The sequence below is a fragment of the Megalobrama amblycephala genome, linkage group LG23, assembly GCF_018812025.1.
Source record: "Megalobrama amblycephala isolate DHTTF-2021 linkage group LG23, ASM1881202v1, whole genome shotgun sequence".
Classification (NCBI taxonomy): Eukaryota; Metazoa; Chordata; class Actinopteri; order Cypriniformes; family Xenocyprididae; genus Megalobrama; species Megalobrama amblycephala.
The window spans coordinates 21,373,101-21,501,782 of NC_063066.1; the positions used below are offsets into that span (position 1 = coordinate 21,373,101).

The following is a 128,682-nucleotide window of genomic DNA, read 5'->3' on the forward strand; positions in this document are numbered from 1 at the left end:
CTCATCTGAGGTCAGACAGCACCTTGAGCTGAATTTATAAACTCATCTGAGGTCAGACAGCACCTTGAGCTAAATTTATAAACTCGTTTGAGATCAGACAGCACCTTGAGCTGAATTTATAAACTTGTCTGAGATCAGACAGCACCTTGAGCTGAATTTATAAACTCATCCTAGATCAGACAGCACCTTGAGCTGAATTTATAAACTCATCCTAGATTAGACAGTACCTTGAGCTGAATTTATAAACTCAGCTGAGGTCAGACAGCACCTTGAGCTGAATTTATAATCTCATCTGAGGTCAGACAGCACCTTGAGCTGAATTTATAAACTCATCTGAGGTCAGACAGCACCTTGAGCTAAATTTATAAACTCGTTTGAGATCAGACAGCACCTTGAGCTGAATTTATAAACTTGTCTGAGATCAGACAGCACCTTGAGCTGAATTTATAAACTCATCCTAGATCAGACAGCACCTTGAGCTGAATTTATAAACTCATCTTAGATTAGACAGTACCTTGAGCTGAATTTATAAACTCATCCTAGATTAGACAGTACCTTGAGCTGAATTTATAAACTCATCCTAGATTAGACAGTACCTTGAGCTGAATTTATAAACTCAGCTGAGGTCAGACAGCACCTTGAGCTGAATTTATAAACTCATCCTAGATCAGACAGTACCTTGAGCTGAATTTATAAACTCAGCTGAGGTCAGACAGCACCTTGAACTGAATTTATAAACTCAGCTGAGGTCAGACAGCACCTTGAACTGAATTTATAAACTCAGCTGAGGTCAGACAGCACCTTGAGCTGAATTTATAATCTCATCTGAGGTCAGACAGCACCTTGAGCTGAATTTATAAACTCATCTGAGGTCAGACAGCACCTTGAGCTAAATTTATAAACTCGTTTGAGATCAGACAGCACCTTGAGCTGAATTTATAAACTTGTCTGAGATCAGACAGCACCTTGAGCTGAATTTATAAACTCATCCTAGATCAGACAGCACCTTGAGCTGAATTTATAAACTCATCCTAGATTAGACAGTACCTTGAGCTGAATTTATAAACTCAGCTGAGGTCAGACAGCACCTTGAGCTGAATTTATAATCTCATCTGAGGTCAGACAGCACCTTGAGCTGAATTTATAAACTCATCTGAGGTCAGACAGCACCTTGAGCTAAATTTATAAACTCGTTTGAGATCAGACAGCACCTTGAGCTGAATTTATAAACTTGTCTGAGATCAGACAGCACCTTGAGCTGAATTTATAAACTCATCCTAGATCAGACAGCACCTTGAGCTGAATTTATAAACTCATCTTAGATTAGACAGTACCTTGAGCTGAATTTATAAACTCAGCTGAGGTCAGACAGCACCTTGAACTGAATTTATAAACTCAGCTGAGGTCAGACAGCACCTTGAGCTGAATTTATAAACTCGTTTGAGATCAGACAGCACCTTGAGCTGAATTTATAAACTCATCCTAGATCGGACAGCACCTTGAGCTGAATTTATAAACTCAGCTGAGGTCAGACAGCACCTTGAACTGAATTTATAAACTCAGCTGAGGTCAGACAGCACCTTGAGCTGAATTTATAAACTCGTTTGAGATCAGACAGCACCTTGAGCTGAATTTATAAACTCATCCTAGATCGGACAGCACCTTGAGCTGAATTTATAAACTCATCCTAGATCAGACAGCACCTTGAGCTGAATTTATAAACATCCTAGATTAGACAGTACCTTGAGCTGAATTTATAAACTCGTTTGAGATCAGACAGCACCTTGAGCTGAATTTTTAAACATCCTAGATTAGACAGTACCTTGAGCTGAATTTATAAACTCATCCTAGATCAGACAGTACCCTGAGCTGAATTTATAAACTCATCCTAGATCAGACAGTACCTTGAGCTGAATTTATAAACTCGTTTGAGATCAGACAGTACCTTGAGCTGAATTTTTAAACATCCTAGATTAGACAGTACCTTGAGCTGAATTTATAAACTCAGCTGAGGTCAGACAGCACCTTGAGCTGAATTTATAAACTCATCCTAGATCAGACAGTACCTTGAGCTGAATTTATAAACTCAGCTGAGGTCAGACAGCACCTTGAACTGAATTTATAAACTCAGCTGAGGTCAGACAGCACCTTGAACTGAATTTATAAACTCAGCTGAGGTCAGACAGCACCTTGAGCTGAATTTATAATCTCATCTGAGGTCAGACAGCACCTTGAGCTGAATTTATAAACTCATCTGAGGTCAGACAGCACCTTGAGCTAAATTTATAAACTCGTTTGAGATCAGACAGCACCTTGAGCTGAATTTATAAACTTGTCTGAGATCAGACAGCACCTTGAGCTGAATTTATAAACTCATCCTAGATCAGACAGCACCTTGAGCTGAATTTATAAACTCATCCTAGATTAGACAGTACCTTGAGCTGAATTTATAAACTCAGCTGAGGTCAGACAGCACCTTGAGCTGAATTTATAATCTCATCTGAGGTCAGACAGCACCTTGAGCTGAATTTATAAACTCATCTGAGGTCAGACAGCACCTTGAGCTAAATTTATAAACTCGTTTGAGATCAGACAGCACCTTGAGCTGAATTTATAAACTTGTCTGAGATCAGACAGCACCTTGAGCTGAATTTATAAACTCATCCTAGATCAGACAGCACCTTGAGCTGAATTTATAAACTCATCTTAGATTAGACAGTACCTTGAGCTGAATTTATAAACTCATCCTAGATTAGACAGTACCTTGAGCTGAATTTATAAACTCATCCTAGATTAGACAGTACCTTGAGCTGAATTTATAAACTCAGCTGAGGTCAGACAGCACCTTGATCTGAATTTATAATCTCATCTGAGATCAGACAGCACCTTGAGCTGAATTTATAAACTTGTCTGAGATTAGCCAGCATCATGCACTCAACCTAACTAAAATCAGACAGCATCAGAAACATATTTATCAGAGACCAAATAACATTTTAAATATATTTTAAAAACTTGTTCAGTCAAGCATGTGGTGAATTCATAAACCCTTCTAAGATCAAGCAGGATCATGTGCTGAATTTAAACACATCAGACGCTATCATGTTCTGAATGTATGAAGTAATTTAGGACCAGACAAAATTAGAATGTTATGATGCTGTTTTCATAAACTTCATGAGATCAGATTGCATCAGATTAGGATGTACATAAACCCTTCTGAGAACTAAACATGTAACCTATCAGCATTCAGCATCAGACTGTGGTGAGCTGGATTTATGAAGTCTGAGATCTGGCAGGATCAAATTAATCCAAGTGCAACTTTATGACTACAAACCACACAGAGAAGCTAGGTCTTAAATGCCACTAAACAAATTAATTTATATCCAGTATTTTAAGTTAACTAGAAACCAGTAATCCCACATGTAATTGGTTAACTAAGAACAAATGTAAACATTTTCAACAAAACTTCAGCTGTCAGCATTTTCACTTATTCAAATCAATTCAAGCTCATATTTTTCTTCTTTTTTTATTTTCTTGAAAAAGAAAAAAAAAGTGAAAAAGTTTCTCAAAATAATTATAATGCTACAGATTTTTCTGTCTTACTACAGGAGAGGAATACATTTACACAAGGGTGTTTATATATTTATATATCTCTATACTCTCAGGTATTAAGGAGGGAGAGGAATTAAGAACAAAAAGGTATTCCTCAAGTAAAATGACATTTAAAGTAAGGGGATGGGTGAAAAGAAAATGAAATGCAATGCTAACCTCCACACTACTAAGGATAAATGAATCTGTGTCTAGGTGACAATGGATCAGAGTAGAATCAAAGGTTTTAAAGCAGCCAGCAAGCTGCTCTGAAATAGAAAACAAACTGTAGAGGAATAGCACCTGTTGATCTCTTTAATAGAAGAGCCCATGGCATGACAGGCCTGAGAACCGATCTGATTGCCAATTGCAGTGTGTTTGTGTATACACAGAACAAAGGGAAATAGTTAACTACAAAAGGATACTCATCGCCCAGATCCATTTATACATAAGCCCCACCCTGGATGCTTTGAGCTCCTCCCTCCTAAGCCGCTATACATGAAACCTGGTCCTCTGTCAAACAGAGAACCTACCTACAGACCTCCAGAACCCATCACACACACACATACGGACTCTGCGTTCCTTCTCAGTCACACAAATATTCACAAAGTCTCTCTCTCTCCCTGAGAAGGGCAGCTTTTACGATATCCTCTGGATGAGTTTGTCATCTGATAGGCAGTAGAGGGCATTGACAGACAGCTCGGAGATAAAGCTTTCGCATGCTTGCCGCGAGACCCCTTTGCAGCCGCGAAGGTCCAGTACGGACAGACAGGACAAACGGCGCAGGTACACCAGACATCGGTCTGTCAGGCGGCTGCAACCTGATGACGACATCAAACAGGGAAGAAATCATTTTTGCTTAACATGTCGCCAAGTTGGCAGCTATAAGCAGGTTAATGTGTACTTGCTTACCTGCTAAGCTGAGGTGTGTGAGTGTGTTGCGTGTGGAGGAGCCCACTGCGCTGAGGAGGTTGAGAGCACCATCTGTGATGGGACAATGCGAGAGCTCCAGGCGTGTGAGCAGAGGCATGTGTCTGATGATCAGCCTCAGCGTGGCTTCAGTCACCTCCAGACCGCACAGCCACAAGCACTGCATATTCTTCATCTGGGAACGGTTATCACTGCCTACAGACACACAGAAGATATATATCATGCACCCCTACACTTCTACCTGTGTCTTAGAAGCCGTTTATGACACCATTTTCAACTAAAAATGGAAACCTTTATGCATTTTGGCCATTCATTTACACGACAATGGCGTTTTAGGGGCCTGAAAAACGCAAACGTCTGAAAACAGGATTTTAAGTGCAAGTTTTTGGAAACGATACAATTACTGCCTCGTGTAAACTATAAAAACATGACATCGGTGCACAAGCCTATTAAGCGCACAGTCCATAGGAGCACAGTGTTTCTTAAAGTGACATCGCCAACTAGTGGCCTGGCATTCATAAGGCGTTTTTAGTCATTTTCACGGTTGTCTAATATTTATATCGAATTATATAATTAAGCAATATTACATAAGCAAGAGTGCCATTTTCCCTAATTATCAGTATGACTGCAAGTGTCACATTGATTTTATAATAGAGCTTGATAAACAATAAGTTAACATTGCAAGTCACATTTTACACACAATTATCAATATTTCTGTTTTTGCTTTGTCAACTAAAATTTCTAAATGAACCCACAGCAGATCTGTTTTGTCTCTGAGCACCACAGCGGTGTTTCATTACTGAATGAATCCACGTTCTGTTTATCAGTTTAATGAATGATTAAATGACTGAACAAAATGTTTTATTAAAATTCAGGAGGCACACGCTCAGATAATAAACCTAATTAACACGAGTGGAGAGCATTCAGTTCTATCAACTCAATTAACAATAAGAGGCATATATGGATCAATGACATGATAGATCATTTTTTTGTCCAATAAAAAACGATATGACATCCAAAGTATGTAAGGTAGTACAACTAGATCTCTTATCGAATCCAAAAGGCATGATTTTATAACATCATATATCAACAGTGCAAAATGGTATTAAAATTATGTGTAGAAGTCGTTGCTTTGTTCTGAGAAAGAATGTCTGGAAAAATGAATTTCATTGATGTCATTCGGAGTAACCAATATAAAGGGACCATTTTGGATTAAGTCATGCAGTCAGTATCATGTGACAGGATGTGACATCATTCAGACAGCTCTAAAGGACCAAATGGTTGTGAAGCAAATTAACCAACTCTCTTAACTATTTGAAAAATTCATGTTTTCACTTTCTCATACGCATGTCCCGAAACATCAGGTCATTCGGTTCAAACGCTGTTAAAAGATGGAAAATGCTGTAATATTTTAACTTAGCTAACTAGATATCAGCCTGTTAGCATTTTTTGAAAATATCCTCATTCGGTATAACCAAGTGTCATTCGGTAAAACCGAAATTTTGGTTAAACCGAATGACTTTTGGTGACAAATTTTGTCCATCTTGTAAAACATGACAAATGCAGTGTTAATTGATTATTAAAAAAAACAAAAAAAAAACACACAATCTCATTAACACTTAATAAAACTTCAAAATTAATTATATCTCCATTATGTTTTTTTACACTTTTAAAAATCGTATTCGTCAATGACCCATATACAGCAGACTTGCCTCTGTTCGTTGATAGTTTATCAGCATCCCTCCACCACCCCATCTCCTCACTTCTAGTTCTAACTATTCCTATCACTATCACCTAGGGGTTATTTAATAATATTAAATTAATATTTAATTACCAATTCATAATTAAATATTCAGTTAAAACAAGATGCCATTGTAAATGCATGCAAGCCACCTCTGAGTTGCATTAAACTGTGTAAATGCATCCAAATTCCTCTTCAGATGCAACTTCAGTGCCACTTCTGCAAGTGCAAAGATAGGTTGTTGATCCTGATTTAACTAATAACAGTGTCTTATTTTAATTTAATTTATTCATGAAATGTAACAATGACAAAAGATGATGCATACATCTACTAAGGTTAGAAAAAATACCCTCATAAATGTAAAAAAAAAAAAAAAAAAAAAAAAACACTTGAAATCAGTTTAGGGGGACAAATATGGACTCAGTGAAAAAATTAAATGTGTCACAGTTGTGAAGTGACCACCGCACAGAATATGAAAAGCTTTGGGAGTCACCTGTCCATGACAGGCCTAAGCCAGCCAATGTACCAGCACAAAATTTCAAGTACAGGAAAACGTAATGAATAAAAATGACTTATTACCTGGTGGGTTCAGCAGATCCCTGATTTGAGCGTCCTTGACTCCGTCTGCCCAGCTCAGGTCTAAAGAGCGCAGTAAAGGACAGCTTGGAGAGCTCAGTGCTGAAACTGATGCCCAATTACACCCTGATAGCACCAGATCTTTAAGGCCTGTGAGAGAGCAGACCGTTTATAATATTATATAGTACTGTGCATTAAAACAGACGCAGTGGGAATGTGCGAACACGTACCTGGCAGGCGATTGATGAGCCAACTGAGCTGCTTCTTGGAGATGTTGGCCCCGGAGAGGTCCAGTGTGACAGGCTGCCGTTTGATGATGCCTGTGAGGGCCTGTGGACTTATAGAGCGGCATTGGCTCAGACTGATCCGCGTCCATAAACGCTTGTCACAGCCCCTATATCAACACCACAGTATTAAAATAAACACATACCTTTGCTTTGTTTCAAAACATTGAGTTGCCTCCATTGGAAACATTTAAATGGTTAGTTCACCTGCCATTATGTACTCACCCTCATGTTGTCCCAAACCCATAAGACGTTTGTCTTCAGAACACAAATTAAGATATTTTTTGATGAAATCCGAGGGTATCTGATCCACACATAGGCAACAACAACATTGCACATTTTGAGGTTCAGAAAGGTATTAAAGACATCAATAAAATGGTTAACGTGACTACAGTGGTTCAACCGTAATAGGAAGTGAAGAGAATACTTTGAATAAATTTGTTATTTTTGTTTTTGCGCACAAATTCGTCTGTCCCCTGTCAGTTTTAGTTGCAGAGCTTCAGTGTTTACGGCCGAACGGCGGCTCAGTATCGACTGGCTCCTGCATCAGCATCACACGCATGCATCGTGCTGCTCATGTGGTCAGAGGCGACCAATATTGAGCCGCCGTTCGGATGTAAACATTGAAGCTCTGCAATGAAAATAGAGTAGCAGTATGACAGGGGACAGATGAATTTGTTGAATAAAGTCATTATTTTTTTGTTTTGTTTTTGCACACAAAAAGTATTGTCTTCACTTCATAGTATTAAGGTTAAACCACTGAGGTCACATCGAAGGTTTTAATGATGTCTTTAGTACCTTTCTGGACCACAAAAGGTGCAATGTCGTTGTTGCCCAAGCGTGGATCAGAATCCCTCGGATTTGATCAAAAATATCTTTGTATTGCGAAGACAAACGAAGGTCTTACGGGTTTGGGACGACATGAGGGCGAGTACTTAATGGCAGAAATTTCATTTTTGGGTGAACTAACCCTTTAAAGGTATATATATATACATATGATGAAGGTAATCACAGAATGCACTGCCACAAAAATCCAAACCCTCTCTTGGCTGACAAAACAAGAGAAATGTTGAAACTCCAAACACTGCACAATTAATAAAAAGACTGCAATTATCAAATCACAACAGCTGTGTTTAATTAAAGATATGCACTGTGTTTCTGAGTAAAGCACATCACTGTATTCTTTTACACATGATTTCAACCTCTCAGAGCAGGTCATGCACCAACCATCTTCCCAAACATGTAATGGGAAATACTTATAAATCAGCTGTTATCAACAAAAGAGAAGTGCTTCCTGAAGGTTTTTGTTGTTGTTGTTGTTGTAGTAAATACTCAAATTTTTTATTTTACACTGAAATAATACAACAGTAATATTTCAAACCTGGAGAGAACTTCTATTAGGTTTTTGGAATTAGGAAACCCAAAATCATTTTCATTTCAGTTGGCATGCCATTTCAGAAGGAAGCTGCCTATGTAAACGGTAAACAAGGTAGCTCCATTTTGTAACACAGCCACAGGAACAGGTAGATGTGCGTTGATTGTGCACTCACCATTTGTACCAACTCTTGCAAACGGCCATGCAAACGCACAGCTCTGCACGGGTCAAGTAGCGGAACACGGACACCCAAACCTCTCTCTCCCAGCCTGGCTCGTTCCCTCCGTTCTGCTCCGGCGAGGGCCGTAAGGTGGAACTGGGGCAGGAGTCGGAGGACTTTGCCCTTTCCGATCGAGCTTTTTTCCCAATTCTCTCTCGAGTTAGCCGGTGAGGGGAGCCTTTAAAGTTTGATCTCAGACTCCGCACCACGTGTGAGTGTTTCGATGTGCTCCTCGTCAGAGTGTGTGATGATGAAAGAGGTGATTTGTTTAGGTGCAATCTGTCCACAGGCGAATGAGGACTGTCTGAGCGAGGGGCGCCATTTCGCAATGGGGGACGGAGCAGGGCTTTGTGGTTTTGCGGAAGGCTTCTAGAAGACAAGTTGGCTTCCAATTTGGGAACAATGGCGCTTGGGTCGCGCCGACCTCTCGATGGCTGTAACGTCACCGTGACGCAGGACCCCTGGCCTCTGACATCATCATTTAGCACCACAGAAGTATCAGACGGAGTCGGCTCCCCTCCCTCACTGCTCCCCTCGCTTTCTCCGTTTCGATGACCGTCACTGTTCTCGTCTTCACCCGCTTTACCGCCTCGTCTCTGAGGACGGTTCTCTTTACCATTATACTGTCCGTTCTCTTTCCTTTCCTCCTGTTCTTCTTCCACAGAATCATCTCTTTCTACTTCCGTCTCCATTCTTTCTCTCAGACCTCCACCTCTGCCACCGCCACGTAGTCGTACCCCTCTTCCGCGACAGGATGACATCCCTCGGCCACGGGAAATGCTCCGGCCGGGTCCTGCTCTGATTACACCCCCTCTCTCCAGACTCCGCTGACGCAGGAGCTTTGGAGAAAGAGAGACAGACGAACGGGTCTGAGAGACAGACAGAAATAGAGAGAACGAAAGCACAGCCGAGAGTGACAGAGAGAGCACGTGAGAATGGCATAAGCATGATTACAGATGCGCTGCGATGAGGGAAGCAGATGTTATAGGCTCAAAACACTCACCGACTGGAGGATTTTGTTCCTTTCCAATTTTATCTGCAACAGAAATTAAGAAATCAGACATGCAGCATTACATTAGACTGATGTCGTCAGGCGTTTGGCAATCATCAGAGAGCCTGATCCACATTGCAGCTTATTTTGGCCAAGAACCACCCACTTAGACAGGAAGTGAGCATTAGACCAACCAGAGTCCTTTATAGCCACGTTTCCACCGATGGAACTTTTTCCAAGAAGTTGGGGTGGTACTCTGTGTGTACCAAGGTCTAAAAGTTCTGGGTAAAAATTTCCCCCTCAGAAAGCCCCTGCTCACGAGGTAGTACTTTTTCAAAGTTTCGGAACCATAACTTTAAAAAGTTTAAAAATACCACCGATGGACCGACGACGATGGACCGAAAAAAAAAAATGTTTCTTGAGCAGCATATTAGAATGATTTCTGAAGGATCAAGTTACTGAAATCTGGAGTAAAGATGCTGAAAATTCTGCTTTGCCATCACAGGAAAAAATTATAATTTAAAATATATTAGAATAGAAAACAGTTATTTTAAATTGTAATAATCTCACAATAGTACTCTTTTTACTGTATTTTTGATGACAAACGCAATCTTGATGAGCATAAGAGACTCATTTTTCAATCATGTTTTCACTGATATTACCTGGAATAATTTGTCCCAGGAACTTTTTCCCCCAGACCTGTTGCTGTCTGCGTTTCCAAAGCAGTCTAAAGTACCGTAAAGATTAGTCTGGTGATGTAGGACTGCGCGCGACTTTCCAGTTCCCGCTGGATTTCGCTTAAAGCCTATACCTCGTGGTCGGTCCATTGGTCACATTTTTAAAATCCATTATGGATTCGAATACCAAACAACTCTTACTGCATGCACCACAACAGACTTTTAAAAATGGTGGTTGAAATAAAATGCTGCGTGCGAGTCAACCAATCAAAATGGTGCATGAACTCAACCAATCAGCATGTTCAGCACCCAAGTTCCACTGCCGAAAGTTCCTGAACTTTAAAAGAGTACTACCTTGTGAGCAGGGACTTTCTGAGGGGGAAATTTTACCCAGAACTTCATTTAGACGCTGGTCCCTGCGGTCAAAATACACACAGAGTACCACCCCAAAGTTCCTAGTTTTTGAGGAAAGTTCTTGCAATGGAAATGCGGCTATAGTGTATCTCCAAATCTGATGAAAGGGAATGTAATGAATGGAAAGCAACTTTACATTATATCTGTGAAACATTTGAATACTTACTCTTTTCCTGAGCTGTAACTCCAGTGCCCCTGCTCTCTTCCTGTTTTGCTGGTGTTGCAGCAGGAGTCTCTGGGAAGGGGGCGGTTGCCGTCTGGAGCGGGTCAGAGGCGGGGTGGAGGTGGAGAGGGGCGGGCGACCTCTGCGCCCTATACGCAAGCCCCCCACCCCAATTCCCTCTCTGTATGCTCTCTTAGCTGGAGTACCAGACAAGCGACCGCCGTTGGACGCCGTCTCCTCGTCACTACTACTGGAAGACTAATACCAATAAAACACACAGTCACTATCAAATTAGTCTTCAGATCTAATTATCTGTGAAGTCACTCAAGCAAAGGCCTGTTAAAACTAAATGACGTTGCGATTTAAAAAGGTCAGCTGCCAAAAGCAGAAAGAATACCTCTGTTTTCTTGCCCTGGACACATTTTGGACACTCCCAACAACTGGGAAGGTCCTTATTGATAACACCCTCACCGGGTACCTGCAATATACAAGTGGCATTAACATAACAGTACATATAACCTATAATTCCATAAAATTGAGATGCGGGATACACACGTACATGTACCTTTATACATTCTGGATGAGTGATCTGAGCGCATTCGGAGCATTCCATGAGCGTCTGGACGGACTCAAAGTCTTCAGACTCTTGATAGCCTTCCTTACATATGGCACATACTGCAGTAAGAGGTAGCGCCGGCTAGGAACAGAACAAGTGTGAGATACAACAAACAATTTTTGTTGAATTTTAATTGACAATGTGCACAATTATGCCACTGAAACGTTTGGGGTTGGTAAGATTTTTTTTATATGTATTTTTTAAAGTCAGTAAATGCAGTAAAAAAAAAGTTATATGATGAAATATTACAATTTAAATTCTATTTTAATATATATGTTAAGATCATTTATTTCTGTGATCAAAGCTGAATTTTCAGCATCATTACTCCAGTCTTCAGTGTCACATGATCGTTCAGAAATTATTCTAATATGCTGATTTGCAGGTTAAGAAACATTTCTTATTATCAATGTTGAAAATAGTTAAGGGGATTAATATTTTTGTGATAACAGTGATACATATTTTTGTATTTTCAAAAGAACAGCATTTTTTAAAAATCTTTTGTAACATCATACATCTTATCTGTCATTTTTGATCAATTTAATGTTACTGCAAAAAAAAAAAAAAAAAAAAAAGGAAAAACCTTACTGACCCAAATTTTTTTTCTGTAAATGTAATGGTCAAAACTTGAACTAAATTTTCAGTAATATCAGTAATTTCATTAATGACTAACACTGAACACAGATACTCACTGCAAGACACTGTCGAAGAACACAGCTCTTCTTGAGTCTGCCAGGTCCTCCAAACTTCCTCATGTCCCTACAGTAGTTGCAGTCGCCGCACTCAATGCGCAGACAGGCCTCACAGCGTTTGCAGCGTACGCGCCTGCGTCTCAGAGCTGAGATGGAGGAAGACGGCTTCACGGGCCGAGGAACCGGTGGCAACACAGGGCCTGAACCGGGAGCACGTGGGCGGTAAAGCAGAGACAGAGGCGGCGGTGGCGGCTGATACCACGAGGGCTGCAGATACACAGAATACATTTTACTTCAACTTGCTGGTCTGTGCTGTAAGGACAGTGGTCACAGAACAAGTGAATAACCTACCCTTTTGGGCCATTTGACAATTGGTTTTCCAGTGTAAGACAATTTGGGGTCATCATTGGCATGTTCCTCTAGCAGCTTCTGTTGGGGCAGAAAGAAAGAAAAGAAATAAAAAAAAAAAAAAAAAAAAAATAAATGTGCATGTGCTTTTTTTTTTTTTTTTTTTTTTTTTTTTAAGGCAACAATATTTCTATGGCCACATGGCTTTTATGTTTGTACCCGTATGTCACTGAGCAGTGCTGGAGCATTTCTGATGCCTGCTGGAACACATTTCTTGTGTGCTGGCAAATCCTCCAACTTATGCAGTAATTCCCACAGTCCCTCCAGCTCAAATGGCGTCAGGTGAACTTTCACCCCTGGACGAGCGGGAGGAGTGAGTGCTGCCTCATCCTCAGGCTCCTCCTTCACCTCCACATCCTCTTTCTCTTCACCTCCTGCATCACCGTCAACTCCTTCTTGTTTGATCACATCTTCCTTCTTCAGCCCTGTGAAGCACAAAACAGACGTGCCAGTTTAATTGTGGTTGATGTTGGGGTGTAATGGTACACATATTTTCAGGGCGAATATTTACTACGGGTCTTTTGGTTTGGCACGCATGTGTACCGAACTAATGCAGCATTGTTATAACCGCTGCCCATGAGGAACTTCTGTGTGCAGATATCAACAATCATCAAAACTGACATATGTACCATTACACCCCTAACTGATGCGTTCTTGTATACATTCACAGCAATATATAAAATGGATGTGTACTGACCAATGCCCAGTGAGTGCTTCTGGAACTCAGGTGTGAGGTGAGACGTGTTGGTCAGACAGTACAAGTAACGCTCTAACACGTACCAACACATCTCAAAGTAGAAAGGGTAGCGGAACTTAGCAGGGACCTGTACGGATAAACCATAGAGACGGTCGGAAACAGTATACAAATGGGTAAAGGTGGAATAATCAAGCGTGTGATTGTGTATGAGTGCTCACCCGTGTGCGGTCCTCAATGTTGTAAATGTTGAGCTGCATGGGAATGTTAAAGCTGTGGAGAAAGTTACCCCCAAACACCAGAGTATCCATCGGAGTGTACACTGCATGGATCCACCCTACATAAAAAATAAAAAAAAATAATAAAAAAAAACAAACAGTGGTTTACTCTCAGAAAACCCAGCGATGTTCCTAGCTAAAGCATCATAAGATTCCACATGTGTACCTGAGGGGATCATAAATGTGTAGCCTTGCTTCAGTTCAATCCGTTGGCATGCGGTGGCTTTATCGCCAAGAAAGATGTCACCTTGCTTCCCTGACAACACCCAGTTCTCATAGAGCTCCAAGTTTTGAGGTGTGGGTGGGATTAGCCAGAACACCTGAGATCATTCAGCACAACAAGGTCAATAGGGACAGGTAATTATAAAATACCAGAGGGATAGATTAACACATAGGCTTATAAATGCTGCAATTACAGGAAACAAGAGGATTTGACAGGGAGAGACAGATAAAAAAAACAATCATACAGTACTCGACAGCAATTAGAGCTAAGAAAGAAAAAGATTCTCTCACATTTAATGGTTTTTAAGTGCTAAGAGAGCAAGAATCTCTAGTTACACTACCCTTTAAAAGTTTGAGGTCTGTAAGTTTTTTTTTAAAGTGAATAATAAGTGACAGTAAAGACATTTATGATGTTACAAAAGATTTCCAGTTAAAAAAAAAAAAAAAAAGTTGTTCTTTTGAACTTTACATTCATCAAAGATACATCAGTTTCCACAAAAATATTAGCAGCATAATGGTTTTCAACATTGATAATCACAAATGTTTCTTGGGCATCAAATCATATTAGAAAGATTTCTGAAGGATCATGTGACACTGAAGACTGGAGTGAAAATTCAGCTTTGACAACACAGGAATAAATTACATTGATATATTCAAATTGCATTGTTTTGTTGTATTGTAATCATTACCAACCTAAACCCCAAACTTTTGAACCATAGTGTATATTTGGAATAGCTTGCTAGCAATGTATGCTGCGTATGCATTATCAATATGCAAGAATACCCAGATGGCCTATTACATTGCCAAAATATGCAGTATACAACAGAACACGCTGCATGCAATATCATATCTCACAATGCAATGTGCTGTACCTGACCTTTCATTTCCAGCTTGACCACTGGACTCTAAATATTTACAGTCATGATAGCTTTCTTAATCAAGTTGAGGTCACAATGTAATGTAACACTGTTTGAAATATTTAGTACCACATTTTGGATTCCATTTCACATACTATTTCCGTTAATGTTGTACAGTATTCAGTGAGGAGTGAGCTAGTGTTTCATTCTGAACTCAGTCAGCACACATTACATAGTGTTGTACCTTTGAGACACCACTCACCTTCCCTCCCTTGTGGATGTGATACCAGACTGATGTGCCACCAAAGTCTATGTGGAAATCTGTGAAGCATCCCTCAACACTCATCAAACAATACCTGAAAAACACACATGACTGATATGAACAATCTTCACAAATCAAGCTTATATTGCCCTAGTATTAAAACAAAAAATGTTTAAATGGAATTACACCATGTCCGTATACTCGTTTCTGATTGGCTGGAAGATTAAAACAGTTTATACTACAGGGCTGTTGAATGCTTGAATCTGATTGGTTGATGAAGGTTTTAAGGTGTGCAATTATTTTCAGGGAAACGCACAGCTAAAGTAGTTCTAGGCAGGTCTTGACCGCATTGCAGTTCCTTATCACTTTGCCAAATGTTTTCAGTTATTTCAAAAGGTTCTTACAGCCTACAACCGCATAAGAAACAAACACCACAATGACACTGACCAAGCAATTAAATATAGTAAACAATAGGATGAAAACGACAAATCATGGTCATGGTTTGACACAATGTTTTATTATTTCCTGAAAGCGCATACTCTTTCTCCCGCTCTCTTTCTCACTCAAACGTGCACAGATATAGTACGGACACACACTCGCACAGAAACGTTTTGTCAGCACTCTAATGAATTAATCAGTAAAACAGTTTAGCAACTTACAAGTTACACAACATTTCTCACCAGCGAAGTAATAACCGTGTGGTTCTTGAAGTAGGTAAACTTACAGTTTCGCTATTAGTAGAGACACTGCTGCCATTGCTTCCCTACATTATATTTCTCAGAAACAAAGGGATAAATTCACTGGTTTTGAATTAAACTCACAGCTTCATTGTTAGTAGAGAGAGACGCTGCACAAATGCAGGTAATTCACACACATCTCTCTCTCTCTATAATTCATTAAAATAAATGTAACCTTACTGAACTACATCAGTGTCTGATTCAAAGCAGGCAGAATGCTAGATCTAACAAGCCATAACTGGCAAAAATAACAGTCATTTTTACCCTTCCGATGAAATATTCCACTGCAAAAAACAATATCAGCTTTAACTTGTCAATGCTGGCAAATGACCGTGGTATGAGTGGGATAATCCACGACTAGCTGTCCATTAAATTACCTGAATGCACTCCGCTTTGCGTTGGACGGTTCTTTGCCTCCACGTCATACATTAAAATAGTTTAAAATCACAGCTAGCCATGGATTTACCCTTACTTGTATGAGTGAACAAAATGAAAACTTACTTCTGTACTTTAGGGTACTGCATGTCTATAATGGCATTCGTGGAGTCTCTCTGTCTTTCTTTAAGATGACGTGGCCACATGTTGTCCACCCAGTCAATCATATCAACCTAATGAAAACACAAGCCAACACGTGAAGAAACTGTTCTCACAGACACAAAAAGGCATTTTTGTTTGAGAAGAGCTCATGCAGTAAGAGTTCAGGTTGTGTCTTTATCACAACCTGAATTCATAATTATGCACTCTATAACCCTCCATAATAATAAAAAACATTATTAGCCGATTTCATTTTCACTTTTGTCAATATCCACCCATTTTAAAAGCTGTTACTAGCACAGATTAATCAGCAAAAATTGACCACTATTTGAGTGTGCACGTACTGAGGCAGGTCTCTTGACTAGATGCTCTAGTTTTGTGTGACTGAACTCAAGGCTGATGACATTGTACAGCTTTTCGCGCTCAGATGCCGGCGTCTCGTAGTATCTCCTCCACTGACCCATTGACATCTCAATGCCTTTTTGAGTGGTCACATCCATCACATCGACCATCCTGCGACTGCCTATGGGAGTAAAGGTAGGGGCGCGAATATTAACAGCTGTCACTGATACTAAAAATATTAAAAGTGTGAGAAGAGCAAAAACTTTTCTTCTTACCCACAAACAATTTCACATCACTGACACTAAAGTCTGGGTCAGGCATCCTACGAAAGACAGATAATATTAAGGGTTGACAAGTTTCACATGATAAAGAGGAGCAAACAGCTGTACAATCTGGCATGATGAAGTAAGCCATACTTTATGCCAAGGCCATCTGCTTTCTTGAAGATAATGGGGTCCCGGAGTCCCTCCTGTTGGATGTACTCCAAGGTGAAGTCTGCAAAGAACACCATACATAGTTAACTTGGATCTCTAAATGTGCTGTAAATCAGTTATTTATTTATTTATTTTTACAATTTAAAGGTGCCATAGAATGGAAAATTGAATTTACCTTGGCATAGTTGAATAACAAGAGTTCAGTACATGGAAATGACATACAGTAAGTTTCAAACACCATTGTTTCCTCCTTCTTGTGTAAATCTCATTTGTTTAAAAGACCTCCGAATCTCAACATAACACCGAGTGTTACGTAACAGTCAGGATCATTAATATGTACTGCCCCAATATTTGCATATACCAGGCCATGTTCAAGGCATTAGACAACGGCAGGCAGTATTAACGTCTGGATCTGTGCATAGCTGAATCAGACTAGTTAAGCAAGCAAGGACAATAGCGAAAAATGGCAGATGGAGCAATAATAACTGACATGATCCATAATAACATGATCAGACATCCCAAGTCTCCCGGAAGTTCCGGGAGTCTCCCGCATATTGATAGCGGCTCCCTGATGCCCGCAAATTAGTTAAAATCTCCCGGAATCTAGAGCGAGCGAGCAAGAGCGCGCATAGAGACTGTGTTTCAAACCAGCGCGTGCACGACAGAGAGGGAGAGGGAGCGAGAGAGAGACCTTGCGTGTGTGTGCGAAGCGCATGTAAGACAGAGAGCATCCCGAATGGCCTTTTTCGGCAAATCAACCAATCAATTATCAGTGAGGTGAGTTTACAAGTTTCATTTCATGTGCATATTATTCAGGCTAGTTGCCAAGGCTACATGAAAACAACAAACTCCTTAGACCTGTTTAAAGTTGCAATGGAAAATAAATAAAAGCAGTTTACATAAATAGTATAAGCAGCTTATATAAATAGTAAAAGTAATCTACATATTTAAACATAATTAGCGAATAATTGCATATGCCTATAGTTACCATCGTTTATCACTGTATTCACAGAGACAAGAGAGCCGTCGCTATTTTCATTTTTAAACACTTGCAGTCTGTATAATGCATAAACACAACTTCATTCTTTATAAATCTCTCCAACAGTGTAGCATTAGCCGTTAGCCACGGAGCACAGCCTCAAACTCATTCAGAATCAAATGTAAACATCCAAATAAATACTACACTCACATGATTCGATGCATGCATGCATGACGAACATTTTGTAAAGATCCATTTGAGGGTTATATTAGCTGTGTGAACATTGTTCATGCACTGTATTATAGTCGAGAGCTCGGGGGGCAGCGAGCACGAGGATTTAAAGGGGCCGTGCGCTGAATCGGTGCATAGTTAATGATGCCTCAAAATAGGCAGTTAAAAAAGTTAATTTAAAAAAATCTATGGGGTATTTTGAGCTGAAACTTCACAGACACATTCAGGGGACACCTTAGACTTATATTACATCTTGTGAAAGAACGTTCTAGGGCACCTTTAAAGTGTTTCAAAGCAGCTTTACAGAAAATGCTGCCTCACAACCGAAAGCAAAGGTGGCAGTGGTAAAGAAAAATCTCACAATATGGTTAGCCAGAATAAGAGGAACCAAAACTCAGCACATAAGTCAGTGCTGAAACTAAACTGGTTTAACACGAACCTTTCCCATCCATAATTTTGACCAGATCCGAGTTGTATCGGTTACATTGGAGTTTCTCTTCAAGGTCAAAGGACCTCTTCCCTTCAATCTCATCATCTGAAATTCCATCATCCTGGTAACGCCGTCGTGTGCCAGTCCGCTGAAAGCGGAATACACAATTATATGAGCTTGAGGAAACAAAACTCACATTTATATAGAAATTTAAAGGCCATTTTTGCTAAATTTATATTTCTGGGCAGATAGGCGTTGATAAAAATATTATCTTTAACTACAACACACTGATGTGAACAGACACTTTCCTATCTTTAAGATGCACTATGAGAACTTTCTAGGCCATATGAACATCAGAAAGGGTGGATCCCCATTTAAAGCAAATATTTAAACAAAAATTTTTACTGTTGTTGTGGCACAGGCTTTGTGATAACATATGAGATTACATATGAGTGAGGTTTTGACAGTCTCTTCCTTTAGGCGTGTTCACTATAATATCAACAAACCCCTCGGGTGTGACGTCAGGCCTAGAGCGCCAGCTGTCGGCAGTATAACCTCATTACATCTCGGTTTAAACTACACACAAATGTTCCCTAGACAGCAATTTGCTTTGCATAATAGCTGTTGAGTAAATGTGAAACTTACCAGGCGTTTGCTATAACGTGAACTCTCCTCTTCCATGCTCTGAAAAAATGAATGAATAAATTACAAGAGCGTTTCTTGCAGACGCCCATAACAAATGGCATCAGGTGCAGCGAGTATAGCTGCATTAATGAATCAATGCAGCTGAAACCAGCTTGAATGGAAGACCACTAAACAATCACCAACACTTAAGAAACACGACTTAATTTTAAAGCACCTCTTGATCACCTACTTAACAGTTGCATAAACTATACTCCATAGAATATATAGTCATCAAGACACGCTAAAACGCTAAATTTCAGAAGGAAAAATTATATTAACTACAGTAGAATGAAATCAAGTGCAACCGGTTCATGTGTCTCAAACTCTATTGAGCTGCCTATGTAAAAGCATTCTGGGAATTAGGAAGGAGATGAATGCTGTCTACGTAGGCTGATCACTAGGCGTTGAGATGGGATTTTTATAATCAGCAGTACGATGTAATCAGACAACAGAGCCTGTTTAAATGCTCCGCTGTCTTCCCAAAAACTTCCCATTTCCGAAACAATAAATCACAACGAAACTACAATGCCAAACAATCGAATATCTTCCATCCGCTACTCATAAAGTAAATGAACAGTGACAGATATCTGACATTTATTACAGTTGAAGCTCCACTAGTCTGAAGCTGCTAGCCTGAGCGAACGCTGCACTACTTTTGACCGAGAACCAATAATGTTAATATAATTCAACTTTAAAAATTGCCTTATTTTTAACAAAAGGCTCAGTTGTGACGGCTCCGTTGCTGAAAAGCATACGGTGAGTTTAAAGTAGCAAAGTCAAGCCCCTAACAGTGGAGGCTAACCGGCTAATCCACTAGCATTTCCATTGACAAGCCGCGCTAGCCCGTTAGCCTGCTAGAAACAAAACAAAAAAGACCTTTAAACAATACCTAGCCTTCAGTTTTCGCTTTCTGCCGATAGTGACGAGTCGCTTTGTGGGAACAGGCTTAAAAAATCCCGATGGACTGCAAATTCATTCTGGGCAAAGGTGTCGTTTTTGACTTGATATTCTTAATTTTTGTACGATAAAGTTAAATCAATCCGCTTTCATCCGCCATTTTCAGATTGTCATGATACACACACACAACTACTATCTACTCATATGACACGCCCCCAAAATCAACAGCCAATGAAATATCGGTAATGCAAATTAGAAGAAAGATGATTGGGCGAGAGCGACGCCACTCACACGGAAGCGTTTTATTGTCAACGCCTCTCGTATGTTCATTATATGAAGGAAGCCAATAAATGTTCGGATTGTTGCTTGTAACGGGCGGTTTATTGGCTGCGGAGTGAAATTATAGCAGCCTATTAGTGGAAAGACTATTTTTGTTGGGCGCATATAATATCCGAAAACTTATTGGTTGATTTTTTTCTGTAACTACCCGCAATTCGCAAGAAGAGGATTAAACGAAGGCATTATAATATTTATTGTCTTGTAAAACAGTCGAGTCAAAAGCCACCTGCCATCATTCAAAAACATCCAAGGGTGTCTGAACCCTGATTGGTCGCATTTGGGGATTAAATCCACGTCAAACAAAATGTCTTTCTAAGACTAAACATCTTGCCCTTATAACAAATTACAACAAAAACGTTTTCTTAATGTCTTGTTTTAATAGATAGTTACATAACACATGACAGACAACAATCAATCCCTTATTGAAATATTCAAAAGACGTGTATTTTACTAGTTAAAAACACTGCAACACAAACACATACAACCAAACAATAATAGTTTTTATTCCTATTAGACTATAAGACATATGACTATGAGAAAAACTAAACAGAGAAAAAAACACAAAGAAACAGAAAAAATATCTCTCGGCTCCTTTCTTTTAATAATTGTCCTTGTTTGAGAAGCAATCAGTGCAGAAGTGTTGTTGTGCGGCAGAGGGCGCTGGTCTCCAGTCACTCGTGTGGTCTGTGTGGGGTTTGCCTGGTTGAAGAAGAGCACTACACAGCAAATGCATCTCTTGGAATCATGGACCAAACTGAGGAGAAGAGGAGCAGGAGATATAAGCGGAGCTGGCTGAGCATGGTCTCGGGGACATTTCAGCCTGAAAGATAGTAAGAGTGACAATCGAGAGGAGCACACAGATAGAGCAATTTTTTTTAAGGTGCAATATGTATGAATTGTGTAGTAAAATATCCCAAAACCACTAGGCCAGTGTTATATATTTTGTTCACTTAACTACTTACAATATCTCAAATGTTTCCAACTATTTGTAAATCGTGAGAAAATTGCAATTTTAACCAAGGCTCCGGGACGTGTGAGGAGTCGCCTGTCAATTGCGTCATACCCGCGTTACCCTCGGTTTCCAGTTTATTTTGTAGAAACCATGGAAACACCAAAGATGCTTTAATATTTACATGTTTTAATAGACAAGGGAACAACTGATTTGATATATTTATAGACAGTCTTATTGTTTAAATCTAATTTTCTTGATTTTTTGCGAGTACCATGCTTTACCGTGCCTCAGAGAAAAACACTATTTTGTGAAGAAGCTAACATAGCATAATCAGATGCAGCTTTATTTTTAGTAACAGTAATACAACATTTTCTCCATCATACAATATGTTTTAAAATTAATTGCATGCCATTTATCAACACAAGCCATCCAGCATTTAATATGATATTCTAAAATCGATCCATCTTGCTGCAGTGTGTAACAGTGTCTCACAGGAGCCGCCGAGCGAACGCACAGAATAACGTTATAATATCATTTTCAACACACTCAAATGTATCTAATATGATAAACAGAGCTGTGTTACCTCATACTCATGACCAGAAAAGCGGAAGCGGCACCGGCGACTGTGTCATAATAAAAGTACCGCTACTCCTGAGGCGTGTGTTGCGCAATCGCTCCAGCGGCCTCGTTCAGCTCCCACAACACTCGGTCCTGCTCTGCTTCATACTGCAATAACGTTAATAATCGCATCCATGAACATGATTTCTGCCCGAGTCCTATCCTGAATATTTTCCACCGGCTGTGAGGTGGAGACCACATGTCCCAAGTTTCCGCGCTTAAATTTGGCGTCATCAAGCTATGCCTTTGTTTTGTATAGGTCTCGAGCGACCTCAAGAGGACAGAAAATTTTACATACTGCACCTTTAATAACATTTATAGGGTTAATTCAGGTAAATTGAGGTGACTGGGAAAAATGTTTCAATTATCCTGAATTAACTATATAGCCTCTCTTTTCAAATGTACCTTCATTATATATTTGACTTTTTGTGAATACATATCAGTGGTCTTGTTGTGTTCATTTGTTTACCAAAGATAATATGATGATACTGGAGTATCATTCCATGGAATTTTATTTTGGAGGACATTATTCAAAACTTCATTGTAACTAGGCCGTTGACTCCACACCTTACAATTTCTCTTACATATGAATACTATATATTTAATTTGAATGCTTACCATTAAGAAAAGAAGCTGTACAGGTAAGAAAACACAACAATCCCCAGAATCACACAGCAAAGCATGATCATCATTTTCTTCTACAGAGAGAAAGATGGATATTTATGAGACAGCGAAAACATATAAGAGATCAGGAGAAAGTTAGAACACATGTTAGGTCACGTCTATTGAAAAGTTGTCTATTAAAAATCATACGCAATTCTTTTAAATTGACAAATGGGAGAATGAGGAATAAAACAAAGGAAAAGCTTAGGTTTAGGGCCTGTGTGTGTGTGTGTGTGTGTGTGTTTAATAAAGAGAGATCACTTACCATCAGCACATGGTCAAGAGTTCAGATTATACACACATCATGTGTGTCTTTGGCTCATAATACAAACCAAAGAAGAAGTTCTTCTGTTAGTGTTTCCTAATAACATGATTCTGTCTTTGCATAAAGAATATACAGATCACAAAACTGCTGAAATCACCAGTTCAGCCTAAACAGGTGACGTTACTGAGGCTTTTAACTTCCCCTGAGGCTAAACCAGTTGAATGCTTATATTGTCAACACTTAGGCCTTGTCATAAAATGACACAGTACTGATATAATGTCATCCAGGACAGCAGTATGTCCTCATTCATCACTATAAAACATCTTAAAAGTACACTATGTAACTTTGGGCCCTCTAGCGATTAAAAAACAAAACTGCATGCATTTTGCAGAAGAACATTGTTTTGGTTGTGCTTTGGCTCTGTGTGACTGTGCGGATGAATACGGTTAACCTACTGCTCATAAAATATTCACTACTAGACTTAAAGGTGCCCTAGATTATGTTTTTAAAAGATGTAATATAAGTCTAAGGTGTCCCCTGAATGTGTCTGTGAAGTTTCAGATCAAAATAACCCATAGATTTTTTTTTTATTAATTTTTTTAACTGCCTATTTTGGGGCATCATTATAAACACACCGATTTTATGCTGCGGCCCCTTTAAATCCCGTGGTCCATGCCCACAGAGCTCACGCTTGCCTTAAACAGTGCCTTAAAGTTTACACAGCTAATATAACCCTCAAAATGGATCTTTACAAAGTGTTCGTCACGCATGCGGCATGCATGCGTCGGATTATGTGAGTATTGTATACTGTTATATTGTTTACTTCTGATTTTGAATGAGTTTGATAGTGCTCCGTGGCTAACGGCTAATGCTACTCTGTTGGAGAGATTTATAAAGAATGAAGTTGTGTTTATGCATTATACAGACTGCAAGTGTTTAATAATGAAAATAGCGACGGCTCTCTTGTCTCCGTGAATACAGTAATAACCGATGGTAACTTTAACCACATTTAACAGTACATTAGCAACATGCTAACGAAACATTTAGAAAGACAGTTTACAAATATCACTAAAAATATCATGTTATCATGGATCATGTCAGTTATTATTGCTCCATCTGCCATTTTTCGCTATTGTTCTTGCTTGCTTACCTAGTCTGATGATTCAGCTGTGCACATCCAGACGTTAATACTGGCTGCCCTTGTGTAATGCCTTTCATAATGTTGGAAACATGGGCTGGCATATGCAAATATTGGGGGCGTACACCCCGACTGTTACGTAACAGTCGGTGTTATGTTGAGATTCGCCTGTTCTTCGGAGGTCTTTTAAACAAATGAGATTTATATAAGAAGGAGGAAACAATGGAGTTTGAGACTCACTGTATGTCATTTCCATGTACTGAACTCTTGTTATTTAACAATGCCAAGATAAATTCAATTTTTCATTCGAGGGCACCTTTAAGAGATATAACCAGTTTAGATGGAAAGGATCTTAAACTGACTAGCTTAAGATGGGTAGCTTTACCCAGTAATGGACAAGGTACTTCCTAAAAAATAAATTCCAGTGCAGCGCTATACAATATACAATGCTTTACAATGACCTCTGTTGGAGAGCTACACAAGGCAGTTTATCTGTTCAATAAAATACCTTACTCACCTGTTAATTAATAAAAACACCATCTCAGCTTTTACAACATTTCAAATCCCTCAGTTCTTGCCATCATTGCCAAGCCAAGTCAAGCCAAGCCAGTGTTGATTCTGGTTTTATTATGACCTGTTATGTTTTCTTTTTGCCAGCAGACTCTCCTCTATGTGCAGTTTGTTTAAAACGGGTGGTTCTCTCGTTGTGAGAACTAACCTATAGCACACCATGCATCAAAGTAGCCGGGCAACTTCAACTTATATATATATATATATATATATATATATATATATATATATATATATATATATAAAATTTGTGAATAAATCTACATAATAATTCAACTCTGTTATGAGTAAAAATCATACTAATTCATTTTTTCCAAAATATTGTGTGAATGTGGTGTGGTGCAATTATTTGCTAGCCAAAGCTGTTATTAGACATTTTTGCAATGATCTTTAACATTCAGTCTCAAAACATATTTAATGTAACAGTATTGCTAAAAATATGTTTTGAAAGAGAAATGTCATGTCATGAGTTATTAACATAGGCCTATTTTGTTTTCATTTATAATAATTTATTAAAAGGCACACTGAACCTGAGTGACTTGCATCCATTAAAAAAGTTATTTTTGCCTTGTTCAGCTTAAATAAATGAGCTAAAGTAACATGATTTTTGAACACTGTCACAACTTAATTTCATTGTGTTCAATCCATCTAATACAGTGCACAGCATAAATGAGTACACCCCCTCTGAAACTTCTGAAAGTCACCAATTACTCAATTACTTAGAAGACATGTTAGGGTTCTTTAGAGATATAATGTTCCAGCAAGTCTGCTTAATCATTTACCAAAGAAGCATGTCAAAATGATTCAGGAAATTAAGATTTTCTTATCAAGGTGATAAAATGTTGTTTAGCAAAAATGAGTACACCATTTTAAAAGTTACTAAATAAAACGAAATAAAAATTTTCTGGTGTAAGTTTAAGGCAATGTTTGATCAACAGGTAAGTATGTCAAATCAAAATATTTAAAGAGAAGTAATTTCTTGACAATTAAAACTGTTGTATAGACCACTGAATCATTCTCAGACTTAATGCTGACAGCAATGGAACCTCTTGGGAGAGAACTGTCAGGAGACGTATTTCTTAGCACAAAAGAGGACAGTGGTACAAGAGGATTACCAAATCATTGTTTTAAGTGTGAAAATATAGCAAAAGTAACACAGAAATTCAAAAACAATGGACTTGTGACAAGGCCCCTGAAATAATCAGGCCTTCATTTTAAGCTTTCATTTAGTGATGAGGGATTTTTTCTAGACAAAGAGCATGAGAAATACCAAGCGAGTGTCTCAGAGCCAGCAAAAGCTATGAAAAGAGTGACTGCTTATCTCGGAGTTAGATGCAGCCTGCAGAAATGACATGCATGGTTGTTGTTCTCACTGGAACTACCTACTGTAGCCAAAGCCAGTTAGCCATTTCCAAAGCCCATATTTACAAAATATAGATTCTGGGAATCAATACTCTGGTCTCATGAGATCAAATCAATAATTTTGGATCTAACAGCATCCAAAATGTTATGGTGTTGCTAGAGGAGGAGTACAATGAGAAGTGCCTGGTTCCCACAGTAAAGTTCAGTGGTAGTAAAGCTCTTATATAGGGATGCATGAGTGCTGAAGATGTGAGGGAGTTGTGCTTTATCAATGCTGTCATGAATCCCCACACCACTGTGTAATTTAATACACAAACTTGAAACAGAAGATGTTACCCTTTCCTCATTCCCTGCATTGTTGGGCATGACAATGAGGATATGCATTCTCCCAAGGTGAAAAACCTTCTGTGGACATGTATTGCACTTAACACTCTTGAGCGCCTGTGGGGGATTCTGTAGAGAAGAGTTGAGCAACACTCCCCATTAAAGATCAGGGGCCGTATTCACAAAACATCTTAAGGCTAAAAGTAGCTCCTAACTTGCTGATTTAGGAGAAACTCTTAAAAATAATGGCCGTGTCAGTCCTAATTTTAGGAGTCCTAAATTTTTGCTCTGAGAGTATTTCACAAAGTATTTTAGCACTAAAACTAGCTCCTAAATCTGTGAAAAGTTAGGAGTAGTCAAGAGGAATCCTAAATCACTAAGACATAAATCACAAACAGTCCTAATCCACCCAAAGACACTGAACACCATTGAGGAAACAGTGATAGAGCCTTGGGTGCTGAACCTTTTCTTCATAAATGCAATACATTTTGATTTATAGATTTGAATCTACAATGAGGCGCCCAAAAAAAATCTTTAACAAATAAATAAATATTGTCTGATTACCTGTGCCAGTGGTTTTCATGAGTTCACACTTACAAATGATGGAATGGAGTAAAATATATATATATATATATATATATATATATATATATATATATATATATATATATATATATATATATATATATATACACTAGTTAACTCTATATACTAGTTTAATTAGTGACACTTAGCCGCCATTTTAAAACCTTTATGGCAACAATATGGCAACATTTTATTTTTACTATGGCAACATTTGTATTTTAAAACCTTTATTTTAATATGGAAACATGACACCTCATTCTACAATATTTCTATGATTAAATCGCTGACTCCTCCCCCATCAGCCAATCACTGTGTGTATACTCCATAGCAACGAGGTCAACCCCGCCCTTACTCTTAGCTAAAGACTTCAGTCGATTCCTTAGTAAAAGTTGGTCTCAGCAGCTTTGTGAATAGGTTTTAAGAGAAAACTCTTAGCTAAGAACTTTTACTGCTATTTAGGAGAACTCTTAGTGGTAAGATAAAATGTTTTGTGAATACGGCCCCTGGTCATTTAAGGAGCTCATCATCCAGGAGTTAAACAGGACAGATGTGACAATTTGTCATGAACTTGTACACTCCGTGCTAAGAAGGTTCAGAGCAGTATACTTAAAATTATGGAAGGCATACTAAGTGCTAGAATATTATACGTTTGTTGAATTAAATCTAGGGTGTACTCATTTCTGCAATCCTTAATTTAAACAAAATTGGCTAATTTACTTATTTTATGGCTATTAATGACATATTTCTCAGTTTATTATGTATAATACATTTAATACATTTCAGTTTTCCATGAATTGTATTAGTGATAATCTTTTGTATTTGTTCACAGGGGGTGTACTCATTTATGCTGTGCACTGTATAAAAACACTATCTCAGCTTTTACAACATTTCAAATCCCTCAGTTCTCATATGCGCAATATCCGCGCGGACACAAAAATTGGGCTGCACGTGGACCCTCCTGAAAATTGCATCACATGAACAGTGCAGAATGCGGAAGGCTGAAGAATACTTTGGGCTTTAGGCACTCTGATCTATACTAAAGTCAGTAATGACACCAATCTTTTCTTATTTGTTCATTATATACATTGTGTATAATGATGAATGAAACTGCTTGTTTAAACATAAGAAAATTAATTAAACCTCAATAAATTATTTAAAAAAAAAAGTAAGTTGGACCAACATAACATTTTGTTTGACAAATGTAATAGTTAAGTTAAACATTCTAGATCTAGAGTAAATACATTTGACCTAAAACTAAATTATATTGACCCAACTAAACTGATTTAATAATCATTTTTTGAGTAATTTGAATAGATAACTGAGTAAAAGTAACTTAAACTTTAAACTTACTGTGATGAGACTGATATAATGTATTATGATTGGTGATAATAGTTTAAGAATTTAACTACTGACAACCTACACTTGTATTTAAACCCATTAAAACTATTCAAAACCATCTTTGTTCACTGCTAAATATTGGGGGGGTGCATCACCAGCAAAAATTCATCAGTAAGCAAATAACCATTGGTTATTGGTGACCAAAAAAAAAAAAAAAAGCTTGAATGTTTCAAGCACAATGGCAGTTTTCTGACCATGATCCCCATGAATCCATCCATTAATTTCTCATGTATTTACAACATACTTAGAAAATATATAATGTAATTTATTCATTTGGTTAATTCTGGTTTTCCCATACAGAAGTTTATCACATTAAAAAAACATACAGATGTGCGCTTCCATTCTGGACGACCCATCAATGCTTAGCTTATTGTGTTCATTTCACAAGGTCCTTGAACAGAAGCTTAAGTCTCTGAGCCCTTTTGATCAAAAACATTTTAGTAGCTCATCCATTAGATGTAGCCATTAAAGTCTGAGTGGGTCCTAAGAACACTAAAACTAAAACAATAAAAACATTAAAAGGCATGAAATGGAGGTTACCTTTCCCTTGTAAGTCTCATAAAAATCCCTTATTCTGTGCTCATTGATTTGTCCATGTATTTAAAATATACTTCCTTCAAAAGCCATTCCTGGCATGTAGTAGAATTTCCTTAAACATTTCCCGTCATGCCTTCACAAAAAAACAAAACAAAAAACAAAAAAAACAGAATCTGTTTCCTTAACCATCGACCAGGTTCCAGCAGAGTAGTTTCCCATTGGTTTGTGCTGATGAAGGGAGAGGCCACAGGTGGAGGGGGCAGAGCATCTGCTTCATAACTCCAAGGAAAAACAGGGAGGATGAGAAGGAGAGGAGGAAGTGATCAGCTGTAATAAAGGAGAGTTCGTGAGCAGCCACAGAGGAGATGTGCTGATGGAGAGGTTATCATAGAACCTGAGAGAGGATGATGATGATGATGATGATGATCACAACAGCAACAATCACACCCAGTATGATCATCTTCTACAAGAGACGAAACAAACACAATCCATTAATCCAACAGCAAACATCCAATAACTTCAACCCTTCACCCTCAGAAGAAACACCAGAGCCCAATAGAACCGTAACACACAGAGAACATAGAACTCAACACTAAAACCAACAGATGCCCAGGAGACCCAAAAGACCAAACAAAGCATGCTTGACATCCCAGATGAAGACTAGAGAAGATTAACTAAAATCCTGGTCACCCAAACTCCATATCTGCATAATAAACACCCACACCATTCCCAGCTACAAAACCAAATTCCTCTGAAATTTACTCACCAAAGACTTTATCTCAGACCTACAGATAAACCCACTATCAAAGCAATAACTGCCAAAATAGTCAAAACCACAGACACTATAATAATTGTTTTCTGTGAAGAAAAACACAGATGCAAACAACCGTTAGTATCTACTTTAACATTTGAGTAACAATTATACAACTTATTCAGACGTAAACTGATACGAGTCTGGAAAATCTCCACTGACATTCATTTCAGGACTAAACATTGCATTTATGGAATACATTTAATGTCTAGAAAACTAGCACTGAAAATAGAAACAGTATTTCATGGTATATGTTCACAGTGAAAAGAAAGAAAGAAAGAAAGAAAGAAAGAAAGAAAGAAAGAAAGAAAGAAAGAAAGAAACCCAAATTACTGGTAACACTTTTCAATAATGTTCCATTAGTTAATGCATTAAGTAATATTACAAAAACAATGAACAATACATTAGTTACAGTACTTATTCATCATTGACTTATTCATCGTTAACATTACCTAATAAAAATACAACTGTTCTTTGTTAGTTCATATTAACTGATGTAGTTAGCTAATGTTAACATGAAACCCTATTGTAAAGTGTTACAAAATTACTTCTATAATATTTCTTATAATATTAATATTACTTCTATAATATATTTTTTCACATAAACCTGAATCTCAGAATTTGTCTCTGATAAACAATTTCCAAACACCTAGATTTTGGACATTTCACTATCAGTCTTATACTCACACCCAAAAATGAAAATAATGTAATTTATTACTCACCCTTTTTTTTGGCACACCAAAAATATTCTCGTTGCTTTATAATATTAATATTGAACCACTGTACTCACATGAACTGATTTAAATGTTTTTAGTACCTTTATGGATCTTGAGAGAGGAAATGTCATTGCTGGCTTTGCAGGCCTCACGGAGCCATCGGATTTCAACAAAAATATCTTGATTTGCATTCCAAAGATTAACGAAGGTCTTACGGGTGTGGAACGGCATGAGGGTGAGTAATAAATGACAGAATTTTAATTTTTGGGTGAACTAACCCTTTAATATTTAATATATCGTAATACTTTGTACTGCCTTGCTCAATTGATTCCATGTACAATAAATGTTCATGTTTAATCATTGCATTTGTTGTACTTTTGTTTATGTCTTAATACATATCTCTTTAAAGAACTTTTTAATATAATTTTATGCATACAGGTATCATAAATTTAAAAGGGATAGGTTACCAAAAAATGAAAATGAACTCTGTCATCAATTACTCACAATATATGACTTACTTTCTTATGTGAAACATATAAGAAAATATTTCAAGATATTTTTTGTATACAATGGAAGTCAATGCGGTCCAATATTGTTTGGTTCCCACCGTTTTTCAAAACATCTTCCTTTGTGTTCCACAGAAGACAGAAAGTCATACAGGTTTGAAATGACATGAGGGTGAGAAAATGATGACAGAATATTCATTTTTGGGTGGTTTGTCCCTTTAAAATACAAAAAAGTAAAAAATTCTTGTTGTACCTGTACAAATGACAATTAAGAGAAGTAGTTTCAGAGGCGGAGCAGTTTTATATTTTTATATACATGTTCACAGATGAATCATTCACAATAAGGACTGTGAATTAAGCAAACAGTGTCAGTTTAGATTTCATTTTGAACTTAATGAACTAATAAGATCTTGTCTGTGGGTAGCTATGGCTTGAATGTTACTATAAGGGTTATTCAAATCTGTCTTGGGAAATTTTCTGATCCTGTTCCTCCTTCCCCGCATCATTTCCTGTGTTTTCTATACTAACTGCATCAATAAAAGTGGCAAGAAGGCCAAAATTGCTGTGCTAACAGATGGAGACAGGCCACAGAATGCTCTCACTCACAACACAAGATGCTGTTTTTCGTCAAATTTCAACACAGTATGTCTGTGAGTTATGTAATGTGTCAAACATTTTGTTGCCGTTAATATGACATGAAAACTGTCTGCGCCGATAGCCTAGTGGGCAGCGCACCGACATTTAGCATCGTTGCACTTCGGGTGAACCAAGTTTCCCTGGACCTTTCCTGATCCCGTCCCCCTCTCTCTCCCACTTTGCTTCCTGTCTGCTTACCTTCCTATCGTAATAAAGGCAAAAATAAACCTTTGTTGTGAATTTTTTTTTGGATGTTGGTGATGTTGTTTCTATTGATGATTACTGGATAATGTTGTTGTACATTTATTCTTGTCATGTTTTGTTTGACAATTTTTTAGAGTGATTAATTGACTGATTGTATATTTAACTGGGATTAATTGTATGCACCTGTTAATGATTGTCTATTTATGCTCTCTTTACTCCGAGTGAAATTATACCTTGACAAAGGCTTAGTGCTGAAACATTGGTCAATAAAAACTTTCTGCAAGTGAGTGTGCAGTCAAATCTCTCATATATATTGAAAATAAATATATATGAAAATAAATATATATGAAAATATATATATATGAAGACGTGGCTTAATGTTTATTTTATTACCTGAAATACACTGTAATGGGAAGTTTCAGGGCGTATAAGCATTAGTCTTAATCACTGAGTTTGTTTGTGTGTGACTCTAAGTGTAACGTCATAGGGTTTGGACACAGTACAAAGGATCTTAGGGAAAGGGTGGAACAGAGGGGCGGGACAGGCCTGATAATCATCATGAACTCACACGTCGAGCCTCCTGCTGATATTTAGCGGCTTTTTTAGTGTCAGCAACAGCCCGCTCCACAAAACCCACTGACTGGTCCATGTTGCTCTCAATCCTGTCAATTATACCACCCTACAATGGATTTTGGGTGAAGAAGAGAGAACGCAAAAGAAAAAGAAGAGGAAACAGAGAGGGCAGAGAGAGAAAAAGAGAGGTGGGGGCAAAAAAGGAAGAGAAAAGAAACAGCAGAAACCACAGAGACTGTTATAGTGAGGTCAGATTGAGCGGCAGGTGAGGTCCGTACCTTCCGGGCTTTACTCTGATACCTGACTGCTTTCTTGGTTTCAGTCTTAGCAGCTTCAACATGATCGACTGCTTTACCCACATTCACCTCAATGTTATCAACCATGTTGCCCTGAAACATATGAAAAAAAAACAAACAATGAAAACATACACATATAGGGTGTCTTTCACACATAGATGTGGAGACGGGGGCTAGTTGACACACAGGGAAGTTATTCCGATCCTAGTCTTAAACAGTCAATGTGTTTAATGAACTGTAACATTTTCCTGTACAATAATGTAGAAATGCTCAATATATTTTTGTAGTCTAGACTTGGCTATATAGAAATGGTCTTTCAAAAACAAGCCCACTCTGATTCACTGGAGTAAAAAGTGTGACAACTAGCCCCGGTCTGCCCTACTCAATGCTGATGCTCTGTAGAACAGGAACTAGAATCAAATTGATTTATTAGAGAAAAATACCCCAATCTTACCTTTCAGTTTTCCTCCATAGCAAGCAGTTAATAAGCAAAATAATGGTGGATTGGTCAATATTGTATCAGAGCTCTTTAGATCATGTGGATTTAATTTATCATTATTTTAGCTCTGCTCCAAAACCTTGTGATCTGCCTCACTGCAAAGGTCTACATAGACACCTGCCCTCTAAGGAACTAATACGTAATTGATTTGAAACACGACTCAGCACATGATCACTCATGCGCGAATTATATACTACCGTTCAAAAGGTTTTTTGAAATAAATTAATACTTTTTTTCAGCAAGGATGCATTAAAGTATTAGTTCACTTTAGTTCAGCTTTACTCACCCTCAAGCCATCCTAGGCGAATATGACTTTCTTCTTTCTGATCAACACAATCGAAAGTTAACAAGTTATGTAATAAAATCTCTAGCTTCTGCCAGATCGCTTTCCGTATTCAGCGTACAAAGAAAGTGTAAAACTCTTGCAGTTCAAAAAGCTTACGCTACGTCCTACGCCTTCCCTATTCAACTTACGGAAAAAGTGTAACACTTTGTTCGTAACTTGAATACGAAAGGCGGTCTGGCGGAAGGTAGATATTTTACTTCATAACTTGGATGGATTTGGATAATATGGATATTTTTTTCTACACAAACACATCAATTCACTTCACTTCACTTCAGAAGGCCTGTATTAACCCCCCGGAGCCGTCTGAAGTACGTTTATGATGGATGGATGTAGATGGATGCACTTTCTTCAGCTCATACTCGTTGGTCTCGTTCAGTGCCATTATAAAGCTCGGATGCGTCAGGATATTTATTAAAATATCTCTTATTGTGTTCATCAGAAAGAATAAAGTCATATACACCTAGGATGGCTTGAGGGTGAGTAAAGCTTGGGGTAATTTTAATCTGAAAGTGAACTAATCCTTTAAATTGATCAAAAAAGACAGTAAAGACATTTATAATGTTTCTATTTCAAATAAACAGTTCTTTTTAACTTTCTATTCGTCAAAGAATCATCAAAGGTAACTTATTTAATTATAAGTATAATTTCGCTGCCGACTGTTTACCTTCAGTGTTCTTATGATGCTTAAAATGTTGTCTAGATAAGCAACTCACTGGGTTTTGGAAAACAGCTTTTGACTTTAGTTTCTTCTAAACAAATCTTGAAGGTGTAATGGGTGTATGAAGTTCGTGACCAAACAAAGCAAAATGAATGAGAGGAAAACAGGCAGTAAGGGAAATAAAAAAGGTACGAACAAAGAGGAGTTAGAGAACACTCACATGCGAAAGAAAGGGCTGATGGGGAAGTCACTCCGACCAGTTGCATATGGCTTAGCAGCCAAGAGACCAAACCAACAGAACGAGTTTGAACAAAGAGGAAGAGAGGAAAGGATGCTACAGACAACAGACACAGAAAGAGAAGGAAATACATGACAATGAGGGGAAAGTTAGAAAACAATGACAGTATGAAAGGATGGAGAAAATGTTGGACAAACAGATGCGTGTGATGAAAGGCAAGGTGTACCTGGCTCTCCACCAGCATGGCGATGTCCACAAACATGTCGTGCAGTTCCTTTATGCTGCTCTCCAGACGCACAATGTCTTTGTGACGTGCTTCAATCTCACTCAGCGCTTGTTTAGAGATCCCTGAATCCACAATCTGCAATACAAACAGCAGTTTTATCAGGATGTAGAATGAAATATTCATACTTGACAGAGTTTGGGAGTGTGGGATGATTTGATCCAATGACTTTAGGACACTGGAGTAAATGGTCACAGGTGCAAGGGCCACGTACACTAGAAATGGAGTCTGGATCTTGTGGTCCTGGTTTTGAGACACTAACTTAGTATGAGTCTCATTTTTTGATGTCTTGGTCTGAGTCTCAAAATTTTATGGTGACATTATGGTCTAACACAAGTTTCTCAAACTCAAATTTTCATAGCCTAGTGGTGTTCACCATCTGTGACCAGTTAAACATCTACAACACATACCACAGATGTAACCAGTGTTAAGAAAACACTACTAAAAGCAAAATGTTACAATGTTCTTTCTAATAAAATGTAACTAAAAAGTATTGTGTTTGCATTACATTTGCATTATAAAGGGTGTGGGTGGGCTACTTTTCTACTGCTGTAAAGTCAGCACAGAAGCTGCATTGATGCTATGAGATAAGGGTGTATTTACACAGAAACCACAATCACAGGAAACAATGAATCATTCAAATGTTACATCTGTGACAAAATATTGCTAGCTGTGCTGATTAGGCTGACCTGAGTCAGCATATTTTAATATTTTAAAGTAAGTTTTTTGTTGTATTAGAGGTGGTCAATATAAACAAAATCTTATTTTGTGCCACCAATTCGGCAACGTAAAGATTTTGAAAATAATTATTATTAAATTAAACATTACATTTTCAATTAAAATTTTTTATTAAAATTAAAATAATACCATTTTAAGAGCTAAAATGTTCTTCAGGCACCCCATTCTTTTAAACCAATGAATTTTTACAGCGACTTTTCCAGTTGTTTTGTGAATTATTGGATAAAGATTAAGGATAAGGTTCTTTTTTCTACCCAATACAATATTTTAAAGCTTGACATAACTTTAAAAAAAAAAAAATATGTTATAAAAATGGTGTTTTAAGATTTTATTAATTTACATGACTTATCCAGGTCTAGAAATCACACTTTTAAAGGTGCCCTAGAACTTTTTTTCACAAGATGTAATAAAAGTCTAAGGTGTCTCCTGAATGTGTCTGTGAAGTTTCAGCTCAAAATACCCCATAGATTTTTTTTTAATTAATTTTTTTAACTGCCTATTTTGGGGCATCATTAACTATGCACCGATTCAGGCTGCGGCCCCTTTAAATCACGCGCTCCCTGCCCCCCCCAAGCTCTCGACTATAATACAGTGCATTTACAAAGTTCACACAGCTAATATAACCCTCAAATGGATCTTTACAAGATGTTCGTCATGCATACTGCATGCATGCTTCGGATCATGTGAGTATAGTATTTATTTGGATGTTTACATTTGATTCTGAATGAGTTTGAGGCTATGCTCCGTGGCTAACGGCTAATGCTACACTGTTGGAGAGATTTATAAAGAATGAAGTTGTGTTTATGAATTATACAGACTGCAAGTGTTTAAAAATGAAAATAGCGACGGCTCTCTTGTCTCCGAGAATACAGTAAGAAACGATGGTAACTTTAACAACATTTAACAGTACGTTAGCAACATGCTAACGAAACATTTATAAAGACAGTTTACAAATATCACTAAAAATATCATGTAATCATGGATCATGTCAGTTATTATTGCTTCATCTACCATTTTTCGCTATTGTCCTTGTTTGCTTACCTAGTCTGATGATTCAGCTGTGCACAGATCCAGACATTAATACTGGCTGCCCTTGTGTAATATTGGGGTCATACATATTAATGATCCCGACTGTTACATAACAGTCAGTGTTATGTTGAGATTCACCTGTTCTGAACTGAACTCTTGTTATTCAACTATGCCAAGGTAAATTCAATTTTTGATTCTAGGGCACCTTTAAAACTAGGCTGCCTCATATATCCATGTTTTCCAAGGCTGTTGGAACTCTGGTTTTTCAAAGAACTGTGTTATTAAAGGGGTGAAATAAAATAAGAAATATGTTGATTTGTAGTTGTTTTACCATATTACAATTATATTTTAAAGACCCCCTGTGGTGTAAATCAAGTTTTTAATGTTGTTTATATGTATGTGTGGTGTTTTTAATATGCTTCAAGATAAACAATGTGCAAATTCAGTCAACACCACTGCTGAGGATTTTCTCCTTAAAACTACAGTGTACCAAAGACAGTCTCAAAATCACTGTTTGAAACTGCCCATTTCCTACAATCGCAAATATGTAATCGTGCGGGGCGGGGCTTTTCCTATCATTATTTCTATGAATGCTGATTCTTAGAAGGCAGCTGTCTGATTCTGAGATGGCAAATGGGAACATGGTTTGTGTAACATTAGCAACACATTTTCAGTGGTTTGATAGCATAGTCAAGGCAAGGGTTAATCTTATCAGTTATTGTTATGTGTTGACTTTTATTCAAATTCTGAATGTATTATATATAGCCTAGAAAGCATGCAAAGACAGCTTCATTTATAATCACTAAAAAGCTGTCACTCATCTCAGTTTGAGATCTCACAAAGTCCCGTTATAATCAATAAAGTTGTCTACACTGTACAATTAATCTCTTTTTTATGTTGTGTCTACACTTTGTTAATGAGAGGATATGCATGCTGAACTCAGTACTGAACAAAAACTCACGCGTTTTAACCGGTGAGTGGATTCTGACTAACTTAAACACCTCTTATTGGTCACCGCATTCAAAAGATCAACAAACATGTCTGTGATTGGCTACATTGATCACAAATGCAAAAACACATAGTAAATAGAAACATTTGACGCTCTCCAGAGCGCAAACACAAAAAAGCACTGGAGCGCTTGCCACATCTGTTTCGTAAATATGTAAATACTATAACAGTATAATGCTTTCGTAAGCACCCCGTAAGAACCGGGCCTGCCTGTATAATTCCTCTTCTTTTGAATTAGTTTCTGGTTCAAACAAATGTGACTTAATTACACCAGTACTTCCACTTGTCATTGTGTAGCGTTTACTACAGCTGACCAAGAGGATCAGATAGTCTGAGCTGGTGTGATTGAGTGGAGGCGGGGACTAATTTGCATATTCATGGATCTGCGTTTACCAAATGAAGCAGTGGAGTGTGTAGGTGTAGAGTTACATTAAAACAACTGTAAGGCATGAAGAAATTATTTTCACAGCAAAAATGTTTTTTTAAGGGATACAAGTTTTAAGGGATAAAATTATTGACTGCAGGGGGACTTTAAATCATTTTAAGTCCTCTTGAGGTCTCCTGATCCACACAAATGCACGCATTACCCCTGCTGTGAAAACGGCTGCGTTTCCTCCCTCCAGCATCTCCTCCAGCTCCTCATCAGTGGTGGCTTTACCAGCTAGAGCCAGAAGCAGAACAAAAGCAAGTCAAAGACAAAAAAGGGGAATAGCACAGCGTCAGTTTGACACGCTTCAACCACAACCCTGTGAAAGAAACGTGTTGTTCGCTGCACACTGTGAGGCTGAGGTCATGTTTAATAAGGTCTGTCTCATGCACTGGTGTTTAGTCAGGAGTGAGCGTGCGGGCAACACTTACTGATCTCTAACTGTCTCTGAATGCGACCTTTACTTTTCTCTCTGAAGTCCACCTGAGCTTCATTGTATTTGGTCATCACATCAACAAACTTCCTGGAAAGAACAGCGTGCTGGCGGGGCAACATGAGCGCAGAGTTAATTGAGCATGTGTATTTGTGTGTGTGTTATGTGAGTGGGATGCTGACTCACCTGCGATTTGCGTATTCTCATGTCGGCCGATAATCTTTCCGCTTCTTCTGCCTCGAGATTCCTTTCAATGGCTGTACGGACATATACACAGAGGGCAGGGTTATTAGCGTTAACTACAACTAAAACTAAAAACATTCAAATCAGTACTTGAAATAAAATTAACATTAACTGAAAAAAATTAATATTAAAAACTTGATGTACAGAAACAACTAAAACGGAAATAACAATTTATTTAAAAATAGACATATAAAAAAAAAATTACAGAAACCACAATAAAATTACTAAAACTTTAACTAAAATGGAAATGAAACGGAAAATACAAAAATAAAAATGAATCCTAATATTAAATAAAACTACAATAGTATCTCAATGATCCTGAAATAACACTGACTCAGGGTAAACACTGCATTCATGAAGGTGGATAAATGGCTTACATTATTCTGGGTCAGAAGTGTTTGAGAAGCCAAACCTTGTTCTGTGTGTCCTAGTTTTTTGCCCTAATGAGAAAAGCACAAAGCAGGCCAGCACACATGTAAGGACACTTACTCTTCAGTTTGTTACGAGCATTGTTGGCCATTTTCTTGATGTCATTAGTTAGCGCCTCCAAATCATCTTGCGTTTCTGTTCGCAGAGAAAAAACAGAAGGGGAGGTATAAGTATGTAGAGATGAAAGGAGATTATAATAGCGCTGGTTTGTGCATGTTTTGTAATTTTTAAACACTCCCATAGGAATATTTTGTTGTTCAGAGGTTCCTCTTTCATAGCTAAGAAGACTTAATGGAGTTATGTTTCATACCCGTTCAAAAGTTTAGCCTCAGTAAGAGAATGTTTTTGTAAGACTCTTTTGCTCACCATGGCTTTATTTATTCAAAAACACATTGAAAATAGTAAATGTTGTAAAATTATTGCATTTTAAAATACCTTTTTTCTATTTTACATACATATATTAAATATATTACATTTTCTAAAAAAAAAAAAATACATTTTTACCATAAATGCTCATCATGAACTAGCTCTCTTCTTCTTCTCTATTTGAATTCCGGCAGTGTAGACGCTGCTAAGTGTATTACTGCCCTCCACAGGTCAAAGTTTGAACTAAATTGTCATATACAATACGCTAGTGCAAGTATATAACAATTAGTTCAAACTTTGACCTATGGAGGGCAGTAATACACTTAACAGCGTCTACACTGCTGGAATTCTAATAGAGAGGAAGAAGAAGAGCGCTAGTTCTAGATGAGCGTTTATGGATAAAATGTATATAATTTTTAATTTTTAAAAAAAAATGAGTGATGGTTTCTCTGGATAAGACCCTTATTCCTCGTCTGGGATCGTGTAGAACGCTTTGAAGCTGCACTGAAACTGTAATTTTGACCTTTTGACCTTTGGAGGCCATTGAAGTCCACTATCCGGTTGTTAAGTCTGACGTCACGCGGGTTCCGGGTCCTAACGCTCTATCTCATACCACAAGAAAACAACAAATGGTGCTAATATACATACACGATGTGGTGTAATACTACAAAAAATATATAATTACAACCTTTATCTCCATATCAAAATTCCAGATGGCCAGACAATGATTCATCTTTTATAAATCATTAAAATATTAATATCTGTGACGCTGTGAGCACGGAGACTGTTGTGTAGACTGTAAGTATTTAAAATGTTTAACTTTTTTAAATGATTGATGTTTAATATGAATAAATAGCACTCATAAAGACGATGGCAATCCTCAACTGTTTGGTTACTAACATTCTTAAAAATATCTTCTTTTGTGTTCAACAGAAGAAAGAAACTCATACAGGTTTGGAACAACATAAGTGTGAGTAAATGATGACAGAATTTTCTTTTTTGGGTGAACTATCCTTTTAAGCAATATTAATAAATGTTGTAAGACATGGAATGCGATTTCAACCGAGAGGAGGCTCACAGCAACAATCCACACCAGGGCCACGGACACCCTAGCTATGGCCCTGCTACTGTATATGACTCCAGTCATCTTCAGAGCTCAGAGTCTATGTCAAATGTTACTCAGTGGTTACTACCAGTCAATGGAAAACAGTGTTGAACTGGGTCATGTTGCACATGTGAATGTGTCTTACTCTGGTCTGACGTTGGTGCAGAAAGAATAACTGAGTAAAGTTTCTTCACTTCGGCCACATTCTCATCAATCTTATCAATGCTGTTCCTGATATCTTCAATCTGAAACAAAGAAACAAGGTCACTTAAAAACCACAATGACACACATTCAGGCAAAGCACATCAAAAGTGTAAAATATACAGAAGAACATGCCTGGCCGAAGAACTCATCCATAAAAGCAGCATTGTCCACGGCGATCTCAACGTCTTCGTCATCATGATCGCATGTCTGAAACATACAGCATAAGAATTATTTTGTCGCTAAATTTTTTATAAGTGACCTAAATACATGCAACGGAAGCCTAACTGTGGTAGAAACAGGCCAGAAACAGGATGTGGCGTGATATATATAGACAATACTTAAAAGATAATAAAAATATCATGTAAAGACAAGGAAATATCAGACATATTTTAAATATAGCTGCAAGCAGCAATTACGGGGCCAAGCACAAAAGCGGCACAACAAGCCAGCCAACACGGCCGTGAGCATCAGACCAACTGCAACAGTGAGCAATTAAAGACCTATTTTAGGATCTAAAAAAGCTGAAAAATCACATATACAGTCAATAATAAAGATTTACAGGTTTAACACTTCCACCAATAGGTGGCGCTGTGACCAAATTCATGCGGTATGGTATAGAGTGAGTTGACAATGACAACCGCAAAGTTTGATGTCAATATGTCAAAGCATTGCAGAGATACAGCTTCAAGAGTGGGTTTTGCATCATGCCTCAAATTCATTGCTCCGGTATATGAAAACGATTTGATGTATCGACTTGAAATCCATAACTTTTTGTCGGCATGTCGTTTGATCGGAGCAACGGTCTAGGAGGAGTTCAAAAAGTAGGTTTTTAAAGAAAAATAATATGGCGGACAGCAAGTTCAGTCGACTATGGCAAATTTGATATTTGTGTTCTCGGCATTACCCAAGGAATCAATTGAGACCAGTTTTATTACAATCGGTTAATATAGTCAAAAGTTATTAGCATTTTTGTAAATTTGTTTATACCTTGTGACCACAAGGAGGCGCTGGTCCGAAACCTCTGAGGCTCCTTCAGGGCATTGTCCTGATGACCCATACCGAGTTTCGTATCTATATGCTAATGCGTTTGTTAAATACAGTGTTTTAGCATAAAATTCAAAATGGCCGATATGGGAAAATTGGATATCATTCGACTCAACATGATGCCCCAAATCTAACGATACCAAATTTATGATTTTTGGTCAAACCCATCAGCAGTTATAAGCAAATATAGCCATTTTTCATATCTCAACTCCAGTAGGTGGCGCTGAGCCAAAACAATGCAAGATGCCCCAGGTCATGCTTGTGATGACATGTACCAAGTTTGGTCTGAATACGATAAAGCATTGCACAGATACAGCTTCAAGAGTGGGTTTTGCATCATGCCTCAAATTCGTTGCTCCGGTATATGAAAACGGTTTGACGTATCGACTTGAAATCCATAACTATTTGTCGGCATGGTCTGAAGATGATACGGTTCAATTTTGGTGAAAATCGGAACAACGGACTGGGAGGAGTTCGAAAAAGTAGGTTTTTAAAGAAAAACAATATGGTGGACAGGAAGTTCAGCCAACTATGGCAAATTTGATATCTGTGTTCTCGGCATGAACCAAGGAATCAACTGAGACAAGTTTCATTACAATCAGTTAAAATAGTCAAAAGTTATTAGCATTTTTGTACATTTTGTTATAACTTTTGACCACAAGGTGGCGCTGGTCCGAAACTTCTCAGGCTCCTTCAGGGAATTGTGCTGATGACCCATACCGAGTTTCGTAAAGATATGCTAATGCGTTCGTAAAATACAGCATTTTAGCACAAAATTCAAAATGGCCAAAATGTCCGATATGTGAAAATTGGTTATCATTCGACTCGGCATGATGTCCAACGAGTGCCCCGAATCCAGCGAGACCAAATTTATGATTTTTGGACAAACCCATCAGAAGTTATAAGCAAAAATATCAATTTTTCATATTTCTGCACCAGTAGGTGGCACTGCGCCGAAACACTGCATGATGCCTCAGGTCATGCTTGTGATGACATGTACGAAGTTTGGTCTGAATACGACAAAGCATTGTGGAGATACAGCCTTATGTCTATTTTCGCAAGCACTACATACAATTTGTTCGCGTGTTTTACAAAAATGGTTTGAAGAATCAACTTGAATTCCATAACTTTTTGTCGCCATGGTCTGAAGATGATCTGGTTCAATTTTCATGAAAATCAGAGTAACGGCCTAGGAGGAGTTCGAAAAAGTAGGTTTTTCAGAAAATTCAAAATGGCGGAAAAATTTGAATCGTCATGAGCCAAGGAATCAGATGAAAAAATTTTGTTTCTAGCCCTTACGGTTCAAAGGTTATTAGCATAAACATAAGTGCAACTTTGGACAGCTGGTGGCGCTAGAGGGATTAAGTTAGAGACTCCAAATTTGCTATGGACAAAGGTCAGACTGTCCTCTAACTGTGTGCCAAATTTCACAACTTTCCCGCAAGCAGTTCTATGGGCTGCCATAGACTTCAAGAGCGGAAGAAGAAGAAGAAGAAGAAGAAGAAGAAGAAGAAGAAGAAGAAGAAGAAGAAGAAGAAGAAGAAGAAGAAGAAGAAGAAGAAGAAGAAGAAGAAGAAGAAGAAGAAGAAGAAGAAGAAGAAGAAGAAGAAGAAGAAAAAGAAGAAGAAGAAGAAGAAATCTAACAGATACACTGTGTGCAGAATTATTAGGCAAGTTGATTTTCTGATCATATTTTTTTTCTAAGCACATTTTACCAATTCCAATCCACATCAATCTTAATAACTACTATTAATATTGTTTTTAATCATTTATAAATGATATATAATTGTTCATGAAGGCTGGAAATGAAAAATGCCTTATATTCAGGTGTGCAGAATTATTAGGCAGGTTTGCTTTTACAGGCAAAATGAGTCAAAAAAGAGATTTAACTCAGACTGAAAAGTCAAAAATTATTAAATACTCATGAGAAGGACGCAATACTAATGCAATACTAGAAATTGCAAAGTTAAAGCATGACCAAGGGAAAGCAAAATGCTCATTGGGTCAGCGGGGTCATACAAAATCAGGTAGAAAAGAAAAGACACATGTTAACTGCAAAAGAGTTAAGAATTAAGGTGAAGAATTAAGTGTGAAACCATCAGGAACCCTTTAGTCTCCACCGCCACCATTTTCCAGAACTGCAACCTACCTGGAGTCTTCAGAAGTGCAAGGTGCCAGGATCTCAGAGACTTAGGTTAGCTAAATAATCCTAAAAAATGACCCACACTTAATAAGAATCACAAGCTGAAGTGTTGTGAAATACATGAAGACTGGGTTTTTATAGGCTTTATAGACAGACAGCTTGAGAGTGACTCCTGAAGGACCAGCACCACATCCTCTTGTACCACTGTTTGAAGAATTTATCTTCCAAAATCTGGCAGTAAGGTGTGGGAGTTCACTTTTAGTCCCTCTCTAATCCTGAAATATCCGTCTTGCAGAGATGGACTAAAAATGATCTTCCAAAACTTACTACCAGATTCTGGAAGATAAATTCTTCAAACAGTGGTAAAAGAGGATGTGGTGCTGGTCCTTCAGGAGTCACTCTCAATCTGTCTGTCTATAAGGCCTATAAAAACCCAGTCTTCATGTATTTTATAACACTTCCGCTTGTGATTCTTATTAAAAGCGGGTCATTTTTTAGGATTCTTTAGCTAACCTAAGTCTCTGAGATCTTGACACCTTGCACTTCTGGAGACTCCAGGTAGGTTGCAGTTCTGGAAAATGGTGGCGCTGGAGACTAAAGGGTTCCTGATGGTTTCACACTTAATTCTTCACCTTAATTCTTAACTCTTTTGCAGTTAACATGTGTCTTTTCTTTTCCACCTGTTTTTGTATGACCCCGCTGACCCAATGAGCATTTTGCTGTCCATTGGTCATGCTTTAACTTTGCAATTTCTAGTATTGCATTAGTATTGCGTCCTTCTCATGAGTATTTAATAATTTTTGACTTTTCAGTCTGAGTTAAATCTCTTTTTTGGCTCATTTTGCCTGTAAAAGCAAACCTGCCTAATAATTCTGCACACCTGAATATAAAGCGTTTTTCATTTCCAGCCTTCATGAACAATTATATATCACTTATAAATGATTAAAAACATTATTAATAGTAGTTATTAAGATTGATGTGGATTGAAATTGGTAAAATGTGCTTGGAAAAAAAATATGATCAGAAAGTCAGCTTGCCTAATAATTCTGCACACAGTGTACAATAGGTGCCTACGCACCTTCGGTGCTTGGCCCCTAATGATCTGATGCTGTCTTTTCACACACCCCTTATATTGTTATGACTGGTAAGTGACTTACTGTCACTAATTCACTGTCTAGAAACTAAATTACAATTGAGTACAAATTTAGAAAGATATTTAAACTCTATTGATTACATATCTAGTGGAGTAACACTGAGTAACCCCAGAAAATGGCCGGAAATTTCCAGTCTTGGGAATTTCTGAGCCAATAACTACAATTGATAATCACAAGTTTGTTGTGGCTGATATCCACCAATTTAATTTATTTTTTTGCATTTTAAACATTTTAAAATGGAGCATCTAGCAGATTAGCAACTGTATTCAATCAAAACCACTCACTTGACACAAAATAGAGCTTAACACAAAGTTTAAAACCTTATGATCTGGATATTATTATACATTAAGGCAGTATGAGCAAATCTTAAAGTCAGCATGAAACAGTTGCGATAGTGTTTTCTTTACTATTGTGTCTGTCTTTCTTTTGGAAATCATTCAGACGTTTCAGTTGTAGTTGTTTTTTTTTTCCTTTAGTGTGTAATGTATGTGTTTGTGCATGTATACAATCTACAAAGTTGCAAAGCTCATCGTCTCCCACAAAGCAATTTCTTCTATTTAACACAGACCTGCCTAAAATGCCTCGAGCATTCAAGTCCAGATATTACTTCCTCAAATGTCCATGTCACAATGTGAAATATTAGCATAATGCTCGCCCAAAGGCATGCACAAAGAAATGCTGTTCCTGAGCAGTACAACCAAAAAGTTTGCTTGTGCTCCAAAACCTGGGAAAATACAACACCAGCTATAATTGAAGTCTACTTACTAATGTGAAACATTCTGCTCAAGTCATGCTTGATTATCCGCATTTTCAGAATCCAACTTCGGCTCAAACTGATATGGTAAAACCAATGATATTATTAAATGTGCGTTTACAACTGCTGTAGAAGCCTTGGAAGCCGAAGCTCGCGATTATGGTAAGGGGCGTTACATTACCAATAGTATTTGGCCAAACACAGAGGAGCTGCAATAATGTACAGTTCACAAGTTCACATATACATATAATTAAATAGAGGGAGTTATGCATATTTGGCATGCTGTCCGGAGAGAGGGCTCTGAGCTCGGAATTTTGGCCCGAACCCAGAGTACTCCATCTGGATGTGGGAATAATAGATAGAACTAGAAGTGAGGAGATGGGGTGGTGGAGGGATGCTGATGAACTGTCAATGAACAAAAGTGAGTCTGCAGTATATATATATATATACCTCTTGTTGTTGGTTGATTAGCTGAAAGCTTTCCACTTGTGCTAATTAGGTTAATTATCTGCACCTGCTCCTCCTGAATTTTGTTAATAAAAAATCATTATGTGAAAATAATGTGTGAACATTACATGCTTTAATTTTTGAACATTAAAGCATGTCAACCTAATCTGTTACTCAGAAGCGAAGCGTGTATAAGGCTGGGCAAGGCTTAGCCTTCGCATGGCCACAGGCTTGAGAGACTAGCATGCAATTTTCTCACTCAAACCATTGCCTGCTGCTGCTTCTGAGTGAGCTGCCTATGACTGCTGGTCTAGGATCAGTTTTCTCCATAATAATAGCATATTGGCAAAAAAAGATTGGCCAACGCTCAAGTGTGCATCTGTGTTTGCGCTCTGGAGAGCATCAAAGGTTTCTATTTACAACATGTTTTTGCAGCGTTAAGCAATGTAGCCAATCACAAACATATCTGGTGATTTCTTGAATGCAATGCAACTGTTCAGTAATTATAACGGAACGGATTGCTATGAACTAAGATGAGTGATAGCTTTTTAGTGATTATAAAGGGAGCGCTCCATGCCATATCATGCATGCAGTGGCTTATGCTTGCTTTTCTGTTAAAATTAACAGTGGTTTGTGAACGTAGATGCTTTAATAAATAATTTTTCGGAAGCGTTTATACTGAAATACTTAGGTTGTGCTGTGACATGTAACTTAAAACTATTTCATGGAAATCTATTTAAATGAGTTTTAAAGGCGAAAGCATCTCCTTCCTTAGCCTTACCCTGCAGATGGTTCACACTCCGCCTATGCTCTTACACCCAGTAATCAAAATAACAAACTTTTAAAAAATGGCATCATATGACACCTTTAAAAACAGCACAGATAGAATGTAATATCCCACATGAATGGACCTTAAGTCATATGACTACTATACTTTTTTCTTCATATTTTTACTTATTACTTAATAAAACAAATAGAAGAATATGGCTTAAAACATAAATAAAACTGAAAACATAAACAGAATATGACTTAAAACGCCATATCGTTGTTTATAGCAGATGATCCTGATTAAAACAAGCCAAAGCGCAACACAACACAGTAAACAGATCCTAAATAAATCCTTACAAAGTGACAAGACAAGCCAACATGGCTCAAACACTGGATAATTCCAGGTCACGTTTATAAGCTGTGCACTTGCACGTACACCGAGGCATGAGTTTACATTACAAAAAACACAAAATACAAATATTCATATTAGTGTTTACAATGACCTGCTATATCGGTAACCATAATACTAGTTACTGAATACGTCATCAGTGAATGACATATCAGCCACCGATGTATTGTTCACCTCTTGTTCCAAGTCTAACCAATGTCAAGTCAAGTTCTCTTTAAAACTGGGTTCTGGTTATGTTTCTGTTAATGGGTTATGTTATTAAACTGCACTTAAAGTTTATGGTTGTTAGATGTACCACGTCACATAAACATCCGTGTTACAGGACTCTGCTGACAAGGCACAATGTAAGTCGTCCTTAAACAGTTGTTTTAGCAAATTGTCAAATCTTTTATTGTATGTAAAGTCTTCCTAAATGGATAACACATCTCTCTATAAAATCCTTACGAAAGTAAGTAGGGTAAATTGAGATTTTGTGCAATTTTAGCAGCAATGTTACAACTGCCAGTGTGACTTGCACAGCACTTCATAAGGACAGAATGGTGTGCCTTGTGACGTTTTATGAGAAGCATGTGGAGACCGGTACTGTTTTCTATTTTAATAATAGCTTTACTGTCAAATGACGCAATTAAACTCATTAACACCGTCATAGAACAGAGCTTTGTGCATGATAACATTATAACTCAAATGTCAGGAGACACAAGGGTTAAAGTCTCAGTGGAATCACACCTTCTTTATGACACCATTCAAGGATTTCTCTATAGTCATCAAACTTGCGGCTCTGTCACTTCACCACAGAGAAGCCAAACACACACACACACACACACACACACAAATATCTTTGGATCTCTGTGAAACCCCATATGAAGCTTAAACACTTTCACTCATTCAGCATTTCTGAGAGATCAAATGATATATTCAACATTTTACAAAAAAACGTACCATGGTAAACACAGTTTCTACCAAAATATCAGTACAGTTGTATATTCTTCAGTAAAATTGTCATTAATATGCAATATTTTGCTGCATACTTTATCATTTGATTTAATTTTTTAAGACATACACTACTGGTCAAACATTTGGGTAAAAGAAACTTATGTCACACGTGATTTATTATTTTTAAATAAATTCTGTTATTATGATCTTTCTGTTCATCAAAGGATCCTGAAGAAATACATCAGCATAATTCTTATATTAAAAGATATTAAAATATACTACAATATTATTACAGTTATTTTGATTTGTCAAAATATTTCACAATATTAATATTACAATATTATTTTTTACTGTATTTTTTTTTTTACTAAATAAATGCAGTCTTGGTGAGTATTGGTGAGGAAATTTTTTTTCCAATTTATCCACATCTAGCATTTAAAATGACTGATTTTAATTTTTAGTGTTTGAATCTTAATTTTAATATTGGCCATAACCAGTGTTGGGGAAAGTTACTTTTAAAAGTAATGCGTTACAATATCGTGTTACTCTCTTAAAAAGTAACTAATTGTGTTACTTAGTTACTTTTTATGGAAAGTAATGCGTTACATGTGTTACTTTTTCTCACCTAGGCTGGGCTTGCTTGTTTGTTTTAATTATATTAAATAAAAAGGTTCTATTTCAGCAAATGTTAAGGCTCGTTTACACCAAAAGTGAAATAAATAGGCCTCAGTCTGAAGGAAATGCAAATTCACACCTGTACAGTAGAGGGCGCAGCTCAAAACAAAACTTTCAGCTGTGCTACAGTTCTGAATTACAGAAGAATAGGATGCAGGAGAAAGAAATTCAACACTCTTACTTTAACATTGAAAAACGAAACAAATGTGATGTTTATTTAAAGTCACTTTTGCTTATTAGTATGGTTGAATTGGATCATCAACAAAGTTTAGCAGCAAAGACATTGGTTAATAAAGTGAGAAGAACACCTTACTCCCGATTTCTCTCAGCATGGGGACAGAAGAGGTGTCAGTCGATAAATGGCAAAACAAAGTAACTTACATTCCTTATTGAAAAAGTAACTCAGATATTTTGTTCTAAATTTAAAAGTAATGCATTACTTTACTAGTTACTTGAAAAACGAACCTGATTACGTAACTCGTGTTACTTGTAATGCGTTACCCCCAACACTGGCCATAACATGAAATGAATTAGGGCTGCACGATGTATCACACAATACAAAAAATAACATTGAAATCGCACTTAAACGCAATTCTTAGTGCGATTATGAAATCGCAAAGGCTGCGATTGTTTTTTTTATGCGCAGCTTGTCAATGAAATATGGCTCCAAATGCTAATCCATCTGAAAGCACTGCGAGTTTGAGTTTGAAAAAGCAAAGCGCGTCAAACATCTTTCCAGACATGAGAAGCATTTATTAACATCTTGTCCAAAAAAAGACAACATTTAATAAAATGTTTTTACTCCAATCTCACTTCATAACGACAGTTGAGCATCCTTCTGTTAGATGATGTGGCTTCTTACACAGAATAAGGCAGTCGTGTGTTTATTCGTCATGTTTAATCAAAGTGTTTCAATCTTCTGTTTATTCAGCTACAGCGATATGATGTGTGTTATCTTCTTCTGTGGCAGGGCATATTTAGAGTTTCTGACCAAGAGCGCTCTCTGGCTTTCAGAAGGAGAAGCATTTACTACTGATCACAGAGCCGTACAGCTATGACAAGCTGCGCATAAAATAATAACAGCCTTTGCCAAATCGGGTGCGATAAAGTTTGTAATAAATCACTTAATATTTCGTGCAGCCCTAAAATTAATTATCAGTTGATCAATATCCACCATAATTGTATAATTCATGCTAAAAACACGAATGTTGCAGAATGACTTACCAAGTTTAATACTTAGGGTTAGATGATTGTTAGATGACTCATCCTATTTCTTTAGCAGACACCACTGATACCTGTATTACTGATGGTATGATGGAAAATATGTTTACCATCAGCCAAGTACTAACAAAAAGGCAGTATAATGAAAACAAGCACTTACTGAGGTTGTACTTAAGAATTTCAGAGACAAACTATTCCTGTGACAAAATGTAATATTATCTATCCTGCTGACAAAGACTTCTGCTTTCTTTTCAAGTTTACTTGTACCATAAACAATGTGTTGCCAACCCAACGGGTTTTTTGTGAAGGTTAAAGACACACACACGAATGCAGTGTGCTGGAAAAGCTATGAACTGAGGTAGAGAGATAAGCCTACAAGAGACTTCCTGCTGAGGGAACATGAGAGAAAGAGAGAGACTTACTAAGTTAAAGTATAGTGAGTTTACAGTGTACCCTGAGAGTAAATTCTGTAATAATAGTGTTTTTCACTCATCATCCTGCTAACACTTACAGCAGAAGGCCGACTGAAGTTGCCGGAAGGACATAAAAACAAATGGTCACGCTCACACAGTGTTCCCGCTCAGCTGTTTAATGTCCCACAGTTCCTTTAGTGCTCCAAGACGAACTGTGTGTGTGTGTGTGTGTGTGTGTGTGTGTGTACTTAGTACTTGTAATACTCTTACATGCACGCAAAGAAGAGGAGAACAAGTGCAGCCACACCAAGTTAAACATTACAGAGACAAACAGATAGAAAAACCCATTTATTTAGAGGTTAGAACGATAGATGTTTTTTTCTCAACAGGATTTCCTTTAGCACAGAGGGTCAAACGCAGACAAGTCCCAAGCAACTATCAGGGGTGTTTGCTAAAGACAAGCATCACTAATACTACTGCTCACACTTAAGAGTTAACAATTTGAACAACCCCCTAACCCTAAGAATTAAACTTAAAGTCTCAGTCTAATATTATTGCTAATTAGTAGCATTTGCATATTTATTGCAGGCAGATTGTATACGTTTTACAATATACAAAGCCTATTGTTTGTATTACAAACAATTAAACTAAAATTTGTGGCCATTTGTGTTTTTTATATTAGATAATTTTGGAATTGTTCTGGAATTTGTTTAGTTTTTCTAGTTTTAGTTTTAATTTCACAAAAAAAGTTATTTTATTTTGTTTATTAATTGTAACACTAATCAGAATTGTAGTGACTAATGCTGCCTTCACATTTCATAATTCCAACTTTAGAAGTCGTGATTACGAGCTTGTTGCATTCAAGTGCTTTGTTGTCAGAATGAAACAGGAATGATGGAGGACACCAGGTTTATTCTTGCCTGTTTATTGGGAAAATTTTATTAAAGCCAAATTTATATTTAGTGTCCCATGTATTGACAACCATATAAACATTCACAACGCTATCTAGATTGTCCGCTTACTGATTATTCTGTAATTTCGGTCAAATGCAGGCTATTTTCGCTGTGTATAAAACATACAATACGCTTAAAATTATTATTCATATATAGAAATATGCACTACTTTAATGACAAGACGATTTAGCTGTTGTGGGGGGGGGGGAGCTAATAAATCATACCTGTCACAGCAGTAGTTCTCCCCTCCACCATGTTTAAAGTTTATGGCTCGCCCCATCTCGGGAATTTGGGTATCAAAATTATTTCCGAACTTCGCAGTGGTAAACACAACATCAGAGGGCATTCATGTGCAATTTTTACCTAGGAAACTCTTATTTTTATTATAATTACCAATAGCATGTGAAGGCAGCATTAAGCAAGGGCATTTTTGACTTGGACTAATAAGTAACCCTGCCAGAACACCCTAGCAACCATCCATAGCACCCTAGATACAGCAACCATATAGCAACACCCTGGCAACCACCCATCTCAGCTTTTTGTGAGCGAGTTTTGCACGAGAAAACACCAGAAAGTGTAAAAAACGTATTATTATATTATTTTACCTTACCAAAAACAAGAAACCAGTAGCAGGCAAGTATAAAAAACTGAGCGAGTGAGATTGCCTGTATGCAAAACAGCACGGAAACAAAACTATGACTAATGTAAATAAGGTTCGGCCATAGGCACACACGCACACAAGTTCCTCTTGCCAGGCAGGCTGCTTCAGGTAAAAGAGTCAACTAAAGAAGTATTTGACTGGGGCAGAGTCGCCACAGAAACAAATCCTCACCTCTGACCCTGCCCATAAAATCTGACACCCAAACAAACTCAGTCCTCAATAACCCCTGCCAACAGTACTCTGATATACTAGAGTCATGTATCAGAATTTAGTGCATACTTCAATTTGCCTGAAAAAAAATCATGATACTGCCATGATATTGTAAGGTCATGGAACAATACCTAAAAGTTGATACATGTCCAATAACATGGTAGTACCAAAGCACATGTCTGAAAATATGGCACCTCTTAAGCACTATTCGGACAGGATTAGTTTTACAAGGGTAGATGGAGTAATGTAATTTTACCACAGGACATCTGTAATATTAATGGCCAATTCGCACGGGATAAGAAATCTCAGTGAAACTACCAGAAGTGGGAGGGGTAAGACATAGTATCGGGTTATATGTCTGAAAAACATGGCACATAGCAAAAAGCCTAACCTTAACCATGAGTTATTTTCTGTAAATTATTTTCATGAAAATCACAAACAATGATGATATTGCCAAAGGTCTCGTTAATTTATTTTAAATGGTTATATAAGATTATTTATGATGAGAATGTAAGGAAATAGACTGTAAATATGCACTTAAACATATAACAAATTTATATAAACTGCATCCTTTATATCTGTATATCATTCGGTCTTAAAATGACAGCAGCCTAATATTCCTGCTGCCGTCTGTGTCATTAATGTAATCAAATGACAAAAAACAGTGAAAATCACTCAGTGCTCTTGACTAAATTACTTTTGTACCTTTAACAAGGATTAATCTATATTCATACAGTGAAGATGCAGTGTTATTTTACATTTGATTATTCAATTTCTGTACCTAAATACTTACCTGAAAAACTTAAAACACTGCTTATTTAATTTTTATCTTTGTTCTGTTGTATTTATTTGAGCTGTTGCTTGTAATTGTTTAATTTGTTCTTATTTTATTACTTTAGACTCATTTCAATAATGTTTGTACTAAGCTAGTATTTGCTGTGGTGTCGAAATTGGAATCAATCAAGAATTGTGAAATTTTACCGGTATCTAAAATTTTGGTGGCTTATTTATTAGAATACAGTGTTAAATGGGTCAAAACAACAACAAAACTTTTATTTATTTATTTATTTTTTACATATTTATTTCCATTTTTGGTGTGGCCAAAAATTTTAACCACTGGCCCAAAAGGGCCTACAGAATAAAATCCTTAGCGTTGAGCCTGGATCGACACACCTGGATAGTTTTTTTATATGTTTTGGTGATTGGCGCTACGCTCTTCATCGCATTGTTGGTATATTTTATACAAAGAATGGCGGTATTGGGTATATGTCTGAAAAACATGGTACATATAAGAAATGGTAACACTTAACCACATTGCATATGGGCAAAAACTATGTTAGCATCCAAGAATCATGGTAAATGTCCAAAAAGCATAACATTTGTCAAAACAGAACTATGGTAGTACCATGGTGCATGTCCAAAAACCACTGTATCATGGTACACATCCAAAAAAACATGGTATTTTTTGGTTAGTGTGGCTACAGAATGGAAGGCAAACTCAATCTATTTGTATTTTATATTTTTCAATAAGTATTTGAAGATCAGCATCATCTCCCTCACCCCATCCCCCATCTTCCCAGAGGCCCGTGACCCCCTTCATGAGTCAGGTGACCACATCAGCTGTCCAACACTGTCTCACTCCGTCCTTACACTATTACAATATGACTTCATATGGCTGTATTTAGTCAGCACTAGTTGGATAATTCATTCACATACTCTATTTTAGACGCATTTTAATTTCTCTGTTACTCATTTTTGGTGTAACAGTTACAATCGTAAACAACAGAAGTACAAAAGTTACAAATGTTCCTTATTCATACTGTGATCATCTTCTAACAGTACTGAATCTGACATGGAGGTTTTAGACAAACTCCATTACGTAATGTCATTCCCATACACTTGTAGAGCGGTTTGAATACGAGCTTTTATGGCGCGTTTACTTCACAAGAAATATAAGCACACACTTACCGCCTTTAGTTGTTCCAGTCGGTCCTTCATCTTTCAATGTTGGTTAACACTATCTAAATAATAAAATAAATAAATAATAAACAGGAGAAAGTCGAATTAGACAGAAAAGTGTGCTGTAAAAGTAGCGTCAGCCGGGCTGCTGAGCGGATCGTGAAGTCTGGACGTTTCCTTCTGAACTCCGCTTATTCCCGCTCCACTGACTCTTGTTATTCCACCAAAGGTCCATGCAATATGGCTGCTCTTCTCCAAACCAGTAGTTTTTTGTTTTTTTTTTCATCTAAATCTATCCGCTCAGAGGATTAAAACAACAGTTGTGTTCAGTCTGCTTAATCTGTCTTCCTCCCTCTCCCTCTCTTTTCTCGTTATAATCGCTGTGAAAGAGCTGTTGTCTCACGCATGCTCTCTCTGTCTCTCTGTCTCACTCTCACCTACACTGGCCGCGGTCACGCCCTGCGCGCACACCTGTATGTGCAACATTTGTTCCTCAAGACTATTGTACAGTACTATTTTTAATTTCTACTAAATATTATATTCATTTGATACTAAAAACTAAGATCAAGTATGTGTTTAGATTTAGTGGTCAAGTTTTACTGGTAGATATAGACACCAGCTATTCCAATATTGACTAGAATCTGTTTCAGTTTTACTGAATCCATTATATGGTGTCACATAGCTTTTTTGAGGATTAAAGGGCACACATTCCATGTTTTTTGTGATAACTGGTAGATGTTTTTGATAATATCTAATATAGTTTTCACTGAGTATAAAAAGGAGGTGATTACAAATATATCCAATGTCTGTTTCCCCCTTAAAATGGGAAAATTAAAGGAATTTAAAAATAATAATAATAATTAATTAATTAATTAATTAATTAAAATATATTTTGGCCATCTGATCTTTTTGGCTGTATCTAACCATTAAAATTAATTATGTTAGTACAAATATGTGCATTCATGAACTTGAATTAGGTCAACATAATATTATTTTTTTCCGTATTTTATGCACTTTTGCACATTTTGTCTGATTCATTTTTAGGTTTCACTTAATATTTATTGCATTTTCAGAATTGCATTTTTACCTTTTACTGAAAATGTTTAAAAAAAATCTTTTCATAGGGTGAAGTCAGCTAAAATGGGCAATCAGGTAAAATGGGTCAAATAATGACTCTTTAATTTTTTACAGCCAATCACAATACTGATCTTGTATTGTTGCTTCAACACTTTGACATGTAACAATGGTTTTGACTGGTCTGAATTTTTTAAGGGGGGCAGGGCAGAGTGTTTCATAAAGAAATTGTAAGGAAAGTGAGCCTGACATAGTAAATTTCATTCATCACTAATAAGGGTACTAAAGCAATTATAAGTAAGCTTATCATCAAAGCAAAGGTTTATGAACAATGTTTTGACATGCTCTTTCAAATAAAAAAGTTTAATTTTAAAAAAGAAACTTTGATTTTTGTGAAAAAGGTCATTTTAGTTAGAAATGGCTGAGCTAAAATGGGCTGCATACACACACACTTTTACACAGATATTGAAGGTGAAAATAGGTTTATAGGCCTAGATGTATCCATACACAATCTTAACATAAATAAATTGCATTGCAGACAGTATGGCAGTAGGACAAGCAAAGAAAGGGAAAAAAACAGATGAGAAGAGAGAGGGAAAGAAAGGAAGATGTCAGTACAGTACAATGTTAAGACCTAGCTACAGGAAATGTTAAAGTGATTTGTTTTTGTTTTTTTAGTTTTTTGTCAAAGATGTTCTAATCTTTAACAAAACGTTTGACAGATATTTGACAAGCATACACACACACACATGCAAACCTATACAACATGATCAGTTCATTTTTAATTGCATTTTTTTAATGAAATATTCGTTCAACTTTCTATGTAATGAAATAAATTTATAGTGTTGTTGCTATGGCACACTAAAGACAATAGTGTCAATTTACAGTTAAAAATAAAATGATTTCAGCCGAAATGACCTGTGTTGATCTCTTTTTATATTGCCCCATTTTACCTGAATGTTGTGCCGTGGCTCAAGAAGGGATCTGCTGATACTCTAACTCTCGTAATTTTAAAACAATTATACTTTTTCACATTTTAAAAATATATATATATTTAAGAGACCCATGCTAATTTATAAAAATATCATTAGATCTCATGCATAGCTTATTTTATGGTATTATAAGCAATTTATCAAAACGTGGCCCATTTTTGCTGACTTCACCCTACCACATTTAGTAGCTTCATGTATATAATATTGCAATAGTGACTAATATATATTTAAATATCTACTGGTAGGTATTCATCAGTTTCTACTAACTAATCTAATTGTTAAAAAATAATACATGTGACTGTGATTATCAGATAGGCCTATCAACTGTGCTTCTGACATGATGAAATAACATGACTATTTATTAAATTATACTTACTGTAAGGACCATTTTCATCTCAAAACTTTTTGCCTTTAGTGTGTAGTGAATCATGGGATATATCTGGCGCAGTGGATGGAGTCAAAGATCAGTGAGTATAGCTCACTTCACCACACATGGAGCACGAGAGCTGACACTCATTAACCCTCTCTCCTCTGTCAACAGCACTGAGCGGATGAGGAAGCGCTGCCACACGTCAGTATGGGTGTCTGTAATCGCTGAGTTATCATTCTCCACATCAGTGAAGTGGAGCAAAAGCGACGGAATGTGTGTGTGAATGACACTGGTGTGTTGTGTTTCACTAAACCCTTTCTTCTGATAGTTTGTGTGGACCTCGACTCCAAAGACTGTGACATGAGGAGCATAAATTACTATTTTCTGCTCTCTGGTGGACACATTATAGTATTACGTAGTGAGGAATTGCTTTGCGTCATCACGCAAACGTACCATGGTAACCGTACCCTAGGGCCTAGTTGAACTGATTATGTTACTACACCATTGTCAAAAACAAAACGACATTTTTTTGCACAGTTTGAGGGAGAATCTCATATTACTTTACAGTAGTAACTTATTCAAACGGATTCACGGATTCAAATTACCTCTATCCTGGCAACATTTTATACTACTAGACATTTTAATAAAAGTGTATTATATAAATATAAAATTGCTTATATAACATGAACGCTTGATTTTATAACTGAAGGCTGAACAAATCTAACATTAATTCACCTACACAAATATATCATGTTGGTATAATAAAAAGTATTTTGTCTAAATGGCCTGTCTCATCTCAGGTCTTGTCTGTACTATTTAAACAATTTAACATCATTAACATTAATAAATGCAATGCAAATATATAATTTTATATCAAATCATTTGTCTGATTAATTTGGAATTTAACATTTATTGCACTCTAAAAAGGGTAAGCACCTTTTTTCCTGAATGTTTGAAGATCTTTTAAAACTTTTTCATGCTCTATTAGTTTTTGAAAAGTGCCACATAGTAACTTTACCAATAAAGACTAGTGTCCAAATCATGTTTATTGGCATAGTATTCATTTAAATACTAGAAACTATTCCAATACTGACATCAGAATGACAAACTTCTTACACTGTTTCAATGAAATGCCATGATTACAATAGCAAAAGATATGAAAGTAAAATGTCTCAAAAGGCTCACCCATAATGTGTGTAAAACCACTTCAGACCTCACATTAGATACATGCGGTTATATTTTTTGACAATGAATGGATCTTGAACTCGGCAGCAATTCACACTCCACTGCAAAACCCACATTATTTAAACATCACGGCCAGTAACTTGCCATTTTAGACCCAAGCATTACAACGCACCCTTGTCTGTGCAAACCGAGAGACTTCCAGAGCCATGTATACAAGGCCTGAAAAATGCTTTACATGCAAAACAAATGATTTGACAATTTCCTTGGTCAAAAAAATTGCTTACAAGTAGGCCACCGCAATTTTATAATTTGCTTTAAGTTGTTTTGTTCATAAGAAAAGACCAAGCAAGGATTATATTGAATGTTTTTATTCCAAGAATTCCTCTAAGTGCTTAGAGCTTTACATAGAGAAGTAAGCACTGGGACACTCAACTTGCTCTCACACCTTTGAGTAAGTGAGTGTGTCAGTGTAGGCATGTCTGCATGTGTGTCTGGTGGTAACAGTTAGCATGTCTACAATGAAATGAACCACACAATTTACTCAAGTTCAAAACACAAAACAAACCAAAAATTGAAAAATAAAAATATTCTGCGCTGGGGTTTTACAGTAAAAGGGGAAGGGAAAGGAACAATCACCAGGAAATCCCAGTGACATTGCCACAAGGAGGTCAGAGGCTAACAGGTTAAAGGTCGTCATCTTCATCTGGGAGAGCTGTTTCTGATGCCACCTAGAAGAGAAACAATACAGATTAAAGAAACTTTTTTTGGAAGCAGAAGTACGTGACTGGCCGAGTGCGGGTACTTACTTTCAAGTCATGCTCATACTGTGCGGCAAGTGATGGGTCCATAGCAATTTCAGGTGGCGCGAGGGCTGGCATCTCAACAAACTCCAGATTAGGATCTCCAATCAGCTTCCGTGCAAGCCACAGGAAGGGCTTCTCAAAGTTATAATTACTCTTGGCAGAGATGTCATAGTACTGGGAAAAGGGAGAATTACATTAATGATCAATAACAGCCTGACATGCAGTCTTCAGTTGATTGGATTCATTTCACTCAAAACTGGAGGCAGATGAACGCAAGTTTGCAAAAAGGGGTGGGTGTAAGAGACTTAATGATTGGATAAGTCAGTTCATAATAACAGCATTTAGAACATGGATGGTGTGAATTATTTAGTGCTGACTGAGTTCAAAAGGTGCACTGTACCTGTAGATTCTTCTTACGATGGAACACAATACTCTTTGCTTTGACCTTCCTGTCCTTGATGTCCACTTTGTTACCGCACAGCACTATGGGAATGTTCTCGCACACACGCACCAAGTCACGATGCCAGTTGGGCACGTTTTTATAGGTCACTCGAGAAGTTACATCAAACATGATGATTGCACACTGAGCTATAGAGAGACAAAGAGAGGCACATGTTAAACCACTGCTGTAGAGTAAAGGCGCCTAAAAAGCAAACGGCAGCATACCCTGGATGTAATATCCATCTCTCAGGCCTCCAAACTTCTCTTGTCCAGCTGTGTCCCATACATTATATTTGATGGCTCCTCTGTTGGTGTGGAAGACCAGGGGATGTACCTCAACTCCAAGTGTGGCTAAGATGACACAAAGAAACATTTAATAGCTGCCCATCGGTGTGACCGTCACACCAAAGCCACACATTCCTCCAGAATAGTTTCATTGAGATGTCACATGAATGAAATGAGAAAAGCATCCAAAATACTTACCAACATATTTCTTTTCAAACTCCCCAGTCAAGTGTCTCTTCACAAAGGTGGTTTTCCCCGTGCCTCCATCTCCTACCAGGACCAGCTGTGGATGGGGAAAGGCAGTTCGCATGAGTGACCGAAACTCTTCCCAAACAATTGATATTACAGTAGTTGACAAGACCTTAACTGAAAAACAATATCGGTACTTAATGCTACAGCATGACACTTAAGTTACTGCAAAAGGCCATACAGTGCTTTACCCCTTCAGTCACCCATGACCACAATTTGGGGGAGAACTTAATTTAAAAATTTGTAAATATTATAATGTTGTGTAGTCTAATATAGATAGTTTTACTCATTGAGAGACTCATTTGTGAGAGAATAATTACCTAGTAATTTTATTGGAGTATTATATATACACAGTTAGTCCATGCCATGCATTAATTTGAATGGCTATTATGGGAGTGGCTTGATGCAATGCAGGAGACGCTGATAACTTTTGAAGTGCCATTAGAAAAATGTTCTTGAAACTTTAATGCTGTCACGTAATAAATCTGCTTCACAGGTACTATTAAACAAATTGCTAATTATAACATTAAAATATAAAAATGTAAAGATAGCACAAATACTAGATATTGTGCAATAATGTGGAATCATGCAAAACAGTTCACATTTCCTTGATCTATTATAACTCATTTTGTTTCCTCTGCGGTTACCTTATAAAAGGTCCAGAAGTTTTTCCATCAGGTGTCTGTGATGTTTTTTTTAATATGATGTCACTACGTTGCACTCTTGACGCCAGCTAATTGCTGCATTGCTGATCATGGATGAGTATTGATACATCTGCCCTTTCAAGAATGAACATCTCAGACAACTTTATCCATATATTTTAGTCAAATCCACAAATTCGTTTTAAGAACCAAAATCAGTTATGATTAGAAGATCTGGCATTTGTCAAATCATCTCGGATGTTTTAAAGGGATAGTTCATCCCCAAAAAAAGAGAAAAAAAAGAAAATTGTCATTTACTAACCCTCAAGTAGTTCCAAACCTGTATGAATTTCTTTGTTTTGCTGAACAACGATATTTTGAAGAATCTCAGAAACCAAACAGTTTTCGCCCCCCCATTTACTTCCATAGTCGGAAAAATAAATACTATGGGGTTGAGATCTGTTTGGTTACTGACATTCTTCCAAATATTTTCAGCAGAACAAAGAAATTCATACAGGTTTAGAACTACTTGAGGGTGAATAAATGACAAAATGCCAGACCTTCTAATCATGACAACTGATCTCTGGCTAATTTGGTTCTTAAAACAAATTTGTGGATTTGACTAAAATATGGATAAACGTTGTCTGAGATGTGCAAACTAAGCCTTTAAGTAAGCGAGGTACAAAGAATGGACCCCGGTTAAAAACTTAACATTGTCTTAGAAATGTGTATGATTATATTATTGGCCAATCACTGGAGGAAAAAAAACTTGTTATATTATCTACATTTTTTTGTGATAGTTAAAAAAAAAAAAAAAAACTAGGTATGGTCTATTAGGCAGTTCAAATCTAGCGTTTTTGCTCGTTTTAATCTGGATCATATTCTGTAAATAGTGATATGCTGTTTAAAAGTGTCTTGAATAAGAAAAAAATTTATTAAAAAAAAAAAGTATATTACTTGGGCTGGGGATGTGAATTATCCATAAACTGCTGTGTATCAGTGGTCACATTTGTGAAAAGTCAAAGCCCCATATTTAAGTAGCTGATTAATATCCTTTAGAAGATAACAGATTATAAAATAATTGTGAATATTTTACTTGTTATATTTATTTTTGGTTTATAAGTTTAAACTGCACAACAGTTGCCTGCCTGGTAGTAAAAAAATAAAATAAATAGTGATTCCTATGGGTCTCAAATTTCCCCACCAGTTACAATCTGCACAAAGAAGTTTGTTACATTGGACAACTTGAACTCAAACATGTAATAAGATGGAAGAACTAAATGAGTTAACCGATAATAAGATATACAAATATTCTCCTTACGTTTTACTGAAAATTAACCTACTTTTTATTTTTGAATATTTACTATAAATTGCAACCGTTTTCCTGATTCATGCACCATCATTCAATGTCTCGAGGCGGTTCTCACGCTTATCTCTGCACTCGTTATCAGGAACAAGTCTTCTAATTTACTTCCAAACAGTTTAGCAACTCGTGCTAACAAGCAAACATTTAAAAGACGGCCTTTAATTCATTATTCGAGCCTGTCGTAGTTTTAAAGTGAGCGTTACCTTAAACTGAACTTGTGGCTCGTTCTCTGCCATTGCTGTTTGTGTGTTGGTCTTTGTGCTGCAGTCACTCTGCGGGAGAGATGGCGGGACGGTTAGTCACATCACACAAAGGCCGCATCAATCACAAATAAATGAAATAGTTACACAAAACTACTGAAAACAACACGTTCACAGCCGTAGTAAAACCCAAATAGCGTATAAAACTCAAAACAATCAACTGCGTTCATAAACGAACAACTACCGCGTCTAAATAAAAGGATGCGCGCGAACACACGAGGCCGCTGCTACTGTAGCCTGAACTTCACAGAGGCAGTCGCAGCCTGAAGGCCTCAAAACAGGCCCATAAATTTGGAAATTAACATTTAGAGCATTAAAGACTGTAATAATAAACAAAAAATTTATAAATAAACAAAAGAGTTGAACAAAGCGAGTCTTGTTCTCGCGACTTCAGCGGCCCGCCAGCATCGCGCGCTGCCAACAACTCACGATGGCGCTACGACACAGATGAGCCATGATGAAACACTCATAACTCCACATCAGCGGCGAATAAACGCAATCTGATCAACTAACGACCATGTTAGAAAAAATATAAAGACTTTCAGGGGTGTTTTGATTTCAGCGAAAACAAAACGTCTCCGTGAAAATAGTTTGTGATGAGACGAGCAGCGTCGTTCCGCACTCACCGGTGTTGAAGTGATCGAGGAAGAGAGCAAATGGCTGCGCCCGCGCGGGATTCAGCATGGCTCACATAAACGCTTCCGCCCCTACCACGTGACCCTCTATTGCCACTGGACAACTACGCCACCTAGTGGCAGTACAGCGCAACGAACTGAAACGCTCACCTCTCTGACATCTTACAGTCAGTATGAAACGGAAGTTGTGATAGTGTGGTATGAGACGGCTTCTGGAAAGAGAAAAATGTAGGGCGGGACTTTATTTTGTCCATGGGAAATTGATTGGATGGATGTAATATGCTATTGGTCGAACTCATGTGAGTGACAAGTTGCCCCGCCCTCGCGCCAGAAAACACGTCATAAGAGAAGATGGCTGCGTTCGAAATTGCATACTCTCTTGAGTAGGTACTTGTTTTGAATAAGTAATTACTTTACAACCACTAAAATATGTTCTATAGTATGAATGTGTGTATAATTTGAACATACTATATTTGCCATAACAGTGTCGCTTCACTGCCATTCACAAATCCTCTCCTTTGGCTTCATGGGATAGTAAAGTGTCCATAGTATGCAGATTCTCAGGGGAAATAAGGTCATCCGGGGGACTTTTTGCCCATTCTTTTATGAGTACTGTGAATGTGAACATACTTATTTTTTCACATACTGTTTTTCACCTATTTTATAGTAGGGAAGTATGCGAGTTGCTGCTGCAAGGAGGAGGGGAGGTTATTTTTATTAAAGATTATGAGGACAGAGAAAAAAATGTGCATAAATCATTTATAATAAATACTGCAATATTCCGTAAAAATTTGTAGATTATGAGTTTATGAAGACTTTAAACAGGCAGATTTAATTAAAAACAGACTGATTTAATGAAATACTTCAGTTACTGGGTAAACAAACGTAATATTTGTGTCTCTTATACAACACAATACATAATCTCTAGAGGGCATTGTTGTTTTGGGCAATGACACTGCGGGACACAGAAGATACAAAGACATAAGGTAGACTGTAGCATGGGAATTTGATTAAGTTATAGAGAAACCTAAGAAATATATAAGGTATATGTACAGTAAAATATTTTATGGAATATGCAATGTGTGACATGAACAATAACGTAGGTAAAAGACCAGAATAAATATACTGTGTGTGAAATATATGAACAATACGTATGTAAATATATTTAAATAATATATGTTAAAGTAATATGGGATGTACAATATATTTATACAACAATGTAAGTTGAATATTATTTGTAATCTGAATGTAGTAAATCGTTAAATTAGTAGCATTATGTTTAGAAATACACCACATATGAACATTCAGATACAAACATGCTTAATATGAGCCCCTGATAATAACCTAGTAAGTTTGAATACACTGATCAATTTGTGCTTTTATATTATACTATGTATAATATAGTATAATAATATAAGTAACAATAATACGTAATAATATAACATAATATGTTAAAACTATTATGGGATGTAATGTGCAGTTTTTTAATAATAGTTTGAATAAAATAGAAAAACCAGTAAAAATAGCTGACAGCAATAATATTTGTAACATGAATGCGGTAAATAGTTAAATTATTGGCATTATGTTAAGAAAAGAAATACACCATATTTTGTTTGTTATTTTATTTATATCATTTGCTTTAAAATGAACATTATACATTATATTACTTTAAAATAAACAGATAGATGAACATTCATTGTGCGTTATGTTTTGTGCATTTAGACAGCAAATATATTAATACTTTTCTATACAAAATATATCTGGTTCTATACAAAGTGACATTTTTAATTTCAGTAGATGATGCAGGTAGCTTATGAACTGATGTCGTCTATTGTTTGTGTTGCTGTTATCTGTTCATCTGTACAGGTAATCTGCCTGAATGTTAGCAGCAATCTCAGCCTCCCAGCGATCTCCATTATTCAGCAGTTTCTCTTTATTATACAGCAGCTCTTCATGAGTCTCAGTGGCATACTCAAAATTAGGGCCCTGGCACAAAAAGAAAGGGGAAATGATTGTATTATTAAAGGTAGGGTAGGCAATTTCAGAGAGGCTAGGAATACCAAGTTAGCTTTAAAAATCATAAGATCCCACCCTCCCTTCACAGACCTGCCAACCTTGGAAAATTTTTTCGAGTACCAGTGTGACGGGACGGGGCACGGGTTTATTTATTTATTTATTTATTTTGTGTGGGGGGGGGTTATGTTTTACATTTTTGAGAATACAATACACAAAGCACACACACCCATCTTCGTTAATTTTGACTGTTAAAGTTTTTTTAATTTGACAATTAAAAATTTCATTACACCTGCTCAAAAGCATTTTTTTTAATTCATGATTAATCTTGCATTGCATAATGTGTTCTTATACAAACTGACAACCACAAGTGAATCGCATTCATATATTTAATATGGACTAAAATTTTTTGTTTGCAATTTCAAGAAGGCTATATTTACATACAACTAACCTGACAGTTGAGTCGTTTATAGGTTTTGTAATGAAAACTAGTCTACAATTAAGAAACCCTTAGAAAACAAACATTGAGTTTACATGTGATTCATTTAAAATACTTAATTTATTACTCCAATATCCAAATATGATACTAAATCCCACAGAAAAAAAAGGTTTCTATTTGTAGCGTGCTGTCTTTGAATTATAAACAAGACAAACATTCGCTGAATAAAGGTTAGCCAATACAAACATATTTATAGAAAACAGTTGACAATGAATTGAAAGGACCAATAAGAGCAAAACACATCGAGTATTCAAGAATATCAAGAAGTCAGTCCGACATATAACGAGGGGTTGTGTTAACTAAAGCGTCCGTCATTTACCGAATCTTAAAAACACGGGTGGATAATTAAAAATCTTTTCTGACAAAAAAAAAAAAAAAAATAACACAAGCAAGAACAAATTTTAAACCAAACACGGCAATTTTCATGTTACCTCTCTGTGTGCGCGCGCGCGTTTGTGTTTATGAGAGAGCTCGCGCAGCATTGAGACAACGGTCATTTTAAATGCATAAGTAACTAATGTGCTAGTCTTCATACAAAATAAGTAGGCTATGTAACATAATTAGTATTAACACAATAACGCAACACATGTAGGCTATACGTTTCTGAACACTGAGAATAAATAAATAAACGCCTGTTTCTCCAGACTCGCGCTTGTCAGTCAGTCACACATCACAACATTTTCATAATCAGCGATTTCAATTTTATTTAGATTTGTTGTTCAACATTACTTGTGCATTTTATACCCGTTTACCTTAAGGAGTTAAAAGTGCGTGAGTGTGCTGTCCTTGCTTGAGAATTCAGTCACTGAAACGGCGGGCGTGGAAGGAGGGATTGAGCGGGATTTTGTGTTGACGTCGATTTGCAGTGTCTTTTTATTGATAGGCCGTACGCATTTGTCAATCATCACGTCTCTATAGCTCTGTATTTGGGGAAATGAACCCAGCGCTGATTGGTCGAACTCTTTTGCTGGATTTGAGTACTAGGCGTGCACAGAGGAGTCACCGGGTTTTTGCGTAGTAAAGAGTGACAAATCGTACCAGCGTACTTTGAGGTCAAAATGCGTACCTGGTACGCAAAATGCGTACATGTTGGCAGGTCTGCCTTCAGTGCGTCTCCAAAGCTGCGCCTCCTCCAAAACACATTAACGCACACAGCAGAGTTTGCAAAGCGTCGCAAGACGAGAGACGTTAAATTACCTCATGTCTCAAATCACATAACATTACAATAATAATGAACGTAAACAACTTATAGAGCTCTTGTACCACCTGACTGCTACAGATTAATTTTGGCATTGATAGTGTTGACATAGAAATGCATAAATCCGAGTGTGTAGACGTGAACAGCTCCGGGTAGAACGTCATGGGTTGCCATCTTTTAATTACGGTTATGACATGGCGTGTCATAAGCTCGTTGTTTTGGTTCAGAAGGAACTGTAAAAGGCCGCTGCTGTTTGTTTTTGGTGCTCAGTGACTGTCTGTCTACACTTTGCATAGGGCTGTGACGGTAGGCACGACACCGCGGTCGTGGAGTGTCACCGGCGGTAGTGTGACGTGTGTCTGTATATATATATCTCAAAGGTTGCGTTAACCGAAAATGTGCCGTCATTGACGGAATTTTTTTAGCAGTGACAGAAAAAATCTGAAGCCCGTCCGTCATTTTGACAGATTACTGAGGCTGATGCTGCTTGTAACTGTAATTCCCACCCCTGTCCAGTAGGTGGTGAGCGCGCTCCAGTGTGGCAGCAGAGCGCGAGTTCAGTCTCCAGAACAAAATGAAAACGATGCGTTTGATTACATGCACAAATTTTGTCCATTTTATTATATATTAAAATACTTATAATTACATAATTAAGTTTCTAATCCAGTTCGTTTTGCTTTAAATAGTTCGTTTTGCGTTCACTCACGATCCTCGATAACTGTGTTCAAGATGAAAACTGAAAAGTGAAGCAGTCTTTAACTTTCTTTTCATAATATAAATAAATGCATAGCCTAGGCCTATTTGCTTATCCTATAAGTTTGTGAATAAAAATGAAAATGTTGACGAAATCAGAAGTTATTAAATGTCTTATCATTACAATATATAAATTAAAATGATGGGTAATAATTGATTATGACGGTATTTTTACAATCCTGTCCGTCGAAAGTCTAACGCAAACTCATATATATATTCGGTCCAAATGCAATGATTGGAGGAACATTCTTTGGTCCTGAGACTTCCACAGAAGATATATGTACATTTTAATATTTAGACCACTTCTATTTTTGATTGCTATCAGGATGTGAAGAGAGTTTCATCCAGTATAACAAAAAGTGTTTATAAAACAAATTGCTTACTCTACCTTTAATGGAATCACTGTATAATAAGAACTGTTTTGGACTAAATGACCCTCGGTGATATGTCAGTGTATGGAGTATGTCAGAAATAAAACGGGGCGTCAGTTTACTGTTAGGAATTTGTTGTGCCGCGCCACATCTAGTGTAGAGCACTGGTTATAATGGGTTCTATTTGCATTTGTCACTTTGTGTTGCACTGCTTGCGTCTGACACGGTGTCATATATGTGCGTACCTCTACTATTGCATCCACAGGACAGGCTTCCTGGCAGAATCCACAGTAGATGCATTTGGTCATGTCAATGTCGTAACGAGTTGTTCTTCTGCTGCCATCTGCACGGGTCTCTGCCTCTATAGTGATGGCCTACAGACAAAAGCACTGCTAACACACATCCTGTACAGGTAATCAGATGGGTGAGTAAAATGCATTGTGTATATACCTGAGCGGGACAGACAGCCTCACACAGTTTGCACGCAATACAGCGCTCCTCTCCATTTGGATACCTGCGTAGTGCATGCTCACCACGGAAACGGGGAGAGAGAGGGCCTTTCTCAAACGGATAATTGATAGTAGCTGGTTCTCTGAACAAATAACTCATGGTCATACCCAAACCTGCCATACACACAGAGAATATAATAATAATTTTATTATTATTATTTATGCCCAAACCTGCCATACAGTGACAATAAGTAAGAATAATAATACTATTAATAATAAAAATAATAGTAATGATATATTGTTATTTTTATTATAATAAATAAATAAATTAATAAGTTATTATTATTATTCATGACCAACACAGACCTGCCACAAAGACACAGATTAAAATAATAATAATAATAAATAACTTATTAGTAGTAGTATTAAAATAACAATTTATTATTATCATTATTACATTGTCTCTATCAGGTCTGTATTAGGCATGAATAATAAAAATAATTTATTATTATTATTAATATTATGTATTCAAACAACACAACTTTATATACTGTAAAATCTCAGCATGTAAGTGCAAAAAAGTACCATAAGCAGGCAGAAAAAAAGTCAACGTGCCCCTATTATGTTATTTTACAGGTTCCTGCATTAGCATTAGCTAACATTAGCTCTTTTCTCAATGTATGAAATGGTTTGATAAAGGATTCGGACTCTCTAAACCCCTCCTTAGTTCCTTAGAAGAAAGTCATATACACCTAGGATGGCTTGAGGGTGAGTAAATCATGGGGTAATTTTCATTTTAAATTGAATTAATCTTTTAAGCAAATTTGTTACATTGCTACATAGGAAGATAACAGGAAGTTACTCTGGAATTGCTGACGAATCATTTCAGCGATTCTTTCTTTTGGAAGTAGACATGCGCCGATATTCGGTAATATGATACATCACGATAATGAATATGCATGATATTGTTATTGTGGCCACTTCAAAATACCATGAATAATTATTTATTACAAATTATTCAAATTTTTATAATGCATTTTAAGCGTACTTTCCCCATCAACTGTATAAAATGCACACCGCTGTATGCTGCGCACTCAGACATAAACAAGCCCAACATGCATGAGAAGCACATGGTTGGTACGAGTGAAGGAGACGCACTTAATGAAAGTGCACATTCATTCTCTGACAGCAGAGGGCGCTGATGGAGCAGCAGAAATGCAGCGGTTACCCCTGAAACAAAGCAGCTGCTACTGACCAGTATTTAAAATGCTTCAAATAGCCATTAAAGGCCCGCTGAAGTGACTTGGAACACGCAGCATTATTCAATATGTTGATGTAATTTCAACTGAAACAGAAAGACAGGGCGATATATCAAACAGCCCGCCCCTTTTTTAAAATAGCCAATAGCATTTTGTTTATATCACAGCTCGCGGATATGATCCGCTCTGTGCTCTCGTGTTCCTAGGCTAGAGCAGACTGTGCTCACGCTGCAGCGTTTCACGTTATACTAACACGAAAACGTTCATTCACGTCAATGGAAAGCATATTTACACAGTCTGAATCGTTCCCTATCCTCTATATAGTGGACTATGTGCACTTTACCATGTAGAAACTAGTAAATGTGTGAACAAATGACCGATTTCAGTCGCAGCTTCAGAGTCTGTTGATGGTGTAGAAGGGGGCGGGACTTCAGATTCTAGAGAGCATTTGATTGGACAGAAGATTTGATGAGAAGCTGAAGTGCGATGTGATGTCATGAAAATCCGTGATCCATTTTAGCGGAGACTTTAAGTTCTGAATGCTTATATCTCCTAAATGCGAATTTTGTCATTGTTTTGGAACACACCAGCTTATTCATAACATTAAGGCTAACATATTCATACTGAAAAATAAAAAACTTACATTTTGATTTCAAGGGGACTTTAAATTTTTGAAAATTTATAATTCTTTTGCACTTTAATCTGTTTGAAACATTTAACTTAATGTTGTGTGTGTGTGTACTGTGTTATTGTATTTAAATATTCAGAGTTATTTTTGTTATAAGAAAAAGAGTTCTTAAACCTGTTACACTATGACAACACTTTTTTGCAACTTATTTCAATATCGTAATTATCGCAACATGAAAATTACATGCCTATTTGGAAGACAATAACTCATTATCGTGCACTTTGATCTTTGAAAATTTGCATACATTTTACATTCACAAACAGCTATATTACAAACTACATGAAAGGTAATATCTGAAAAAGCATAATAGGGGCACTTTATAAACAATCATTATACACACAGACCCCTGAAAAGTTCAGTCCACAGCAGTGTTTGTGCTGCACGGTCCGTGATGGACTTCATATCGGTTGGCAACTCCTCAGCATTCACATACTCTACAGAGAGACAGAGAGAGGTATATTGTAGGACACTGTATGTACGGCCGCCGTTTAGGGTGTGACAATGTATAGGCTATGTGTGTATGATCTTACTGTAGCCTCCCCTGTGGACGGTAAGGCTGAAGGGACGGACAGGTCCAAGTCTGACTGCGAAAGTGCCTTAATGAAATTAAACACAGTTTTGCTTCAGTAAGAGCATTAAGAACAACATCTATTCCACTATGGCAACTAGAAATCTCACAGTTCATGGTCAAATGATCATTTTCAGACTGCTACATCATATCAAAACGTAAACTCACCTGTGCGGCATGAGGAATACATTATGCGCAATGTCATCTCCACCCTAATCAGCCAAAGAGACAAATATTTATGTTCATGATTTAGACCTAGGCTATATATATTATGTCAGTGGTGAAAATATAGGCTACTTCTTATATTGAGATGGCTGTATGCCAAATGAACAGATTTGCGTTATAAGCCTGCTGGTAATCTCCTTTCCCAATCTGTTAGACCTTAGCAAACATCTTCTTTCATACAAGTAAATTAATGTTTATCTAATGCCTTTCGTAAACAGAACACATCCACTTGTGTTTAGAGGTAGGCTAATAATTGTGTCATCTGCGTGGTTTATTTCATTTAATTTATCATGATGATATTTAGACAGAGATGCCGACTAAAGCAAGCAGTTTTATATTTGCAAGTTTTTTTTATTTATTTTTTGGTTTTATTTACGTAGCCTGTTCATTTTTACCTTTCCTGCTCACTGTCCGTGGTGGTCTAGCGTTAAACTGCATGAAACAATGTAACTTTCCATTAATTACCTATTCAAATTATTCGAAAATATACATATTCATAGTTGTTGCGTTTTTAACTCACCAAGATGCTTCCGTCGGACCGTCAGTGATCAGAGGATCTTGTTTGTACTACTTGCGCTTACAGAGAGCCCTTTGGTCACGTGGTGTTCCTTTACCTGCAGCGTGACAGACAAGAGCGATTTACTTTTGAGTGTCTTCCTATCCCGCATATATAAATGGCGCAGGTGAATATATATATATATATATATATATATATATATATATATATATATATATATATATATATATATATATATTACTTTTTATTGTTTTACAGTCATAAGTAGACTACTAGAGTAAGTATAAGTAGGCTACGTACAGCGAAAGCATACAATACAGTTCTTTTAAAACCTCTTCAAATAAACAAACACTATAATTTTTAAACACAGCTACAACAAACCCAAGCAGCATACAGTGAGGCATATATATTAACAAGAAATAGCTAAATAGGCCTACAGAAATATATAAAAGCAAATGATAACAAATTAAATTAAACTTAAAGTCATCTTGAAATCAAAATGGCCGATACTTGTTTTTATGGAATATTACAGTGATTATTATAAATTATTTATCCATCCACATCATCATTATTATTATTTAAATTTATTTGTCCTTGTAATCCCTCCCTCCTGCAGTGACATCTTTTCTCTGATGACTGGCACAAGGGTGGGACTACTTGTCACAAACATGAGATCGACCAATAGCAAACCACAACCATCGAACCATCCAATCAATTCCCTATGGACAAAATTAAGTCCGCCCTACTTCTTTTCTTGTTCCATATGCTGTTTCACAATATATGTCACAATAGGGAAGAAAAGACTATCACAAATTCACAACTTTAAACTTAAATAGGCCTCTATTAATCCATGGATATAGGCCTATTTCAAGTTTTAAAGGAACACTCCACTTTTTTTTATTAATAGGTTCATTTTTTCAACTCCCCTAGAGTTAAACAGTTGATTTTTTACCGCTTTCGAATCCATTCAGCCGTTCTCCGGGTCTGGCGGTACCGCTTTTAGCATAGCTTAGCATAGTTCATTGAATCTGATTAGACCGTTAGCATCTTGCTCAAAAATGACCAAAGAGTTTCGATATTTTTCCTATTTAAAACTCGACTCTTCTGTAGTTACATCGTGTACTAACACCGACGGAAAATGAAAAGTTGCGATTTTCTAGGCCGATATGGCTAGGAACTATACTCTCATTCCGGCCTAGAAAATAGCAACTCTTCATTTTCCGTCGGTCTTAGTACACGATGTAACTACAGAAGAGTCAAGTTTTAAATAGGAAAAATATCAAAACCCTTTGGTCATTTTTGAGCAAGATGCTAACGGTCTAATCAGATTCAATGAACTATGCTAAGCTATGCTAAAAGTGGTACCGCCAGACCCAGAGATTGGCTGAATGGATTAGAAAATGGTAAAACTCAAGGGGAGTTGCAAAATGAGCCTATTTTAAAAAAAGTGGAGTGTTCCTTTAAGGCACTCATCTTTTTCAGTTGCTTTAAATACTGAAATAAAATTTTAATTTTTAAATGGCACAAAACTCAGTTCAACCTTAACAGATCCGCATTTGTGTAAATAAAACTTACCAATAATCAAGATATCATTAAACAAAAATTAAACATCTTTGTTTTGTGGTCAGTAAAGGGTCCGTTCACCATATTACTGCGCAGACAAATAGCAGATCATTATTTTTGTGCATTTCATTTACAATTGAATGTTATTTTTAAAATAACTAGCTGCCCAACTTTGACAATAATGGTACAGTACAGTCACTTTTATAGTTTTGTAGTGAATTTTCACTGGTGAAATCCAGTCATTTCAACAGGAATCCACACAACTGTGAATTTTTTTACGTAAGGGCGAAAGATTTCCCATGCAGATTTCACAATAAGTTGGTCACGTGAATTCACAGTGTTGATCAACAGAAAGCTGGTTTGAAAGTGACTTCTGTGTGAGCTGTACTTCACTATTGACAATAAACAGTGGACCTGAATTTCTCCAAAATGTCACTAATATGACTGTACCTTGGCCTAGTTTACACCTGGTGAATTGTGAAATTGTTATCTATAAGGAGTTTAAGGAAGAATTTTAACTTTCGTATGAAACAATTTGATCTGTATATGTATTTTTAAAATGTTATGAGCCATTTGGAATATATTTTACAAATGATCAGTTTCCCACCCTATTCTGTAGAGGGCAAATACATATTTAAATGTAGTCTCTTAATTAATATGAGGTTAAAATAGTTGCACATAAAGTATGCCATCATCACATTTCAGTGCACTAGTGAAACTGAACTCTCAGTTCCTCATGACGGTTAACACAAGAAATCACTGGGCTATTCGATTTTCATAATAAAGAAGGATCCAGTCTGTCCTTTCCTGCAGCCATCAATGATTCAAACACACACGCATGCACGCACAACCACACACTAGCTGAATTTACAGCGGAAGTCTTAGTCTCAGTTGTCTTCCCTCCCATCAGAGGACAACTGCACCTTTCAGTGTGGCAGAAACCTGAAGGTAACTTTTACTCTATTGACCTTTATTAAACAACTGTGTTTTTCTTTTGTTCTGCTGTATTAGTGATAACTCGTAATGTGCCTAATGTAAATTAGCAAATTTCAGGTTACAGGTTCTGTCTTCTACCAAATGTTGCCATGTATGTTGTGTCGTGCAGCTAAACTTGCGTTTGAAATGGCGCTTGTTTGCTAACCTGAAACGAGACTGACATAGAAATCCATACGTTATTAAATGTGACATCATGTTTCTGGATGTACCGCTCTTTCTCACACACATAGATGTCTGTTAAAACGGACCATAGCGAGGATGAGGAGGGGAATCATGGGCCGGAGGTCACGGTTGTGGAGACTAACCGCTTTGGCTTCATTCTAGGAAATGGAGAAACTGACAGGTCTGTGTTGATGTCCGTTCACTCACGTCCATCACAGCTTATAGAGCTTGTGTGGAGGTTGATTTAAGTGTTTGTCTCTCCCAAAAGCCCACAGTGTGTGTTTTACAATGTATGATCTGTGATGAAAGCATTTTCAGAAGGCATTTCTTATCCTGTATTGATAATTCAGTTACAGTTTATACACAGCCGTTACCTTCTACACCTCTTACTCTTATTTTCTCCTTCTCAACATCCTGTCATGTTGCTATAGAGATATCTGGCCTGTCAGAGTGTGGTTTCCTGTTTTCTGTGTGTTTGCCTCTTATGACACTCATGCTTTGCACTGGTATGGAGACGCTTTAGTGAGAGAGAGAGAGAGAGAGAGAGAGAGAGTTAGGAAGCAGGGCAGAGGTGTGTGATTCTCTGCTTCATTGGAAAATGTTATTCACGCTGACTGTACAGTCCCAGTCTCAATACACTACAGTAAAGACTGAAGTATGCTGCAGTATTGTGAGTATAGTGGTGTAGAATTACTGATTGTGTGTGTGTTGTTGACAGTGACGGTCCGTGTCCTGAGTTAGTGAGACATCGAGAGTCCAAATGGCTCAGCCTCATGACACAATGGGAGCAAGTCATGGAGAAAAAGAGCAACAAGGTGTGTGTATCTCGCTGTTGTAGATTTGTGTTTGAATTTATTGCATATATTAACAAGAAAGATCATATCTACATCTGACACATTTGAAATATTAACTTAGACACGGGGGGCCCATCCATCACTTAGGCATTTTTTCATATTTTTTTTCCCCAGATATATATAGAAAATATCATAGAGACATGAGAAATTCATATTCATCAGATAGGAGACATTTATAACTCACATGGAAACATTGTCAAGCAAAATCAAACGTTGTGGTGGCAAGATTTGCACGGCACACGACGATGTTAAATCAAGTATTAACTTTATAATCGTGCAATGATCAAATTAGTAATTATGTACCAATCCCTTGTGAAAAAGAAGTACACTTTAGCATATTTTTAAAAAGAGTACTTATTATATAGTACTTATACTTATTAATACTTAACTTATATTGTACTATAATATACTTATGTAGTATATATAGTATTCTTACATATGTATAGTATAACATACTTATAATATACATAAGTACAAACTGAATGTAATGTTTTCAGATACTTTATTGCATATTTTAATAATAAATAAAAATGTATTATTGTTCAAATTTAAAAATGCAATTAGCTGAACTTATTGCTTTTTTCTCCCACTTATGTAGCAATATATGTATTGAAAAATGATTTATAAACTAAAATATACTTTAATCTTTCTGTTTCTTTGAAAAATGTATGTCATGAATTTGAAAATATTTGTTATTCCACATTTGCAATAACGAAACTGCAGTTTAATACATTTAAAATATTTTAACTATAAATGTAATATGGAATAACACATTACAGTTAAATTATAATCAAATACTTTTTGTGTGCATTAGTATGTTAGGCAACATTGCAAAATAAGTGTACTTTAAAGTAATAATTTGAATCTGAAATTATTACAAAGTGCACTTTTTAAAAGTGTACTTAAGTTTGTTAAGAAACAGTCATATACAGTGCTCAGCGTAAATGAGTACACCCCCTTTGAAAAGTAACATTTTAAACAATATCTCAATGAACACAAAAACAATTTCCAAAATGTTGATAAGACTAAGTTTTATATAACATCTGTTTAACTTATAACATGAAAGGTTAATAATTTAACTTAGAGAACAAAATTTTCAGTTTTACTCAAATTAGGGTGATGCAAAAATGAGTACACCCCACTGAAAGTCTCTGGAGCAAAGCTACATTTTAGACTACAAATGTCTAATTCAACAAGAATTCAACCACAGGTGAGTTTAATTATTTATTACACAGGTGTCCAGCAGACAGTTGACTATAAAAGGGCGTTAAAACACCTTCCCATTTCATGCTGTCAGCAATGGCACCACATGGAAGAGAAATGTCACAAGACCTGAGAAAGAAAATAATTTATTTTCACCAGAAAGGTGAAGGCTACAAGAAGATCAGCAAAGCTTTACTTATCAGTCAGAATACTGTAGCAAAAGTGGTATAAAAATTTTAAAAAGATGGAACTGCAACCATCTCACAGAGATGTTCAGGTGGTCCACGGAAGTTAACACCTCGACAGGAGCGTCTTCTGATGAGAAGGGTTGAAGAAAATCAGCATGCAAGTTCACTGCAGTTATCTAAAGAATTAGAAAGCCAAACTGGGGTGACTATTTCCCATGACACAATACGGCGTACACTGCAGAGGAATGGCATGCATGGGTGCCGTCCACGAAAGAAGCCTCTCCTAAAGCCCAGGCACAAAAAAGCCCGCCTTGAGTTTGCCAGGACCCATGCTGACAAAGATGAAGACTACTGGGACTCTTATACTCTGGAGTGAGACCAAGATAAATGTTTTTGGAACTGATGGCTTAAAAACTGTATGGTGTTGCAAAGGTGAGGAATACAAAGAAAAAAGCATGGTGCCTACAGTGAATCATGGTGGTGGCAGTGTCCTTATGTGGGGCTGCATGAGTGCTGCTGGTGTCGGGGAGCTGCATTTTATTGATGGCATCATGAATTCACAGATGTACTGCTCTATACTGAAAGAGAAGATGCTACCATCACTCCGTGCCCTTGGTCGTCATGCACTTTTCCAACATGACAATGATCCTAAACAAAGACTATAGAATAACACAAGACGTGTCACTCGTATTGTTTTGAATGGGAGAAAGTGTAACGCGCAATATGGCGGAATAAGTCCCGCCTTCTAAATAAGAACCAATCGCCGACTGGTAAAGTCATCGCGTCACTTCAGCGGCCGGAATCACCGGTTTCTATAGAAACAGTCAGACGCGCGCCTCCGAAGAGACGCGCATTTAGGTCTGCGCATGTGCATTAACTTGATCCAGCCTGAAAAATACAGTTTTTTTGTCAAGATTCGAGCGTTTAGAAACTAAATTTATGAGCCGGTTGTTGTTAGATTTCATTGGTGATTTCAAATATGAAATTTAATCGTAAGGTAGGCGAACAGTTTTGGAGAATTTGATGTTTCCCCATTCAAAGAGATAGGAGCTGCATGATGCCCAGGATGCCCGAGAAGCGTTTCAAAGATGGCCGCCGAGTGAAATGACTTGTCTTAAAGGGACTTTGTCCTAAACACACATCTAAGGCCACTGTTGGATTTCTGAAGAACAACAGGGTGAAAGTGATTCAGTGGCTCCTAAACTGAACCCAATCGAACACCTATGGGGAATTCTGAAGAGACAAGTTGAGCATCACTTGTCCAGCATCCAGTCTCTAAAAGAGGTTATTCTTGAAGAATGGAAAAAGATAGATGTTGCAAAATGTCGCTAACTTGTTCATTCCATGCCTAGAAGACTTGCTGCTGTCATTAAAAATCATGGAGACCATACAAACTACTAGATGTAGCTGTTTTTGTTGTGGGATATACTCATTTTTGCATCACCCTAATTTGAGTAAAACTGAAAATTTTGTTCTCTAAGTTATATTATTAAACTTACTTTCATGTTATTAGTTAAACAGATGTTATATTAAACTTAGTCTTGTCAACATTTTGGAAATAGTTTTTGTGTTCATTGAGATATTGTTTAAAATGTTACTTTTCAAAGGGGGTGTACTCATTTACGCTGAGCACTGTACCCTCTTCAAACACACGTAAGTGCCTTTTATTTCATTAATATTATATTGCCTGAATGTACAGTTTTTAAAAATATACTTTTAAGATTTTGAAGTACACTACAAGTGCAAATTCAATACAATTAAGCGCACTTTTTTTTTCAAATGGGGCAGTGTACAGAATAATAACATATTCAGGTTATTTGTAAGTTTAACAGCTGTAGATTGTAGAGCGCTTTTTGTGGAACATATAAATTGATAAATCAATAATCAGTTAATGATTTAGGAATGTGTAAATAGCCCAGCTGTTTCACAAGCTGTCATAGGTCCAAGTTGCTTATAGGGTAAAAAGTATACTGTTTGAATTAGATATGGTGAAAAACATCTAACTAGTTTTGAAAATAAATTTATTCAGCTATTTATGATCATCTTGATTCTGTGAGCTTTGATTTGTCAGTTGATTATTGCATGAGACCTCATATCATAGTGGGCCCACATATGATACAGGATGTTAAATGTCAAATACTGCAGTCTGCAAATGAGTGCCAAATATATCCTCAATATGTTAGATGTGGGATCATCTTATTTAATACATTTGGGTAAGGTAATTATTAAAGAAATGCCTTATCCATTTTTTTCTTTTCTGTTTTAAAAAGAAAATATCCAAGAATTTTGGAGTCATTTGCAGTCAAAACAGCATTTAACTGTTAGCATAAGTCTTACAAAGGCCAACCGCATCGCTTAGCTCTCTTCCTTTGTCTCAGGTCAAAGGTCAATGTCAGAAGGGCATCCCAGCATCCGTCAGGGCAAAGGGCTGGCCACTGCTCTGTGGAGCTAAGGATAGAAAAGACAAAAACAAAGAACTCTTCAAAGTAAGTGATTGAGTCGTATTTGTATCGTGGTTTTATATTCTTATTTTATAAGCCCTGTTTGCTCTGTTTTAGAAACTAGTTGAAGCTCCAGATCATCAGGGATGGACCGATGTCATCAAAAGGGACACAGACAGACAATTTCCCTTCCATGAGATGTTCCTGTCCAAAGACGGCCATGGGTACTGTCATTTCCCTTCCCATGCTGGATGCAATCTGCTCTGTAGCATTATAAATCACAATATTACTCATAAACCTCCTGTTCTCATTCGGTGTCTGCTTCTGTCTGGTCTCTGTATGAGTAGTCAGAAGGACTTGCTGGAGGTCCTGAAAGCGTACACTCAGTATCGTCCAGACGAGGGCTACTGTCAGGCACAGGGTCCGGTGGCCGCTGTCCTTCTGATGAACATGCCTGCTGAGGTACCGCTTCTGTCATTATCATACAGTTGATGACACACAGATATTACAGATTAAACAAACAAATAATATGCTAAAGTTGACTCATTCGTAATGTACACTACCATTTAAATGTTTGGGGTCAATATGTTTTTTATAATGTCTTTGAAAGAAGTGTCTTATGCTCACCAAGGCTGGATTTATTTGCTCAGAAATACAGTAAAAACAGTGATATTGTGAAATATTATTACAATTTAAAATAACTGTTTTCTATTTTAATATATTTTAAAATGTAATTTATTCCTGTGATGCAAAGCTGGATTTTCAGCATCATTACTCCAGTCTTCACTGTCACATGATCCTTCAGAAATCATTCTAATATGCTGATTTTCTGATTATTATCAACAGTTGTGCTGCTTAGTATTTTCTAACATTATATATGTCTTTACTGACACTTTTGATTAATTTAATGCATCCTTGCTTAATAAAAGTATTAAATCTTACTGGTAAAATAATCTTAAATGGTCAAATAAGAGAGATGATCATCTCTTTCTATCATCTTTTTCATCTTCTTTTTTAAAAAATGCATACTGAAACACATTACACTTTGTTGTTTAAACCCATGTTTGGATCAAATATGGACAAACCCAACCATTGGGTTTAAAAAAATTAATTAAAAAATTTAAACAAATGGTTGGGTTTGTCCATATTTGACCCAAACACGGGTTGACACAACCAGCATTTTTTAGAATGTATGCAATGATAAACATTTCAAACAGTAGTGTACCATTTGAAAATTTGTCCTAACCTTTTCCCAAACCCTAAACCTAACCCTACCCATAACATATTTCTAAAATTAGAGGGAAATGATAGGTGAATAACACTGATGTGGAAGCACCTAACCCTGGTTGTAAGCCTAAACTTGACAAAAACAGTAAACTTGTCCCTCAAATCTGATTGGTTGATTGGAATGTTGATTCCAGGATCAACAAAGATGTTGATCCAGGAACATGTTGTACTTGGTGAAATCACGTTCACCATGTGACTTCATTACTATTGTTTAATTTTTAAATTTTAACTGGTGTTCTGCTATAATTCCAGAAATTATATGCATAGGCTACTGCAGAAATGGTTAGCACTGTATGCTAGGCTAGCATGACATTGCGCAACTAATCGTCTTTCTGTATTAGGAGGCGTTCTGGTGTCTGGTGCAGATTAGTGAGCTCTACCTCCCTGGATACTACAGTCCTCTGCTGGTAGGGCATCTTTAAAGTAACCATGAAACCAACTGTTAAATGTGCATGAAAAATGCTAAACTTTTATTATCCTTTCTCTTTAGGAAGGTGTTTTATTCGATGCTGCTGTTCTCTCAAGTGTGTTAAAGAAACTGTGTCCAGCTGCACACAAACACCTACAGAGTCAGGGGGTGGAGCCTCTCATGTTTGCCACCGATTGGCTGATGTGCCTGTACAGCCGCCATCTTCCTTTCAACACTTTGCTCAGAGTCTGGGATCTCTTTTTCTGTTATGGTTTGTTTTCAACTATATATTTGCAAGATTTAAAGGTGCACTAAGTAATTGTTGGTTTGCCTGTGGTATTTAGATGTTATAATGACACCTGTTGGATTAGATGGCGAATTACGCAAAAGAGTTCCGATACTGGAAGCCATTGTTGCAATATTTGTCCCTTTTTACAAAAGTATTTTATACTCACCATTATTATTCTGCAACAAAATGTGTTAGTCTATTGGAGATTTGCTGATCTGTGATCATGTGAGTAGTATCAAAATCCTTTTTGCTTGGTGGCCATCTTGGCAAAACCCCTGGTCAGCTATGGAGGGCAACAGTGCCCACCTACTTTTTCAGTGGTACTGAAAATATTTTTCATTCATTTTTTCTCATAGGGAACAAGTCTTTGTGAAAGAGTTATAAGCTATGAACCAAACCAACCATCAACAAGATAAATCACAACATCATAAACGTAGATTTGAATCAAAAAGGTATTTAAAATTGAAAAAAATTACAAAACTGTTTACTTAATGGCTTTAGTGAGGAAGAACTATAATCCCATGAAGCATTGCAAATCACAATCAAATTAAAAACAATGGAGAAATATAAAACAATCATTTTAGGATATTTATTAAATTTAGAAACACTATAATTTTATTTTTTAATGCAAAATATGCACATATAAACACATTTAAGTAGTCAGGGAGTAGCGTATGGTCACTTACTCCATTTTGTTGTTTTTTTTGGTCGAATCATGGGTAATGTAGTTTTTAACCAAGAATCCTGCTGTTGTTAAATACAAGTATTTTAAAAAAAAAAGTTAAAATAATGCAGAGCATATACCATTGATTAACAATGATTTAAAAAAAAAATTATAAGTTATCGTTTAAAAACAATTTCCCTATGTAGAAAATTGAGTTTTTACTTCTGGAAACTGACGGTTACACTCTCTTTTCTTACTATGCAAATACAACTCCTACCTGCTTGATAAACATTTTGTTCAATATCTAATGATATCCAAAAGAAAAAAAAAACACTGTCTCTTCTAACTGAAGAGTGGGACTTTCCATTCCTACAGCCACTATTTTAAGCATTTAAGACAACGACAGAGATCAGAAGCTTATACTTTTGGCTCTCATGTTAGCAGATTAAAGCATTGGGCATGTGAGCTACACAAGTGTAGGCGAGCGTTTAGTTTCAGTGCTGAGAGTATTTGTAATGTTATGCTTGAGGTCTCCATTCTGTTCCTTTGCTGAAGCTTACCATCCTTTTTTAGCTGTAAAATACTTAGTGCACCTTTAATACATCTCTTGGCATGCTGACCTGTTGTTGAAGTCCTTGTAGTGACCACAGCTTGTGTGTGTGGCAGGTGTGCGTGTTTTGTTTCAGGTTGCTGTGGTGCTGGTGCGCCGATGTCTGGGAGATGGACGACAGCGAAAAGAGTGTGATGGCCAGATGGAAACCCTGGAGCGACTGCGAGGTGTTAAAGAGCGTGTCCAAAATGAGCAGGCTGATGCCTTTATCCATGAGGTAATATTACTGATATTGTATTTCAACTAATCTAAATAAAGGCCTGTTCACACCAAAACAAATGTTCCGCATGAAAATCCGGTGCGATAAACATTTTTAATTTGAATGAATGGCTGCATCTATTCAGACTGACATGAACATTGGCATGCTGTCAATGCAGATTTTTTTGACGGAGAGGTGTTCTCATCTCTCAGAAACCTGAAAAAGCAATAAGATTTGCGCTTTTGACCACATGGCCAGAGCCGCTTCGGTTACAAAAACCATGGCTTGGTGATGCCCATGAATGGACTATTTTGGTATGTTACAGTAGATAGCAGGGGAAAAATCCAGAAACTGTATTGTCAGAAATTTGTTTTTTTTGGTCCTCGAAATCAGGTGTCCATTAGGACCCCAAGGGATTCCGCTGAGAACATTTAATGGATACTGTCGCTTGATTACAATTCCTGCAAAATCACATGTCATTTGAACTATGATACCGACCATCAATGTTAGCAGTGCTCGAAGCGGGCCGGTAAGCGCCAGTACACAGTATTTTGCCTTTAGCGTACTGCTAGTTTTCCTTGCGTACCGACACTTTTAACATGTTGCACATACGGAAGCTCACGGTCACCATGATTTTGCCAAGTAAGACATGTTCCTTGATCAACATATTTTGTTGATCCTGGAACAACATTCCTGTCCAAAAATTTAGTCTTAACCCTATTCCTACCCCTAAACCTGATCCTACCTATAACTTATCCCTAAAATCAGAGGGGAAAAATATATGTGAATAACATTGATGTAGAAGCACCTAACCCTGGTTGCAGGCCTAAACTTGACATAAATGGTAAACTTGTCCCTCAAATCTGATTGGTAGATTGGAATGTTGTTCCAGGATCAACAAAGATGTTGATACAGGAACATGTTGTACTTGGTGAAATCACATTCACCGGAAGCTCGCCGAGCCCTCCCTTATTCAGGAACGCATTTTAAACTGAGCATCAGAAGTACTGGCACTTTTATTTTTCCACTTCAAGCTCTGAATGTTTGTTTTAGTTAGCATAAGTATCAGGATAGCATACAGATATACGATTAGCCTGATTGCTTAGCTTATACACCAATGGGGTGAACTGGGGTAACCGGAGTATTTTTTTTTTTCTATAACTTCCACCTGCTGTCAGAGAGTGAATTTGAATTTTCATTCATCCCGTCTGCCATTTTTTACACATTAAAGGGTTAGTTCACCCAAAAATGAAAATTCTGTCATTTATTACTTACCCTCATGCCGTTCCACACCCGTAAGTAATTGATCTTCGGAACACAAATAAATATATTTTGGTTGAAATCCGATGGTTCCGTGAGGCCTCCATAGGGAGCAATGACATGTACTAAAAACATATTTAAATCAGTTCATGTTCGTTCAGTGGTTCAATATTAATATTATAAAGCGACGAGAATATTTTTGGTGCACCAAAAAACAAAATAACGACTTATTTAGTGATGGCCGATTTCAAAACGCTGCTTCAGGAAGATTCGGATCATAAATGAATCAGTGTGTCGAATCTGCTGATCGGAGTGCCAAAGTCACGTGATTTCAGCCGTTTGACACACGATCCGAATCATGATTCGATACACTGATTCATTTGTGATCCAATGCTTCCTGAAGCAGCGTTTTGAAATTGGCCATCACTAAATAAGTCGTTATTTTGTTTTTGTGGCGCACCAAAAATATTCTCGTCGCTTTATAATATTAATATTGAACCACTGAACGAACATGAACTGATTTAGATGTGTTTTTAGTACCTTTATGGATCTTGAGAGAGGAAATGTCATTGCTCCCTATGGAGGCCTCACGGAGCCATCGGATTTCAACTAAAATATCTTCATTTGTGTTCCAAAGATCAATGAAGGTCTTACGGGCGTGGAACAGCATAAGAGTGAGTAATAAATGACAGAATTTTCATTTTTGGGTGAACTAACCCTTTAAGGTGCAACCACATTTTACATTATTCAACAAATTTTCACAAAGGAATCCACGCTTTTGGGAAATTTTTGTGTGTGTTCAAGTATTTTCATGCGAATTTGTCGCATTGACCAACAAAAAGCTGCTTGGTTTGACAGTAACTTCTGTACTTCATATATCGCTACACTATTGACACTAAACAATGGATTTTTTTTTGCCCTTGAAATTTTGCTAATGTGATTGCACATTTAGTCAAAAGCCCAGAACACACCAAGCCGACGGTCTCAGTTTTTGTTCGTCGGCCAACCAAGTTTTCTCAGTGTGTTCCACACCGTCTGCTGAAGTTGGTTCTCGTCGGCTTTTTTTTGGCCGATTCCACATGTTGAATTTGCGTCGGAGCTCGTCGGTCAGTCGGGACATCTGATCATTCTGACTGGCTGTTCAGCTACTGCCACCTGCTGGTACGGAAAGGCATTTCTTCTTACACAGGTGCAGAACGGCCGTCGGGGCAACTTTGCACCCAGACGCTGCCAATGTGAGCCAACCCCGCAGTCTGCTTTCGTTTCCACTCGACATCGGCTTGGTGCGTTACGAGCTTAAAAAAAGACAAATCACGTGCAAAAATTTTCATGACGAAGATTACTGTTAATGTGAACAGGCCTTAAGTCCTGATAGATTTCTTTACTCAAAAACACTGTTACACCCTCAGGTATGTTCAGTGTCCCTGTCCCTGTCGGACCTGCAAAAACAAACTGAGAAAGAGCTGGAAAAATGGAAGGTAGAGAGACCGAACTCGACCTTTGACCCACGAGGGCGCTGTCACGGATACCGAATGGTATGGGAGAGAGCGCAGGAAAAACAAAAGGACCACGAAAAGAAGGAGCGACAGAAGGGGAGCCTGATTATTCCTCTAATGCGCTCACATTCTTCGCTTTCTCCTTCGGGTCTGCGCAAGAAATGGAGGAAGAGGAGCAGTAAGACTGACACAGAGGAGTGGGATGGAGGAGGAAGAATATTCTCACAAAGTCTGATAGAGGAGAGCGACGATGAGGAGATGAGGAGGAGGAGTGTGTGTGGTATCGTTGGTGAGCAAAGGGACAAACGGGACAGGCTTGCAGATGAGCTCTGTACACACAAACACAAAGATCACAACACACATCCAAACATCTCAGTGGTCGTGTCCTCTAGTACTGACTCTGATGTTTTTGAGAAAGAGCATACAGAAGCATCTTTAAACCGACAGCAAGATAATTCAGCAACAACACAAGGTGATGAGGAAGAAAGGGCCGCTGGATGTGTGATTGAGGAGACACACCATCATGAACAGGACACAAATCAAGATGAACTGAGTACAGAAACGCAAGGACATCAGGATGAACAGAATATAGAAAAAGACAAAAGTCAAGATGATATGAACACAGAAGCACCAGCAAATCAAAATGAACAGAACACAGATAAAGAGACATGTCAAGATGAACAGACTGTGGAAGAGAGGACTTTAGAGCCAGAAGAAAGTACACCCATTGAAACATCACAGGAAGAAGATACACAGATTGTTTTCAGTAAACAGGAAGAGGAAATACAGCCAGATAGCAACATCCAGGAAGAGGAAATACAAACAGAACACTGTGAACAGCAAAAAGAAACAGAAGATAGGTTGCCAATTGTCATTATTACTGAAGACAACTTGCAAAATGAGGAAAATATCCCAGAGAAAGAGGTACAGATACATGTTGTCCAGGACGAAGAGAGGTCTGAAACATCTAGCGATCAACATGAACATTCAGAAAGGCAGAAAAAAGAGGATTTGAACATACACATAGCTACAGAGGAAGATGAAGAGACTCAGATTACTGGTGAAAAACATGACGTAGACAATGAGGAGGGTTTACAGCAAGAAGAGATTAATGTTCTCCATGAGGAGACAAAAGAAACCAAAGAAATAACAGACTCTTCAAAGATGTGTGAGGAGAAAGATGACAAGAGATTGGAGGAAGAAAGACAAGATGTAAGCTTAGAAGAGAGAGACAATAACCCATTGCAAACATCTGAAGCATCCTTCCTACAAACTGAACAAGACAGTGAAACTGAGTATCCAGAGAGATCAGCAGATCCCGTACAGCAGTCGCAATCAAGCGAGCCGGAGCACAATGACATGGATTCTACAGTTACATCCGAAGAGTTAGTGCACTGTTCACTTGATTCCACTGTGAAGGATTCAGTAGGATCTGGCAACCCAGAGCAGAGTGAAGTGGATGATGATGCTGATGGCACCAGCACCCTTGAACCAGATGTAACAGTCACATCTAGACACTCTGAAAACAGTGACATGGATGCTGCCGCTGTTGCCACATCTGGTAACAATGAAATCAGTGAAAACAATCCCGAAAAAAGTGAAGAAAATAAATCACCAGTCAATACAACTGAAGAATCAAGCAACCTCACACACAATGCAGAAGATGATACTATCCTCTCAGAAAACAATGAAATGCATGTTTCTCTTGGATCTGGCAACCCTGAAGACAACACAATAGATTTTACCACTGAACTTGGCAAACCAGAAAGCAATGGTGTGGAAACTGCTGTTGAATCTGACAATCCAGAGAACAACAAGGTGCCTGTTATAAGTGAATCTGGCAACCCTGAGGGCAATGTAGAGGATTCTGCTGTTGGCAACCCTGAAAGCAATGATGTGCTTACAAATAGATCTGGCAACCCTGAAAGTAACGTGACAGATGTTACCACTGAATCTGTAAAAACAGAAAGCAATGAGGTGGAAATTTTTGTTGGATCTGGCAATTCAGAGAGCAATATATTAGGTTCTGCAGTTGAAAACCCAGAAAGCAATAAAGTACTTGTAACAGCTGGATCTGACAATCCAGAGGGAAACACAGTGGATTCGGCTGTTGATTCTGGCAACCCAGAATGCAGCGATGTGCTTGCTATGACTGAATCTGGCAATCCAGAGAATAATACAGTAGTCTTGGATGTTGGATCTGGCAACCCAGAATGCAGTGATGTGCAAGTTACAACTAGATCTGACATCCCAGAAAGTAATACAGAGGATTCAGCTGTTGGATCTGGCAACCCAGATTACAAAGAAGTGCATATCGTAACTGAATCTGACCACCCAGAGACCAACAGAGATGATGTGACTATTGAATCTGGCAACCCAGAGTGTAATACAGAGGATTGTGCTGCTGGATCTGGCAACCCTCATGACAGTGAATGTGCAATACCAGAAAACAGCCAGGAGTTAGATTCTCCCTCTTTAATTCAATCTTCAAAATCCCCAAACCCAAATGTCCCGCCAGCTCAGCTCCGATTGCGAAGGACTTCCAGCTCGCGGGTTTCCTATCCCACAATCCTCTCTGAGGACACCTTCAGAGAACCACAGCAGCAAGAACACATGCATTCAGAAAAGACGACACACACACTTACACAAGACACACACGCTCAGCCTAACTCACCGACAAAGTCAGACATTCCAAAACGTCGGGGTCTGTTCCGCCTTCTCCGTGGGGACACCAATAAAACCCCCGTTCCCAAAATCCTCATCCAGGACTTTAGTGAAAAAGAGGAGAAGCTGACCGCGAAAGAGAGGAGGAGAAGGAAGAGAGAGAAAGAGCGAAAAGAAAGGGAAGAGAAAGACAGAAAGAAACGAGAAAAGGAAATGGAAAAGGACAAAGAAAAAGAAAAAGAGAGGAAAAAGCCTCAGACAAGAGGGAAGAGTTTTCAGGTGCTCAGCAAGAAGGGGGTCGATAACGTTGTGTCCCCCGAGAACAGTGACTCTCAGACATCTCACTCCAGGAGAAACTCTGCCCCTTTTTCTGACAATTACTTTTAAATAATCAGAGACTCGATCAAATATTTGTTTTTCACAGTGGGAGTGAGATGTTTTAATGCGAGTTGTGCAATGATTTGACATGGCTTGTTTTCTTCACTGCTTCATCTCTTGGTTTAAAACCATTATTATTTTGATAGAAAAATAAAATCAGGAGGAGACACGTATGTGTAAATGCATTTAGCAGTCTTTGTGAGGTTGGCTGTGGGAGTTTCTTTCCACATTGTTCACTTCTGAGTTCAACTGATGAGGCGGTTATGATGTTTCTGTCTGATTTTCATCTTCACTGTCACTTGCGAGCACTTCCTGGCTCTGTATCGTCTGATTGGCCAGCTGAGAGGGAGTGGGCAGAACTGAACCGAAGAAAAGTGAACAAAACTGAAAGAAAGCAGGGACAAAAAAAACCCCAGTGAGATCTAGCCATTAGGTTTTATGTTTTAAACAAATGTTTCATTTAAATGATTATTGTACCTTTTTGTTGGGAGGTCCTTCTGTAAGTGCTTCCTCTTGCTCCTCTTCACTGACTGAGTGCTTTCTGTTGTTGGTGGGGTGCGGTGGGGATGTGGGTACATGTGACGGTCCAGGAAGTTCACTCGTCTCCATGGCGATGAGAAATGAGTCCATGTCGTCATTCATGAAGTCGTCTGGTGGTTGCTCAGCATCAGGGCTGAGGGGAAAAATGATTAAAAAAAACAAACAAATATAAATTAATATAACATTCATATTGATGATATTCCATATTTTATGATTTCACATACTGTTTTGTGTTGGATTTGACGTGGTTATTTGGATGTGAGTCCTCTGACAGTGTAGCAAGGACAAAATTAGCCTCCAGAACACTGTCTGTTACACTCAGGATAACTGGACTTAAACACAAACACACACAGGTGAGAATACACAGTGATATTATTTTTAAACACACTACCGTTTAAAAAAAAAAAAATGTACTGACCTCAAACTTCTGAAGAAATTAATTCTTTTATTCAGCAATGACACATTAAAATTAACATTTATAATCTTACAAAAGATTTCTTTTTCCAAGAAATGCTGTTCTTTTGAACTTTCTATTCATCAAAAAAATCCTGAAAAAAAGTATAATGTTTTCCACAAAAATATGAAGCAGCACTGTTTTCAACATTGATGAAAATCAGAAATGTTTCTTGAGCAAATCAACATAGAATGATTTCTGAAGGATCATGTGACACTGAATAATGGAGTAATGATGCTGAAAATGCAGCTTTGATCACAGGAATACACTACATATAATTACAAATATATTTTAAAAAATATTATAATAAAATATATTAAAAATAAATGCTATTTTACATCATAATAATATTCACAACTTTTCAATGGTAGTGTACATATATATTTTTTAATATTTTAATATAAATAAAGTGGACAAGTGAATTTGGGCTAGATCATAAACTAACCTGCCTGGCTCATCAAAATACATAGAGATTGGAAGACCAGATGACTCGGCAAACACAAGCAAACCCTGATGGAAAACCAGAGAGACAAATAAAGTAATGCTATAGCCTTCTATGGCTATTTTAATGGCAAAATCAAGGTTAAAATACATTAAATAGAAACATTAAACATTACATTACATACATTAAAGAGAAACAAACAAAAAAAGACAAAATGGAAAATAAAATAAACTTTTTGACAATTCACATTTTTATTATTACAAATGTACCTTTTTTTCTTGTGCATGATTTATCAGGAAAATTAAAAACAAATGTAGGTCAAACGTAGGTGGATGTAGGTCAAGGTCAGTGTTTAAATGGTTAGTTTACCCAAAAATGAAAATTACCCCATGATTTACTCACCCTCAAGCCATCCTAGGTCTATATGACTTTCTTCTTTCAGACGAACACAATCTGAGTTTTAAATAATATATTAAATAATGTCCTGGCTCTTACAAACGCAAAAAAAAAACGCAACAATCCATCATAAAAGATATCCATACAGTTCCAGGGGGTTCATAAAGGCCTTCTGAAGCAAAGCGATGTGTTTGTGTAAGAAAAATATCAATATTTAAAACTTCAAAAACTAAAATAACTAGCTTTTGACAGACGGCTGTACGCATCGAAAACCAACACGAAAGAGTAACTTCTGACATGATATATGCTGTATTGATGAACGTGGAAGAGCAGAGGAGAGAGCAAAACAAAACACCGGTCACAAATTAGAAGTCTAAAACGAGAATCTTTAAAGAGAAACGTCAGAGGATTTTGATATAAGAGAAGAGGAGCTTGAGTTTGTTGCACATCCCTATTTGTTTGAACAGCGAGAGGCGTCTAAACTTAGAATATTCCTACATCCCGTCAGAGTTCACTCTTTTGCTGTAAGTCGACGTGCGTATGGCTTTCTCCTGGAAGCTAGTTATTTTAGTTTTTGAAGTTTTAAAAATGGATATTTTTCTTACACAAACACACCACTTTGCTTCAGAAGGCCTTTATTGAGCCTATATTGTTTATCTTTTATGATGGATGGTTGGACTTTAAAATCTCATCCTCTATTTACTGCCATTATAAAGCTTGGAAGAGCCAGAATATTTTTTAATATATCTCCGATTGTGTTCATCTGAAAGTAGATAGTCATATACACCTAGGCTGGCTTGAGGGTGAGTAAATCATGCGATAATTTTCATTTTTGGGTGAACTATCCCTTTAAGGTAAAACACTAAACCATAAAAAATAATCTAAAAACGATGATTTAAACAACTTTACAGATCAAACAATATTTTACAGTTCAAATAAAGTCGACAAACAAGTTTTATAAAATTATAAACCTCACATTTCAGCCTTTATACTTTTTTTTTAAGAAAAGGGATGAGTCAAAATGATAAATGATTCATGATAAATCGCAGGGACCCTGGATTAGATGTGAATGTTTGTACGAGTTCACACTCACCCTGAGCTCTTTGAGGCAGAAGGTGATGCTGGTCTGAGTGCTGACGGCAAAATGATCGAACTCCTCCGAGCTCAAACACAGTTCAGTCATCATTGCTCGTGATGGGTCTGAGAGAGGGAAAAAATTTGACTTTGACTGATTTGTTTTATGCATAGCAGCAGAACGAAGACTGAAATCACTGATACCTGCGTCATCCTCCACATGATTCCTGAGCCACACTCGATCACTGCTCACTGACAGATTCACCTCCTCCAGAGATGGAGGGAAATGCAGAACTGTATCCACCATCAACCTACAGTGAAAAACAGAAAATTTAAAATACAACAGAAAATGATTAAACAGACACTAAAAGGTACTGCAAATGGGTTGATATGAATACTGAGGTATTAAGATTAATGTAAACCTGGGTTGAGCTTGTAGCACGTTTGCACAGCTTTCTTTATCAAACACGGCCTGCAAACTCTCACAGTCCTGAAAGGACAAATTATGTGTTTTCAAGAGCCCTGTAACAAACACACAGTTTAGTTGATCATGCTGTAAAACATGCCATTTCTATGCAAGATATAATATAAAATGTATTTGACAAATTTATTTATATGGCGCTCTGCACAATACAATACAATCTTTAAATGCAGCTTTACAGAAAATCATGATAGTATTTTAATATCTTTATGCCTTATAGTCTCATTTAGCATATTAGAGCTTGGCGATTACATTTTGCAATGATACAAGCAATCAAATTTGATATATAGTATATATTGCTTTACGTGAGTATATGTGCAGATAAAGCTGGATACACTTATGCTGCCTAGACGTGCTGTCGGAAATTTCCTACTTCCCACTTCTAAAGTTGTGATAATGAACTCATCGCATTCATGTGCTTTGTTGTCGGAAAGAACTGGAATTATGGAGGACATCAAGTTTATTCTTGCCTATTTATTGGGAAAATCTTATTAAACCCAAAAATGATATTTAGTGTCCCATTCACTGAAAACCATATAAACATTCACTACGCTATCTAGATAATCTGCTTGTTGACGATTCTGGAATTTCAGTCAAATACAGGCTATTTTTGCAGTGTATAAAACATATAATACACTTCAAATGGTTATTTATATATGTAAATATGCACTACTTTAACGAAAAGATTGTTGTGGAAAAAACTAATAAAGAATTCCAGTCATAGGAGCAATCATTCACCCCTCTGCCATGTTTAAAGTTTATGGCACATCCAACTCAGGAACATGGGTATCAAAATTATGAGAGGGCATTCATTCGTGTTCAATTTTTAACTAGGAAACTCGTATTTATGATAATTACGACAGAATGTGAAGGCAACATCATATATCTAACTTTATATATAGAGCTTTGTGATGATATAGTTTACATTTAATCCTACTAACAAAAAGCACGTGTGACAATGTTGTTTTCAGGGGAACATTTTTACCGTGTTTACAGTGTAGAGTTATAGTCAACCGACTCTTTTCACTGTTCAACTGAATACGGCATTTTTCAACGGAGCGATCCAGAGATGACAGGGACTTGAACACAGCCTGAACACTCTGAAAAACATAAAAAGACAGCGGGAAAATGCTTACTTCGAGAAGATTTTACATTCTGAATGTTCCAATAATGTGCCACCTTTTTATTGAAGTCACCATTATTCAAAAAACAAATTATGGAATATTGCAGTAATTATTATAAATACGGAAGAGGATTAGGGCCAAGCAATAATAAAAAAATAAAATGAATTTGTTCTCATAATTTAACAACTTTTTTCTCATAATTTAATGTTTATTCTCAACATTTTATTTCGACTTTTTTCTCTAAATTTAACAACTTTAACCTCGAGATGGTTTTATTTTTTTATTATTGCTTGGCCCTAATCCTCTTCCGTATATAAATGATTCATTTGTGCACGTCTTTTTTTCTAAATTCATGTACCCTCATATTCTATACTTAAAGGTACAATATGTAAAAAAAAATTGTCCACTAGAGGTCGCTAGAGGCCTATTCAAAACAAAGGCGTAGCTTGATGACGCCAAGTTTGAGCGTGGAATCTTGGGACATGTGGTCTTCACATCACATCCGGTGGAAAATATTCGGGCAGAAATCATGTTCATGGATGTGATTATTAACATTATGTAGTATGAAGCAGAGCAGGACCGAGTGTTGTGGGAGCTGAACGAGGCCGCTGGAGCGATTGCGCAACACACGCCTCACGAGCAGCGGAACTTTTATTATGACACAGTCGCCGGCGCTGCTTCTGATTTTCCAGTCATGAGTATGAGGTAACACAGCTCTGTTTGTCATATTAGATACATTTGAGTGTGTTTAAAATGTTATAACGTTACTCTGTGCGTTCGCTCAGCGGCTGCTGTGAGATACTGTTGCACACTGCAGTAAGATAGATCAATTTTAGAATATCATATTAAATGCTGGATGGCTTGTGTTGATAAATGGCATGGAATTAATTTTAAAACGTATTGTATGATGGAGAAAATGCTGTATTACTGTTACTAAAAATAATAATTTTTTGGATATTTTACTACAAAATTCTTACATATTGCACCTTTAAAGTAACTTCCCCTCCCTCTTCTCTGATAACGTGTTTACTGGCGCGAGGGCGGGACAACCTGTCACTCACATCAGATCCACCAATAGCAAACCACAATTCCCCATGGACAAAATCAAGCTCCACCCTACATTTTTTCTCGTTTTACTCGGATAAAGTAATAATAGGGAACAAAACATTATCCCAACATTTCATGCCGACTTTAACAGATCACACATTATGCACAGCAAAAAATGCTTTTCGTACTTGGTATTTTTGTCATGTTTCCAGTCAAAATATCTAAAAATTCTTAAATCAAGATGCATTTTCTATACAAGAAAAATGACCTAAGATATTTAGTCTTGTTTCCTGGTGAGAAAAAAAATCTAAATTAAGTGCATTTTGCTTAAAACAAGTAAAATTATCTACCTATGGGGTAAGAAAAAAAAACAACTTGTTTTCCGTTTGCATTAAGACTATTTTTCTCAACCCATTGGCAGATAATTTTACTTGTTTTAAGCAAAATGCACTTAATTTAATTATTTCCCCCAGGAAACAACTTAATATCTTCTCATTTTCTTGTATAGAAAATGTATCGATTCAAGATATTTGTACTTGAAATAAGACAAAAATACTCAGTAAGAAAAGCAATTTTTGCAGTATAGTGTAGAAGTGATGCATGGACAAGTATTAAGCTCCCAAAATATAAAGAGGAACTGCAGGGATGGAATGAACAGACCAGGAATTGTTACCTTGATGGGTATTTTGCAGCGAAAGCTCTGGTCTGAAGGAGTCTGATATCTCTGGAAGAAGAGAGGAGACAACAGGAAGCAGGCAAAGGCTGACCGAGAAGAGTTGACCGACCGAAGAGCCAACTAAAAACACAGGACACACACAAGTCACATTATTTAAACACCTCACATCGGTCTAAACATAAATACACAATCGTAAACACCGGAAACAAACACATAACGTACCCCATCCTCCACAGGCTCCAAATACAGCTCCTCTCCGATTCTTGACAGCGAATGTATGGCTTTTGCTAAAACTATAAAAAGTGTGCATTACTATGCTTCTATTCATAAAGTAATTTTATATAAGAGCAGGTATAAAGCGTCTATGTTGCATTAGCGTTGCGTTTGAAGTTTATTTATAATATAAGTTTGAAAAACACGTCTAGAGCGCGTCCTCGGCTTCAGTTATTACCTTTCACGTTTCCTCCGGTTGCAACACAATCCATTATTTTGCTTGTCAACAATATTCTTTTTAAACAACATAAATTATTATTTATATTAATTTTCCTCCGGCTCAAGCTGAAGCATTTGTAGAATCACGGAACCGGCCACATGACGCCACTAGCTCTTATAACGTAAGAAATTGATGGTAAAGAGAAGTTTAAGAGCTGTTATCTGTTATCGCATAACATACGGTACATAATTCAAACAACGGTAAACTTAGTATAAGCGGATAATTCAAGAATTTGTTTACTTCGAATCCGACATGTGGCGCGTATTTTCTGCTCTAGCCAATCAGCGTGAGGCATCAGATAAGAAGTGTTTGCGTCATAATAAAGCGCCCAACAAATAGAACTTTCCATCATGAGATGAACTGCATAAAATGCGTAAGAAAAAGGTTTAAATATATATATAAAAAAGCAGGTTGATAAAAACAGAAGTGCATTTTCACTTTCACAATAACACCAGTTCATAGTACAAAAGAAAACTTTTTTAAAGCACATATTGCATAGTGTACGAAACTATTTCCTTTACAGCCAGAGCTAGGGTGTATTTCAGTGGAAGTTAACATAACTGTATTTTTGTTTGATGCATATTTTCTTTTTCCCCCCAACAAAATTTAGTTTGACACCCTGTTAGTCTGTCATTAAAGTATTTAACTCAAAAAGTTGGATTATTCTACATAGGTTTTATAGGTTTATAGTTTTATTTATATGACCATAGTCATTGCAATGCATTGTAACCATATAATGTACTGTGTTTTACTTTATTGAAATGTAAATATTTATAGTTCTACAGCAATCTACCAAAATACAATAATTACTACTCATAAAAACTGTGATTTTGCATTCGAGAGTATGTTGGCTACTTGGAAATCGGTGACCAATTAAATAAAATTCCTCCTCTTGCTGAAGCAGTGACTTCATATCAAGACATGATAATGTTCTCAAGGTTCTTTAAGACACAGTGTCTCAGTCATTCAGCAGCTGGTCAGAGGGAGTGACAAAAATACAAAATGTTTCATCCTGACACACTTGTCTTACCTGTCCATCTGGGTGTTGGACACACCTCTTTCTCTCTTTTTGAACTATTCTTCATAACACTTCTTCCCTCTGCAACTTTTCAGAAATCGAGAAAAAGATAGAGAGCTCACGGGAGGGTTGGAAAACAAGGGGAACTGAATGAATGATGGAAATAAATACTTGTATGGACTAACATGAGGATATAAATGAAGGATTTGTGGAATTGTACAGCTCTACCTGTAACCAGCATGGGTGAAAGTTGAGCGTCTAGAGTGAGTCTGCTTTATTGTGTACATCTACCCACTGTCTGTGAGCCGTCTCTACTCATGTGTGCGCATGTGGTAACATAGAGCCAAATGGCGGAGTTAAACCCTGTCTCAGACACTCATTCCTTACTGGAATCTATGCTTCAGAAATTACGGCTGAACGCTGAGACCAACAGTAGCTCACCCGCTGATATGAAAACATGTAGTCCATCTGAAACAGTGGAGGATTCATCTAAAAGAACAGTTTATCAGTTTGGATTTTCTTCCAAAAGTAAAGAGCAAAAAAAGTGGGAGAATCCTTGGACTCAACAGTCTTCTCAATTTGGGGGTGCATTGACTCCTTATGCTAAGCAACCTGTCAGAAGGATCAGTAAACACAACTCGGGATTCTCTACTAAACCAAAACGGCCACCGTTAATTTGGGTTACAGATGATGTCACTTCCTGGGTTGGAGACGATCAGATGTCAAGGCCAGAAATGAAACAATTTTCTCTGGAAGAGGAGACCAACTCAGATGTGCCATCATTATTCAAAAAAGAATCTGTCGAAAATCCCCCTGACCTTTTAGCATCAACATTGACATCATCATCTTCAGTAGTGGAAAAACCAGAGGACAAGGGTCAAAGTGGCGCATGGAGCTGGGTTGCTGTGAATGAGAAAGTTGAAGGCATCAGACTTCACGAGCAATCAGAAAAATCGACAAAGTCAAGTAGAAAGAAGTGGGGGGAGGCTAAAAGGTGGGCTCAGAATGTGAAAGAGAGATGGAGAGAGAGACACAGAAGCACAATGACCAGACAAAGAGGTGATGGAGAAAGACCAAAACAGAATGAAGTACAAGTGAGTATTTGTGTCCATTTGATTTAATACTGTCAAAGCCAGCTTTGTACCAGTTCTTTGTCTATTAGTGATGCTTAGGCATCAATATAACTACACTGAACAAAACACTGCAACGTTTTTAAAGTAACCTGATATAGAAGTCATGGCTGTTATTGGGATTGTAATTTGGGATACTTTGTTTTTCAGTTTTGTTTTCATTTTTAGTTAAAAATAAATTAAAAAATGATAAATTGGGGGAAAAAAACAAAAGCAAAACAGAACCACTTAGCGTCTGTTTGGATACTGCACTGTTCTGAAAATTATGAAATTGTGGCAACCACCTAGTAACTGCATAACAATGTGCTAAAAACACCAATCATGCGAATGATCAGTTGGCCGGTAATATTTTTATGAGTTCTAACAATGCAATGTTGTGAGAACATGAATGTAAACAAACGTGAATGGTGCTCGGGACAGGTGACAGGCCAGCGCTGCATCGTCACAAGAGTTTAAGCTCTGGCAATTTAAATATTCAAGCGCAAGAAGACGCAAAAGGGAACTCAATTTGGTACTCGTGCACTGTGTCAAAAGTTTTGTGCACACACATCCGAAGCGCGCGCCCAGAAAGCTGTGTTTCAGACAGCACGCAAATACTGAATTGAGCTCTCTTTTACGTCTTCTTGCGCTTGAACAGACAAAATTTGCACAATTTAAAAAAAAAAAAATGTCTGTCTCAGCGAATATCCTAAATATAGTCATTTATTTCTTAAGTGAACATAAACAGTAGAAAAAGATGTGTACCAGTATCAGTGTATTAGATCCATGCATTAGGTCTTAAAGTGACAGCAGCCTAATATTTTTGCTGCTGTCTGTATTTTTAATGTTAATCAAACAACAAAGGACAAAGAAAAAAATCATTCACTGCTCTTGACTGAATAACTTATGTAACTTTAAGGGGATAGTTCACCCAAAAATTAAAATTATCCCATGATTTACTCACCCTCAAGCCGTTCTAGGTGTATATGACTATCTTCTTTCAGACAAACACAATCCGAGATATATTTAAAAATATATCTCTATATATATCCAAGGTTTATAATGGCTGTGAATGGGTGGCCACATTTTGAAGACAAAAAAAAAGCATCCATCCATTAAAAAAATGAATCCATACTACTCCAGGGGGTTAATAAAGGTCTTCTGAAGCGAAGTAAAATAATGAGCTTCCGGTGCGACAGCCATACGCATCCGATGTATGTCCAAAAATTGTTAACTTCAGCGACATAGTACATGACATGACGTTCTACGCTATGTCCTACGCTATAACGCGTTGCGTACTACGTTGGGGAAGTTAACGCTTTTTGGACGTATGTCGAATGTATAAAGCTGTCGCGCCGGAAGCTCATTATTTTACTTCATAAAGTTTTAATTAAGGATATGTGTCTTGCATGAATTCACTTCAGAAGGCCTTTATTAACCCCCTGGAGTTATATGGATTCATTTTTTATGGATGGATGCATTTTTTTGTCTTCAAAACGCGGCCCCCCGTTCACAACCATTATAAACCTTGGGGACTAAGGATATTTTTAAATATATCTCCGATTGTGTTCTTCTGAAAGAAGATGAAGGGTGAACTATCCCTTTAACAAGGATTAATTTTACAAATGTTTAATTTATACAGTGAAGACTATCCTGTGTTATTTTACATTTGATTACTTTATTCAATGTTAAAATAGTTTTAGCTGTGTTATAGAAGCTGGAATAGAGAATTGTGAATTTTTAGTGGTATCTGGTGTCATAACTGACAGTTTAATGGTCAGTAAAAATACTTATGGAGGGTAAATTTTCTTAAGTCACGACCATTGGCAGATGTGGCAAAAAGTTAGTTTAAGGCCCTGCTCAGCACCTAGAAAATCTATAATTATTTTAAAACCACATGTCCTTTATGTTTATATTCAGAGTAATCTCTCGTCATTATCTGTGCCCATTGATGTGAACAACACACCTACAGCACCTGCTGAGATTACAGATATCCACCATGAACCGATCAACACAGCACTGGAAGAAGATGGCCCTGCTTCACTAAGCTACATGAGGTAACCACATTAGAAATATGCATCAGACATAGTTAACATTCCACGGGTCTGATCCATGAATCACTTTCTATTTCTTGTAAAACCACTGTCTCATCAAGAAAGAATGTGTGACCCCGTAAGAGCTAAAATAATGAAAATACAAGAAAATATGAGAGTTATTCAGAGTAAAGGTGCAACTATTAAATCCTGTATTTGGCTTTACATTCAAATGACTAAACTCCTAACTTACATCCTTCCTCTCAGTGACAGTCTTTTCTCATTTGGCACTACTTCTAATTTAATGGAGGAGATCTTCAGCGGGACAGAGTGGGCTCAGTTTCTCTCAGTTAACGGCACAACGCAGGACCAATCAAACGAGCCACAAAGTAATATCAACCAACCACTTGAGGAAGAACGGACCAGTAAATGGACTCACAACGACACAACCGATTCCCATTTAGTACCTTCGTTCTCTGAGAGCTTTGCCTCTGATAAACCTGTTTACAACCAAACCGAGACATCCCAGATGAGTGCTTCTTCATCACATGTTTCTGATCTCACCACAAATCAATTACAAACTTCTGACCCGTTTACAAACCAGTTACGAAATCAAACCAGTTATCTGGAACTCAACAAATCTCACCACATTGAGCAATCAAACAAACAATCACAGTTTTCCCAGCACGATCCAAACAAATTAAAGGCAACTGAGGAAAGCGATTCACAACAGATGTCTAGTCAAGTGCCTGACACCAACCAAGGTGGGACGGAGGATTTCATACCACTATTGGACCTTTCGTATATTAAGGTGAAAGTATAATCATTAAGAAACAATACTGATTTATTGTGATATTAGTAATCAGCAATGTGTAAGAATTTTGTTCATTCTTTCTTATTTCTTTTCCTTAATTTCCCTCAGCCAAAGGACAGATCGTCTATAACATCCCACGGATCTCTGAGCCGTAAAAGAGAGCACTGGACAAATAGGAGAGATCCAGTTGAACACACATCACAAGACATGGAGGAGGAGGATCACAGCAGCTCTTTCATGGCCACACAGACTTCAGTCGCTGCCCAGAGCATCTCACCCTCGTCTTCCCTCAACTCGCTGATGGACACCATCTCAGAGTCTTCTGTATCTTTGGAGACTGCAGTCAAAAAGGTAGGTTTACTATATGTCAGAAAAAAATATGTATTTCAATAAGCAGGTTTTAAAGTGCCCTTATTATGCTATTTTAAAGGTTTGGAGGTCTCCTATAATAGTTTTACATGCATCAAAGGTCAAAAACACTCATATTGTAAATTGCAGCATCACTCCTTTATCACAGTGTCTGAAACAGTTCAATAAAGGATTCGGTCTCTCTAAACCCCTCCTTCCCGAGAACCTACTCTGCTCTGATTGGTCAGATGGCCCATTCTGGGGCACGCTCAAGCTCAAACTGGTGTGCAACGTTTTGCTACAGTTTTCGGATTGATTGACATGTTTCCTGGAAATGGTGTGCAATGGGGTTTGAGAAACGTTTTCTCTTGTTTGGTGGGTGTGTCAAAAATGTCTGCCCAATCAGCATCAACATGTATATAAACCACACGGTATTAAAGAGACAGCTCGCACAATGGGTCCAAGTAAAGTCGTTTATAAATGTGTCCGCTGCATTTCAGTATACTCAACAATTGAAGATATTAGAAGACATGTTTGTCGTAAGAGTTTTATAGTAAAAATATAGCGTATCAATTCTTCAAAAAGAATGAAGAACACAAAGAATGGCCTTCTCAGCTGCCATAGTTGCAACTCTTGCGTCATCAGAACAGGGTGTTCAACGCACCACCGTTTCCGTTTAAAAAAACGTTTTGTCGGGGCCGAACGCAGCCCTGGTGTGATTGGTCTACTCTGCTGTGATTGGTCAGATGGCAGTCTGTTGTGATTGGTCTACTCTGCTCTGATTAGTCAGATGGCAGTCTGTTGTGATTGGTCTACTCTGCTCTGATTGGTCAGATTGTCCAGTCTGTTGTGATTGGTCTACTCTGCTCTGATTAGTCAGATGGTCCAGTCTGTTGTGATTGGTCTACTCTGCTCTGATTAGTCAGATTGTCCAGTCTGTTGTGATTGGTCTACTCTGCTCTGATTAGTCAGATGGTCCAGTCTGTTGTGATTGGTCTACTCTGCTCTGATTAGTCAGATGGCAGTCTGTTGTGATTGGTCTACTCTGCTCTGATTAGTCAGATGGTCCAGTCTGTTGTGATTGGTCTACTCTGCTCTGATTAGTCAGATGGTCCAGTCTGTTGTGATTGGTCTACTCTGCTCTGATTGGTCAGATTGTCCAGTCTGTTGTGATTGGTCTACTCTGCTCTGATTAGTCAGATGGCAGTCTGTTGTGATTGGTCTACTCTGCTCTGATTGGTCAGATTGTCCAGTCTGTTGTGATTGGTCTACTCTGCTCTGATTGGTCAGATGGCCCAGTCTGCTGTGATTGGTCTACTCTGCTCTGATTGGTCAGATGGCCCAGTCTGTTGTGATTGGTCTACTCTGCTCTGATTAGTCAGATGGTCCAGTCTGTTGTGATTGGTCTACTCTGCTCTGATTGGTCAGATGTCCAGTCTGTTGTGATTGGTCTACTCTGCTCTGATTGGTCAGATGGTCCAGTCTGTTGTGATTGGTCTACTCTGCTCTGATTGGTCAGATGGCCAGTCTGTTGTGATTGGTCTACTCTGCTCTGATTGGTCAGATGGTCCAGTCTGTTGTGATTGGTCTACTCTGCTCTGATTGGTCAGATGGTCCAGTCTGTTGTGATTGGTCTACTCTGCTCTGATTGGTCAGATTGTCCAGTCTGTTGTGATTGGTCTACTCTGCTCTGATTAGTCAGATGGCAGTCTGTTGTGATTGGTCTACTCTGCTCTGATTGGTCAGATGTCCAGTCTGTTGTGATTGGTCTACTCTGCTCTGATTAGTCAGATGGCAGTCTGTTGTGATTGGTCTACTCTGCTCTGATTGGTCAGATTGTCCAGTCTGTTGTGATTGGTCTACTCTGCTCTGATTAGTCAGATGGCAGTCTGTTGTGATTGGTCTACTCTGCTCTGATTGGTCAGATTGTCCAGTCTGTTGTGATTGGTCTACTCTGCTCTAAATTGGTCAGATGGCCCAGTCTGCTGTGATTGGTCTACTCTGCTCTGATTGGTCAGATTGTCCAGTCTGTTTTGATTGGTCTACTCTGCTCTGATTAGTCAGATGGTCCAGTCTGTTGTGATTGGTCTACTCTGCTCTGATTAGTCAGATGGTCCAGTCTGTTGTGATTGGTCTACTCTGCTCTGATTGGTCAGATGGCCCAGTCTGTTGTGATTGGTCTACTCTGCTCTGATTGGTCAGATGGTCCAGTCTGTTGTGATTGGTCTACTCTGCTCTGATTAGTCAGATGGTCCAGTCTGTTGTGATTGGTCTACTCTGCTCTGATTGGTCAGATGGCCCAGTCTGTTGTGATTGGTCTACTCTGCTCTGATTGGTCAGATTGTCCAGTCTGTTGTGATTGGTCTACTCTGCTCTGATTGGTCAGATGGCCAGTCTGTTGTGATTGGTCTACTCTGCTCTGATTGGTCAGATTGTCCAGTCTGTCTGTTTGATTGGTCTACTCTGCTCTGATTAGTCAGATGGTCCAGTCTGTTGTGATTGGTCTACTCTGCTCTGATTAGTCAGATGGTCCAGTCTGTTGTGATTGGTCTACTCTGCTCTGATTGGTCAGATGGCAGTCTGTTGTGATTGGTCTACTCTGCTCTGATTGGTCAGATTGTCCAGTCTGTTGTGATTGGACTACTCTGCTCTGATTGGTCAGATGGCCCAGTCTGTTGTGATTGGTCTACTCTGCTCTGATTGGTCAGATGGCCCAGTCTGTTGTGATTGGTCTACTCTGCTCTGATTGGTCAGATTGTCCAGTCTGCTGTGATTGGTCTACTCTGCTCTGATTGGTCAGATGGCCCAGTCTGCTGTGATTGGTCTACTCTGCTCTGATTGGTCAGATTGTCCAGTCTGTTTTGATTGGACTACTCTGCTCTGATTGGTCAGAGTGTCCAGTCTGTTGTGATTGGTCTACTCTGCTCTAAATTGGTCAGATGGTCCAGTCTGTTGTGATTGGTCTACTCTGCTCTGATTGGTCAGATGGCCCAGTCTGTTGTGATTGGTCTACTCTGCTCTGATTGGTCAGATTGTCCAGTCTGCTGTGATTGGTCTACTCTGCTCTGATTGGTCAGATGGCCCAGTCTGTTGTGATTGGTCTACTCTGCTCTGATTGGTCAGATTGTCCAGTCTGTTGTGATTGGTCTACTCTGCTCTGATTGGTCAGATTGTCCAATCTGCTGTGATTGGTCTACTCTGCTCTGATTGGTCAGATGGCCCAGTCTGCTGTGATTGGTCTACTCTGCTCTGATTGGTCAGATTGTCCAGTCTGTTGTGATTGGTCTACTCTGCTCTGATTGGTCAGATGGCCCAGTCTGTTGTGATCGGTCTACTCTGCTCTAATTGGTCAGATGGTTCAGTCTGTTGTGACTGTTATGCCCTTTACCATATCTGAATTTCAGCTCCAGAAGCTTCCTTAGCACTGTAATGATACAAACAGTAACAATGGTGTCAGTTTTATCGTATCAATTAGAGCGAGAGTCCTTATCTTTTGGAAGTGCATTTGCTCTGGCAAGCAAACAGCTATATTACACACTGCATGAAAGGTAACATCCGGGAAAAAAGCATAAAAGTGTCACTTTTACTTATATATACCCCGATTATTATTAATATTAGGATCAATATTGTGGTGTAATTTTGATTCAACACAGAAGAATGATTTAACCCTTAAAATTTTAAAAATTTTGGGTGTGAACAAAGTGAGTTTATTACAGACTACAGACACACGTGTTATGTTGAGATGTTTGTGGTTTTTGTGCCATTGTTGAATTAATTGTTGGGTGGTGCTGAATTTTTATGTTGTCTTGTGACACAGGCTACAATGATGTGAGTCACTACAAAAACTCTTTGACAGATGTGTAACATCAGGAACCTACACTGCTGAGGACGATCCTCATTACTTTCAAAAAACACGTACATTACCATTCAAACGTTTGGGGACAGTAATATTTTTTAAAAAAAAAAAAGAAAGAAATGGGAACATTTATTCAGCCATTTATAATAATTTCAAATAGATGCTGTTTTTTTGTTTGTTTTTTTTACTTTCCTGAATCCTGAAAAAAAAAAGATATGTATCATGGTTTCCACAAAAATATGAAGCAGCACAACTACCCCCAAACTTTTGATGTAGTAATTTTGATGGAACATGAAAGGTGGAAGAATGTTGAAGAATTGTACTGGGCACTATATTCCAAATCTTCCAAAATGTAATATGATAGCTTTATATGAGGAACATGCCAAAATTTAAGTCATTGACTAGAAATTTGCCAGTCCTGCATTAACTGCTGCGGCCACAAGTCAGTAAGTAAAATTATTCAGAATGGATTGTGACTTGGATCATCCAATTAATTGAAAAGATCTGTTTTAATAGAATGATTTTACTGCTTCTCTCATGAATGCTCTCAAGCTGTAAACCCTTAAAAAGACTTGGAACAGTCATATGGACCACTTTTATGATCCATTAATGGTAATTTCAGAGCTTGACAGCCCTAGTTCATTGGCATTATTTTGAAGAGAGTGGCCAATATATCTTCAGAAATTCACCTTTAGTGTTTTTCACAGAAGAAAGTCATACAGGTTTATAGCGACATGAGGGTATATTGATGATGACAGAATCTTAATTTACAAGTCAACTATCCCTTTTATGTTTAGTTATAGTGAAGATCATAGTCCAGCATGAATAGGCCTCCAACAGCTGGTATTTTCAAAAGGCGATTCAGTTTATGTATCCACTGTAAACACATTATATAATTTAGGGAATCAATTGTAATCATATTAATGTCCACAATTACAATACATCATGTCATTCTTTCTATTCATCTCCCAGAGGAGGATGGAAGATACTCGACGCGTTCGATTCTCTGAGGAGGTCATCATCTTACCACCCAGCTCGTTGCCAGAGTATGATGATGAAGATGAAGATGAAGATGAAAATGATGAGAATGATAATGACTGCCCAGAGGAACCTTCTCCCCGGCCTTCTTTGCCTAAGTGGATTGTGTCTTTAAAACCCAAAAGTGCAAAGTACAAATTTTAAGTCCCTTTGCATCTGACTCCACCCCTGAAATTCTGCAGCTCACATGAACAGAGACTGCAAGACTAGCGAGACAGCACAAATAACAGACAATTATCATTAATACATGTATTTTGAAAACAAAATCATTTTAATGAGATGTGATATGCCAGTGCCGTACTGATATGCCATTAAATTAAATTTTACAGTAAAAATTAAGTGAAATGTAATAAAAATAACATCAGAAATATTTCACAAGTTAATGTGTAAAGATGTTGTGTGATTCATTTTATAAGATTAATGTTACTTACAATCTCAAAGTCAACAGATAGAATGAAAGTCCAGCTGACTTTCACACTAAACACACAAAATATCCATGAATACACAATGCACTTTCTGAAAGGATAGTGTTTATATACTCACATATCATTTTTATGTTACTTAATAAATAATTTACTGTTCTTTGTTTGTCATTTCATTTGCTGCTGCTTAAAGGGTTAATTCACCCAAAAATGAAAATTCTGTCAATAATTACCCTCATGTCGTTCCACACCCGTAAGACCTTCGTTCATCATCGGAACACAAATTAAGATATTTTTGATAAAATCCAATGACTCAGTGAGGCCTGCATAGCCAGCAAGATCATTTCCTTTTCAATGCCCATGAAGAAACTAAAAACATATTTAAAACAGTTCATGTGACTACAGTGGTTCAACCTTAAAGGTGCTAAAGAGGATCTTTTCGTCGACTGAGAAACCAAAGACTGTTAGTGAGTTTTTGAAATGAGCGCATGCGTAAGAACAACCCCCCTCCTTCACAGCTCATTTTGAGGGAACGCCTTCCAAAACTCGTGCACGAGTATTGGAACACGAGTGTTTACCACCGGCATTCGCTGTGTCGTGTTTGTGGATTCATTATGTCGGACTCACCGCAGTAACTCATAATCTGCAGTTGTTACTCCTGTCTCCTGACAAAAACATTGCATGCGGCGCCTGTGGAGTGTGGAAAGTTACTGGAGTTACGTCTCGCACAAGGAACGTCACGGCAGTGATTGACAAGCCAGAGGGCCAATCGTTTATGCGATGATCGCGTAAACGATTGGCTGATGTTTTTAAGGCCCTACCTCATGCACAGATGATGTATATTAATATTATTCCTTTCAGTGCACCTAATAAATAGTCTTTTATCAGTTAGTAAAGACTGTTTCAAGTAATATTGCAAAAATGTATAAAACAAAACATCCTCTTTAGCACCTTTAATGTTATGAAGCAATGAGAATACTTTTTGTGCGCCAAAAAACAAAACAAAAAACAAAATAGCGACTTTTATTCAACAATAGTGATGGTTGATTTCAAAACACTGCTTCATGAAGCTTCGAAGTGTTTTGAATCAGTGGTTCGGAGCGCGTATCAAACTGCCAAAGTCATGTGAACTATTGAAATTTCGAAACGCTTATGACATAACGAAGCCTCGTTTACTGAAATAAAGCTTTGAAGCTTCATGAAACAGTGTTTTGAAATCGCCCATCTCTAGATATTGTTGAATAAAGTCGTTTTTTGTCTTTTTTTGCGCACAAAAAATATTCTCGTCGCTTCATAACATTAAGATTGAACCACCGTAGTCACATGAACTGTTTTAAATACGTCTTTAGTAGCTTTCTGGGCATTGAAAAAGGAAATGATCTTGCTGGCAATGCAGGCCTCACTGAGCAATCAGATTTTATCAAAAATATCTGAATTTGTGTTCTGAAGATTAACAAAGGTCTTACGGGTGTGAAACGACATGAGGGTGATTAATAAATGACAGAACTTTCATTTTTGGGTGAACTAACCCTTTAATTATTGTTCATAAGTGTACACTCTCAGCCAAAGGTTTAACTAAAATACTCACTTTTGATCTTCTAAAGACTTAAATGCTTAAAATTTAATTCTGTAGACAAATATAATTTGTAAAAAATTGTGAATTTCTTTAAAAAACAATATGTTGATAAAAACTGTAAAACAGCCAGCAAGTGTCCAGAAACTCTTCAAGCTCAAATATAAGATAAGAAATAAGATGTTTTTGATTGTTTAACATTTTTAGGTTCTACGTAATTCTCATACTTGCATTTGTGTTATTACTATATAGTCATATAGTTTAGAATTCATTTTTTATTCTAAAATGCAGAAAATAAGAATAAAAAATGAGCAGGTGTGTACAGACCTTTGACTGGTAGTGTATATGTTTTCTGCGGGTTTGGGTTTGAGTGAAGAATGACTTTATATCAATTCATAAACAGCTCTAAAGACTTAAAACAAGATATTTAAGATATTTATTTAAGATATTTAAACTATTACTTGAAGAAACAAATAATTATGAATCTAGAAATAAGTAGCTGAATTATTTAAAAGGCTCAGGGGTTTGTTGGACCACGTGACTCACTCCTGTTGTCCAATAGAAAAGGTTCCTGAGTCATTTGTGGTCTTCTCCAATGCTTTGATTGACGCCTGGCTTCCCTGGTAGGGTATATTGTTCCCTGACTGTGACACAATGCCTGACACCTGTCATGAAGAGGACAGAAAGATAAGACATCGCTCTACTTGACCTCTGCATACTTATATAAGTAAACAAGTCAGATAAACAATCTGGCACCTCTTCAAATTTCTTTGCTTTGTATTCGTCCGCTCCTTTATGAAAGTTGAGAAGGATGATGTCACAGAGCACTGTAGCCTGCAAAAATATACAACAGTCAGATATGTATGTGTCTCCGTGTGTTTTTTGCCAGCATTAATCTTTGCATATCTTACCAATCCCACTGAAGTGAAAGCTGTGACCAAATTAATCAGAAACGGCACAGCGTTAAACTTTCCAGCCTGCAAATAGATACGCAAAGTTAGACAAACAAAAGCCCAAATGTGTCACGTAAGCTGCTTTATATAGCGAATATCGCTATACAGTCTACCTACATTGCCAGACACTATTATTTCAAAGCGGATAGCAAAAGCTTTATGAAGCGTTCGATACTCAGTCCCATCTTCGGACTGATAGTATTTAGCAAACCTAGAAGAGAGAAAAAGAAGATGCAGTTGCAAAAAAGCAGAATTGCAGAACAGTGCATAGCCTATGTGTGATCATGTGCTACCTGAAGTTATATCCTTTAGAGACTGTGTTGTGCTCAAAAGCAGCATCCAGGCGGGTGAAGAAGTACTTGGGTTTGCAGTTCTCCACATCATAGTCAAGATTACACTTCCAATTGATGTTAATTCCAATCTCTCCTCCCTGGCACACACACAAAAAACAGGAAAACAGGCAGTCATTTTATTATGTGACAAGGTGTTTCTACATTAAAGGTGCCCTCGAATGAAAAATTGAATTTATCTTGGCATAGTTAAATAACAAGAGTTCAGTACATGGAAATGACATACAGTGAGTCTCAAACTCCATTCTTTCCTCCTTCTTATATAAATCTCATTTGTTTAAAAGACCTCCGAAGAACAGGCGAATCTCAACATAACACCGACTGTTACGTAACAGTCTGGGTGTACGCCCCCAATATTTGCATATGCCAGCCCATGTTCCCAACATTATGAAAGGCATTAGACAAGGGCAGAACGTCTGGATGTGCACAACCAAATCATCAGACTAGGTAAGCAAGCAAGAACAATAGCGAAAAATGGCAGATGGAGCAATAATAACTGACATGATCCATGATAACATGATATTTTTAGTGATATTTGTAAACTGTCTTTCTAAATGTTTCGTTAGCATGTTGCTAATGTACTGTTAAATGTGGTTAAAGTTACCATCGGTTATTACTGTATTCACGGAAACAAGAGAGCCGTCGCTATTTTCATTTTTAAACACTTGCAGTCTGTATAATGCATAAACACAACTTCATTCTTTATAAATCTCTCCAACAGTGTCGCATTAGCCGTTAGCCACAAAACATACAGCCTCAAACTCATTCAGAATCAGAAGAAAACAATATAACAGTATACAATACTCACATAATCCGACGCATGTATGCGGCATGCAAACACTTTGTAAAGATCCATTTTGAGGGTTATATTAGCTGTGTAAACTTTGTTAAGGCACTGTTTAAGGCAAGCGCGAGCTCCGTGGGCGGAGAGCACGGGATTTAAAGGGGCCGCAGCATAAAATGGGCGCGTTTATAATGATGCCCCAAAATAGCCAGTTAAAAAAATTAATAAAAAAAAATCTATGGGGTATTTTGAGCTGAAACTTCACAGACACATTCAGGGGACACCTTAGACTTATATTACATCTTTTAAAAACATAATCTAGGGCACCTTTAAAACAGATTACTCTATTTGTTCCCTCTAGGACAGAATTAAACAGAATCCAGCTCTGTCTTTTCACCTATTTCTTACACACTAGGCTACTATTAGGCTAAATAAGTAGGCCTATGGAAGCTTATTGTTTCCGCCACGAATAAAAAAAGCGACTTTTAATTTAAGGATTGCGACATTTTATCTCACAATTCTGACTTTTTCCTTGCAATTGCTATTTTATTTATACCTCATAATTCTGAGAAATAGATTCAGAAATGGCGAGTTATAGACATACACTCGGAATTGACCTTTCCCCAGAAGTTTGATTGACAGGCGATCTAACCAATCATAACGCCGAATCTGCCTTTTTGTCCGACAAAGCAGTCAGGGGCGTTAGTAGATTTACATCGGTGGACTTGAACTTGAAAAATGGTGTGTACTGACGTCTTTCCGCGGTTGAAACAACATTACTTCTGATGTTCATTCGATGCTTTAAAGGTGCCCTCGAATGAAAAATTTAATTTATCTCAGCATAGTTAAATAACAAGAGTTCAGTACATGGAAATGACATACAGTGAGTCCCAAACTCCATTCTTTCCTCCTCCTTATATAAATCTCATTTGTTTAAAAGACCTCCGAAGAACAGGCGAATCTCAACATAACACCGACTGTTACGTAACAGTCAGGGTGTACGCCCCCAATATTTGCATATGCCAGCCCACGTTTCCAACATTATAAAAAGCATTAGACAAAGGCAGCCAGTATTAACGTCTGGATGTGCACAGCCGAATCATCAGACTAGGTAAGCAAGCAAGAACAATAGCGAAAAATGGCAGATGGAGCAATAATAACTGACATGATCCATGATAACATGATATTTTTAGTGATATTTGTAAACTGTCTTTCTAAATGTTTCGTTAGCAATAGCATGTTGCTAATGTACTGTTAAATGTGGTTAAAGTTACCATCGGTTATTACTGTATTCACGGAGACAAGAGAGCCGTCGCTATTTTCTTTTTTAAACACTTGCAGTCTGTATAATGCATAAAACACAACTCCATTCTTTATAAATCTCTCCAACAGTGTAGCATTAGCCGTTAGCCACGGAGCACTATCAAACTCATTCAAAATCAGAAGTAAACAATACAACAGTATACAATACTCACATAATCCGACGCATGCATGACGAACACTTTGTAAAGATCGATTTTGAGGGTTATATTAGCTGTGTAAACTTTGTTAAGGCACTGTTTAAGGCAAGCACGAGCTCCGTGGGCGGAGAGCACGGGATTTAAAGGGGCCACAGCATAAATCGGCGCGTTTATAATGATGCCCCAAAATAGGCAGTTAAAAAAAATAATAAAAAAAAATCTATGGGGTATTTTGAGCTGAAACTTCACAGACACCTTCAGGGGACACCTTAGACTTATATTACATCTTTTAAAAAACATAATCTAGGGCACCTTTAAATGAATTAGTAGGAATAGATGATCGGTTCACGAGCCGCTTGAACTGAGGCGCTAAAGCGATCTGTCACGACACATTAAAGAGCCACAAAACGGTATTTAATGTTTAAATTTCTTTCAAAATGACAAAATTTAAACGTGAAACTTTGTTTCATATCAAAAGTAACATGCTCTGTCTTGTCTGTGACGCGTTGTCAGTGTCCTCTTTGCTTCGCAATGTATTTTTCACAGTGTGAGAGCGGCCTGGCTTGTCGGACGTAGCAACAATATCTAAAGTAGGCGGGCCTTTGCGAACGGTCAATTGCGATAAATAAAGTCAGAATTTCGAAATATAAACTCGCTCAGCAAACTTGAGCTCACTTTAATTAAAGCGGATTTTTTTGATAGAATTATTAAAAAGACACAAACACTTGAGGGGAAAAGGGTTCTGTCCTTTTTGGGGCTGTAGCTGTGTATGGGTGCTGCCGATGTGCCTTCTTTAAATAGCTTGCTCTTGGTTTGATCACTCGCTTACGGCCATACCATCCTGAGCACGCCTGATCTTGGAAGCTAAGCAGGGTCGGGCCTGGTTAATACTTGGATGGGAGACCGCCTGGGAATACCAGGTGCTGTAAGCTTTTTCCTTCACCAGAAATCTACACCTCCCCATGGCTCAGGTTTGATGGTATTTAATTCATCCTTTAAAATCCAGTGCTTCATTTATTTTCTTTCATCTCATTTTTTTTCTGGCTTCGGCCTGCTTTCAGTGTGGCAAAGCACAGCTCAGCCTTGTAATTCTTCCTTTCTCCTTTAGGAGGCGATCTAAAGGCTTTTCTCTATTCCCAGCAACTAGACCAGGGGTTCCCAAGCTTTTTTGTCAGCCAAACCCTGAAATTTAAAGGGTTAGTTCACATAAATTGAAAATTCTGTCATTAATTACTCACCCTCATGTCGTTCCACACCCGTAAGACCTTCGTTCACCTTCAGAACACAAATTAAGATATTTTTCATAAAATCCTAAAGACTTATTTAAAACAGTTCATGTGACTACAGTGGTTCAAACTTAAAGGTGCTAAAGAGGATGTTTTGTTTTATACATTTTTGCAATATTACTTGAAACTGTCTTTACTAACTGATAAAAGACTATTTATTAGGTGCACTGAAAGGAATAATATTAATATACATCATCTGTGCACGAGGTAGGGCCTTAAAAACATCAGCCAATCGTTTACGCGATCATCGCGTAAATGATTGGCCCTCTGGCTTGTCAATCACTGCCGTGAGAGACGAGCGCGGCTGCGCGCTCCAGTAACTTTCCACACTCCACAGGCGCCGCATGCAATGTTTTTGTCCGGAGACAGGAGTAACAACTGCAGATTATGAGTTACCTGTGGTGAGTCCGACATAATGAATCCACTAACACAACACAGCGAATGCCGGTGGTAAACACTCGTGTTCCAATACTCGTGTTTACGAGTTTTGGGAGGCGTTCCTTCGAAGGAAGGGGGTTGTTCTTACGCATGCGCTCATTTCAAAAACTCAGTAACAGTCTTTGGTTTCTCAGTCGACGAAAAGATCCTCTTTAGCACCTTTAATGTTATGAAGCGATACTTTTTGTGCACCAAAAACCCCCCAAAATAACAACTTTGTGAAAATATCTAGTGATGGGTGATTTCAAAACACTGCTTCATGAAGCTTTACGAATCTTTTGTTTCGAATCAGGGATTCGGAGCGACAAAGTCACGTGATTTCAATAAACGAGGCTTCGTTACGTCATAAGTGTTTCGAAATTCCAATGGTTCACCACTGGGGGGCGTGACTTTGGCAGTTTGATTCACGCTCCGAACCACTGATTCGAAACAAAAGATTTGTAAAGCTTCGAAGCTTCATGAAGCAGTGTTTTGAAATCACCTATCACGAGATATTGTCATAAAGTTGTTTGTTTTTGTTTTTTTTGGCGCACAAAAAGTATTCTCATCACTTCATAACATTAAGGTTGAACCACTGTAGTCACATGAACTGTTTTAAATACGTCTTTAGTAGCTTTCTGGGCATCTGAAAGTGTTGATTATCTTGCTGGCAATGCAGGCCTCACTGAGCCATTGGATTTTATCAAAAATATCTTAATTTGTCTTCCGATGATGAACAAAGCTCTTGTTTATATATGACCTGTGCTGGCAAAATGGGTCGCAATGAGCACATTTTCTAAAATGTTAAAAAAATCTATTAAAAAAAACCTTCATAATGATTTTTCACGGACAAAGGAAAGGTACTCCTCTCAGAAAACACAAATAAACATACCTTTAGATGTTAAATTGCTATTTGAAGCATTTGGATCGCTAGATTAGGGCTTAATTAACTAATTTTTGTGAGAACCTCAAGTTCGACCAAAATCAATATTTTTGACTTGTTTTGACAGTTCTATGGCAGGAAATGCCTTGTTGATGCCAGAGGTCAGAGGAGAATGGCCAGACTGGTTCGAGTTGATAGAAAGGCAACAATAACTCAAATAACCACTTGTTACAACCGAGGTCTGCAGAAGAGCATCTCTGAACCCACAACATGTCGAACCTTGAAGCAGATGAACTACAGCAGCAGAAGACACACCGGTGCCACTCCTGTCAGCTAAGAACAGGAAACCGAGGCTACGATTCACACGAGCTCACCAAAATTGAACAACAGAAGATTGGAAAAACGTGCCTGGTCTGATGAGTCTCGATTTCTGCTACGACATTCAGATGGTAGGGTCAGAATTTGGCGTAAACATAATGAAAGCATGGATCCATCCTGCCTTGAATCAACAGGTCAGGCTGCTGCTGGTGGTGTAATTGTGTGAGGGATGTTTTCTTGGCACACTCTGGGCTCCTTAGTACCAATTGAGCATTGTTTAAACACTACAGCCTACCTGACTATTGTTGCTGCCTTTATGACCACAGTGTACCTTATTTCTGATGGCTACTTTCAATTTAATTAGCCTTTCATCAACTCACAAACCAGACTGTAGCACAATGGCGATCAAAACAAGACGTATTAACTTTTGTTTTAACAAATTCGGCAGCAGTCAAAAAGATGAAATGGATCTCTTTGATAAACTGAAAATAGTAAGAGATGAGAGGCAAAGCTGAGTTGACCTACATTATCAGTAATGCTGTCCAAACTTTGATTGACGCTTCTCAGGATATCTCCCACTTTGAAGACTGGACAGAACGGATTGTTCACTGGGTCATTAGTACAGTTCTGAATGTAAGAATGGTTTAAGCTTGAAGGGAAATTGCCCCTGTGAAAGTAATAGAGAAACAGCACATCAGTAATCTGAAGCAATATTATTATTATTATTTGGGCTATTTGAATTTCCTTTCTTTCAAAAGGGGGACTAGATTAATTAAATTTACAGCTGTCAATAAATTTAGGGCTGTTGATGAACAGTGTAATTGAATTAATCGCCTTAAATTGATCACAAGGTAATTGAAATACGTTACATTATTGTTGCAGATGAATAAAGCATTGAATATGACCAATGCAGTCAAAATATTGTTTATTTTTATATCATTGAACATAAGTCTGGGGAATCATTTTTTTCCCACAGTCCATTTTGTTGCAATCCATTTTTTTAATCACATTTTAAAAAATAATTGAGGTACATTCATGCACTACATTGTATGGAAGCTTGTTTCCGCCACAGAATTTAAAAAAGAATAATTGTGACTTTTATCTCATAATTCTAACTTTTTTCCCCCCTCACAATTACGAGTTTACATCTCTCAATTCTGACTTTTTTCTCAGAATTGAGTGATATAAACTTGCAATTGCGAGTTATAAAGTCAGAATTGTGTGATATAAAGTCGCAATTGCGTGTTATGATGTCAGATATAAACTCGCAATTCTAACTTTTTTCTCGCAATTCTGACTTTATAACTCTCAATTGTTTAGATTTTGCTATTCTATCTTTATAACTTGCAATTGTTTATATTTCGCTATTCTATCTTTATAACTCACAATTGTTTATATCGCACAATTCTGACTTTATAATTTGCAATTCTGACAATAACTTGCAATTGTGAGTATATATCTCGCAATTCTGAATTTATAACGTAATTGTGAGTAATAAAGTCAGAATTGTGAGATATAAACTTGTAATTGCGAGTTATAGTCAGAATTGTGTGATATAAATTCACAATTGTGTGTTATATATCAGATATAAACTCGCAATTCTAACTTTTTTCTCGCAATTCTGACTTTATAACTCACAATTGTTTATATTTTGCTATTCTATCTTTATAACTCACAATTGTTTATATTTTGCTATTCTTTCTTTATAACTCGCAATTGTTTATATTTCGCAATTCTGACTTTATAACTCGCAATTGTTTATATTTCGCAATTCTGACTTTATAACTCGCAATTGTTTATATTTTGCTATTCTATCTTTATAACTCACAATTGTTTATATTTTGCTATTGTCTTTATAACTTGCAATTGTTTACATTTTGCTATTCTGACTTTATAACTTGCAATTGTTTATATTTTGCTATTCTATCTTTATAACTCACAATTGTTTATATTTTGCTATTCTTTCTTTATAACTCGCAATTGTTTATATTTTGCTATTGTCTTTATAACTCGCAATTGTTTATATTTCGCTATTCTATCTTTATAACTCGCAATTGTTTATATTTTGCTATTGTCTTTATAACTCGCAATTGTTTATATTTCGCTATTCTATCTTTATAACTCGCAATTGTTTATATTTTGCTATTGTCTTTATAACTCGCAATTGTTTATATTTTGCTATTGTCTTTATAACTCGCAATTGTTTATATTTCGCTATTCTATCTTTATAACTTGCAATTGTTTATATTTTGCTATTGTCTTTATAACTCGCAATTGTTTATATTTCGCTATTCTATCTTTATAACTCGCAATTGTTTATATTTTGCTATTGTCTTTATAACTTGCAATTGTTTATATTTCGCTATTCTATCTTTATAACTCACAATTGTTTATATTTTGCTATTCTTTCTTTATAACTCGCAATTGTTTATATTTCGCAATTCTGACTTTATAACTTGCAATTGTTTATATTTCGCAATTCTGACTTTATAACTCGCAATTGTTTATATTTTGCTATTCTATCTTTATAACTCACAATTGTTTATATTTTGCTATTGTCTTTATAACTTGCAATTGTTTATATTTTGCTATTCTGACTTTATAACTTGCAATTGTTTATATTTTGCTATTCTATCTTTATAACTCACAATTGTTTATATTTTGCCATTCTTTCTTTATAACTTGCAATTGTTTATATTTTGCTATTGTCTTTATAACTCGCAATTGTTTATATTTTGCTATTGTCTTTATAACTCGCAATTGTTTATATTTTGCTATTGTCTTTATAACTCGCAATTGTTTATATTTCGCTATTCTATCTTTATAACTCGCAATTGTTTATATTTCGCTATTCTATCTTTATAACTCGCAATTGTTTATATTTTGCTATTGTCTTTATAACTCGCAATTGTTTATATTTTGCTATTGTCTTTATAACTCGCAATTGTTTATATTTTGCTATTGTCTTTATAACTTGCAATTGTTTATATTTCGCAATTCTGACTTTAAAACTCACAATTGTTTGTAGCTATCTTTCAATTCTGAATTTATAACTCACAATTGCGATTATATATCAGGCAATTCTGACTTTATAACTCGTAATTGCAAGTTTATTACACAATTCTGAGAAAAAAAGTCAAAATTGTGAGATGTAAACTCGCAATTGCGAGAAAATCTTTTTAGAATTGTGAGATAAAAAGTCGCATATCTTATAGAATATCTTTTTTTTTTATTTTTTTTTTATTCAGTGGCAGAAACAAGCTTCCATAACATTGACAGCCCTAATTTAAATTAGATTCAATTCTGAAAATAAATTTTAAAATAAAATAGCTTCTTACTTCTGGTTTTTAACCCTTGTGCAGAGGTAAGAAACTCACCTAGTGACATTGAACTGAGGGAAGCGAATGCTGTTTTTGATGAAGATGGTGAAGTTCTCCACTTCTTTCATTGCCATTCTGAGAGTGAGCAGATTAATGAATGTGTCTAGCATTAAAACTTGGAAACATATTTCATCCAATCTATTTTGGATTACAAGACAACTCCCACTGCGTATACAATATATGAATTACAAGTCCAAAAGGTTGCATTGTTCTTACACGTTAATCTTGTCATCTTCTGCAGGGCACCAGCCTTCAATTTCACACCATCCTGTAGTGCCATTTGTAACATTATTGTTCAAGCATGTGCCTGTTATAATACCTGTGAAAAAGACCAGGAAAGTATTAGCATGCTTCTCTGCTACATAGTTACTCGCTGAAGTAGCCTATTTTAAGTATTAGTAGACCTGAAAGAGATGTCAGCCTCAGAAAGAGAACAAACTCACCATTCCCTAAATGTGAGCCAAGTTTCTCAATGCACTGAGCATCAGTACTGCATTTAAACTTGTTGTCAGTCTGACAGACAAAGGAACAGTAAAGAAAGAGTAAGTAAGGTCGCATATGTAAAGTATATAAGAAAGTCAGCTGAAGTTTGGGTGTCACCTCAGGGCACCGTCCTTGCGTCTGATTGGCTGTGATGACCATTTTGGTGATGACAGAGAACACTGAAGCACCCTGAAAAATGTGCAGAAAGATTCACCTCAGACCAAGACTTTGAAGAGAGAGAGGGGGGGGGGGGGGGGGTGTCATCAAAATGTACATTTGCTGACCTGTGATGGAACTACATAGTCTGCTACGTCCATCACACGGTTAGAGAAATTGCCCAAGCCCTTCACTTTGGTCATGACTGCAGACTCAATCCCAGTGTCCCGGAGCTGATGTCCTTTTTCATGCATAAACACCCAACTGAAAACACAAACACGCACACATAACAACAAATACGTGATCGAACCTGTTCATTATTAAAGGGTTAGTTTAAAATGAATTTCAAATCAGTGGTTCGGAGCATTTATCAAACTGCCAAAGTCACGTGATTTCAGTAAACGAGGCTTTGTTACGTCATAAGTGTTTCGAAAAGTTTCGAAATTTCAGTGGTTCACCACTGGGGGGCGTGACTTTGGCAGTTTGATTCATGTTCCGAACCACTGATTCGAAACAAAAGATTAGTAAAGCTTTGAAGCTTCATGAAGCAGTGTTTTGAAATCGTCCATCACTAGATATTGTTGAATAAAGTCGTTATTTTTTTATTTTATTTTTTTGGTGTACAAAAAATATTCTCATCACTTCATAATACTAAGGTTGAACCACTGTAGTCACATCAACTGTTTTAAATACGTCTTTAGTAGCTTTTTTGGGCATTTGAAACTTTTCTTGCTCCCTATGCAAATCTCACTGAGCCATCAAATTTCATCTAAAATATCTTAATTTACAGAAAATACAGAATTTTCATTTTTGGGTGAACTAACCCTTTACTTTTACTATTTTCCGGCTAAAAAATTAAGTCAGTGCTTCCCACAGGTTTGAAATATACTTGCGGTGGTAGCCGGGCGAAAAATCCTCCTATTACCCACGGCACAAAAATGGTCTACTACATGTGACAAACAAATAATGTGTGATTTTTAACAGTATTTTTATTTATTGAAATTAATTTTAATTACATAGCATACTATTACATTTAAATGTTTATCCTTTTCCTATGTTCTCCTTGCTGTCATATAGTTTCTCTCTCAGTGAATGGGACACAGATTTTACTAGTAAAATTTATAAAATGAATAATATATGTGTCAAATAATGTTCTTAGTCTTTTCTTCCTGTGGGGGAAACTACAATAATTTACTATGAATTAAATGGAAATCAAATTAAATACAATTTATTGTGTAACCAAAATACCAATAATGCCCAAAAGAAAAAGAAAAAACTTTTAATTACTTTGACTTTTGACTTGACTTTTAATTATAGACCAATTTGGTGTTTGCAAACAGCGATGACGTTTTTTATGGGCGGAGCCTACCTGGTTGCAGAAAATGACAGTTGAGCAGTAGCAGTCTATGGAAGCCACGAAATAAAAGAATAAAAAAAAGTTAATTTCGAGTTTATATCTCACAATTCTGACTTTTATTTCTCGCAAACCTGAGTTTATATCTCACATTTCTTACAAAGAAAAACAGAATTGTGAGATATGCTCGTTATCCTGTAACTCGTTATACTCGTTTTCTGAATTGCAATTTATCCCGCAATTCTGACTTTTTTCCCCTCAGAATTGTGAAATAAACTCACAATTGCGAGTTATATAGCCGAACTGGGAGTCATAAACATGCAAATGCAAGAAAAAAAGTCAGAATTGTGAAATAAAAATTTTATAGACTATGTTTAAAAGTTATCTATGTAAAATGTTATAGGTTTAAATATTATTTCATGCTGTAACTGCTATGTATGTATGTCCTCTGAACTGCATATGTGAATATTGTAATAATATGTAGACTTACTGTTTACATCAAATTCCTGTTTTAATAGTAGACTAATCCTTGCAGGTGTCATCAGTGCAGTAAAGGACGTTTTCAACGATGGTTTTCTTTAAAAATGAAGACTATATTTTTTTGCATTCCGATTCCAACATCCAGAGGCACAACAAAACGTTTTTCTCTTATTCTGTGGATTTTGCACATTTTCCTCCAATTGCTACCGCTATTTTTCTGCAACCACTATGCGCGCGCAGCTGCAAGTGACGTAATTGTGATGTCTGCTCTAACAAGCCCGAAATACACTGGGACTCTTATTTTGAAATGTCTGTACTATTGCAGGCTGATCCTTCAAATTCTTACAACCGTATAAAACATTTTGTATAAAGGCCATGAAATAGACATTGTAATAATTCATCAACTTGAGTTCATTAGCAATCGCTTGGCATAAATCTGCGCTTTTCACTGATTGAGAATCACTTTGAAGCAGTCTGAAGTGCTGTTGCGTGAGCTCGTAGAACGCGCAACAGCGCCGCCTTGTGACTTTGCAAAATGCAGCGCCCGTGGGAATGTCAGCGGAAATAAACAGTTCTGACGCACACATAACTAGTAGGTACGAAACGACTAGCTATTCGATCGCGGATGGTTTCATTATCTTGCGCTGATATAAAAGTATGAGAGGATAAAAATAATAAAAGCAAAAATTTGTCTCCAAATATACTTGGGTGGCCGTTATTATACGTGGGCGGCCCGCCCAAGTAAAGTCTGTGTGGGAAGCACTGCATGTAAATGGATAATAAGCACGCTAATTAACAATTACTCCTATTATTATTGCCATAATAAAAAATAAATACACAAAATGACTCATAAAGATACACTGAAATATTATGAATGTAATAATATTATATTTGAACAACATATTATTTAAATACATGTAAATCATTCATCATGATTATGATGAATGATAGATAGATAGATATTCTTTCCTTTTTTGTTAGTCATTAACTAATGGTGCACTTACACCCAAATGCAACAAAACAGTTATATTAATTAGTCCCAAACCTTCATATTTCAAAACATTTGCTTACATTTCCAAAGGTTAATTACATTTTCTGCTCTTCAATCTCAAACACCATCAAGTACAAGCCCATCACTGCATTCAAAGCTAATTTCTTTTTCTCCATTTACTGGCCCTTAAACCAATATTTTAATATTTAAAATTAATTATTAGGTTAAATTAATATTAGCAACTAGGAAATAATCAAAACTTACCAGATGAAATACAAAATAATTAACAGCTGGACGACACGGTTGATGATTCCAACAGTCCAGCTCTTCACCACGACTGATTTGGCTGTTTCATAGACAAAGAAGTCAGTGAAGAAGCTCAGCACTTTGGGAGCCATAGTAGAAGTGTGTGTAGTTTAATGCTAACAAGTGAACGCTGAAGAAATTTTGAGATCCAGTGCAGGACAAACCTGTGTGTTCCTCACTACTGTGCGTCTGCTGAATGAGGGATCTTATTTAACTTGGAGAAAAAAAAAAAAACAAAAAAAAAAAAACAACTTTTGACCACATTTTCCCTCCCCCTTTTATGTTCATGCCTCTCCTCCATCAGGCCCCCAGGGGCCTTGGCCGCATTTCCTTAATAGCATGCTCATTTGCTCATCTCTTTTTAGCTTTATTTTAGGGAATACATCTAAATATAACTGTTGATTTGTGAAAGCTCTTTAGGCACGCATGCTGTAAATTTAATGTATATCTAACTGCAACTCTGGGGTTTGTTACATTTTGACTGGCATTTTCACCAGTCACAATGTGATTTGATGATTTGTAACGATTATAAACCTTTAAAGGGTTAGTTCACCCAAAAATTAAATTTGTCATTAATTACTCACCCTCATGTCGTTCCACACCCGTAAGACATTCGTTCATCTTCAGAACACAAATTAAGATAAATTAAGATCTCACTTACAGGTCCAGAAAAGTATTAAAGTCATTGTTAAAATAGTCAACGTGACTACAGTGGTTCAACCTTAATGATATGAAGTGACGAGAATACTTTTTATGTGCAACAACAAAACAACAATAACTTTATTCAACAATTTCCTCTCTACCTTGGACCTTGAATGTGGTAATTTCATGGCTTTCTATGGAAGATAAAAATTTGTGTTCAGAAGATGAGTGAAGGTCCTATGGATTTGGAATGACATGAGGGTGAGTGATTGATGACAGAAATTTCATTTTGTTTGAACTAACCCTTTTAAAGGTGCCCTAGATTCAAAAATTTAATTTACCTCGGCATAGTTAAATAACAAGAGTTCAGTACATGGAAAAGACATACAGTGAGTCTCAAACCCCATTGTTTCCTCCTTCTTATATAAATCTCATTTGTTTAAAAGACCTCCGAAGAACAGGCGAATCTCAACATAACACCGACTGTTACGTAACAGTCGGGCTCATTAATATGTACGCCCCCAATATTTGCATATGCCAGCCCATGATCAAGGCATTACACAAGGGCAGCCAGTATTAACGTCTGGATCTGTGCACAGCTGAATCATCAGACTAGGTAAGCAAGCAAGGACAATAGCAAAAAATGGCAGATGGAGCAATAATAACTGACATGATCCATGATATCATGATATTTTTAGTGATATTTGTAAATTGTCTTTCTAAATGTTTCGTTAGCATGTTGCTAATGTACTGTTAAATGTGGTTAAAGTTACCATCGTTTATTACTGTATTCACGGAGACAAGAGAGCCGTCGCTATTTTCATTTTTAAACACTTGCAGTCTGTATAATGCATAAACACAACTTCATTCTTTATAAATCTCTCCAACAGTGTAGCATTAGCCGTTCTAGGCTTTAGCCGTTCAAGTTCTAGGGCACCTTTAAAGCCAGTCTTACTGTGAGCTATGAGGTTGTTAATCTGTGCTATTTGCTGCTGTTGAAGCCATCACTCTGCAGTATTTCAACTTATTAATGTAGGATTTTCGAATCAAAGTTTGCGATGTTGTGATTCAACTTAATTCATGGCTCAAATGCTTTAACAAAAACTTTAAAAATTCCAATGGGAGAAATAAATAGAAAAAATGAAATGAAAAAGTGTGTGGTCACTGTTTTGTTTAGGGTTGTAGATGTTTCCTGTCAAACCACACTAGCGTTTGGTCAGTTTTACCACTATTAGAAAATATGGGCATGCATTAATCCATTTTACTTTTTCAAAATGATTTTTATACCACCTTCCATCAACACCCTCCCCAATTTCACCCCACAATGAAGCGGCAACTTAAAAAAATGTAATATTAAATTAACTGGTTTTATTCATTTAAAAAAAAAAAAAATTTAATATCACTGATCACCAAAAAAAAAAACTATTTATGGATTAAATTTCACATATTTTTTGTGTTTTCCAAAAGAGTTTAATTCTAATTTTGCATTTGGGTTTTTTTCGACTAAGTTTCTGTACCAACTGTGCACACCGGTTTAGTTATTATATATTTGTGGCCTAATGTTTCAGTTCTCTTTTGTCCGATATTATCTTGATGTTTTTTGAGTTAAGATGTTGTGTTGTGGTTTTTGCTATGGATGCCTGCGTTACAGAGTTTTGCTTTTGTTAAAGGGATAGTCACTCACCCTTTACTCACCGTTATGTTGTTCCAAAACTGTATGAGTTTCTTCTGTTGAACACAAAAGATATTTTGAAAAATGTTGGTAACCAGACAGTTGACGGTGGCCATTGACTTCCATAGTAGGAAAAAAAAATAGTATGGAAGTCAATGGTTACCGTCAACTGTCTGGTTACCAACATTCTTTAAAATATCTTGGTTTTACTTCAACAGAAGAAAGAAAACAGGTTTGGAACAACATAAGGGTGAGTAAATGATGACAGAATTTCCATCTTTGGGTGAACTATCCCTTTAACTATTTTTCATATGGGCAATTCATGTGAAATATTGTTTAGGGGGTGGACCTTAAAGGTGCCCTAGAACGTTTTAAAAAAAGATGTAATATAAGTCTAAGGTGTCCCCTGAATGTGTCTGTGAAGTTTCAGCTCAAAATACCCCATAGATTTTTTTTAATTAATTTTTTTAACTGCCTATTTTGGGGCATCATTATAATGAGCCGATTCAGGGCTACTGGCCCTTTAATTCTCGTGCTCCACGCCCACGGAGCTCGCGCTTGCCTTGAACAGTGCCTAAACAAAGTTTACACAGCTAATATAACCCTCAAATGGATCTTTACAAAGTGTTCGTCATGCATGCGTCGGATTATGTGAGTATTGTATACTGTTATATTGTTTACATTTGATTCTGAATGAATTTGAGGCTGTGCTCCGTGGCTAACGGCTAATGCTACTCTGTTGGAGAGATTTATAGAGTGAAGATGTGTTTATGAATTATACAGACTGCAAGTGTTTAAAAATGAAAATAGCGACGGCTTTTGTCTCCGTGAATACAGTAAGAAACAATGGTAACTTTAACCACATTTAACAGTACATTAGCAACATGCTAATGAAACATTTAGAAAGACAGTTTACAAATATCACTAAAAATATCATGATATCATGGATCATGTCAGTTATTATTGCTCCATCTGCCATTTTTCGTTATTGTTCTTGCTTGCTTACCTAGTCTGATGATTCAGCTGTGCACAGATCCAGATGTTACTGACTGCCCTTGTCTAATGCTTTTCATAATGTTGGGAACATGGGCTGGCATATGCAAATATTGGGGGCATACACCCCGACTGTTACGTAACAGTCGGTGTTATGTTGAGATTCGCCTGTTCTTCGGAGGTCTTTTAAACAAATGAGATTTATATAAGGAGGAGGAAACAATGGAGTTTGAGACTCACTGTATGTCATTTCCATGTACTGAACTCTTGTTATATGACTATGCCAAGATAAATTCAATTTTTCATTCGAGGGCACCTTTAATGCTTACTTTTTCTAAAAATCATGTTTTCATACAAAATCGCGAAATAGTTCAGTTTTTCTGTTACATCAGGTTTTGTACACACTAATGCCATTTGCGATTGTACTGCATAGACAAGATTTACTGACAAGCAAGTGATGGAACTGCCAATCACAGATTATCCTTCTCTATTTTGACAAAGACAATCTATAGGTATGCCCAGTGTTTGTCGATTAAAAAAAACAAAACAAAAATTATAATCTAACATAAAAATAGGATCAAAGTCATTTAAAAAAAAATTAAGCTGTTTGCCTTTACAATACCCAACCCTTATTTACTGATGGATGCTTCTCTGGTCAGCTATAGGAAATTTCTGGAATCATTTGCACTTAAAGTGAAGATCACATTTCCTCATCACTAAAGTGAGCCCATTATGTTTGTGGTCAATTACAACTTCACGTCATCAACTGGAAAGCTTTCAGAGAAGCGTTTTTGAGTGGACACAACTTCCCATAAATGACATGCCAGAGCCATGAACAGCTTTGAGAACTGGCATTATTGACTCACACATGGCATAAAATGGATTATCCTTCAAAGAGGACATACAACAGCACCCATGAGACAAAACGGGAGTTTGACAGATCGAGAGTGGAAGGGATGTTTTTTTTTCATTGATCCATTTTATATACAAAATTTTTTTACATGATAAACGTTATTTCAATTTTATCTTAATTTTAAAAAGGCACACTGAGAAAAGAGAGAAAGTTATTCAATTTCAGTTTACATCAGACCATCGAGCACAACTCCACCCGTCTGTCATATTAAAAACCACATGTTCTTTACAACTTCCCTTTGCTTTTGCCAGACCATATATCTTCACTATGAAGGTCTTATGCTGTATTAAAAGCCACAAGCTCTCATTGTAGGCCATTACTGGTACTTTATACCCCTGAGGGGGTTCAGTTACTTGCCTTTCAGTTCTAACAAAGTCATTTTGGAAAGGGTGATTGGTTGAGGACATGTTGGGAAAATGCCTTGCTACTTAAGTGGGTTTAATGTTCCTAAATTATATGACAAGCCAAATTTAACAGATAAGGGGACAGTCCTCATAATTTTAGGCAGTTAAAAGAATGTTTTGGGTTCAATACTAGGTGAACTCTATCCACAGCATCTGTAAAATGCCATTGAATATCACAGAAAATCATCTTGACTTATGAAGTCTGGATTTTTGAATAGATTTTTAAAACATTTGTGTGGGTTTTAAATTGGCCACTAGTTCACTTTTACAGCCTTGTTTTGTTAATACTTGCATGCTTGCAGCTATTCTAATGCAAACTTTCATGGAAAATGTTTTAAATAAAGTCTGAAAGAGTTATCAGAACCATATGATAGTGACGCTGAAGTCATGTGACCATGGTGTAGTGAGTTTATAGCCTACGTTTAGCTTTTGACTTCTGTCAATTTGTAATTGGGCTTTAAAATTCATAAAAAGTTGTGAAGTCATTTGTGAAGATTGTCATAAACCAAATGTAAGAATCATTAGTTGCGCCCCAAACTATACACTATACCCTTGTGCACTACGTACTCATCTGTGTAGTGTGTGAATTTTATAAGGTTATTTTGTCATTCAGCATCAGAGGCAACAGTCATTCTGGCATTCCATGCTTCATTTTTTCTGTTAATTTAGTGCATCCTCCAGGTATTTAAAGTGCACATTTTCTTTTTGGAATTTTCGGTGTGAACAATACTTGTACTATTTATACTAAAAAACATCATAGAATAGTGCATAAGTATGCAAATTGGGACGCACCTATACACTTTTGTTGGTCACAGAGCTTATTTTCTGCAATAATCCAAATGCCAATGGAAAAAGTCCTATTGGGTTTTTGAGGGAACCAGAGTGATTCCAACTTACAAAAATATGTCATCACTACAACACTCTGTAGGCCTAACACTGTGTCTACACTGGATGCGGTGCGGTGTGACACGACAAAAGAAAATACACAACACTGACACGACAGCCAGTGCCACAGTTTCCTCAAAATTATAATCACGATTATTAATCATGTTTATTCTATCAAAAGAGTAATGTAACTATGGCTATTTTGCAAGTTCTTTACCAACCTACACTTCACCCAAAAGGCCTGTAGGTGGCACAAAGACTTAAATTTAACCAACTATGATAACTTCGTTAGATGGTAAATCAATACAAAACATGGTTTTGGTGAGCGCTTTGTAATATGTATTCACATTAGATTTTAAAGCAACACAATTCGTTTGCAATAAGACAAACCAGATTCAAATTGCCCGGCAAATTCGTAAAGCAAAGAAAAATCATTTCTAGCTGATCAACATTATGAAAACTGGTAAAACCTTTAGGAACTTCAAAAGATAAAACAGAGAAATTCCTAATATTACTTCCAATATTTCCAAATTATGTTCATTTTCATAGAGCGGGCCGTGACGATTTTTTAAAATCAATCGAGAGAAGCAGATATCGTTATCGTGATAAAATACGATTAATCGTGCAGCCCTAATTTAATTTAATTTGACTTGACATTTGATATTCAACAGTATCCTTGACATTTATTCAACAGTGCTTTTGATCTGCCTGCATTGATACTATTCTTTAAAAGGAAAAATTATATACCAATTATCAATGTAAAGCTGCTTTGACACAATCTGCATTGTAAAAAGCGCTATATAAATGAAGGTGACTTGACTTGACTGACCTTAGCAACCACTCTTTGCAATGTAAACTGTATGTTCTCAATTGATATTGTTCATTGAAGCTTACTGTATTATGTAGAAGAGTGTTATGAGAAAAAGATCGAGTGCGCGAGTTTATTACCTGCATTCAGATTTAGCATTTTCCTTCAGGTCAGTCCTATGTTCAAATTAAAAAATCTGTTTAAATATCCGCTGCAATATCTTGTCCTTTTAACAGTTAAGGGGTTTTCCCGTGACTGACAGCGCTAGTTAAAGCATTTGTCAGTTGTGTCTTGTTCCATGTTCACAACAATTCAGTCTTTTCAATGTAAAAGTCTTCGCTACTGACTGACACACTCATAAAGACAGCCTTTGCCGCCATCTAATGGCGTAATGTAACCGTTGCTGTTCACGGTCAGGGACTATTTTTTCCGGCGGAATGAAGGCTTTTAGAAAAAGTTTACTTCATGAAAGTTGCATTGATATACAGGTGCTGGTCATATAATTAGAATATCATCAAAAAGTTGATTTCACTAATTCCATTCAAAAACTGAAACTTGTTATATTCATTCATTACACATAGACTGATATATTTCAAATGTTTATTTCTTTTAATTTTGATGATTATAACTGACAACTAAGGAAAATGCCAAATTCAGTATCTCAGAAAATTAGAATATTGTGAAAAGGTTCAATATTGAAGACACCTGGTGCCACACTCTAATCAGCTAATTAACTCAAAACACCTGCAAAGGCCTTTAAATGGTCTCTCTGTCTAGTTCTGTAGAGTACACAACCATGGGGAAGACTTCTGACTTGACAGTTGTCCAAAAGATTGGCACCTTGCACAAGGAGGGCAAGACACAAAAGGTCATTGCAAAAGAGACTGGCTGTTCACAGAGCTCTGTGTCCAAACACATTAATAGAGAGGCAAAGGGAAGGAAAAGATGTGATAGAAAAAAAATGTACAAGCAATAGGGATAACCGCACCCTGGAGAGGATTGTGAAACAAAACCCATTCAAAAATGTGGGGGAGATTCACAAAGAGTGGACTGCAGCTGGAGTCAGTGCTTCAAGAACCACTACGCACAGACGTATGCAAGACATGGGTTTCAGCTGTCGCATTCCTTGTGTCAAGCCACTCTTGAACAACAGACAGCGTCAGAAGCGTCTCAAAGACAAAAAGGACTGGACTGCTGCTGAGTGGTCCAAAGTTATGTTCTCTGATGAAAGTAAATTTTGCATTTCCTTTGGAAATCAGGGTCCCAGAGTCTGGAGGAAGAGAGCAGAGGCACACAATCCACGTTGCTTGAGGTCCAGTGTAAAGTTTCCACAGTCAGTGATGGTTTGGGATGCCATGTCATCTGCTGGTGTTGGTCCACTGTGTTTTCTGAGGTCCAAGGTCAACGCAGCCGTATACCAGGAAGTTTTAGAGCACTTCATGCTTCCTGCTGCTGACCAACTTTATGGAGGTGCAGATTTCATTTTCCAACAGGACTTGGCACCTCCACACAGTGCCAAAGCTACCAGTACCTGGTTTAAGGACCATGGTATCCCTGTTCTTAATTGGCCAGCAAACTCGCCTGACCTTAACCCCATATAAAATCTATGGGGTATTGTGAAGAGGAAGATGCGATATGCCAGACCCAACAATGCAGAAGAGCTGAAGGCCACTATCAGAGCAACCAGTGCCACAGACTGATCGACTCCATGCCACGCCGCATTGCTGCAGTAATTCAGGCAAAAGGAGCCCCAACTAAGTATTGAGTGCTGTACATGCTCATACTTTTCATGTTCATACTTTTCAGTTGGCCAAGATTTCTAAAAATCC

The 128,682-nt window shown here is 37.2% G+C and overlaps 8 protein-coding genes and 1 pseudogene across 13 annotated transcripts; 3 read left to right on the forward strand and 6 right to left on the reverse strand.

Annotated features, from left to right (window-relative positions):
- Nucleotides 1-3,507: 3,507 nt before the first annotated feature.
- kdm2ab (lysine (K)-specific demethylase 2Ab) lies at nt 3,508-20,446 on the reverse strand. Of its 3 annotated transcripts, none has more exons than XM_048175659.1 (23): nt 20,243-20,446; nt 19,315-19,353; nt 18,679-18,817; nt 17,012-17,090; nt 16,871-16,917; nt 16,598-16,776; nt 16,221-16,327; nt 14,983-15,076; nt 13,808-13,961; nt 13,585-13,700; nt 13,367-13,493; nt 12,829-13,094; nt 12,613-12,690; nt 12,262-12,528; nt 11,516-11,653; nt 11,354-11,434; nt 10,960-11,214; nt 9,715-9,747; nt 8,667-9,580; nt 7,063-7,226; nt 6,836-6,982; nt 4,498-4,710; nt 3,508-4,406 (listed from the first exon to the last, which is right to left on the reverse strand). In XM_048175659.1, exons 2-23 carry the CDS (start codon nt 19,348-19,350, stop codon nt 4,225-4,227), a joined length of 3,816 nt encoding a protein of 1,271 aa, XP_048031616.1. In that variant the 5' UTR covers nt 19,351-19,353; nt 20,243-20,446; the 3' UTR covers nt 3,508-4,224. The 3 variants fall into 3 exon arrangements, with proteins under 3 accessions (XP_048031616.1, XP_048031618.1, XP_048031617.1); XM_048175661.1 differs by having other exon boundaries at nt 8,667-9,550; nt 11,522-11,653; nt 20,243-20,445; XM_048175660.1 differs by having other exon boundaries at nt 11,522-11,653; nt 20,243-20,445.
- Nucleotides 20,447-28,708: 8,262 nt separating this feature from the next.
- On the reverse strand, nt 28,709-54,964 carry stx3b (syntaxin 3b). 2 transcript variants are annotated; one of them, XM_048176275.1, is made up of 11 exons: nt 54,503-54,964; nt 40,882-40,956; nt 40,691-40,790; nt 39,135-39,209; nt 38,589-38,659; nt 38,401-38,509; nt 38,130-38,203; nt 34,711-34,845; nt 32,726-32,836; nt 29,768-29,859; nt 28,709-29,464 (listed from the first exon to the last, which is right to left on the reverse strand). In XM_048176275.1, exons 1-10 carry the CDS (start codon nt 54,530-54,532, stop codon nt 29,776-29,778), a joined length of 864 nt encoding a protein of 287 aa, XP_048032232.1. In that variant the 5' UTR covers nt 54,533-54,964; the 3' UTR covers nt 28,709-29,464; nt 29,768-29,775. The 2 variants fall into 2 exon arrangements, with proteins under 2 accessions (XP_048032232.1, XP_048032233.1); XM_048176276.1 differs by lacking the exon at nt 29,768-29,859.
- Nucleotides 54,965-58,466: 3,502 nt separating this feature from the next.
- On the reverse strand, nt 58,467-62,917 carry ran (RAN, member RAS oncogene family). Of its 2 annotated transcripts, XM_048176420.1 has the most exons (7): nt 62,786-62,917; nt 62,103-62,171; nt 59,842-59,926; nt 59,584-59,709; nt 59,318-59,505; nt 58,921-59,091; nt 58,467-58,842 (listed from the first exon to the last, which is right to left on the reverse strand). In XM_048176420.1, the coding sequence occupies exons 2-7, from the start codon at nt 62,133-62,135 to the stop codon at nt 58,798-58,800; spliced, it is 648 nt and encodes a 215-aa protein (XP_048032377.1). In that variant the 5' UTR covers nt 62,136-62,171; nt 62,786-62,917; the 3' UTR covers nt 58,467-58,797. The 2 variants fall into 2 exon arrangements, with proteins under 2 accessions (XP_048032377.1, XP_048032379.1); XM_048176422.1 differs by lacking the exons at nt 62,103-62,171; nt 62,786-62,917 and adding an exon at nt 60,005-60,009.
- Nucleotides 62,918-64,408: 1,491 nt separating this feature from the next.
- ndufs8b (NADH:ubiquinone oxidoreductase core subunit S8b) lies at nt 64,409-71,490 on the reverse strand. 2 transcript variants are annotated; one of them, XM_048176423.1, is made up of 8 exons: nt 71,338-71,490; nt 71,213-71,249; nt 70,761-70,804; nt 70,555-70,620; nt 70,369-70,458; nt 68,079-68,251; nt 67,874-68,002; nt 64,409-64,780 (listed from the first exon to the last, which is right to left on the reverse strand). In XM_048176423.1, the coding sequence occupies exons 3-8, from the start codon at nt 70,795-70,797 to the stop codon at nt 64,649-64,651; spliced, it is 627 nt and encodes a 208-aa protein (XP_048032380.1). In that variant the 5' UTR covers nt 70,798-70,804; nt 71,213-71,249; nt 71,338-71,490; the 3' UTR covers nt 64,409-64,648. The 2 variants fall into 2 exon arrangements, with proteins under 2 accessions (XP_048032380.1, XP_048032381.1); XM_048176424.1 differs by lacking the exon at nt 71,213-71,249 and having other exon boundaries at nt 71,338-71,488.
- Nucleotides 71,491-73,153: 1,663 nt separating this feature from the next.
- tbc1d10c (TBC1 domain family, member 10C) lies at nt 73,154-88,166 on the forward strand. Its single transcript, XM_048176263.1, has 10 exons — nt 73,154-73,845; nt 74,124-74,236; nt 74,774-74,870; nt 78,679-78,786; nt 78,859-78,965; nt 79,089-79,203; nt 80,370-80,435; nt 80,519-80,708; nt 82,057-82,217; nt 84,869-88,166. Exons 2-10 carry the CDS (start codon nt 74,124-74,126, stop codon nt 88,004-88,006), a joined length of 4,095 nt encoding a protein of 1,364 aa, XP_048032220.1. The 5' UTR covers nt 73,154-73,845; the 3' UTR covers nt 88,007-88,166.
- Nucleotides 88,028-94,988, reverse strand: rad9a (RAD9 checkpoint clamp component A). The gene is made up of 11 exons (XM_048176265.1): nt 94,683-94,988; nt 94,454-94,524; nt 94,229-94,351; nt 92,370-92,484; nt 91,326-91,425; nt 91,108-91,214; nt 90,923-91,029; nt 89,437-89,501; nt 88,762-88,869; nt 88,475-88,670; nt 88,028-88,381 (listed from the first exon to the last, which is right to left on the reverse strand). Exons 1-11 carry the CDS (start codon nt 94,714-94,716, stop codon nt 88,259-88,261), a joined length of 1,149 nt encoding a protein of 382 aa, XP_048032222.1. The 5' UTR covers nt 94,717-94,988; the 3' UTR covers nt 88,028-88,258.
- Nucleotides 94,989-95,038: 50 nt separating this feature from the next.
- zgc:113229 (uncharacterized protein LOC550612 homolog) lies at nt 95,039-105,521 on the forward strand. The gene is made up of 6 exons (XM_048176264.1): nt 95,039-95,097; nt 95,838-96,836; nt 98,772-98,908; nt 99,152-99,695; nt 99,807-100,049; nt 104,875-105,521. Exons 2-6 carry the CDS (start codon nt 96,090-96,092, stop codon nt 105,082-105,084), a joined length of 1,881 nt encoding a protein of 626 aa, XP_048032221.1. The 5' UTR covers nt 95,039-95,097; nt 95,838-96,089; the 3' UTR covers nt 105,085-105,521.
- Nucleotides 105,522-107,348: 1,827 nt separating this feature from the next.
- On the reverse strand, nt 107,349-120,947 carry p2rx3a (purinergic receptor P2X, ligand-gated ion channel, 3a). Its single transcript, XM_048177109.1, has 12 exons — nt 120,495-120,947; nt 117,534-117,669; nt 117,367-117,438; nt 117,210-117,279; nt 116,983-117,085; nt 116,764-116,841; nt 113,912-114,053; nt 108,182-108,318; nt 108,006-108,099; nt 107,847-107,912; nt 107,692-107,769; nt 107,349-107,600 (listed from the first exon to the last, which is right to left on the reverse strand). The coding sequence occupies exons 1-12, from the start codon at nt 120,626-120,628 to the stop codon at nt 107,478-107,480; spliced, it is 1,233 nt and encodes a 410-aa protein (XP_048033066.1). The 5' UTR covers nt 120,629-120,947; the 3' UTR covers nt 107,349-107,477.
- On the forward strand, nt 111,306-111,414 carry LOC125259494 (annotated as a pseudogene).
- Nucleotides 120,948-128,682: the final 7,735 nt, after the last annotated feature.

Coding starts and splice junctions, on each gene's coding strand:
- ran (XM_048176420.1), bottom strand. CDS start 62,135: ATGGCAGAGAACGAGCCACAAGTTCAGTTTAAG. Junction 59,710..59,841: donor GTTTGAAAAGAAATATGTTG/GTAAGTATTTTG, acceptor GTGTCATCTTAG/CCACACTTGGAGTTGAGGTA. Junction 59,506..59,583: donor AGATGGATATTACATCCAGG/GTATGCTGCCGT, acceptor GTCTCTCTATAG/CTCAGTGTGCAATCATCATG.
- stx3b (XM_048176275.1), bottom strand. CDS start 54,532: ATGAAGGACCGACTGGAACAACTAAAGGCG. Junction 40,957..54,502: donor GACTGGAACAACTAAAGGCG/GTAAGTGTGTGC, acceptor TGTATGTTTCAG/ACATGCGATCATGATGACGA. Junction 38,660..39,134: donor TGCTCGTAACAAACTGAAGA/GTAAGTGTCCTT, acceptor ATGTCCGTACAG/CCATTGAAAGGAATCTCGAG.
- kdm2ab (XM_048175659.1), bottom strand. CDS start 19,350: ATGGAAGAGGAGAGTTCACGTTATAGCAAACGCCTG. Junction 15,077..16,220: donor CAGTACCCTAAAGTACAGAA/GTAAGTTTTCAT, acceptor TGTGTTTTTCAG/GTATTGTTTGATGAGTGTTG. Junction 13,095..13,366: donor GAAGCACTCACTGGGCATTG/GTCAGTACACAT, acceptor TGTGCTTCACAG/GGCTGAAGAAGGAAGATGTG.
- ndufs8b (XM_048176423.1), bottom strand. CDS start 70,797: ATGACATTGCGCATAATGTATTCCTCATGCCGCACAG. Junction 70,459..70,554: donor CGTCCACAGGGGAGGCTACA/GTAAGATCATAC, acceptor GTCTCTCTGTAG/AGTATGTGAATGCTGAGGAG. Junction 68,003..68,078: donor AGGCTGTCTGTCCCGCTCAG/GTATATACACAA, acceptor TTTTGTCTGTAG/GCCATCACTATAGAGGCAGA.
- zgc:113229 (XM_048176264.1), top strand. CDS start 96,090: ATGGCGGAGTTAAACCCTGTCTCAGACACTCATTCCTTACTGGAATCT. Junction 98,909..99,151: donor GCTTCACTAAGCTACATGAG/GTAACCACATTA, acceptor CCTTCCTCTCAG/TGACAGTCTTTTCTCATTTG. Junction 99,696..99,806: donor TGGACCTTTCGTATATTAAG/GTGAAAGTATAA, acceptor AATTTCCCTCAG/CCAAAGGACAGATCGTCTAT.
- p2rx3a (XM_048177109.1), bottom strand. CDS start 120,628: ATGGCTCCCAAAGTGCTGAGCTTCTTCACTGACTTCTTTGTCTATGAA. Junction 117,086..117,209: donor TGGCTCACATTTAGGGAATG/GTGAGTTTGTTC, acceptor TCTTTTTCACAG/GTATTATAACAGGCACATGC. Junction 107,601..107,691: donor AAGCAAAGAAATTTGAAGAG/GTGCCAGATTGT, acceptor TCTTCATGACAG/GTGTCAGGCATTGTGTCACA.
- tbc1d10c (XM_048176263.1), top strand. CDS start 74,124: ATGTCTGTTAAAACGGACCATAGCGAGGATGAGGAGGGGAATCATGGG. Junction 74,237..74,773: donor GGAAATGGAGAAACTGACAG/GTCTGTGTTGAT, acceptor TGTTGTTGACAG/TGACGGTCCGTGTCCTGAGT. Junction 78,787..78,858: donor AAAACAAAGAACTCTTCAAA/GTAAGTGATTGA, acceptor GCTCTGTTTTAG/AAACTAGTTGAAGCTCCAGA.
- rad9a (XM_048176265.1), bottom strand. CDS start 94,716: ATGGATTGTGTTGCAACCGGAGGAAACGTGAAAG. Junction 88,870..89,436: donor TATTTTGATGAGCCAGGCAG/GTTAGTTTATGA, acceptor TTTGTGTTTAAG/TCCAGTTATCCTGAGTGTAA. Junction 88,671..88,761: donor GTCAAATCCAACACAAAACA/GTATGTGAAATC, acceptor TTTTCCCCTCAG/CCCTGATGCTGAGCAACCAC.